At 44.2% G+C, this 119242-nt stretch overlaps 2 protein-coding genes across 8 annotated transcripts; both read right to left on the reverse strand.

Moving 5' to 3' along the window:
• Positions 1 to 7976: 7976 nt before the first annotated feature.
• On the reverse strand, positions 7977 to 54172 carry MPP4 (MAGUK p55 scaffold protein 4). Of its 4 annotated transcripts, none has more exons than XM_081171359.1 (22): positions 53583 to 54172; positions 42147 to 42258; positions 39422 to 39543; positions 36690 to 36767; positions 36224 to 36304; positions 34749 to 34880; positions 33556 to 33637; positions 33234 to 33319; positions 31326 to 31397; positions 29818 to 30014; positions 29057 to 29121; positions 28054 to 28071; positions 26657 to 26695; positions 24824 to 24844; positions 22733 to 22747; positions 20521 to 20562; positions 17026 to 17196; positions 14503 to 14583; positions 13575 to 13668; positions 11997 to 12105; positions 10875 to 11009; positions 7977 to 8434 (listed from the first exon to the last, which is right to left on the reverse strand). In XM_081171359.1, the coding sequence occupies exons 2-22, from the start codon at positions 42229 to 42231 to the stop codon at positions 8243 to 8245; spliced, it is 1917 nt and encodes a 638-aa protein (XP_081027485.1). In that variant the 5' UTR covers positions 42232 to 42258; positions 53583 to 54172; the 3' UTR covers positions 7977 to 8242. The 4 variants fall into 4 exon arrangements, with proteins under 4 accessions (XP_081027485.1, XP_081027484.1, XP_081027486.1 ...); XM_081171358.1 differs by lacking the exon at positions 53583 to 54172 and adding an exon at positions 46008 to 46306; XM_081171360.1 differs by lacking the exons at positions 22733 to 22747; positions 53583 to 54172 and adding an exon at positions 46008 to 46306.
• A 1266-nt stretch (positions 54173 to 55438) lies between these two features.
• Positions 55439 to 116598, reverse strand: ALS2 (alsin Rho guanine nucleotide exchange factor ALS2). Of its 4 annotated transcripts, none has more exons than XM_081192979.1 (34): positions 116498 to 116598; positions 112322 to 112391; positions 110916 to 111070; positions 109500 to 110410; positions 104131 to 104488; positions 101418 to 101586; positions 100965 to 101061; positions 96730 to 96807; positions 94977 to 95159; positions 91923 to 92094; positions 89980 to 90160; positions 89039 to 89104; positions 85449 to 85611; positions 84964 to 85095; positions 84551 to 84679; positions 83492 to 83562; positions 81591 to 81657; positions 78001 to 78203; positions 77416 to 77481; positions 75849 to 75947; positions 75195 to 75359; positions 74438 to 74549; positions 70650 to 70727; positions 70404 to 70537; positions 67577 to 67744; positions 66582 to 66699; positions 65004 to 65161; positions 64602 to 64724; positions 62435 to 62611; positions 61197 to 61242; positions 58419 to 58480; positions 57633 to 57782; positions 56858 to 56954; positions 55439 to 56474 (listed from the first exon to the last, which is right to left on the reverse strand). In XM_081192979.1, exons 2-34 carry the CDS (start codon positions 112339 to 112341, stop codon positions 56436 to 56438), a joined length of 4947 nt encoding a protein of 1648 aa, XP_081049105.1. In that variant the 5' UTR covers positions 112342 to 112391; positions 116498 to 116598; the 3' UTR covers positions 55439 to 56435. The 4 variants fall into 4 exon arrangements, with proteins under 4 accessions (XP_081049105.1, XP_081049106.1, XP_081049107.1 ...); XM_081192980.1 differs by lacking the exon at positions 116498 to 116598 and adding an exon at positions 116300 to 116388; XM_081192981.1 differs by lacking the exon at positions 116498 to 116598 and adding an exon at positions 114208 to 114422.
• Positions 116599 to 119242: the final 2644 nt, after the last annotated feature.

Consider the following 119242-nt stretch of genomic DNA (forward strand, 5'->3'; position numbering starts at 1 on the left):
AGGGCTGATTTCTTGTGACCCCAGGGCTTAGGATTTTTTTTTTCACAGGTTATGTCTTCAAGGGCTGATATCATGTCCTATGATAAAAAGCCTTCTGTTTCCACCGCCAAATCTTTCAGGGGAGAATTTGCCACAGTTTGGCACCATTTTTAAGTGAATTGGAGAATTTTGGATTTTTGCTGAAATTGTGACCCCGGGGCTTAGGAATTTTTTTCCCCCCACAGGTTTTGTCTTCGAGGGCTGATTTCATGTCCTATGATAAAAAGCCTTCTGTTTCCACCGCCAAACCTTTCAGGGGAGAATTTGCAACAGCTTGGCACCATTTTTGAGTGAATTGAAGAATTTCAGATTTTTGCTGAAATTGTGACGCCGGGGCTTAGAAATTTTTTTTTCTCAGGTGATGTCTTCAAGGGCTGATTTCTTGGCCTATGATAAAAAGCCTTCTGTTTCCAATGCCAAACCTTTCAGGGGAGAATTTGCCACAGTTTTGCACAATTTTTAAGTGAATTGGAGAATTTCGGATTTTTGCTGAAATTGTGACCGTGCGGCTTATGGATTTTTTCAAAAAAAGGTTTTCCCGCAAGTTCAGTCGTCAAGGGCTAATTCTTTTTCCGATGATAAATACCCTTCTGATTTCAACGAAAAACCTCTCAGGGGAGCATTTGCAACAGTTTGGCACTATTTTTAAGAGAATTGCAGAATGTCAGATTTTTGCTGAAATTGTGACCGCGCTGTGAGAGGTGTGTGCTGCTAAGCCGGCATAGATAAAAACTCCAGGCCGCTGCCAGTTATAATCTCTTTGATTTATTTGCAAAGTTCAAAAGAACATCTCCAGTGCTTCAAAGCATGTCCGACCTTGTCGGGAAAGATGCCGTGTCTGGTTTTTTAAAACTTTTTTTGGCCAACATGCAAGTCTGCGGAAACCCCGCCTCTGATTTCCTCTGTTTACAGAATGACTAGTTCAGCCTCCCCCCTGCCTCCCTCCTCTTCGCTGTCAGACGACAGACTGCTAGTTATCTCTTTCGGCTCTCTATAAGTGCTGGTCTCTCCCCTTAGCTCTTTCCCTGTTTGCCTCTCCCTGACATCCACCCCCTCCTCAAAGGCCCCCTCCCGCTCAGGAGACCCGACTGTACCCATCTCTCTTTCCTCTGGGGTGGTAGGGGAGAAGCCAGCAAAACTACCCTCTTCCTCATCCGTCTCTTCGAACACCCCCCTCCAACCCCCAATTCCTGGTGTTCCCCAGTCAATGCCTTCATCTTCTTCTTCCTCCTCGTCCGATGCTGGGAAACCTTCGAATTCCTCTTCATCGTCTGTTGTTTCGAAAAGCTGTTGAAAGAACCTACCCCTGGTTTTGGGTTTGTCAGGGAAGAAATTGTGGAACCCCTCCACCAGGCCCTTGTCAGTGATGCTGTCTTCCGGGACCCAGGTATTCTCTGATGTCGGGGCCCCTTCCCACACCACCAAATATTCCAAATTCCCCCCTCTCCAACGAGAGTCCAGTATTTCCGTTACCTCGTTGCACTGCTCCCTTTCCTCCATTTTGGGTGGTGGGCTTTCCCCCTCCCCACTACCCTGGCTCCTTCCCCCTCCCTGTAGGGGAACAGCAGTGACCTGTGGAACACCGGATGGATTCTCATGCTCTCTGGCAACCTAAGCTTAAACGCCACCGGATTTATTTGTTGGATAACCTCAAAAGGCCCCACCTTCCTGGGCTTGAGCTTTTTGCTGCCCCCTCTCTAAGGCAACCCTTGCGTGGACAACCACACCTTGTCCCCAACCCTGATGACCTCCCCCGGCTGCCGATGTTTGTCGGATTCCTTCTTGTATAACTCCTTAGCCCTTTCCAAATTCAACTGCAGCTGTCTGTGGATTGCCTCCATCTCCTCCACAAACTGTTCAGCTGCGGGACCACTCCACGACTCCTCTCCCCTTCCCGGGAAAGCCCTTGGATGATGCCCGTGATTGGCAAAGAACGGAGTCATCCCAGTGGATACATTCTCCATGTTATTGTAAGCAAACTCTGCCAGGGCTAGTTTGTCCACCCAATCATTCTGTTTTTGACTTACATAACACCACAAATACTGTTGTAAAACAGCATTCGCCCTCTCCGCTTGCCCATTGGCCTCAGGGTGCCTAGCCGTAGTGAAACTCACTTCCACCTGTAGCAACCCCATGAGCTTGCGCCAAAATTGTGAGGTGAATTGAGCCCCCTGGTCCAAAACCACCCGTGCAGGTACCCCATGCAACCTAAACACCTGCTCTACAAACAGCTGGGCTGTTTCTTCTGCTGTAATGGCATGCAAACAGGGCACGAAATGGCACATTTTGGTCAGGAGATCCACCACCACCATGATAGCGGTCTTACCCTTACATCTGGGCAGATCAGTGATAAAATCCACCCCTGCCACCTCCCATGGCTTTCCTGGTGTTGGCAGCGGTTCCAGCAACCCCGCTGGTGCCGCCCTTTCCCCTTTGGCCCTCTGGCATGTGTCACACCCTCGCACATATTCCTTTACGTCCTCTCTCACCCTTGGCCACCAAAATTCCCATGTGACCAGTAGCATGGTCTTATGCTGTCCAAAATGCCCTGCCGTGCAGCTGTCGTGGAGTTGCTTGAGAATTCTGCCCCGAAGGTTTTCACCTGGAACGTACAAGGCCCCCTATGGTACAGGAGCCCCCCTTTCACTTCAACCCCCCCTTTTCCTCTTAACTCCCCCATCTTTTGTCTGGCAAAGTCATCGTCTCTGAGCAGTTGCATTAGTTCGCCGTCCTTGACTAACGTTCCCCCACACATCCATTTGCTCTCGGGGAACATCAGTCTTGCCACCGGAGGCCCTTCTCCCGTCATATACTCGGGTTTCCGGGAGAGTGCATCCGCCCTCGCATTCTGCTCTCCCAGCACATATTGGATCTTAAAGTTGAAGTTGGCAAAGAACTCTGCCCAGCTTATCTGTCTCTGGCACAACACCCATGCCATACGCCAGTACTCCAATTTTTTGTGGTCAGTGCACACCAAAATTTGGTGCTTTGCCCCAATCAGGAAGTGCCTCCATTGTTTGAAAGCAGCGACGATCGAAAGCTATTCCTTATCATAGATGTAGTTCTGCTCCGATTTGTTCAGTTTCCGCGAAAAAAAGGCACATGGTCGCCACTCCCCCTTTTGATCTGGCTGCAGCAGCACCGCCCCAATCGTCCGATCCAACGTATCTGTCTCCACATGTAGTGGTTGAGCAGGGTCGATGTGGATCAGTTGCTCCTCCGAAGCGAAAGCCCTCTTAAGCTTCTCAAACCCCTCTTGGGCTGCCCCAGTGTGGTGTAGTGGTTAAGAGCGGTAGTCTTGTAATCTGGGGAACCGGGTTCGAGTCTCCGCTCCTCCACATGCAGCTGCTGGGTGACCTTGGGCCAGTCACACTTCTTTGAAGTCTCTCAGCCCCACTCACCTCACAGAGTGTTTGTTGTGGGGGAGGAAGGGAAAGGAGAATGTTAGCCGCTTTGAGACTCCTGAAGGGGGGTGAAAGGCGGGATATCAAATCCAAACTCTTCTTCTTCTTCTTCTTCTGAATCCACTGAAACCTTTTCTTGACACTGAGACAATCCGTTATGGGCGCCGTCAGTTTTGCGAAATCCTTGATGAATTTCCTGTAGAAATTGCTGAAACCCAGGAAACGCTGAACATCTTTCCTGGTCTTGGGACTCTCCCATTCCACCACCGTCTTCACTTTCTCCGGATCCATGGCCAAACCCTGGTCCGACAGCCGGTACCCCAGGAATTCGACTTCCTTTGCGTGGAACTGACATTTCTCCAGCTTGACTCACAAGCAATGCTCCTTAAATTTGCTCAGGACCTGACGTATGTCCTTTACATGCTGTTTCTCGTCTTCAGAGTACACTAGCAAGTCGTCCAAAAAGCACACACAGTTCTGGTACAGCAAAGGTCCTAGTACGTGGTGCATGAAGGCTTGGAAACAGTGACTTCCGCACTCCAAACCGAAGGGCATGATGAGATACTCAAATGCCCCCAGTGGTGTGAACATGGTGGTCTTCCACTCATCCCCCTCTCGCACACGGATGAGGTTGTATGCCCCCCGGAGGTCCAGCTTGGTGAAAATCTTCCCTTTGCGCACCCGGGCCAGAACATCGTCAATCCTCGGCATTGGGAAAGCCACCAGTTCCGTCAGGCTGTTCAGGGTTCTAAAGTCCACTACAAGCCTCCTTTCTTTAGTCGATTTCTTGTCCACGAAGAAAACGGGGCTCCCCCCTGCCGCCTTGGACTCCCTGATGAACCCCCTTCTTAGATTTTTCTCAATAAAATCCCTTAGGTCCTTGATCTCCCCCTCCGACATGGAATAGGTCTTTCCCACCGGGAACGTGGCCCCCGGGACCAGGTTGATCTGACAATCATATGGTCGATGCGGCGGCAACGCGTCAGCCGCTTTCTCGCTGAACACCTCCTGTAGATCCCTGTAACACGACGGGATCTCGGTCGTCCCCGCTCTGCATGCTGCTGCCCTCCTGCCCTCCTTTTGTTGAGGTTGCCCTTGAGCCAGGCAGTTCTTCATGCAGTGCGTCGAACCGAACGTCAGGGACCGTTGATGCCAGGAAACCACCGGGTCGTGCAAAGCCAACCAGCTCATGCCCAATATGATAGGCGGACCTGCCAGTGTGGCCACGTGAAAGGCAATGACCTCGGAGTGGGTAGATACCTGCATCCGCATCGGAGGTGTTCAATGCGTCACTTCACCTCCCAGCAGTTCTCTTCCATCAATTGTGGTCTCTTGCAGCAGAAAATCCAAAGGCCTCATGTTCAGTTGGTGCTGCACTGCAAATTCCTTGCTAAAAAAGGACGCTGAAGCACCAGAATCAACTAGCGCCAACTCCTCCACCGCCTGGCCATTTGGGAGTTCTAGGACCACCTTCAACACTATGCTTGCTTTGGGGTGCCCAAGCCAAGGACTTTCGGTGTTGCTCCCGCCTGGCTGTTGCCCCGGTCCACCACCAGCCAGGCTTTTTCGTTTCCCAAAGGCTGGGCTTCCTCTGCCTCTGCCTGTTGGGTGGCCCCCACCATTCCCTGCCAGTTACAACACTCTGGACACACTCTGGCAAAGTGCCCAGTCTTCTGACACACAAAACATCTTTTTGCCGCTTGCCAGTCTTTTTTCTCCTTCCCTGCCGACCGTTGGGCTTTCAAACTCTCCCACACCCGGGCTGTGCCTATCTCCATGGGCTCCTGCTCTTGTTGACGTTCTGAGGCAGCTGCAGGCATTTCAAGAATGCGGTCACCATGGAAACTCCGCTCTCTGCCTTGCTTCCTTTCCCGCCATCTGGCTTCCTGTCTCAAACCCACCGCAAGAGCAGCCTTCGTTAATTCATCCATATTTTTAGGACGGGTGCCCCTTGCAAGCTCGTCCTTAATTTCTGGGTTCAGTCCATTTTTAAACAAAGCTTGTACAGGGTCGGCCTCTAAATCCCAACCCAGTTTCTGCACGAGCATAGCGAATTCTGACCAGTAACTGCGTACCGTGGATTTGCCTTGATTCAAAGCCAAAAGCTCCTCCTGCGTCTTGTCAATTAAACTTTGATCTGCATAAAGTCCATAGCTTGCCAAAACTTGGCCACATTTCTGAGGGCTTCATTATTCGAGGCTATTAACGGCCGGATCCAACTTCTAGCCCCTCCCACCAGGTGTCTAATTAAGTGAGCAACTTTCTGGGCATCGTCCCCAAACTTAGCCGATTCAAGCTCTAAAAAATATCCCATCTCGGTTTTGAAATCCAAGTAACTTTCCGGGTCGCCATGGAACCTTTCCACCCACACTTGCTTGCCCCCATCTGCCGATAGCCCACCTGTGGGTCCTCTCTGAGCAGCTCTGGCTTCTTCCAAACGGGCCTGCAAGACGGACGATCTCTGTTCCAGAGCGACATTTCTCTTTCTCAGCTCCAAGACCTCCTTCTCCATTCTGAGGCTTATTCCTTATTCCACCAGCTTTTCAGCAGCAATTAGTGACACGGCATGCTGTGAGAGGTGTGTGCTGCCAAGCCGGCATAGATAAAAACTCCAGGCTCGCTGCCAGATACAATCTGTTTGATTTATTTACAAAGTTCAAAAGAACATCTCCAGTGCTTCAAAGCATGTCCGACCCTGTCGGGAAAGATGCCGTGTCTGGTTTCTTTTTACTTTTTTTGCCCAACATGCAAGTCTGCGAAAACCCCGCCTCTGATTTCCTTCATTTACAGAATGACTAGTTCCGGGCTCAGCCTCCCCCCTGCCTGCCTCCTCTTCGCTGTCAGACGACAGACTACTAATTATCTCTTTCGGCTCTCTAAAAGTGCTGGTCCTCCCCTTAGCTCTTTTCCCCGTTTGCCTCTCCCTGACACGCACGGCTTAGGGAATTTTTCAAAAAAAGGTTTTTCCGCAAGTTCAGTCATCGAGGGCTAATTCTTTTTCCGATGATGAATACCCTTCTGTTTCCACCGAATAACCTCTCAGGGGAGCATTTGCAACAGTTTGGCACTATTTTTAAGAGAATTGCAGAATGTCAGATTTTTGCTGAAATTGTGACCGCGTGGCTTAGGGGTTTTTTCAAAAAAAGGTTTTTCCGCAAGTTCAGTCGTCAAGGGCTAATTCTTTTTCCGGTTATAAAAAACCTTCTGTTTCCACACAAAAACCTCTCAGGGGAGCATTTGCAAGAGTTTGGCACCATATTTGAGTGAATTGCATAATGTCAGTTTTTTGCTGAAATTGTGACGGTGCGGCTTAGGGATTTTTTTAAAAAAAGGTTTTTCCGCAAGGTCAGTCGTCGAAGGCTAATTATTATTCCGATGATAAAAAGCCTTCTGTTTCCTCCGAAAAACCTCTCAGGAGAGCATTTGCAAGAGTTTGGCACCATTTTTGAGTAAATTGCAGAACGTCAGATTTTTGCTGAAATTGTTAGGGATTTTTGCAAAAAAGGTTTTTCCGAATGTTCAGATGTCAAGGGCTAATTATTATTCCGATGATAAAAAGCCTTCTGTTTCCACCCAAAAACCACTCGGGAGCATTCGGAAGAGTTTGGCTCCATTTTTGAGTAAATTGCAGAACGTCGGATTTCAGGGATAGCCGCCTGAAGCCTTTGGAGCGCAGCAGGAACTTGTGCTGCGCTCTGAAGGCTTCAGGTTCCTTTTCCTGAAGCCGGGAGAGCAAGACTCTCCTGGCTTCAGCAGAAAGGGAGAGGTGTGCAGCGCCCCTTCAGCCAAGCGGGAGGAGAAATGGAAGGGGCTCCATTTTTCCTGCCGCTTCGCTGAAGGGGCGCTGAGCAGAGAGGGGGATAATTTTTTTTTCTTATTCTCCCCCTCTAAAACAAGGTGCGTCCTATGGTCGGGTGTGTCCTGTAGAGTGAAATATACGGTAAGAAGAAGAAGAGTTTGAATTTGATATCCCGCTTTATCACTACCCGAAGGAGTCTCAAAGCGGCGAACATTCTCCTTTCCCTTCCTCCCCCACAACAAACAAATTTTGTGAGGTGAGTGGGGCTGAGAGACTTCAGAGAAGTGTGACTAGCCCAAGGTCACCCAGCAGCTGCATGTGGAGGAGCGAGGAAGCGAACCCGGTTCACCAGATTACAAATCTACCGCTCTTAACCACTACACCACAGTGGCTCTCACACTGGTAAGCTGCTCAAGTAAAATTCAAATGGTGTCACAAAAGCTCAGGCATGCCCGACTGAGGCCAGAACTCTGCTGATAGTTCTCCACTGTCACATTAGCAGAGACTGCAATTCTTGCCAGACAGCCCTGCCCTAAATCAATAACAAAGACTGCCCCCAACTAAAAATCACCGGAAAATTAATTGTTGGATGGATCCTTGAATTTTTTGACTATGCGAGAGAGAGAGAGAGAGAGAGAGAGAGAGAGAGAGAGAGAGAGAGAGAGGAAGCAATCAAAATGCCACAAATAAAAGACATTATGATTAAATTAATGCAGCTGGCTCACACAAATAAATGCAACAAAATATATTCTTTTATTATTCTTAACCATTATATTTTTACACTACAACAAAGCAATATAATTTTTTTGGTACAAAATTAATGTTACTGAACATACAATGCTTAAGAATGCCACACCAAACATTAATTTAGCTTTTTGCCTAATCCTCTCCAAAATTCCCTGCGAAGAATGAGATATTCTCTCTGGCAATCCCAGCATTATGGTTATGAATGCTGTGAGACATGAACTATCACTTTTGTGGAACTGTATAGCTCTTATAATTATGGCTGGTTTTCTGAGCATATCCACGTCGCCGGGACCCACTGGGGCTCATCTTGCGCTCGGCGCACAGCTGACAGTAGCTGCATGCAAGCCTCCTGCAAATTGTCGTTCACAATCACGTGATCGAAGAACTGACCAAACTGAGCTTCCATTTTCTTGGCCGACTCTTCCATCTCCTGCAGATCTTCTTCCTATAGAGAGCAAAGCAACAAGAACCTCAAGGCAGAACTTAGAGGCGTGGCGAATAATGGCTTATTTCAAGACCAACGGGGTGACTACACTTAACATTTCTCAAGGTAAGAAGTCAGTTAGAAAACTGCACGGCATTTTTTTTATAGGGCAGATCAGTGTACAGGTGGTACCTCGGGTTTACATATGCTTCAGGTTACATACACTTCAGGTTACAGACTCTGCTAACCCAGAAATAGTACCTTGGGTGTCAGGGAACTGCCATCAGTGCCAGAGGGAGAGAGCAAGCTCCAGAGGGATCCCAGAGAGCATCCCGGGATTGGGAGAGGCAGCCCATCTTCTGGGGAAGGGAATCAGCTTAGCTCCAGTGGAGAAGGGGGGCAGATGGGGGAATGAGAGAGGCGGTCACATGACTCCTTGCCGGGGACCAGCGGGGAGAGGGAGGCTTCCGCGCAGGGAAAGTAGGAGGAGACTGGGCATCAAAGAACTTCTTTGCTGGAAGAAGTTTAAGAAATGCTCACTGACGGATTCTGCCAGCGATTGAGACAGCCACGGGTGAGTGGCTGTCCGGACAGGAAAGGTTCACTCAGGCAACCCAGGGAAAGTAGGAGGAGACTGGGCATCAAAGAACTTCTTTGCTGGAAGAAGTTTAAGAAATGCTCACTGACGGATTCTGCCAGCGATTGAGACAGCCACGGGTGAGTGGCTGTCCGGACAGGAAAGGTTCACTCAGGCAACCCAGCCAGGTGTTGGCACCGGCTTACGCACGAGCAACCCCTAGAACCATTACATTGGGTTAAGAACTTTGCTTCAGCATGAGAACAGAAATTGTGCTCCAGTGGCGCGGCAGCAGCAGGAGGCCCCTTTAGCTAAAGTGGTGCTACAGGTTAAGAACAGTTTCAGGTTAAGAACGGACCTCCGGAATGAATTAAGTACTTAACCCGAGGTACCACTGTATACTATACCTGTGTAAAAATTGTAACTTGGTGTAAATAAAATCCATAAACCTTCAACATATATCCATAAATAGATAAGAGTCCAGTTGTACTTCAAAATCGTTCATGAACTACAACTTCCATTCTGCTTTTCAATATTGGCTGAATAGAGTGCTAATCTAATGCCCATTTGATAGTTGTGTTCTTCTTGAGTCTAGTAATACAGAACAAGCATTTGTGCCAATACGCAGTTTATAGCACTTCCACGTGGGGCTGTCTACTTGGCTGCCGTGATTAGTGTGGTTGTGGAAACCCAGTCTTAAGACCTGCTAATCACACATGCTAATACTTTTAGATCTCAAAGTAGCTGTTTTACTACAAAGGAATTTCAGAAATAGACTGGAAAGAGAAGCTGCTGAATTGCAACTCATTACCAAACTTAAAACCATGGAGAGACCTGGTTTGAATAAAGACATTGGATTCTTATCTCATTATACATGACTTAGCCATTTTTCACCCTCTCACCCCTTGCCTTTTCCTGTAAGACCTATTGAAGTTGTTAAGAGTCGTCAACAGGCTCATCTCAGCTATCTGCCAATCTCCCATTCCCACCACCCTTCTGAGTAATACCCCTCCCCACCTTCTCTCTATATAGAAGGATCTGGCAACTTCTGTTTCAGTGTATCTGAAGAAGTGTGCATGCACACGAAAGCTCATACCAAGAACTAACTTAGTTGGTCTTTAAGGTGCTACTGGAAGGAATTTTTTTATTTTGACTATGGCAGACCAACACGGCTACCTATCTGTAACTCTCCCTGCTGTTGTATTTGATCTGGACTCAAGGGGGGGGGGGAGGAAGAGCTGACTATTGAAGAAGGGAGACACAGAAATCAAGGTTCTCATGCTGGGTAGACTATAAAGAGGGAGGCATAACCATATTTAAAGAGGCCAAATAAAACTATTTATTTTATTATTATTGTTATTATTATTATTATTATTATTATTATTATTATTATTATTATTATTATTATCATCATCATCATCATTATCATCATCATCATCATCATCATCATCCACCCATCTGACTGGGTTTCCTCAGCCACTCTGGGTGGCTCCCAACTAAATATTTAAAACACAATAAAACACAAACCTCTAAATGTCAGAATTCTTTTACTCCCACAATGATGACCCAAAGAGGTTTTTTAAAAACGTGTGATGCGATAAATATGAGGCTTTAAAAAAGTTAAAGAGTACTAGTGCGTGTAACAGTGGACTTGGATTAATTGACTTCAGATCTTACTTCAAGCTTAATTGTCAGGGTAATTTTAGGAATTTACTATTTCAGAGTCCTGTCCCCCCCAAATATCATCTATAAAACTGAAATGATTGTCTTCCTCGCAGCATGGATTTGAAGATATTTTGCATACAAGGGCATATCAAGGAGGTGGTTGGGTTTCACATCATATCACATCAATCCATCCCCACCTCTCTCCTCCCCTCCTCTCACCTTAAATTTCATATTCACATAGTAGTCCGTGATCATCCGAGCATTTTTCCGGGACTGCTTCATACAGCTCAAGCTTGATGGCTTAATAAATATAATGTAGGGCTTCAGTTCATGAGTACGAGCCAGTGGAATACTCTGCAAGAGAAAAATACAATACAAAAAACCCCACGGCCATTTCAACTTGATGTGTTGCATTCAGACAAGATAAATACATTTGTCTTTTTCAAGTTTTATTCTGATTAAAAATAACTGTATATTTAAAAGACAGAGGCTACAATTCAAATATGCATATGCACTGACTCCAACAGGACTGGATCTATCCTCTCTGCAGTTTAAAGTCATTAAAGAATGCTTGCGACAAAAAAAATAGTATTACTGACCATTCATAGTCCAGGCATCCTTCGGTAACAATGCCATATTGATTTTCAAACAGAATTAAATCATGATTTAAAAAAAGGTAAAGGTAAAGGGACCCCTGACCGTTAGGTCCAGGTTGCGGCACTCATCTCGCTTTACTGGCCGAGGGAGCAGACTTTTGTCTGCAGACAGTTTTTCCGGGTACCGATTTATATTATATAAGGTAAAGGGACCCCTGACCATTAGGTCCAGTCGTGGCCGACTCTGGGGTTGCGGCGCTCATCTCGCTTTATAGGCCAAGGGAGCTGGCATACAGCTTCCGGGTCATGTGGCCAGCATGACTAAGCCGCTTCTGGCGAACCAGAGCAGCGCACGGAAACGCCGTTTACCTTCCCGCCAGAGCGGTACCTATTTATCTACTTGCACTTTGATGTGCTTTCGAACTGATAGGTTGGCAGGAACAGGGACCGAGCAATGGGAGCTCACCCCGTCGCGGGGATTCGAACAGCCGACCTTCTGATCTGCAAGTCCTAGGCTCTGTGGTTTAACCCACAGCGCCACCCATGGCCCTAACATTATATATATTATATATATTACATACATGGATATTATTCCTCCCTAGCCTTGTCATATTTGTATTTTATTTGTGCTCCAGACTCCCTTTGTTTCAAATTTCATTTCAGATTCTCCCTGGCCTCCAAATACGGAACCAAGGAGCTTTGCACATGACCTGTAGACAGTAACATTATTTTCTTCGTGACTCACCTGAGGCTCTAAGTCCACTATACAGATCTTCCCTTCATCAAGCACTGCGCGTACGGCATCAATGCTCGTGCCGTAGAGATTCCCCTTGTACTCTCCATACTCCATCATTCTGCAAAGGCGATCAACAAGGGAGGAGGAGACGGGCAAGGTGAGAGGGGCCTGCTTCAAGCAAAAGGTATTTAAAACCTTCACACCCTGTGCTTCAGGTGAACAAAATGTGTTGGGGAGCGTAGCAAAAACATTTCCTTCCGGGGTCCCACCAGAACTTGTGATTTGCTTTTTGTGGCTGTATTCTGAAACATGTCACCGATGGTGCAATAGTGCAGTGGCCGCAGCACATTCTCACGTCATTCTGTCCCAGAAACTCCAGCGAGTGCAGAATGCTGCAGCGAGGCTCCTCACTGGGTCTCTGCCATGGGAGCATATTCACCCAGTGCTTTTCCAGCTGCACTGGCTCCCGGTGGAGTACAGGGTCAGATTTAAGGTGCTGGTTTTAACCTTTAAAGCCCTTCACCGCCTAGGACCCTCGTACCTACGGGACCGCCTCTCCCGGTATGCCCCACGGAGAGCCTCAAGGTCCATAAATAGCAACACCCTAGTGGTCCCGGGCCCTAAGGAAGTTAGATTAGCTTCAACCAGAGCCAGGGCCTTTTCAACACTGGCTCCAGCCTGGTGGAACGCTCTGCCTCATGAGACCAGGGCCCTGCGGGATCTGATTTCTTTCCGCAGGGCCTGTAAGACAGAGTTGTTCCACCTGGCCTTTGGCTTGGAGCCAATTTGATTCCCTCCCCCTCTTTCTTTTTCCTTTCTTCTCCTGTGATGAGGCTGCATTTTAATATTTTAATGTTTCAATATTTTAATGTTGTATTTTAATCTTGTTTTTAAGTGGTATTCATTCAACTTGTTGGGATACTGCCAGGGAGATAAAGTCCATCATGGCCCAAGCCATCTGCCGGACGATCCATCGATCTCCCGTAGGCACGCAGTATCATCGATTAGCGGCATGAGTTTCCTGAAATATCTTGCCACATTCCAGAGCTCATGCACACTCTTATCAGCAGATAATGCACAGCAAAAGTCGCACTCAGGAGAGCACTATTTACAAGCTTTATTCTGCGTTGATCAGAACAAAGAAAGACATGACTGTCTGCGTCAGTGTCTCCGACAGAGAGAGAAAAACGAAAGCAATAGCAAACATAAACATCCTGTGAACAGGACATGCGCAGACTCTGACTCACAAAGCCTGCTCCCTTTTAAGGTGGAACGGAAATATCCTAACAGTTTTTATTATTGCTCGTTAACCGCCCTGAGCCCGGCCTTGGCTGGGGAGGGCGGGGTATAAATTATTATTATTATTATTATTATTATTATTATTATTATTATTATTATTATTATTATTATTTAGTTGTTCTGCATCACTTCTCTAGTATTGCTGCACTGCGGAGGGGAACTATTGCACTGTAGCGCCACCATAGCTGGACAACCTCCCCCCATCCCTCTGGAGGAAGCTATTGGAAATGCACAGACTGGAAATGAAGCTATGCGTCCGCCCCAAAGAAATGTAAATCTAAGGATTACCTGTGACCGTACACCATATTTTCAAAGGTTTCCTTCAACACATAGTGGTACTCTCGGCCATTCTCTTCATAGCTCTTTTGAGCACGAGTTGTGTCTGTTTAAAAAGAAAAAAAAATGGCAGCGCTGTTATAAACCTGTTAATTCCCCGGTAAATAATTACAGTGGTACCTCGGTTTTTGAACAGCTTAGTTCACGAACAAGTTGAAACCCAAACGCTGCAAAACCGGAAGTAGGTGTTCCGGTTTTTGAACTTTATTTTCGGAAGCTGAACGTGCTGTTTTGAGTCCCCGTTTTTCCTGTTGCACTGCTAATTTGCGCCCCCTCCCCATTGTAATTCAAGCCTTCTTTTTCCGATTGCAGTGTTCTGAGGTGATATTTGGAGCTTATATTTGGTACTTTTGTTTTTTGCTATTTATTTTGCGTTTTTTGTTTTGAGGCTTTTCCGGTTCATTTGTTTTTGTGACTGTGTGGATCCCAGTTCAGCTACTGATTGACTGATTGATGGATTGTGTGACTGCGGAAATGGATAAAAGTCCCCCATCCAAACAATGACTATCATCGGTGCAGGTAAGAAATTTATTAAATTTTTATTTTTATCATCTACAATACTGCTTTATTTATTTTATAGTGCAGTAAATTGAGAATTGCTTTCATTTTATGGATCAATGGTCTTATTATATAGTAAATTTCATGTCAAATTGCTGTTTTAGGGGTTGTTTTTAAAAGTCTGAAACGGATTAATCCATTTTGCATGACTTTCTATGGGAAAGCACGCCCTGGTTTTGGAACGCTTTGGTTTTGGAACAGGCTTCTGGAACGGATTAAGTTTGAGAACCAAGGTACCACTGTACTTGGATGAAACCTTTTGGCAAAGCTTCCCCTCTCCTCCTACTGCTAGAATTAAGGATATATGAAAAATGTCACGTACGTGGCACGGCACTTTGAAAGTGATGAGGGTTTATACCAATAAGCCGCCGCCGTAGCTCATTCACTCCCACACCTGAAGGACCTGTTTCAAGAAAGGAAACAGGTAAGAGCCAAATGAATGCATCACGTCCCCAGTACTATGCGCCCTATTTGTAACAGAAGAAGAGTAGTTTCACGTGACCAGTAATGCTCATCACAATTCCTCAAAGTTATATAAAGAGTAGAAAAACAATTTATTTGCAGAGGTGGTAGTGAGCACCTGCCTTTCTGAAGAGATGCCAATCCAAGAATTACAGGTGTACCGCTGGGACCACATAACACCAGTCCTGAGAGATCTGCATTGGCTCCCAGTACATTTCTGAGCACAATTCAAAGTGTTGGTGCTGACCTTTAAAGCCCTAAATGGCCTCGGCCCAGTAGACCTGAAGGAGCGTCTCCACCCCCATCGTTCAGCCCGAACACTGAGATCCAGCACCAAGGGCCTTCTGGTGGTTCCCTCATTGCAAGAAGTGAGGTTACAGGGAACCAGACAGAGGGCCTTCTCAGTAGTGGCACCCTCCCTTCAGATGTGAAGGAAATAAGCAGCTATCATATCTTTAAAAGACATCTGAAGGCAGCCCTGTTGAGGGAAGTTTTTAATATTTAATGCTGTATTGTTTTTAACACTCGATTGGAAGCCGCCCAGAGTGGCTGGGGAAACTCAGCCAGATGGGCGGGCTATAAATAATAATAATAATAATAAATAATAATAATAATAATAATAATAATAATAATAATAATAATAATAATAATAATAATTATTATTATTATTATTATTATTATTATTATTATTACCTCATTTTATTGCACTTTGCACGATTGCGCTTCATATATCCATTGCTCCTTACAAGGACATGGGTTCAGCCTGGCTGCTCCCAGGAGAAGGAAGCTCCAATGCTCCTCTTCTGGCCACAGGGCTAGGGCTAGAGCTGGATCCCAACCCACCCCCCACAGCCAGGGGGGCCTGGCTTAGTAAGACTACAGTATAAAGGTAAAGGGACCCCTGACGATTAGGTCCAGTTGTGGCCAACTCTGGGGCTGTGGCGCTCATCTCGCTTTATTGGCCGAGGGAGCCGGCGTACAGCTTCTGGGTCATGTGGCCAGCATGACTAAGCCGTTTCTGGCGAACCAGAGCAGCGCACGGAAACGCCGTTTACCTTCCCGCCGGAGCTGTACCTATTTCTCTACTTGCACTTTGACGTGCTTTCGAACTGCTAAGTTGGCAGGAGCAGGGACCAAGCAACGGGAGCTCACCTCGTCGCGGGGATTTGAACCGTCCACCTTCTGATTGGCAAGTCCTAGGCTCTGTGGTTTAACCCACAGCGCCACCCGCGTCCCTTAAGACTACAGTATAGTGTAAACATAAATTTTACATGCAGTGGGAAACAAAAAAAGGTGACTTGCTTTATTGCAATATTTGTTTTATTGCAGTGGTCTGGAACTGAACTCGCGATATCTCCAAGGTATGCCTGTACTTTCTCTGTACAAATTCAAGGGAAGTTATGAGGTGAGGTGAGTCCCACTGATACAGTGAAGGGCATGCGCCTGATGTGCAGATCTGAGGCAGCTACCACCAGGTATGCGCAGGAGTTTGCTAACACAGCTGCTGCACATTTAGCTGTGGCTAGGGGCTCAACACAGATCTTGGAACCTTAAGTCTTGAAAGGGGTACAGGGTTTGTCCTCAAAGGACAGGAAACTATGCCCAAAGGCTGTAAGGGTAGACACTGTTTCCTTGGAGAAGGAAGCTGAACCACGTCCAAAGGCTGTGTGTGTGTCAACACCGATTCCTCAGAGAAGAACGAAGCTAGGGTTCGAGTACCAACAAAGCCAGGTGTGAAACTTCTTGATAGTCAGGAGAGCTATGACGCCAAGACTAGTCAGAAGTGCAAGATGGTAAAGACCCAAGGCCAGTCCAGTTGCAGGTAGTTCCAAGAGTGGAACGGGTGATACAGGGGTATACTGTGTGTATGACATCTGTATGGTTGTTGGAGTTACACTGATGACTACAAGTTCATGAATCGGGGGAGGACGTTGGAGATTCATTCCCTGTGTCTGCAGTCATGAGACTGTTGTCTATCACATGACGTTGTATGTTTTCATTTCACAGTGTGGGAAGTGACAGAGACAGGATGTTTGGTATTACTGTGTTCCATGAAGTGGGACTATTGTTCTTTGTTTCTTTCTGTCTTTGCTGTCTGATGAGAAAGAGGAAGGAGCTAAGTCAGAATGCTCCGAGTGTATTATATGTAAATAAATGTCGATTAGCCAAAATGCTGTGCTACTGAGTTCTGTTATGCAAACCGTGAATACTCTGTGGATCCCTAAGCATGCTAATGCTTTTTGGTATCAGTCGCTGTGATGTTCAGGCAGAAGAAAGATTTTGAAGCTCCTGAACAACTAACCAGGTGGGAGAGGGTCCTACACGAGAGTAGGACGATCCTAACAGTAACTAGATAAGTTGTAGGCAACTTGTTGCAACTCACCTACTAGCACAATTAATCTGTTTCGGTCGCCAGGGTGCCTCTGGTACCTCACCACTTCTTCATAAGGTGCTGCTGCGGCACTGTAGCAGCCGCTGGGGCACCGGGTGTAGCACGGCAGGTGGCTGTTACGGCATTTCCTGCGGCACAGGCGCATACTTCTCCGGAAACCGGCTGAGAATGGAGAATGGAGCACTGGTCACGGAAGGAATGTGATGGGCACACTTGATCGGTTGGCAGCGCCAGCCTGCAATATTTTTGGCACCTCAGATGGCCCCCCACCCCATCACATCATAACCTGAAACTCCCCTTCCTAGCAGACTGATAGACCATTATTGTGTTTGGCCTCTCAAGTCCAAGACAGAGCTGCTTTCCCCCCACATTTCTACAACTCATAGAATTGTAGAGTTGGAAGAGACACCTCCCCCCGCAAGAGTTGTCTCGTCCCCCCCCCCCTGCAATGTGGGGATCTCGGCTAAAGCATCCTCTGGTTCGAGTCCTACCCTCCAGAGCAGAAGAAAGCTAGCTTGCTCCATCTTCAATGTTTAGATATTTGAAGATCGCTTGTGACAAGCTGCCTATTTAAATACAGTGGTACCTCTGGATGCAAACGGGATCCGTTGTGGAGCCCCGTTCACATCCTGAAGCGAACACAACCTGCATGCGCGGGTCGCGATTCGCCGCTGCCGCACATGCGCGTGACATCATTTTGAGCGTCTGCACATGCGCGAGTGGCGAAACACGGAAGTAACACACTCCGTTACTTCCAGGTCGCCGCAGAGCGCAACCCAAAAATACTCATTCTGAAGCTACTTCAACCTGAGGTGTGACTGTACTTAAATACAGTCATACCTCGTGTTGCATGAGGTTCATGTTGCGTCTTTTCGGCTTGCCAACACGGCAAACCCCGAAGTGTATACTTCTGGGTTTCACCACGTGCGCATGCGCAGAAGCGTTCTGCACGCTTCGCACATGCGCAGAAGTGCTCTATCATGCCGTGCGCAGAAGCGGCGCTCTAGTTACAGACTTTTCGGGGTGCGAACGGCACCCTGTAACGAATCGAGTCCGTAACTAGAGATACCACTGTATAGAAATACTTTAAAATTTAAATATTTGAATTTAAATTCCCTGCATGCCATTTGGCGAGCCTTGGAAGCTGATGGCAGTTTCTGTGAAAACAACATTTGCTGGAATAGACTGTGGTCCATCTCAATGGCTACTCCATTCCAACAGCAGCTAGCCAAAGGCCTCTGAACAGTTGACGAGCTGACCATGGAAGTGATGCTTAGTCCCTATTTTGTCTACAGAAGGGGTGAGGAGCCAGTGGGTTTCCAGATGTTTTTGGGCTCTCATCATTCCTGACCATTTGGCCATGCAGGCTGGGGTGGGGAAGAGAAGGAGCCCCAACCACATCGGGAGGGCTACAAATTTTTCATCTCTGACCTGCAACATCTGATATTCAGAACTATGCTCTCCCTGAAGGTGTTGGGAAAGAATCATTCTGCACAGAAACATGTTTGTACCTTTAAGAACAGTTTCTGTAAGCTGATTGGGTGCAGCTGGCCATGGCTACAAAAGGAGAAAAGCTGCAGTTTGAACTCTGCCTGTAGAGAAAAACACCCAGAAGCTTTGCTGTTTGTTGTTTTGTAATAAAGTCCTTATTTACCGTATTTTTTGCTCTATAAGACTCACTTTTTCCCTCCTAAAAAGTAAGGGGAAATGTGTGTGAGAGCCAGTGTGGTGTAGTGGTTAAGAGCGGTAGTCACGTAATCTGGGAAACCGGGTTCGTGTCTCCGCTCCTCCACCTGCAGCTGCTGGGTGACCTTGGGCCAGTCACACTTCTGTGAAGTCTCTCAGCCCCACTCACCTCACAGAGTGTTTGTTGTGGGGGAGGAAGGGAAAGGAGAATGTTAGCCGCTTTGAGACTCCTGAAGGGGAGTGAAAGGCGGGATATCAAATCCAAACTCTTCTTCTTCTTCTTCTTATGGAGCGAATGCAGGCTGCGCATCTATCCCAGAAGCCAGAACAGCAAGAGGGATTGCTGCTTTCACTGCGCAGCGATCCCTCTTGCTGTTCTGGCTTCTGAGATTCAGAATATTATTTTTTCTTGTTTTCCTCCTCCAAAAACTAGGTGCGTCTTGTGGTCTGGTGCATCTTATAGAGCGAAAAATACGGTGATTTGGTTTTACACCGGTCTCATGGTGTCACAGTCTCTGTCATCTGCCACCAGTGAAAATCCCCCTCTAACAGAAGGCACGGGTTCTTCTTAGATCTGATGGTCAATATCCGTGGGTCTCGTTCTCACTGAGGTTGTAAAACCTGTGCACCACTTCCAACTGCAGCTGTGTCAACATTTAATGCAATTCTCAGGATGCTTTACATTAGAATGAATTCGCAGTAATTAGTGGGTCTTTCTGATTAGCCCATAATAAAAGCTAAGCAATTTTGAGTCAAAAGCCTGTGAAATTGGTGGAAATTCATCTGTTTTTATCAGGCTGAGGGAACCACGAGAACTATAAACTTATTGGAGAGGTGGCTTAGCAGGGAAGAATACCTTCAGTATACCTGAAGGAGCGTCTCCACCTCCATTGTTCTGCCCGGACACTGAGGTCCAGTGCCAAGGGCCTTCTGGCGGTTCCCTCGCTGCGAGAAGCGAGGTTACAGGGAAACAGGCAGAGGGCCTTCTCAGTAGTGGCACCCACCCTGTGGAACGCTCTGCCATCAGATGTCAAGGAAATAAACAACTATCTGACATTTAGAAGACATCTGAAGGCAGCCCTGTTTAGGGAAGTTTTTAATGACTGATGTTTTAATGTATTTTTAATCTTTTGTTGGAAGCTGCCCAGAGTGGCTGGGGAAACCCGGCCAGATGGATGGGGTAGAAATAATAAAATTATTATTATTATTATTATTATTATTATTATTATTATTATTATTACTACGACTACTACTAGAACTACAAAACAGAACTGTACAGAAGAGTGGCTGGTTAGAGGCTTAAAATGAAGCAGTGGACTTGGATTAACTGACTTCAGATCTTACTTCAAGCTTAATGGTCAGGGTAATATTAGAAGAGTTTGGACTTGATATCCCGCCTTTCACTCCCCTTAAGGTGTCTCAAAGCGGCTAACATTTTCCTTTCCCTTCCTCCCCCACAACAAACACTCTGTGAGGTGAGTGAGGCTGAGAGACTTCACAGAAGTGTGACTGGCCCAAGGTCACCCAGCAGCTGCATGTGGAGGAGCGGGGAAGCGAACCCAGTTCACCAGATTACGAGTCCACTGCTCTTCACCACTACACCACGCTGGCTCTCTAGGGATATTAGGAATTTCACTAAAATTGAAATGATCATCTCCCTCGCAGCAAAGAGGGAGCAAGTAAAGGAACATTCAGGAAGAAAGCACAGGTGAATACACCTCAAACACAACAGCAAGGAACTACTTTCACAGGCAGAAACAGCAAACAGCAATTCTCCAGTCTCTCAATACAACTACGTACTAATGAAGACTCGCTTGCCAGTTCCACTGAATTCTTCCTCTTCTGCAATGTGAAAAAAGCAACATTTTTTTTTAAAGTCAGACAAATAATGAAAAGCCAGACTGATGATCAAACTTCAGGATTTTACCTGTTTTCATACAAAAGATGCAGCTAGTATCGTTTTAATGCCTAAGGGTGCCACCAAAAAGATGTAAGAGACCAGATTTACTACACCCAAAATACCGTAGAAAAGCTATACTTTAAAAACGACAACGCAACGGCAGCAGCCCTTCACAACAGAACGTTTTAAGCTCTTGTTTCTTATATGCCTAAGTTGCTGTCTCACGTCAGTTTTAAGAAATAGCCCTCTCTCGATTTGTGCTTCGCTTGCTAAAGGTAAAGGGACCCCTGACCATTAGGTTCAGTCATGACCGACTCTGGGGTTGCGGCGCTCATCTCGCTTTATTGGCCGAGGGAGCCGGCATACAGCTTCCGGGTCATGTGGCCAGCATGACTAAGCCGCTTCTGGCAAACCAGAGCAGCTCACGGAAACGCCGTTTACCTTGCCACTGGAGTGGTACCTATTTATCTACTTGCACTTTGACGTGCTTTCGAACTGCTAGCTTGGCAGGAGCAGGGACCGAGCAACGGGAGCTCACCACGTCGCGGGGATTTGAACCGCCGACCTTCTGATCGGCAAGTCCTAGGCTCTGTGGTTTAACCCACAGCGCCACCCGCGTCCTTAGATGTTCAGAGGTACTACATCTCTAAATAGGTAAAGGTAACTGAACGGTTAAGTCCTGTCATGGCCAACTCTGGAGTTGCGGCGCTCATCTCACTTTATTGGCCGAGGGAGCCGGCATACAGCTTCCGGGTCATGTGGCCAGCATGACTAAGCCGCTTCTGGTGAACCAGAGCAGCACACGGAAACACTGTTTACCTTCTCGCCGGAGTGGTACCTATTTATCTACTTGCACTTTGACGTGCTTTCGAACTGCTAGGTTGGCAGGAGCAGGGACTGAGCAATGGGAGCTCACCCCGTTGCGGGGCTTCGAACTGCCGACCTTCTTCGCTTGCTAGCTGATGGTAAATCAAAAAAAGTGCTTTCCAAATTGTCAGTTAGGTTGGCCTAAGTAAAAGAAAGCACACAAGGGTGGAGAATTGCTATGAAATTGGCTTGCCCACCCTAGGTGTGGGCCCAGTGGCCAAATAATGGCAGCTGAATGTGGCTACAGAAGCCATGTGGCTTCTGATTCTGTTTTGAGACTGCCTACTCTTGATCGATATTGCTCAGTTTTATGATCAATTTTTATTGTTTTGGTTTTTTGCCCACTGCCTAGAAATCACAATACTAAAGCAGTATCTAACTAGCTGAAATAAATATATTTTTAAACAAACTTCTTTCTTTTTTTTTAACAGAAGGCACCAGTCATCTTCAATATGACACCTGAGAGGTGTGTGTTTTCAATACCCACCTTATTCCCCTGACCACAGTTTGTGCTGTTTTTCGTTCTGAACTTTAATTATATATTTTATTGCATAAAATTAAAACCCCTCAAAACAGTTTTATAAAAAGAACAAAGCAATAAAATTATTAGTAAAAGCAGTTAATTAAAACTACTATTTAATATTGTAAGTGGTTGTCAGTGCCCTGGGACCTGCTGGTGAATATTGCCCTGCTGAGCAATAATAAAACTATCTATTAATAATGACATCTTCTCTTTCTAAGGACTCAGGCTGCGTAAGTTGCCCTGAAATATCCTTCCAAGTAAGTAAGAAAGAAATATGGAAACATTTTTTACGTGTTAAAAACTGGCTGAACACTGTATTTATTTTCTGACCACACATCAAATATGCCACGGAAGCACTCAGGTGCAAAAATAAGCAGCTAATATATTTGTCCACCATCCTAACATGCTAACCAAATAGTCAAAGCACACACAGACATACGCAGCACAAAAACTTTCCTCATATTTCCAAAGAGGTTCTGTAGAACCTTAACTTACATAAGGATTGGTTAGCGCTTAGTTCATACAAATGTGTTATTATTTGGTAAACAAACATTTGCTAAGTGTGCATCCATGTCCCTGCTCGGCTCCATCCGCATATATACCTGACATGACTAGAAGGAGGCAATTCAATATATAAGTCTCTGACATCTCTAAGCCATAAAGAAATGACCAACAACCTACTTTGGGGGATCCGGAGGGAAAAGGGGGGAATTCAAAGTTACCTTCTTTAAGCTCCTCTGGCATTGTTGCATAAAAAAAATAAAAACAGGAGGGCATATTAAAAATTAGGTCTGTGAAATTCACATCCAAAGCAGTATAGCGGAACATATAGATAATTCAAGTATGACTAGAGCTACTTTGTACGAAAGCAAGCATTTCTTACTAGTACAGTGGTACCTCAGGTTAAGTACTTAATTCGTTCCGGAGGTCCGTTCCTAACCTGAAACTGTTCTTAATCTGAAGCACCACTTTAGCTAATGGGGCCTCCTACTGCGCCGTCGGAGCATGATTTCTGTTCTCATCCTGAAGCAAAGTTCTTAACCTGAAGCACTATTTCTGGGTTAACGGAGTCTGTAACCTGAAGCGTATGTAACCCGAGGTACCACTGTACATTCAAAATATCTAGCAACCATACACATCCACTATCTTTCTCCAGGGACTGCAGACTTTGCAAGCTGCTTCAGATCCCCCTCAGTGTGAACACTTCACATCCCAGCTCTTCGTATGCCACTTATCAATGCTTCTTAATAGATGTCTTCTCTCTCAAATCACATCTCACCATTTTGAAAAATCCCTATGACTTCTAAAATTTGGGTGCTATTTTGAGGTGGGATTCCATCCCATACCAGTTCAGGTTGTGCAATTGCAGTTGGCCGCGAGGTCTTGCAAAATAAACTCACTTCCTTACTTTTTGCAGTAAGGAAAGTGATGGAGAATGGTGAGAAAGAAGCTTGATGTAGCATCATCTAACCTCCCCACAAATAAATCAGGATGAATGCTCAGTGAAGAGGATTGTCTGGAAGCGTCCTTCACCTCTTAGGCTATGGACATGCCAAAGCTTTAAAACATATTTGAAACACGATTCCCCCCTCAAAGAATTCTGGGTAATGTAGTTTAAAGGTAAAGGGTAAAGGGACCCCTGACCATTAGGTCCAGTCGTGACCGACTCTGGGGTTGCAGCGCTCATCTCGCTTTATTGGCCGAGGGAGCCGGCGTACAGCTTCCGGGTCATGTGGCCAGCATGACTAAGCCGCTTCTGGCGAATCAGAGCAGCACACGGAAACGCCGTTTACCTTCCCACCGGAGCGGTACCTATTTATCTACTTGCACTTTGACGTGCTTTCGAACTGCTAGGTTGGCAGGAGCAGGGACCGAACAACAGGAGCTCACCCCGTCACAGGGATTCAAACTGCCGACCTTCTGATTGGCAAGTCCTAGGCTCTGTGGTTTAACCCACAGCACCACCCGCGTCCCGTACTGTAGTTTACCCCTCACAAAATTGCAATTCCCAGTAAGCCTTAACGAACTACAGTGCCCAGAATTGAGGGAAAGAATGTGCAGGTATTGTCTGTGCAGAGTTCTTTCTGCAAGCTGCCTTAAAACTTATGAAAATCTGTCTCCCAGCGTTATCAGTTATGGTCTCCACACAGCTTTGTGGATTGCAGTGTATTGAAGTCACTGCAGATGCGCTGGAAAACTACAAGCATACCTACTGATTTGTTCTAATAATCTGAACCATGTAAAATAAACAAAACAGGACCACCGCTCAAGATTTGCTTGTTAAGGAAGCATGATCTCACTGCTGGGTGTTCTCAGTTGCTTTAAGCCTGATCTGCTCAGTTTACAGACAGATAAGCTTCACATAAACCTGCCCTACTTTTGTATATAATGTGCAAATTCATCCTAGCATCCAAGTGTCAAAAGGGATCCTCCTCCATCATCAGGAGTAATAAGGAGGCCATGAAGTAGATTAGCTCTTCAATCACACTTATATAATGTAATCTCATTATCTTCCAGCTGTCCTCTTGTAACACGTCCGTGGTTTGGCAATTTTCACCGTATGTATGGGAGTCATTCAAAACTGAATGAACGCGGAGGGGATAACCCAGTGGGTCTCAAATGTGTTTTCATTTTGGTGATTAATATCTCCAGATCTGGCTCAGAAAACCCTGAGACAGCAAACGGCTTTCCAAACGCACACATGGATCCCACAGTACACTTTTAAAATGAAACCGATCACCTCCATCACATGCTTATTATCATTAGGAAAAGTATAGTCAGTAACACAAAATTGCCAAAAGAAGTATACTTACCAGACTCAAAAGTCTCCTCGTCTTTTAAGTCACCCAGGGAGCAAAAATAGCAAATACATTTCAGTATTATCCTCATCTAAGATAATTAAAACTCACCCCATCAGAAAGGTTTTCCCAACCCCACAGCAACAAGACACACTTAGTTTCTCATTTCCGCCTCTGATCCGTGCTTAGGGGCCAAAGTGCACATTGTAGGGCAGAGCCATAATTGGATCTTATTTTTAGTTAAAAGCAACTGCGCTGTGGGGATGGGCGCCAAATTGGATTGCAGCAGCGGCACCGAGGGGACAGGGCACTTAAACCTTTTGCCCCACACTTATTTCAATCCAAACTGCATCCCCAGCACAGCTGTTACAGCCCGAGTAAAGGAGGGAAAAAAGAAGAGGTCCAGAATATTTTGATTCAGTGTTGGGTAACGTCATTCAATGCAACATACAAAGCCCTCCAAGGTTTTATATCTAGAGAGACAATGAATACGAAATGGCTTTGTAAAATTGGTGGTGGCTTTGATATTAAGAGGAATGTTATGTACTGAAGTTCTCACCCTGGGCCAGCAGGGGGATACTGTAGATAGTTATGCAAATAAGGGATCGAAAGTGACGTTCAGTGATTGGATAGTTTTAGAAAATTGTTACAGTTACGTTGTACTGGAGCTCTATATAGCAGGCTGACTGAACCCTTCAGTTCAGTTCTGTCCTGGCCTGTGAATAAGCAAGAGCTGTAAGAAGAATCGCTGTGTCGTCTGATATGTTCACCCACTACTTAACAAGGAATGCTCTGATTTCACACTCATTCAACAATCTGAACTAGAAGCATTCCCCACTGAATTAGGAATAACAGACTCAGCATATTAGATCAGAGGTACAGTCCCCACTGCTCATGCAAGTTTGGCCAGTTTCAGAGAGTCTGCTTGAACTCATCCTTAGCTCAAAGGATTGTTCCCAGAGTTCCCTTTCACAGACAGAAGGGACAGGAGTCCATGAGAAAGGCAGGCAGGTGACTTTCATCAAATCCTCCTTTCCACTGCAGTCATTTATGCTGTCTCCCTTACTCTTCCAACCCTGCAGAGAAGCTTCTCAAGGTGCACGAGGAATCGGTTGAAATTTTCTTCTAGAAAGCGCATCTCAGGAGCAGAACTCCTCTTGTTGAACCTCAACATCCAGCCCATATTATCCCTTCTCCATTTATGAGCAAGCAGGTCAGAAGATGCAATTTAGCATGACGTCCCCCCGCTCAAAAGACTATTTCGTTTTTGCATTTTTCCATATTTAGTAATGTTAAGTCACACCAACCCACATTCTGCTTATCCAGGTACTGTACTCTTAGAATTGCCACCCTCTATACGTTTTAGGCACAGCAAGAGAAGGCGTCCTTTAGATAGAGCGTCTGCAAGGTATGTGCCTCCTATATAACAAAAATGGTGGCTATGACTATTCTTGTGCCTCCTTAGATCTGCAGAGGAACAGGGAAACGCTAATCCTTCAGCCCATTTGAATTCCTTGGTGTACAAATAATATCCATAAGCTCAAAAACCAGCTTGGTAGGGAGGAAAGCTTTTTAGCTTGTGAGACTTAACTTGTGAAACAGTCACAAGAGAGGCTTAAACTGCGTAATCAAGCGTTCCCTACAAAACTTATACCTCTCCTGCTGGTTATCTTTATTATGAGCATCAGTTGCTAAAACCAGAATGATAACACGTTAAAAAAAATTTAAACGCACACTTTGTTTTGCATATTCCATCGGAGATAATTTAATAGAACATTTCACTTATACCCAGGTTTGTGGTCCCTTTTGCACAACAACAACCACCCACCCAACCCCAAAGTCAATTACCTGTTTCTACACACTTCTCATCAATCTGCATATCTTCTTCTGTTCGTTGTATGAAAAAAAATGGCAAGCAGAAACAAAAACAGGCCATGAGTTTGTTTGCTTTTAACCTCACACAATGACAGAAACAATCACTAATCCAACCAGAGATCCAATTTCTATCGATTTTCTCTGGCGTTTCAGTATTGTACCATGGTGCAATGCAGGGGGGGGGGACATTAACAGGTATGTCTAAATTCAGGTAGGTAGCCATGTTGGTCTAATGCAGTCAAAATAAATTTAAAAAATTAAAAAAATTGTCCAGTAGCACCTTAGAGACCAACTAAGTTTGTTCTGGATATAAGCTTTCGTGTGTATGCACACTTCTTCAGATACTAGGTACGTCTAATTTTCTTTTAGACTGAGGCTACATTTCAGGGATGGAAAAACCAGTCCGTTTCAGTTTTCTCAGTTGCTCCCCCTTAAATTGTAATTTAAATTGAGTCTTAAATTCAGTTCCCTGTTTTTCTGCAGAAGTTTGCCCTTTTTTTAAATCCGCATGAAAACCTTCCAGCATTTCACTGCAAATTTCTCCGAACAAACACGTTTTTGTACGCCGCTTTTACTAAATGTGCTCATTTTTGCCAGCAATTTCTCCTAACAGAATGCATTCTAGTGTGTCATTTTTCACTAATATATTCATTTTTTAATGTACACATTCCCCTAATGTATGCAGCTTTGTAAGCATTGTTTGGTTGGACAACTACTCTGCAAAATTCAGATAAGCGCAAATACTGAAGGGTGGCTGTGATTCAGTTCTCAGGTTGCTTCCAAAAGTGCAGATTTAATCTGGCTTTAAATGTGAGGAGGAGGAGAAGGAGGGCCACAAAATAAGACAAGGCTGGCTTGACACATTTCAAATTAAATGTGTACCATAATTCCAACCTTTCTCCGGTAAAAATAGGGACATCCAATTCGATAATAATAATTATTTTATTATTTGTACCCCGCCCATCTGACTGGATTGCCCCAGCCACTCTGGGCAGCTTCCAACACACACACACATATAAATAATCAAACATTAAACATTTAAAAACAGGGCTGCCTTCAGATGTCTTCTAAAGGTTGTATAGTTACATCTCCTTGGCTCCAGGGTCGCATAACTCAACATTTCTCTGATGAAAATAGGGACGTCCTAAGGAAAAGTGGGACCTTCTGGGATCAAATCAGAAACCGGGACGGCTTCTGTAAATCCGGGGCTGTCCCTGGAAAATAGGGACACTTGGAGGGTCTGTGTACATTACCATCTAAACGATCTCTCCTCCGTGAGACCATTCGGTCTAGAGATGAAAATTGCCTGACTGCTCTACTGCCTGGCATATCTAAAAGGAAATATATGAAATTCAGACGCCTGTGCTTACCTTCTTCCACAGTACTTACTACTCACAGAAAATCCATGGAGGAAATTAAAAAGAAAGTAAACAGTAGAGTTAAGGAGACTGCCAGAACTTTTGCTCTACACACATACACACACACACACACACACACACACACACACGGCTTCCAACAGATGAAAATATACTAGGAAGAACCATAACTCAGCAACTGCTTTGCAAGCAGAAGTTTGCTGGTTCAGTCTTCCACAGCTAGGATTTCCCTGTCTGAAACTCCAGAAAGCTGCACCCAGCTTGACTTCCAAAACGTTCGGAGACCAAGGCGCAACATCCGACTGGAGCTTCCTGCAGCCTATCAGAAGCCCTGTCAGACGTTTGGGTTCCATTCGCAAACTGGAACGGTCACTTCCGGGTTTGCGGCGCTCGGGAGCCAAACCGTTCGAGTCGCAAGGCATTCGTCAACCAAGGTATGACTGTATTGAGCTAGATGCACCCTATGGGTTTTGTCACTGCCCCTCAATGTATGGCAGGGTCTGATTTGTACTCTAGTCAATGGTGGGAGAAAACTCAGCAGTGGCCAGAGGACTGGAGAAGATCAGTCTACATCCCAGTCCCAAAGAAGGGCAGTGCCAAAGAATGCTCCAACTGCCGCACAATTCCACTCATTTCACACGCTAGCAAGGTTATGTTTAAAATTCTACAAGGAAGGCTCAAGCAGTATGTGGACCGAGAACTCCCAGAAGTGCAAGCTGGATTTAGAAGAGGCAGAGGAACCAAACTGCAAACATGCGCTGGATTATGGAGAAAGCTAGAGAGTTCCAGAAAGACATCTACTTCTGACCAAACTGCGGGAGGCAGTGGAAGACAGAAGTGCCTGGCGTGCTCTGGTCCAGGGGGTCACGAAGAGTCGGACACGACTAAACAACTAAACAACAACAACAACAATGGTAGGAGGCCATACAGCAAATGAAGTAAGTATCAGGGAAGCTTCCCCACCCGCTATTCACAGCCAGAGGATCTTTCTACTCACGTATGGTTGATTTGAGGCAGGTGTGGGGTTGCAAGGGCTGAGACCACCAGAACTCTCGCTGCTTCCTTAAAAAGAGAATAAATGCAGTTTTCATGGATCCCACATCAGACAGGGCATTTTTATTCCCTGTGCTCCTGAATGATAATAAGATGGAAAACTAGCCTCTTCCACCCTATGTTTCAAAGAAGCCCAAAGCAACAGGAAAGGAAACCAAATGAAGAACCTACGCGCTTTTTGCCTACACATCCTCATATGCTGGAATACAACCGCATTTCTTGTTTATACTGTTCCAGTGTTATAGGATCTAACACTAAATAGCAAAAAAAAGGGACGTGGGTGGCACTGTGGATTAAACCACAAAGCCTAGGGCTTGCTGATCAAAAGGTCGGCGGTTCGAATCCCTGTGACGGGGTGAGCTCCCGTTGCTCGGTCCCTGCTCCTGCCAACCTAGCAGTTTGAAAGCACGTCAAAGTGCAAGTAGATAAATAGGTACCACTCTGGCGGGAAGGTAAACGGCGTTTCAGTGCGCTGCTCTGGTTCGCCAGAAGCGGCTTGGTCATGCTGGCCACATGACCCGGAAGCTGTACGCCGGCTCCCTCGACCAATAAAGTGAGATGAGTGCCACAACCCCAGAGTCGGTCACGACTGGACCTAATGGTCAGGAGTCCCTTTACCTTTACCTAGGGCTAGGTAGACTCTGGTTCAAATCCCCACTCAGCCACAAAGCCACCTTCTTTTCAGCTGACATTGGTTTTTCCTACCTCTTCAGAAGGTGGTTCGAGGGGATGAGTCCAGCGCAGGCACTGAGGTCAGAGACTTTCCTTGCCTGCCACCACAGGGCATCGTTCTGGTCCACAATCTGAAGAATGTCTCCCTTTTTAAATGGCAGTCCTGCGTCAGCACACGGAATGGCGGGGTCCTGAAGGGGCCAGTAATCTGCCATCGCTCGCACATAGAGCTGATACAATAAAGAGAAGGCTTATTGTAAATATTTACATCCCATCTTTCTGTGAGCTAGGTTTAAGCCTGCTGTGTGTAAGGGAAGAACCCAACAGGCATGGCTAAAACATGATATGATAAAACATTAACAATGTAAACAGGATCAGGGTGGAATCTGGTCTTTCAAATTTCAGCAGCGCCCTGTGCAAGGTCATAATTCAGTACCCAGTGCGGCAGAACCGGCTATGCTGCCCTAAATCCACCTTTGACAGTAGGGAGAGCATGAAATAAATAATCTTACAGGCCAAAGACCTGTCTGAAAGGAAGACCTGAAAATCGGCAATGGACAAGCCTCTCTAGGGACAGAATTCTGCAGTATGCGGCAGCCACAGAAAAGGCATTTTTTTCTCAGAAACTGGCAGGACACACGAGAGCTTTGCTCCCGAATATCATATAGAAGCCAGTGGGCCTTCAAGATTTTATATACCTCTGGATGCACTGTAACATGTCTCTATAAACAGCACAGATTTGACAGCCCTTAGATCATGCGTAGGCAAACTAAGGCCCGTGGGCTGGATCCAGCCCAATTGCCTTCTAAATCCGGCCCATGGATGGTCCGGGAATCAGCGTGTTTTTACATGAGTAGAATGTGTCCTTTTATTTAAAATGCATCTCTGGGTTATTTGTGGGACATAGGAATTCATTCATTTTTGTATTTCAAAATATAGTCCGGCCCCCACAAGGTCTGAGGGACAGTGGACCAGCCCCCTGCTGAAAAAGTTTGCTGACCCCTGCCTTAGATGGAGTAAATTATGACATCGTCCTTTTGAATGCTAGCTGCTGGGAACAGAAGAAGAAGAAGAAGAAGAAGAAGAAGAAGAAGAAGAAGAAGAAGAAGAAGAAGAAGAAGAGGAGGAGGAGGAGTTTGGATTTGATATCCCGCCTTTCACTCCCTTTAAGGAGTCTCAAAGCGGCTAACATTCTCCTTTCCCTTCCTCCCCCACAACAAACACTCTGTGAGGTGAGTGGGGCTGAGAGACTTCAGAGAAGTGTGACTACCCCAAGGTCACCCAGCAGCTGCATGTGGAGGAGCGGAGACGCGAACCTGGTTCACCAGATTACGAGACTACCACTCTTAACCACTACACCACACTGGCTCACTGGCTCACAGGATAGTATGATTGCCCCCAGGCCTTGTTTGTGGGCTTTTCAGGAATGGGAGTTGAATTGGCAGTACCAATTCTCCTTTTGGGATTAACTGGATTAGCCACACTTACTTTGATTAACTCTCTGGCAGCCACAGAGACCTGAAGAAATAAACACATCTTACCGTCGTTTGATTGCTGACTGGCCGATCAGAAACTGGAATCAGCTTGAACATAATAGTTCCCTGCGACAGTGCCTGCAAGAACGCCAAATGCATAGTATTTCAGCACCCAAACCAACAGATTAGCAGTTCTAGATTTTTAAAAAGACACTCCTGTGAAGGCAGGATTAATAAAGTTCACAGCGACGCCATTTTAAGTGTGTAATTGTTGGTTATCGGGGCTAATAAGGCTTTGAGCAGCAGAGATTCCCCCGGGAAGAACTGAGGCAGCTGCCACCTGACTCCTGATGATCGTCTTCCAAAGCAACTACTCTATTCCGAACTTAAAAATGGAAATCGTAATGCTGGTGGTCAACAAATGAGGTTTAAAGACTGTCTCAAGGCAAATCTTTAAAAATGTAGTATAAACACTGACAACTGGGAAACACTGGCCTGCGAGCGCTCCAGTTGGAGAACAGCCTTTACCAAAAGTGTCATGGGCTTTGAAGGCACTCAAACTCAGAACGCAAGGGAGAAACGGGCTAAGAGGAAGGCACGCTTGGCAAACCCTCACCGTGATCAACTCCTGCCGGGAAACCAATGTCCCCACTGTGGAAGGATGTGTGGATCCAGAATTGGCCTCCACAGTCACTTACGGACTCATTGTTAAAACCGTGTTTATGGAAGATAATCTTACTCATCTATGAGTGATCGCCAAAGAAGAAGAGAAGAAAGAAGTAGATGATACCTGAATTTGCTTATGCTGGCCTGCTTTCTGTTTTGTAGCATGTCCACTGAATTGCAAGCCAGTATTCTAAACTGCAAACCATTTTGCAGTTTAAAGTATCCCCAAGGCATCTGACATTTATGCAATTTGTTTGCTAGGTGACATTTCTGGAGATTTTATTAACACGTCACCAAAGAACCCAGGAAGAATGCTATTGATTATGCATGGTGGTGGTGGAGAACAGTTCAGTTTTTAATAGATTCATCTGAATTAACTTGTGTGGGCTTGCCAATGGGGACCAATAAACATTTTGTTTGCGTAGAAAGCTGTCCTTGTGGTTTTTGGGTGTTCGGTTTAATTATTACATTTTAATTATTACAATTTAATGCAATAGCACCATTGCAAATCAACCAGATGTCCAGGTATTCGGGTGAAGTGCTGTCCTTGAAAACAACTGTGTTGGTAACAACAGACACCCTGGCACCGGAAATCCAATTTAACACACACAGCAGAGTGAAAATCAGTTGTGTCTGGATTGTGTCAGTGGATTTTTAATCACACTGCATGTGCTGATTGGCTTACCAATGCCAGCATTTATGTGGTATCAACACAGCTGGATTTTTTTTGTGAATGATCACTGCTAAAACCGCAATCATTGACTGGACATTTCTGCATTTCCTTTATGTCTTCCTGCTGACAATTCCCTCCTCCCCCCGCATCATGTGTGTGTGCTCGTGTGTATGTAATACAGTTTATCCTGAAATTCTGCATAACTTGCAGGAAACTTTAAGGTGTCACATGACCAGGTCTGGTGTTCGGACTGGCCTGATATGATGTTCCCAGACCTGCTTGCAGATCAAAATGCAAGTATTGGCCGGATGATGCACCTTTCTAGATTTTTTGATGCAGTTCCATCCCCCAAAATATTAACAGCAAAAGTATGTTATGTTTAAAGAAATGCACTCAAATGCATATTTCATATCAATGAAATTTGCATGTTTTTATGGGAAGATGGTATAAAAATTGCAAACCGTTTCCCTGCAAATCTTCCATGCTCCCTTTTTGCAAAGTTAAAAAAAGAAAAGGAGGGAAGGAATGGGTCTACAGGTGAGTGCCAAAGATGCAGGGATGGATGGACCAACTTAAGACCTTTTGATGTTCTCATTGGGAGGTATTAAAAACGTAAAGGGCTGACCATATCATACCAGAATGTGAATTACTTGCTCTGGCTCCAAGCCTTCCACTGGAACTCCATTCACCTCAACCAGTTTGTCTCCAGCGTATAACAGCCCTATGACAGAAGAGAGGGCATTGAGAGTTCTGCCAGAAAATAGGAGGGACAAAAATATTCTGCCCTTCTGAGGGATGCCTGCATCCTTTGCCAGAATTCTAAACAAGGGGAATCAATGATCATATGCAAATCAATATTGGCAGAGAAGTCAATTTACAGAACCTAACACATGCACACAAAAAATCACCCCCAAACTACCATTCCTTCCTTGCGGTATATTTTAGAATTCATCTTACCACTTCTATCTGCCAATCCACCATGGATTACTCTTGCTACAGTAATATCTCCTGTTAGCTCATGGCGTTTAATAGTTGCACCCTAGGGTGGAAGAGAGAGAAAGAGAAAGAGAAAGAGAGAGAGAGAGAGAGAGAGAGAGAGAGAGAGAGAGAGAGAGAATATCACTGAACCAGTGAATGAAATAGAAACAAAGAATTCAGCAAGTATTTAACTATTATTGCAAATGGTGAGAAATTGTTAGAAACATTAAGGCTGGAGTCCTCATTCCATGTGCACACACTCCTTCTATAAATATCAGATGTTGCTAACAGCTGGCATTCTTTTTACCTATATATCATGAAACAATTTTAATTACCTTACATTACATAAGCAAAATAATACGCTTAACTGCACTAGAGGGTTTTTTGTAAGGGAAAAATATGCAATAGTCACAGTTGGATTTCCTCAATGTCTCCGCCTCTTACATATAACCTTCTGTAACATTTCTAACCATTTACAGATAGGTAGCCGTGTTGGTCTGCCATAGTCAAAATAAAAAAATCCCTTCCAGTAGCACCTTAAAGACCAACTAAGTTAGTTCTTGGTATGAGCTTTCGTGTGCATGCACACTTCTTCAGATACACCTGAAAAGTTGCTTAAGCTGATGGCACAAGTTTAGAATCAAATGTCCAGCTTACAAGGGGCTGCTTGTTTTTCACCAGGCAGACTGTGTATCTGAAGAAGTGTGCATGCACGCGAAAGCTCATACCAAGAACTAACTTAGTTGGTCTTTAAGGTGCTACTGGAAGGGATTTTTTTATTTCTAACCATATCATTTTTCTTCTCTAGCTTGCTTTACCCCCGACTTCTACGTGGAATTCCTTGCCCACCTATGACTACCAGGCTAGTGCTTCACAACAAGGCTGCCCTCAAAGCTCAGCAGATGTAACAACTACCTAACAGTAGGGGGAAATACGCACCTCTCTGTATCTGAAAGCAAAGCAAATAATTCACATTACTCTGATCACTGCGGCGCTGCCTATGCTCTCTCAAGCGCTACGGTGGGGAAGGAAGACTCTTACACGATGAATACTCCTTTCTCATATTTTTAAAGCTCGTGTTAAAACTCTTCATTTGTGAAGCCATCCTTTTAATCTGAAAAAAAAGTTGCTTAAGCTAATGGCACAAGTTTAGAATCAAATGTCCAGCTTACAAGGGGCTGCTTGTTTTTCACCAGGCAGACTATTCTCATCGCCTCCTCATTTTCAGGGATGTTATCTGGCAGAGGTGGGAGGATTGGTTCATAGTCCTTTTGGGCCACCGTATCATGAGCAGATAGAAAGGCCTGTGAGGAGGAGGAGGAGGAGGAGGAGAAAGGGTTAAGCAATGTTTAGCATCATCTTTGCATCCAGATACTGTCATTTGTTTCTTTCTAATCCAGAATGCGGCAGCTAAACTGGTGACTGGGGGCGGCCGCCAAGACCATATAACACCGGTCTTGAAAGGCCTACACTGGCTCCCAGTATGTTTCCGAGCACAATTCAAAGTGTTGGTGTTGACCTTTAAAGCCCTAAACGGCCTCGGTCCAGTATACCTGAAGGAACGTCTCCACCTCCATCGTTCTGCCCGGACACTGAGGTCCAGCGCCGAGGGCCTTCTGGCAGTTCCCTCATTGCAAGAAGCCAAGTTACAGGGAACCAGGCAGAGGGCCTTCTCGGTAGTGGCACCCACCCTGTAGAACGCCCTCCCATCAGATGTCAAAGAGAAAAATACCTACCAAACTTTTAGAAGACATCTGAAGACAGCCCTGTTTAGGGAAGCTCTTAATGTTTAATAGGTTATTGTATTTTAATGTTTTGTTGGAAGCCGCCCAGAGTGGCTGGGGAAACCCAGCCAGATGGGCGGGGTATAAATAATAAATTTATTATTATTATTATTATTATTATTATTATTATTATTATTATTATTATTATTATTATTATTATTTCCATTCTGCCCAAAAGCTGATGCGCCAGAGGTGATCCCCACCTGGTATCTGAATCTTGTCTTCATACAACATTCCTCCAAGTTGTCATTCTTTTACAAAAGGAGAACTAACAGATAATGAATCAATGGACTATTTGTGAGGGATCTGAAGTGAGGCCTCCCAGTTTTAGCATGCTATCTGCTTGCCAAATATCAGATATGGTCTTTTTTGGGTTGTTGGGAGAAGAGTGATGGAGTTTCCATACTCGCTGAGTATGCTGCATATTAACAACCCAACCACGTTCTACTCCTAAAGGTAAAAGTAAAGGGACCCCTGACTGTTAGGTCCAGTCGTGACCGGCTCTGGGGTTGCGGCGCTCATCTCACTTTATTGGTCGAGGGAGCCGGTGTACAGCTTCTGGGTCATGTGGCCAGCATGACGAAGCCGCTTCTGCCGAACCAGAGCAGCGCACGGAAACGCCGTTTACCTTGCCGCCGGAGTGGTACCTATTTATCTACTTGCACTTTGACATGCTTTCGAACTGCTAGGTTGGCAGGAGCAGGGACTGAGCAACAAGAGCTCACCCCGTCGCAGGGATTCGAACCGCCAACCTTCTGATCGGCAAGTCCTAGGCTTTGTGGTTTAACCCAAAGCGCCACCCACGTCCCTCTACTCCTAAACATTCTCCTTTAATGCTGAGTAATTTCATGGCCGGTACTCGCCTTGAAGTGTGGTCCTCGGAGAAGTCGCCGTAGCTCTTTAACCTCCGGAGACTGTTGGACTCCCCGCAACAGCTCCACCACCTGAAGGTGACACAAAGAAGACTAATTTCATCTTGAAATTCTATAGAGCACCATCTTTTTGTTAGCAGCTGAATGATGAGGTACATATTTGATCACCGATACGGAGAAAAACCAAATCACACGCTATCATGCTACTCCTCTGGAGATCATTATTCACAGGCCAGAACAGAACTGAACTGAAGGGTTCAGCCAGCCTGCTTATATAGAGCTCCACTACAACGCAACTGTAACACTTTCTGTAACTATCCAATCACTGAACGTCACTTTCAATCCCTTATTTGCATATGTGGACCTGAGTGAAAAGTATCTACAGTACCCCCCTGCTGGCCCAGGGTGAGAACTTCAGTACATAACATTGAGTCTGAATCTGATCTCGCAATCTCACCTCGTGGGTCAGCGGTCGTGCCTGTGGTGTGAGTGGAACTGGTCTTCTCTTGATATACAGATGAAGACATTCATAAACCTAGGAGTAGAAGTGCTCAAGGTGAAAGATACCACTGCCACAACATAGTAATATGGAACACATCTCCTAACATTGCTCACATGCCCCTGATTTTCCTCTGTCACCAAAGGGTGCATCTTGGTTAGGTCTGGGTTGTAGCCAAATTGTCCATAGATTTTACCATAGGCTTGTGTCCTCTTTTAGAACTCTGTCTCCAACACTTACCTGTATACTCATATACTGCTTACAGTGCCAATATTATTATGAAATTTCCTGAAACTATCAAATAGGATGTGGGTTAGAGTGGCTGGGATAAGCCAGCCAGGTGGGCGGGGTATAAGTAATAAATTAATTCTTTATTTATTTAATTATAATTATAATTATATCTTAATGCTCTCACGTTTAAATGGGAAACATCCGGGTTTGGGAAATGCTTGCAGACAGGAAGCTGGAAGGTTGATTGCCTGAACTGGTTCGATCATTTTGATAAGGCTTAAGGATTCTTCATGTTTAAGGTGCCCCCTATTTTTAGGGACTCCAATTTAATAAAATAGGGGGGAGAGTGCCCTGTGTATAAGGCGACCCACAGTTTTTCACATACAGTGGTACCTTGGGTTACATACGCTTCAGGTTACAGACGCTTCAGGTTACAGACTCTGCTAACCCAGAAATATTACCTCGGGTTAAGAACTTTGCTTCAGGACCAGAACAAAAATTGTGCTCCGGCGGCGCGGCAGCAGCAGCAGGAGGCCCCATTAGCGAAAGTGGTGCTTCAGGTTAAGAACAGTTTCAGGTTAAGTACGGACCTCCAGAACGAATTAAGTACTTAACCCGAGGTACCACTGTAATTTTAAAGTAAAAAACCCCTACTCTAATACACAGAAAAGTACGGTAATTTATACTTGCATCTATAGAATGGATCTGAAATGATTATTGATCATTGGCGGGGGGGGCTGCATTATCTCTCCATCCGTTGATTTACTGTATTTTTTGCTCTAGAAGACTCACTTTTTCCCTCCTAAAAAGTAAGGGGAAAATGTGTGTGCGTCTTATGGAGCGAATGCAGGCTGCGCAGCTATCCCAGAAGCCAGAACAGCAAGAGGGACTCCTGCTTTCACTGCGCAGTGATCCCTCTTGCTGTTCTGGCTTCTGAGATTCAGAATATTTTTTTTCTTGTTTTCCTCCTCAAAAAACCTAGGTGCGTCTTGTAGTCTGGTGCATCTTATAGAGCGAAAAATACGGTAATCACCCCAGCCCCCACACTGGAAAGAAATGGGTAGCTCTGAAGATATACAGTGGTACCCCGCAAGACGAACGCCTTGCAAGACGGAAAACCCGCTAGACGAAAGGGTTTTCCGTTTTGGAGGCGCTTCGCTAACCGAATTTCCCTATGGGCTTGCTTCGCAAGACGAAAGCCCATAGGGAAATCTCCGGGGACCTCTTTTAAATGCTAGCGGTGGGGAGCAAAGCCTTCCCCCCCCTCCGGCCTTCAGAAGAGGTCCAGGAAGGCTGGCGGGGGCCGAAAGGCTTTGCTCCCCAGCGCCAGCATTTTAAAAGCAGTCCGGGATAGCAGGGAAGCGCTTCCCGCTATCCCGGACGGCTTTTGAAGGCAGGAGAGATCTGCGAAGCCTGGGCGCACTGATGTCAGCGCGCGCAGGCTTCGGCATGCCGGCCACTCCCCGCCAGCAGCGGCAGCGCTGCCGCTGCTGGCGGAGAGGTCCGCGAAGCCTGGGCGCGCTGATGTCAGCGCGCGCAGGCTTCGGCATGCCGGCCACTCCCCGCCAGCAGCGGCAGCGCTGCCGCTGCTGGCAGAGAGGTCCGCGAAGCCTGGGCGCGCTGATGTCAGCGCGCGCAGGCTTCGGCATGCCGGCCACTCCCCGCCAGCAGCGGCAGCGCTGCCGCTGCTGGCAGAGAGGTCCGCGAAGCCTGGGCGCGCTGATGTCAGCGCGCGCAGGCTTCGGCATGCCGGCCACTCTCCGCCAGCAGCGGCAGCGCTGCCGCTGCTGGCGGAGAGGTCCGCGAAGCCTGGGCGCGCTGATGTCAGCGCGCGCAGGCTTCGGCATGCCGGCAACTCTCCGCCAGCAGCGGCAGCGCTGCCGCTGCTTGCGGAGAGGTCCGCGAAGCCTTGGCCGGACAGCTTTTGAAGGCAGGCGGGGGGGAGCAAAGACTTTCGCCCCCGCCAGCCTTCAGAAGAGGTCCAGGACCTCTTCTGAAGGCTGGCGGGGGGCAAAAGTCTTTGTCCCCCCTGCCTGCCTTCCCAGGGGCTTTTAAATCGCCCCGGACAGCGGAGAAGTCCTCCGCTGTCCCGGGGCGATTTTAAAATGCCGCCCGCCAGCATTTTAAGATCGCCCCGGACAGCGGAGAAGCCCTCCGCTGTCCCGGGGCTTTTTAAAATGCTGGGGGTGGGAAGAAAAGCCCTTGTCCCCCCCCCCAGCCTTCAGAAGAGGTCGGGGGACAGACTGTCCCCGGACCTGGTCTGAAGTCGGTTTCCCTAGGAACGCATTAATTGATTTTCAATGCATTCCTATGGGAAACCGTGCATCGCAAGACGAAAAACTCGCAAGAAGAAAAAACTTGCGGAACGAATTAATTTCGTCTTGCGAGGCACCACTGTAGTCAATTTCTATATACTAACAGCTGCCAAATGACTTTGCTCGCACTGGAAGAGATCTTACCTTCAGGAGAGCTTGCAGCCACGGAGATCTCAGCAGGTCATACAAGACACCAACACCATTGACATCTCTCTTATAGAACAGACTCAGTTCATGCAGGACCAGAGAGAGAACATGCGATAAACCTAGCCCACAGACAACATGCACTATTATTGATGGCATCATTTCCACACCCAAGATACAGCTGCAATCGAACTCCTGTTGCAAATCAGGTCTATTATCAAAATTTACAGACTTTCGGCTGCTTGCAATGATCAAATCAAACAAAGCGTGTTCTCCTTGAAATGAGAGCACGGGTTGCGGTGTGGGGCGCCAGGCGAGCCCTCTGTTGCCAGGCAGGTTAATGGTTAGGGCCTGGGGCAACGATTGGATGGCTGGGTTGCTGGGGCAAATTGCATGTTGCAATGTGGTGGATGGGACCAAAGGCTTTAAATATTGGGGGACTCAGCTTTTGCTTTCTCTTTCGCTGAGTGTATTGGATCACCTGCCCGCCCGCCCTGAGTTCCGGTTGACCTTGCTACCCCTGTCATGGGGTCGTCTGCCGTTGGGGCAGGGGCCTAGTAGGAATTTTGTCCATTTGGCTGATTGGCTGGTGTCATTTGGTTTTTGCCTACTACTTAGCAATTCGTCACAACTTGTAAGGTTGCGGTTAGGCATTGGTTATAAAAATTGGTGGAGGATTGGTAAGGATAGGCTGGGCCTGCCCCTCCAATGGTGGTGTGGAAGGGAATTCCATTAAAGGAATCCAGGGGCTTGCCACAATTTCGTCCAATCCCTGAAATGGGACCAGGGCCGGCAAGCCCTGGGGAGCAGGTTGGGTGAGCGGTGAGAGCCTGGGACCCAGCTTCATTGCTCCCCAATATTGTTTTCCCTTCACTGGCTTCCGAGGGAGTTCGGAAGTCAGTTCTGTCCCAGGTGGGGGGACAGATAGTCTTAACCAATGACTAAGCAACCACTCACAGATTATGTATTTTAATAAAGTTGTGGCCAAAATTATGCCAAAAACCTTAAACAAAAATTATGTGTGAATTGTGAATTATTTCGAGGGGTGGCTTGGGGACCTCGACACGCAAAAGCAATTGAAATAGCTCAACACAGTGGATGCTTCAAGTGGTTTCTCCAAATTGAGCCGAAAATACAACTTATTGGTTGCGTATTTCTTGTCTTCCAAGGTAATACAAGCTTAGAGCTTTGCCTAAAGGCAAAAGCCAAAAGATTCTCGTTCTGTAGCTTTTCACCAGAAGGGCAGAGCCAGTGACCAACAAGGGGAGAAGAATGTCATCATTAGACCGCTTTGCTAATGCTGTCTGTCTTGAAACCCGAGACTGTGTAATATAAAAGGGTGTTCTTCGGACTTGGCAGGGGCACCCTAAATCCAGGTTTTCATGATTTGTTAATAAGTTAGCATTTCAATTTTATAAACATTTTAGTAGTGGATTTGTCACATTGCCTTTAATTTCTGAAGGCATCTTTATTAGGTGTTAACTTTTAAAAAAAGGGTAAGATGATGGAACACCTAAGTAGTTAGGGACTTTGTCTCTCTATGCCTAAATCTAAACAAAGCAGAATTTATTCTCTTCTCATTTCTCAGCTGTTATCATCAAAATAATTTCTCTTTAAATATTTAGATATTTTATACCTCGCAGGACAGCTTCATACAGTAAAACAATCCTCTAAAATAAGCAACAGCCATAAAACCACTACATCAGATTAAAATGCAATGGAGCAGCAGTATAAATACCTAAAGTACGTTGGCTGAAATACCAATGTAAAAGAAACTGCATTATTCCCATTGGAATGTCAGTCTCATTTATAAAGAAACCAGAGGCCTTTCTTCTTGGAATAACAAGTTTGGAATTGCCCAAGAAAGATGTTAAATTATTTTTGTATGCCACAACTGCTGCTCGTATTTTGTTAGCTAAAAAGTGGAAAACCCAAGAATTACCAACAATAGAAGAATGGCAGATGAAGATGATGGATTTTTCGGAGCTAGCCGACCTAACCAGAAGAGTCCGTGACCAGAAGGAGGAGGTGTATCAGGAAGAGTGGAATAAATTTAATGATTATTTAGTTAAATTTGTTAAGTTAAATTAATTGATAATAGCTTGCAGATACTTAATTGGCTTAGGATTTTATTTATGTTAAGTGATGAATTAATATGTTTAATTCCATAAGGTGAAGATTTAAGGATGTTAATGTTTAAGTTAAATTTCATAAGAATTGGGATTTGGAAAACCGTTAAAAGGATATGCAATGAAATTCAACCAAGGGGAAGCGAGGAAGTCACTTAACAAAGTGTAATTTTCAATAAGGCTATGATTTATGTTTGTTTGTCTTGTTTGTTTGTTTGTTTGTTTGTTTATAATATTGTGAAAACCAATAACATTTTTTTTTGGGGGGGGGAGGAATGTCAGTCTCATAGAATGGTCCAAAGGCATATGATGAATTTATCTTGTTGACGCTAAGCCGATTTGATCAGACCAGTGGCTGAATGGGAGACTGCCTAGGAACTCTCCTTTAGGCCTTTTGAAACAGATGTAAACATTTCAATTAAAATAGGTATATATTTTCAAACAGACAACAGGCTTTCTAGTTTGTACAACTGGACAACTCTGGTATGGTGGTCTGCAGTTGCGGAGATTTAAGTGGAAAGAAGAGGAATACGTATCTACTATTACATTCATCTATTTTTTTTATTTAAAAAAGAGAATAAACCAATGGTTCGCACCATTTTCATGGCTACGCAACAGGGCAGCTTTCTCCATCTTCTCCCTCATTCTTGGAGTTTCTGCACGTTTCTCTGAGTGGATCATCTGAGCTGTATAAAATCAGAAGCCAAACTGGAAAACAAAGCAAAAAAAATTGGTTATATAGTTAAATTTGAGTTTTTAATAACACTTGAGAATGAAGACGGCGGGGGAATTGAGGTGGATGCAGAATACCTTCTTTGAAGTTTAACTGTTAGGTGTGTAAAATTTTGGAACCCTCTGTCTGGAATAACAACACGAAGAAAATACCATAGGTCTCAGTACAGACTGGGGTGCATTTACGACAAAAGTATTTTCAAACGTCATTAATGAAGCAAATAATAAAAGTTTGCTGTTGTACCCAGTGCTTTTTTCCTATAGAAATGTTTAGGGGTACTCTCATTTTGACTCAAGAAAATCACCATTTTATAGTTCAAATCAGGGAAAATAAATACAGTAAATGGACAAAAGTACAAAGATTCACAAAATGTTCAGGGGCATGCATACCCCTGCGTCCCCCCAGAAAAAAGCACTGGTTGTACCTTTATACTGGCTATGTTACATTTAAGGAATATCAGATTGTTTTCATCTTGACATGAGGCTCATACCAATTAAAAACCCAATATTTATTTAGTGCTATACAGTACTTGCGACTAGTTTCACGAGATTTACATACTTCTGAGATTTTTAAAAAGTTTGCCTTGTTTGTAAAGAGGTAAAGGACCCCTGACAGTTAAGTCCAGTCATGAATGACTCTGGGGTTGCGGCACTCATCTTGCTTTACTGGCTGAGGGAGACGACGTTTGTCCGCAGACAGTTTTTCCAGGTCATGTGGCCAGCATGATTAAGCCGCTTCTGGTGAAACCAGAGCAGCGCACAGAAACCCTGTTTACCTTCCCACCGGAGTGGTACCTATTTATTTACAGTGGTACCTCAGGTTACAGACACTTCAGGTTACAGACTCTGCTAACCCAGAAATAGTACCTCGGGTTAAGAACTTTGCTTCAGGATGAGAACAGAAATCGCGCAGCAGCGGCACGGCGGCAGCAGGAGGCCCCATTAGCTGAAGTGGTCTTCAGGTTAAGAACAGTTTCAGGTTAAGAACGGACCTCCAGAACAAATTAAGTTCTTAACATGAGGTACCACTGTACTTGCACTGCTAGGTTGGCAGGAACTGGGACTGAGGAACGGGAGCTCACTCCGTCACGGGGATTCGAACCGCCGACCTTCCAATTGGCAAGCCCTAGGCTCTGTGGTTTAGACCACAGCGCCACCCGCGTCCTGCCTTGTTTGTACTAAGACAGAAAAAGCCCCAGATGCAGAGAAGGGCAAGCAGTGTCCATTTTCACTCTTCAAAAGGTACCAGGTCAAACAGAAATTGCAATGCATGTACCTAGTTGGAATACAAGCAACTACACTGTGCAGCAAACAAATATTGATGTTTCAAGATTCCGAAGAAGCACAATATCCCACAATAACGTGTTCAGAGGAGGGCAACCAAAATGGTCAAAGGCCTGGAAACGATGACTTATGAGGAACGGCTAAGGGAGCTGGGCATGTTTAGCCTGGAGAAGAGGAGGTTAAGGGGTGATATGATAGCCATGTTCAAATATATAAAAGGATGTCACATAGAGGAGGGAGAAAGGTTGTTTTCTGCTGCTCCAGAGAAGCGGACACGGAGCAATGGATCCAAACTACAAGAAAGAAGATTCCACCTAAACATTAGGAAGAACTTCCTGACAGTAAGAGCTGTTCGACAGTGGAATTTGCTGCCAAGGAGTGTGGTGGAGTCTCCTTCTTTGGAGGTCTTTAAGCAGAGGCTTGACAACCATATGTCAGGAGTGCTCTGATGGTGTTTCCTGCTTGGCAGGGGGTTGGACTCGATGTCCCTTGTGGTCTCTTCCAACTCTATAATTCTATGATTCTATGATCCCAGAAACACAGCCTTACATTGTGTGTTTTCTAGAACCCCCACAATGTGACTAATGTGCCTTTGCCATGTTAAAAGCAACAGCAACTAAAGGAAAGCTCACCATGACCATGTTAGAGAATGCGTGGCTAACATTAACTCAAAAACCTATGAAAAGCTTACGTTTCAGAACAGAACATATGTGTCAGAGCTGCTTCCAGATCCTAGCTCACAGAGGATCACGCTAGCCAGCGTTCACTTTATAAAAGTCTTTATTGAGTTACAGTTTCCATTCTCAAGCTGCCGCGTGCAGCTCTACGTCTTATGGGTTAGACCGGCGAAGCTCCGTCTGAGTCTCCGCCCCCTGTACACCAGCTTAATACCCTAGCCTTACTCCACCTTTTCCGCCTGACCGTTCTTCTCTGGGTCCCTCTGCCCCCCGCGGTCTCTTCATTCCTGGACTCTTCTGACGCTGACCCCCCGGATCCTTCTGTCTCCTTGCGTCGGGCTTTAGGACCTGGCTCCCTTTCCGGGCTGCTTACTGCGCCACCTTCCTGTGTATTTGAACTTGGCGCGCGCGCCCAACCTTCCACTTTCCGCTTAACCGTTTCTTCGCTCCCCGATGGAGGTGTGGCCACTCCTGACTCATGCCCTCCTCCCTGCTGCGAGCTGCCAGAGCTCGATACCTGGCGCCCTTCCTCTCCACTGCGCTCTGTTGATGACGCTGGCCCCGATCTCCAACTGCTGCCCTCTGAGCCCCCTCTGGACCCTTCTTCCTGGGGTGTCCCCCTAGGCTCCCCCCTAGCTCTGGCCACTGGCGCTCCTTTCTGTGAATCTTCCGATTCACTGGAAAGACTCGGAGATCTCGGGTCGTCGTCATCACTCATCTTTTCTTCGGCCTCCTCCCCCTCGCTCTCTGTTTCCTCCCTTGCCCTCGCCTCTGCTCCTGAACCCCTGACAATATGTGAAAACAGCAGCTACAGAAAAGAGGAGGCTACATTGCTCCCTATTTCAAAAAGGCAAGTGTCAAGAGAGCTATGCATGCAAACTCATTCTATTTCAAGGAATGGGTAAAAGAAGGAGAGAATATATTTCTCTAATATAGAGAAATCAGTCCCCAATTTGCTGTGAAAATGCTGCTAGAGGGTCACTGGTGTCAGAAGTGGTTTCTTGAAGGGGTAAACAAACAGATAAAATAAGTAGCCATTTAAGGGGGGGGGGATAAACTGAGGTTGGCGTCCTCTCAACCTTTCCCAGCACAGATGACTTTGGACAGCTTGTGGTTCTGAAAGTACCGTATAAAGTCTTCAAAAAAAATAGTAATTATCCAGGTCATAGCTGTCAACTTACAGATTTGAAAATAAGGGACCAGCAGCCTCGAAAATAAGGGATCAGCAGCCAAAATAAGGGATCAACAATTACTTTGATAAAATACATATTTTGTTGCATGCAAATGGTTTTAGATACCTATTAGGTCCATAAATTACCATATAGCATATATTCAATGCAAAAAAACAGCAACAATTTGTTGATGACAAAGCACAGCTGGACATAGAAAGGGCCCCATTACCTTCAGTAGCTTATTTAAGGGACATCATCAATAAGGGACAACAGCGGGACACGGCGCTGGGATAAGGGACTGTCCCGCCAAATAAGGGACGCTTGACAGCTTTGATCCAGGTGGAGGCAAGTGCAGCAAGACTCCTTGTCCTTTAGTGAAACTTCTCACTATCTGAGCTTGCAAGGAATTGCTCAGCTCCTAGTTAAAAGCTGTCATTGACCAGCTGAATTGCTTGAGGTAGAATTCTTCCCACTCACTCAGACAACACCATCACTGTAGAAATATATATATACAGCCAGTTGTGTCACAACAATCACTCTCCTAGCTCCCCTAAAAAGGGGGGGGGTGCAAGCAATGTAACGTTATACCAACCTGGAAGAGAATATGCTGTATAATTTCTTATCTTCGGGTTTATCCACACAAGACAGCAGCCATTTTCCGTGGCTTTGTTCTGCAGCTGTATTACCCCAATCTTCTTATCGAAGGCAAAGGAATTACTGTCACTTTTACTGCCCTTCTTTGGACCTATATTTAGAACTCGCTTCCTTTCTTCTGCCGTTCTGGGTACTCCACCGTCATTAAAAGATAGCTAAGGAGAATAGAGAGAGATGGGAGGAAGATGCGAGAGGCAGGCGCAGTTGGGAGCGCGTGGAAAGCTGTATTTATCCCTGTGTCTGAAAAGTTAATACCATAAGATGGCAAATCGCTGCAGATAGGAGATAAGGATAGAAAGGGGAGGGAGTGTGAGAGGGGAGAGAGGGAGGGGAAAGAGGAATGGCTCGATAATGCAAACATGTGCCAAAGGGAGAAGAGGTGGGGGAGACAACAAGCAGGGTGGAATTTTGTACTTTGTGGATGGTTCTTGAGTCCCTGGGGTGAGGCAGAAGTGATGGAATCAAACTGTTGCTTTGGTTCCATATTATCTTTTAAAAGCAGCAGCAGCAACAACGACTGCTTTTTTTTAAAAAAAAGAAATGTTTAGGGGTACAGTGGTACCTGGGTTACATACGCTTCAGGTTACATACGCTTCAGGTTACAGACTCCGCTAACCTAGAAACAGCGCTTCAGGTTAAGAACTTTGCTTCAGGATGAGAACAGAAATCGTGCGGCGGCAGTGGGAGGCCCCATTAGCTAAAGTGGTGCTTCAGGTTAAGAACAGTTTCAGCTTAAGTACGGACCTCCGGAACGAATTAAGTACCTAACCCGAGGTACCACTGTACTCTCATTTTGACTCAAGAAAACCACCATTTTATAGTTCAAATCGGGAAAATTGAATACAGTAAACGGACAAAAGTACAAAGATTCACAAAATGTTTAGGGGTATGCGCCCCCCTGGGGGGAAAAAGCACGGCTAATAATAACTACAACAATGATAATAATCCCACACACCTAAATAGCAAATGTTGGTTGTGAAATTTCTCTCCAACATGGCGAGAGTGTGAGTTTTAGTAGGTTCCTGGCTGTTTTTTTTTATAAAAAACCCCAAAACTGCAAGATTTTTTTAAAAGTAAAGGCTGCAGACACTCCAGAGCTATCCCCTCCAACATTTCTCAAATGAAAATAGGGACGTCCCGTACCATAATGATAATTTTACTATCTATACCCCACACACATCTTACTGGGTTGCAGCAGCTACTCTGGGCAGCTTCCAACAGATATAAAAACATAACAAACATTAAACATTAAAAAAAAACACCTTTCCCTAAACAAGATTGCCTTCAGACTGCTTGGGAGTCGAATAACTCCATACCCTCCAACATTTCTCCAATGAAAATAGGGGAAAGTGGGACATTCTGGGATCAAATCAGAAACCGGGACGGCTTCTCTAAATCAGGGATGTCTCTGGAAAATAGGGACACTTGGAGGGTCTGAAATTCCCAGCACCCTTAACAAATCAGTTTCCAGAATTATTGGGGAAGGTATCACATGCATTGAATGTATGGTGTCTATGCCGCTGTAGTCCAGCAGCGTAGCGTGGGTTGTCAGCAACCGGGGCAAGGCAAGTAATTTGCGCCCCCTAACCCGGGGCAAGGCAAGTAATTTGCGCCCCCTAACCTGCCACCGCTGCCAGCTTCTTCTTGCTGCTGCCTGGTCTGGTGTGGTTCTCTCCGCGCTCAGCGCTGCGCTGGGCGGCCGCTGCACTGTCCCTCCCCCAGATAGTCCCTCGCTCTCTCTCCTGGCACCCACCCCCTCCACAGTGGGCGGCGACCCAGCGGCTTGGATTGGATTCGCACAGCCAGCACTGCAGTGAGAGAGAGTGAGTGAGCCAGGTAGGGACAGAGAGCTGTGAGTGCGAGCGCGCCCCCCCCAGATGTTGCACCCGGTGCGGCCGGCACCCCCTGCACCCCCCCACGCTACGCCACTGCTGTAGTCATTGCCTTTAACAGCTATATATTATTTGCACTTTTGTAAACGAATACAGTTATGCCTGCCTCTGATTAGTATTTCCTTCCAGGTTTTCTTCCCACAAACCTGCACTAAAACACCTTCAACAGTAGCTGTTATGTACTGAGTTGAATAGGATCCAAACTGCAGCAATCTGATTGGTCCTAGAACAATAGGATCCAAAATGCAGCAGTCTGATTGGTCCTAGAACAATAGGATTCAGAATGCAGCAGTCTGATTGGTCCTAGAACAATGCAGCAGTATGATTGGTTGGCAGGAACCACCCAATCCTGCTCCAGATAGAAGTGAATCCACAACCTGATTGGCTTACAGTAGAATTCCGGAATTAGACAATCATGTGCAGCCCATTGTGTAAATAATGTATATAAAGCAGATACTGTGAGGGGACTTTCATTCCTCCTCACCACTATGAGCTGAGTAAAGAGGATGAAATCACTTTGCGACTCTGAGTATATTTCAGTAGCTATTCATTTAGGTCTCCCATCTATTTCCTGATTTCCTCATACAGTAGCTTCAGTTGCTGGTATGTCAATACGGGGTAAATCCACATACACTCCTTTGACAACTCTATTTGCTAAGCAGAAGTAATCTGCCTATTTATCGCCAGCATTTAAACAAAGGAGTTATATAAATCAGATCAAAACCATCCATTTCCTAAAAATAACAAAGCATATGGGACATCCAGAGTCAAGAAAGCTGGATAAAAATGGCAATGAATAAATCATTCGGAATAGGAGGAAAGCCCTTGTTGTTTCTAATAAATACAGCCTTTCTCAACCTTAGGTTGTCTAATTTTTAGATTACGGACACTCCAGAGCTATACCTAATTTCTGAATTTCTATCCTGCCTGACAAAACTAACTGGTCTGTGCTAGGTTATCATTTGATTAGGCAGGGATATAAACAAACGAATACTATACTTTCCATAGCTGTACAGGTAACAGAGGTGACAACTTGAATAAACTATGGGAGGGGGCAGATAAGCCCTGCTCCACATAATCAATCACAAGACCTGGCACACACACACAATTTGAATGGTAATGCCCATAAATATGGGGGGGGCAGTCCCTTAAAATATTTTATTGGGGGGACAGAGGGACCTCAGTCCCTAGGAGTTGGCTCCTATGACAGGTAGAAATGGAAACATGCAGAAAATAACTAGCTTTAGATCATTCAGTATTTGACAAACCAAACAGGGGGGTTCTTGTTTTGTTTTCAATGGTAAAATAATGTTCAATGAATTTCAAACACCTAGCAATCTGTATATAATATATTCTGCTTACACATTTTTAATGCTGCTCATCCAATATAGTGATTCCAGAGAACATCCCTTGAAAATTCATAGCCTTTGGTAAGAGTTCTTTATGGCTTGGGGAGAAATCAGCAATCAACTAAACAATGAAACATACTAATTACATAAAGAGGAATGCAGTTTTAGGACTCAGAACTCAAATTTCCTTGGCATGCAGAACTTCAGAGGACTAGGCATAGCAGTTCCAAAGTTGAGCCCTAAAACCAGCATGCATAAAACTCATCCAAGCTTATCCTCTCGCACTCCTGTATCACGGAGAAGTGGAACGCATGTGCGCCCTTCTGCGTAAGAGAGCTTGTGGTTCATGCATGTGCGCTGCCGCCACCCAGCTTAAATGACTCCTCTGTGCTTTTCTCACCTTTCTAATCTGACTCCTCACCTCCTCCCAGGAAAGATGCTGCAGCAGAGCTTAGATCCTCAGCTCCACTCCACGTCACAGTTGTGTGTCTAAGTAATCCAACTGACACAACCCAGTCTGGGGAAGAAGGCACTCTGCCAGCACCTAGATCTGTCTCGCATGCTCAAGGTCACCCAGCATCCTATTTGGGGGATTCCAGAAAGATGAAAAGTCTGCTTTCCAAACCCAGATCATATATGTGCATTCCAGTATGGGACTGCTAATCTTATATATATGCAGATCCTCCAAGTGTCCCTATTTTCCAGGGACAGTGGCAGATTTACAGAAGCCATCCTGGTTCCTGATTTGATCCCAGAATATCCCGCTTTTCCTTAGGACGGGCATGTCCAAAGTCCGTTTCAGGGGTCTAATCCGGTCCGCCCCCGTGACGGGGGAGCCCCCAACATTTACCGTATTTTTCACTCTAGAAGATGCACTTTTCCCCTCCTAAAAAGGGGAAATGTGTGTGTGTGTTATGGAGCGAATGCAGGCTGCGCAGCTATCGCTGAAGCCAGGAGAGCAAGAGGGATCAGTGTACCATTCCCTCTTGCTCTCCTGGCTTCAGGGATAGCCACGCAAAGCCTCTTCAGGGCAATGGGAGGAACGTTTCCCCTCCCCTGACGAGGCTTGGCATGGCTATCCCAGAAGCCAGAACAGCTGCGCAGCGATCCCTCTTGCTGTTCTGACTTTGGCTGGAGAGGCACTGCACAGCTTTCCCCCTCTGCAACCCTTCAGCAAAGTGGGAGGAGAAATGGAGCCCCTTCTGTTTCTCCTCCTGCTTTGCTGGAGAGGCACTGCGCAGAGAGGGAGAGAATATTTTTTTCCTTGTTCTCCTCCTCTAAAACTAGGTGCGTCTTATGGTCCGGTGCATCTTATAGCGCGAAAAATACGGCAATTCGGCCCCTGTGGCAGTATACGTCCAGGGGTAAAATCCTAAAAAAAAGCTCAGCAACTTCAATCCAATAAAAGTTCAACAACCTCGGTCGGCCCTCATGCATGTTCACTTCATCAAATCTGGCCCTCTTTGGAAAAAAATTGGGCACCCCTGCCTTAGGACATCCCTATTTTCATCAGAGAAATGTTGGAGGGTATGGAGTTATGCGACCACTGAGCCAAGGAGAAAAGTAACTAGCCTTTAGAAGACATCTGAAGGCAGCCTTGTATGGGGAAGGTTTTTTTAAAAAATGCTTGATGCTTTATTATGTTTTTATATATGTTGAAAGCCCCCAGTCAGATGGGTGGGGGATAAATAGTAAATAAAATAATGACAATGACAATCTGACATCCCTGTTGTCATCAGCGAAATGTTGGAGGGTGTGATTTATGTGGTTGCTAACAGGGAGCAGAGTCTTCTATCTTGTTGAGTTCACTTTCCCACAGGGTGGGAACTAATACAACTTCAGGGGGAAAGTACTGTTGCCAAACAAATATACTTTCATACATAGAAAGAAGAAAGGTTGCCTAAAAAGGGCCTGACAGTCCTAAAAAGGTTCCAAAGTTCTTCAGGTGCTGTTTATCAGGCCTACCACGTCCTTGAGATTTTGACTGTACAAAACTGAATCTTAAAAGTGCAGGTAGCCCAATTATATATTAAAAAAGGACACCCATATGAAACTTCAATGCATGTGTGCACACAGTCTAGTTCAGTTAAGTAGGCCTCAGGTTTGCATCCTTTCCTGTCCTTTCCATGGTGTGAGGAGATTAGAAGCATCTGCTTTCTATTTTTACATAAGTATAGTCTATTGTTATATTTGAAAAGGACATCATCAAACCATGACCCTGGCTTATTTCAACAAATCATAGCTATGTAGAATGGAGTCTGAAGCTGGCTGTGATTTGTACATATATGCCATAAAACATATTTTGTTGCATTGTGCAAAATACAGTGGTGCCTCGCAAGACGAAATTAATTGGTTCCGCAAGTTTTTTCTTCTTGCGAGTTTTTCGTCTTGCGAAGCACGGTTTCCCATAGGAATGCATTGAAAATCAATTAATGCGTTCCTAGGGAAATCGCTTGCCAGGCTGGCGGTGCGGAGAAGGGCTTTTCTCCGCACCGCAAGCCTTCAGGACAGGTACGGGAACAGAGGGGAAGGCGCGCAGCGCTTTCCCTCTGTTCCCGGGGCTTGCGTGGGAGGAGGGGTTTTCCTCCCCGCCGCCAACATTCAGAACAGCATTCTGAATGTTGGCGGTGGGAAGGAAAACCCTCCTCCCACCCCAAGTCTTCAGGAAAGCCATCCGATGCCGCGCGGCGGGAGGAGGCGTTCCCCCCCCGCCCGGCATCGGAGCTTCGTTCCGATGCCGCGCGGGAGGGAGGAGGCGTTCCCCCCCGCCCGGCATCGGAGCTTCGTTCCGATGCCGCGCGGGGGGGGAGGAGGCGTTCCCCCCCACCCGGCATCGGAGCTTCGTTCCGATGCCGCGCAGGGGGGGAGGAGGCGTCCCCCCCCCGCCCGGCATCGGAGCTTCGTTCCGATGCCGCGCGGCGGGAGGAGGTCCGAGGACAGTGGGGAAGACGCGCTGCACTTCCCCGCTGTCCCGGAGATTTCGCTATGGGCTGTCGTCTTGCGAGGCAAGCCCATAGGGAAATTCGTTTTGCGAAGCGCCTCCAAAACGGAAAACCCTTTCGTCTAGCGGGTTTTCCGTCTTGCGAGGCGTTCGTCTTGCGGGGTACCACTGTATGAGCAAGCCAGGGCTGAACTGATACTACCCTTGCTGATACCTTTTCCCAGGAAAATCAGAGGCTCACTATGTCAGGTTCCTATTGGAAGACCGGACAAATGCTAGAACATTAGCAGTGGCAAAGTTTTTATTGGTGGTTGCAAGAACAAATGATCCCTATATTCTGAACAAAATGCTTGTTTGACCTGGAGGTGGGCTGTATGGATTGTGTATTGCTTTATAATGATTTGTTGGGTCTCTGGACCATAATAAAGATTGATTGATTGATTGATTGACATATATGCCCAAATAAATAGAAATGAAACAAAAATGCCTGGTAGTTTGCAGTGCCAAGTAAATAGGAAAAAACATGCTCAGGTATCAACAACTCAATACAGTCCCTGAAGCTATCAGCACATCATGCTACAGACAAATAGTTTTCCTTATGCGCACATTTCTAAGAAGAACATTTGACGGTGTCATGAAACAAGGAAGAGGGACAAAGTAAGCCTCTAACCCCAACACACAAAAGAAAATTCTATTTTGCAAAGGAAACCAAGCCTTATTAAATGTAGATCATTTGTGAATCTGCTTCCCATCATTATAAATGGGAGGAGAGACATGTGAACATTTCACAAATGACACAGAAGTGGAAAAATATTGCACACTTCACAATCTGCATGAACCTTAATGAAAATTTGTATAAATTAATATTCAGGTAGGACTTTAAACCACGGAGATTAAGCTGAACGTTTGCCACTAAAACAGACAAATGCCGGAGACATGATTCCACCTGCGCCGATTTGTTTCATCTGGGCTTGTCCCATAACCAGAAACACCTGGATTTCAATAGTATACAAAACCAAATTGATTCCTGGTTATGAGTTATCGATGGAACCCTTATTATTTGAAGACATTTGAAGGACATGGTAACGCCCAATGACAGGGAAATGACTGTACGTTTATTGACAGTCACCCAGTTACAAATGGAAAAGGATTAACTCCCCTTTTCTACCTAAAGGAGTTCAACTCCTTTGAAAATTATGATCGTCCTTTATTTTTACAATTTTTAAGGCTTCTAGACACCCCCCCTTTTTTAATCTAGCAGGAGGATTAGTTGAACTATGGACCTGATTCGTTTATCATCAAGTCTCAGAAGGGAAAAAAACCCCACTTACCAGGTATTAAACTGCAGTTCAATTTCGCAGTTGCTGCTCAGAAATTCTTCTACAGGATGTCTTGCCGATTCTGAAAGGGACCAGAAGTTCCCATCAGAATTTACAACAGTACAGTCTCCTAGAATTGCCTAGAAGGAATTGCCTAGAAGGAAAACATTGGCTGGATATTAGTAACTTAAGTCACCTCACTGCTCTAGCTAATCTAGGGACATCCTTTCCTTTTTAATCCGCAGAAACGTAACCAGGACGACTCTTTTTATCAAGGAGACAACAAAGCTTCTTAACTGTTTTCTCACTTAAAACTTGGCTTGAAACACTATTATTTTTGTCTAATTATATTGTATTTCTTCATTTGCAAACCCATTCTTGCATATGGATAGATCTGATCTCCTATGTTTGTTTGTTTTTCCAAATCAGTAGCATGAGGCAATGAATAAAGATATTTATATTTAGGTAGCTCTCCTTTGGCAATACACCCATATAGGCGAATAGAAGCTATTCATGTTCAGAGTCCAAAGAAAGTAAGGCAATCCATTTCTTTGTTAACCAGCAACAACATTAAAGCCGCTACAGAGCTTTCAAACGCAGCTCTGGTTACTGGAACAAATCTATGCCCGTTTAATTATGGGATTCTCTTTAGCTAATTATTACCTCATAATGAAATGGCCTAGGAATAATCCAACTCAAGACACGCAAGGGGCTTCTAGCAATTGCTGATCGAAAGACAATTAAAGCATAGCATTCCACAAAGGAGTTATGAGAAAAGCAGGGTAAAAATATTTTAGGGTTTGGACATTTTAAGATGCAACAGCTATACAAGATTGTAAGCTGCACTGCTTCAAAATGTGCTAAGATACTGGTAAGTGGGAATCTGGGCTTCTGACCCAAAGGCCTATCCTGATGACATGACTGGGGATCAGTGTTCATACTGAAGGTAAAACAATCCCATATTCAACACCAGGAAAGTCAGAGAATTCTGATGGAAACAGAAATAGTAGTGGAAGCGACCAATTGCTGCTTATTCGTCCCATGTGTGGAATGGCTAGCAATCCAGCAAATATGATCTATATTTATGTTGTATTTTCTTCTCAAAGCAACTTACAATTATAAACGCATACATAATATACTTTTTAAAAAAATATTTTGTCTACAATGAGATTCCTCACCCTTTTAATTCCCTCCCTCCTTTTATACTTAGGACAGTGCTAAATGCCCATTTCCAGATTGTAAAACATCTCTGTGTATGGCATGTCTGGTGTAGGGGCCATGTATCATTTGAAATAGAAGCTTCAACCAATGTGTCCAATTTTGTGCGTTTCCAAGACTTTTTAAGTAGCTGGTTAGGATCTCGCTCAGGTTTGAGACAGAGAAATAATCTTGAAAAAACAATTTGAGAAAAATGACAACAAAATGTCAAAATTATGCTTAATCTCTCTCATGAGAGATTTCTTGGTATAATTTTGACATTTTGAGTTTTTCCTCAAATTAATTATTCAAGATTGTTTCTCTGTCTCAAGCCTTCTGGGTGAGCTTTCCAGCTGTTTAAAAAGTCTTGGAAATGCACAAGCAAGAACCCACTCCTCTCTCATTCGAGCCAGAGATTTAACCTGGTTGTTAGAAATCCAGTCCGTAAATATCAATGCCATCTGGAGAATCAACTCACAGTACCATTTTTATTAAATTGTGGGTGGAATAAAATGGAGGTAATAGGGGAAGTTGATGGGAACCAATAACTTTTAAGTATGTATGGTAACTTCCACAGAGCTGTAACTCACAATTTTTTAACAGAAAAACCACCTTGGAGTGATTAGTGAATAGCACCCAAATGAAGCTTGTATTAATTGCCACAAAAGAAATCACAGAATTATTCTTTATTATGAAAATTGCTCCATTTACAGCCACTGATCCCACCATATATTTTTTTTAAATAAAGGAGCTACACAAAAGCCATGATTCAGATTTCCAGAAGTTATCGGCATTGTCTGTATTAACTTGTTAATTCAACTAGAATATTTTTCGTATCTCCCACATCTGTGACAGACATAGTGAAGGACAGCACCTGTTTAATCCAAGATGTCAGCTAACATTATCCACATACACCAAAGGAAAAGTCACAAGAACAATGGCATGACTGTTTTGTGGCTCTCTTCTTTAAACAATACTTCAACAAAAAATAAAGTTTGAACAAAAAAAAGTGTTTCCTTCCACCAAGCAGGCAAAACAGAAGACTCAAGATCCCTGCATGCTAAGCCAGCATCTCAGGCATGACCAAGCAAATACTTATTCCGACAGACCACATTGCTAGCCTTCTGTAATCTGTGTAACAAAACTGCTTCAGTCTTATGAATTGTATATTCAATACATCTTAAGTCTTGGATTGCCATGGATCAGAAGAAGTAGGAAAGCCATGAGTTCTGTAGACAGATCTTAGTGGATACCCAAGACCCAGGCAGTTTAACTTAGAAAGACACTGTGTGGTTCCATAGTGCACTTCAATCCTTGGGAAGCTCAGACAGTCTCTTCAGAATAACAAGCAACATATTTCAGGACTATGCTTTTATATGAATTCCATGTAGATGCCACACTACACATTGCTTTTGTGAAGAGATGGGAAAAAACACTTCGCCACTTTGAAGGGCAAATATTTTTTCTCTGAAAGCTGCCTTGAAAACCTTATTTTTGCTTCTTATAGATTTTCTTTTCCCCCACTGATATTGGCCTCTTCTTTTTCTCTTTTTTAAAGGCCTCAGAACTGCATTCACCGCATAAAGATTCTCAGTCCACCGTAAGTGCATTTCTGTGAAGAAGACTAAAGCTGTGTTCATCGGTGTCTTCTATATTTAGGTGAATTGTTTAGGTGAGCTTCTCGTGTTGAATCTGGTAATAACATGCCTGCAAATAAGGGGTTTTTAAAAATGACAATTAGCATTCTTTTATGTGGGTTGGATCCAGATTAAGCTACTTTATTATTTTTATTTACAGGATATATATACATCTTAATAATCAAAACCTTCTACGGTGTTTACATAAAATACAATATTACCAATAATATCAGTTATCAGCAAGTTAGAACAGCTTTGCGGTTTTCAGATTTCCTAGTTCCAGCTATTGCTGATTACAAAGATTAAGGACTAAAGGTAAGGACATTGTATTTGCGATCAAAGCAGGTGAGAGATCTGACTGATAGTTCAAACAAGCCTAAATATAAATGTGTATACAGAAAAAAATAGATAAACAATTAATGTCTTCAATAAGGATATTATTTATAGGCTTGCCTTCAGAGTAGTGAACATAATGCCTTGCTCCCCATGTTGGAGATATGGATCCATGAGGTCCTCAATCAAATGCACTTCAGAACCCAAATTCCTGATCCTGTCACAAAAAGGGAACAGCTGTTTAAGTCAACCAGCCACTATTTCACAAGACTTCACCAAGAGTACAGAGTGCACACCTATCAACACTGAAATACAAAAGGCAGGGTAACAAGATAGCTATTCCCCAGAGCAAAGGTATACCGTCCCCCTCATGTAACAGATGAAGAAGTATTGTGCTACTGCCAATGGATCAGAGCCAACAGTAGTGTTATCTCAGCCCCATGTAATCAATAAAATGTGAGTAGGACACACTGATTTAGTCCACTCAGACCCAGAACTTTGTTTAATTAAGCATTTCACCTATCTTGGCTCAGTTGCCAGAGCATGAGATTCTTAATTTAATTCTTTAATTTTAATGTTTCAATATTTTAATGTTGTATTTTAATCTTGTTTTTAAGTTGTATTCATTCAACTTGTTTATATTATTGCTTGTTAGCCACCCTGAGCCTGGCCTTGGCTGGGGAGGGCGGGGTATAAATAAAAAATTATTATTATTATTATTATTAATCTCAGGATCATGGGTTAGAGCCAGAGTTTGGGCAAAAGATTCCTGCAGTATAGGGGTTTGGATTAGATGTCCCTTGTGGTTCCTTCCAACTCTACAATTCTACCAGTATTCATTGCAATTGCAAATGACAAGATTCACTGCATTTGCAAAAATTAAAGAGTTGCCCACCTGGCTCGAAGCACCACATACAGAAAAACAGGAAACAAATCATCCATCGACCAAAGGAAATCCTCATGAAGACTCTCAAGGACGCTCTGTGAGATCTCCTCAAAAGTCTGCTGGATCACCTTCAGTTTGTCAGCAGGTGTAAAAGTTGTACTATTAGGAAGACATTTTTTTAAAAAGCAAAATTAAAGCATTTGTGATGCTGGCAAGGCAAATTCTTGAAAGATTTCAATAAGGCAGTAAAGTAGTTGTGAGCGAATTCTGTTTTACCCCATTCTCTAACGAGAAAATCAAACACACAACCCAAGTTTCCACTTTGAAGAAAACAGTAGTTTCTGATACCTTGATGCACACAAAGGATTTACCTATACAGAGATGAAGCTGTCAAAAAGCCAATACAAGAGAACTGCACCTTTTAATTTGGCACATAAATGAAAGCAAGAAATAGGCTGAAGAACAAAAACTCTGGTGCTTTTCATATGCTTTGGACTACAACTCCCATCATCCATAGTGGCCAATGATCAGGGATGTTGGAAGTGGCAGTCCAAAATATCTAGAGGGCTCCAGTTGGAGAAGGATGCCCTGACCAGTGACACGTTAAATTGTGATACATTATATGCTTCCAGCTCACTCGGCAGTAAGTCTATCTGTGTACAATGGGGCTTGCTTCCTAGCAAATGCGTTACCACCGAAGCCTAAGACCAGAATCCTCAGATCACCAAGTTGGAAGTAGCCTTACTGACTAGGACCAGAAAGACAGGACAATAAGGAGTCAATGCTCAAGATTACCTGATCTGTTGTAAGCACTCCACTGCTGAAGCAAAACAGGCATCTTTTGTATTTGGCAATACCTAAGCATAAGAATGAAAACCTATGATTATGATTTCTAACTGTGTATTGGATAGAATAATTCAGCACACCAATTTCAGAAGTAATCAGAGATGCTGGATTAAGACTGCAATAAATCTTAACTTCTAGAGCACCACAATAGTTCAGTTTCTGCATGAATTCCAGTTTCGAGAAGGCTATTTCAAATGGGGGTGGGGAGATGATATATTCAACAGTGCACATCAGGGCTGTAAGCTTTACGCTTTAGTTTGTCTTACATTTAGGGAAGCTTGAGGAATTTGATTTCTGTGAACTGCAGTGCAAACAGACCCGATCCTCACCTCCCAGATTAATGTTCCGATTAGAATGTTATTATATGTGACATAAGTAAAGTTTCAATTCTGAACACCTCTGAATTTAGCTACTCAATTCTTGGTTTCGGGGAGGGGAGTGATTTCACATGCATAAAAAGGGTAAAGGGACCCCTGACCATTAGGTCCAGTCGTGACCAACTCTGGGATTGCAGCGCTCATCTCGCTTTATTGGCCGAGGGAGCCGCCGTTCAGCTTCCGGGTCATGTGGCCAGCATGACTAAGCCGCTTCTGGCGAACCAGAGCAGCACACGGAAACACTGTTTACCTTCCCGCCAGAGCGGTACCTATTTATCTACTTGCACTTTGACGTGCTTTCGAACTGCTAGGTGGGCAGGAGCAGGGACCGAGCAACGGGAGCTCACCCCATCACGGGGATTCGAACCACCTACCTTCTGATTGGCAAGTCCTAGGCTCTGTGGTTACACCCACAGCACCACCCGCATCCCAGTTTCACATGCATAGGTTAGGATAAAATATATTTTAGCCATGGGTACATTGTGAGAATTTTTAAAATTTTATTTTATGATAAAATATGTACTGTATTCAAACGGATTGTTTGTAGGGTTTTTTAAAAATGTGCGTAACGTGAAAACAAGACAGAACAGACTTATGAATGAACACATGCAAAATTGACAGGGAGTTTGATTGCTCTGCCCATCCCTGCTTCTATATCGTCACTATATTAAAAATAGGATTAAAGCTGTGATTCTGGCCAAGTGTAAATTTGATCAATTAAAATGAAAGACGAGGATCAACTTGAACAATTATCTAGTGAGTGATAGACATCTGCACTTGAGAAATGAAACTCTTAAAATCCTTCAGTCACTATTATCCTCTTACAAAATACTTTGGGTCCCCACTTTATGAGAACCAAGCCAAGACATAACTGTGGCTGGAAATATCAATTTGGTGACATGCTGCTGCACTGTTCTTTCTGAGCCATGTCCAAAAATCTCAGCTTCTTCATGGTTGCACACTTGTGCTCTATAGATGCTAGCAGTCAGGATGGGCACAAAATGATATCATCAGGCTGTGCTGGCCCACAGGTGCCTAGTCTGCAAAACACAAAGTTGTGGTTCGAGGACCCGATCCCCGTGTAGTGAAATGAAGACACAAGGACAAGTAATATAAGGTTAATGGGCAAGAAAAGGCCACAACTTTATTGATTACAGCAAGTGAAAAGGTATTGGCTTAGGCATTGGATCACGTGACTTGACTCCACCCACTCGGAGAGGGGCGAGTCTGAAAAAGGGGGTTTATTCACCAGTAGGTGGAGCCTGTTGATGCTAATCCAACTATAAGCTCTCCCCTGATGTCACCGAGGGTCGTGCCATGGCCCCCCGCCACACAGGCATCGGACAGGATCCATGACCGCCGGATTCCTTTAACGGAATTCCCCAAAAATTGAAGGCGTAGGCGATGGCCACACCTAGCCCTTCCACACACCGCAACATATTCCAATGCCTAAACTACCCACCAATACCACAAAAGTTGTGACGATTGCTACGAGGTAGGCGAGAAAACCACAAAGCCTAATGCCAAATGGAAAAATTCCTACCAGGCCCCCCGCCAACCAGGGCGACCAACCTAAGGTCCATAGCAAGGCCAAAAGAGAATTGGAACCCTGAGCTCTAAGGGAGTGGAGGGTGGGTGACTCGTGACGGGACAACGGAAAGTGAGGCCGCGTGGCTGGCGCAGCAACTAGTTAAGTTGCTATCCACGCCCCCTTCTAGCCGCCTGGTTGGTTGCCTGCCTGTGGGGCGTGGGGCGCCAGCCAGGTAAGTGTTGGCAGGGGGGTAACGCCCCCTGCTTGAGGCTTGGATCGGATCCCGCCCACAACCACTCCCCTCTCTTGAAGGAGAGTCTTTTTCTCACTTTGCCCTGTTTAGCAACAACACTGTGGCCTGCCTCTGGCGTGCAGAATGTACCAACTGGACACCTGCACTTTATAAATTCCATACGGAAGGATTATTGCTTTTGCTTAATAGAGAAAGTCCAACTTAACCACATACAGACTATGAACATCTAAAAGGAAACCACAGAAAGCCTCCACCCAAATCAATGAATAATTAGATTGTACTGCATCTTTTAATGAAGCAATGATTTGGGGATCATTTTAAAAAAATCACTTAACTGAAATAATGACAGGCAAGATAACGATAAATATTACATGTCCTTGGAGCCATGCATCTAGAAGAACTGTACACTGTAAACTGTAAAAATGATTGACATATAAATGCCAAGTGCTAACCAAAACAGCAATGTATTAAAACTGACACACACAGTGACTGCAGTCTAGCTTTATTCAATTCAAAGGCTATCAAAGATATGCAGTTAAGAGAACTCCAGATGAAATATAACATACCTTTTTATTTTCACCAAGAATACAGGTTTTCATTGGCCAAAATTTCCTGAAAGAAGTACCATGAGTATAGTTAATTATTTTCCAGTCATGGAAGAAAGGATGTTAAACAAAATAATTTGTTTTCTAACACACTTCCTTACAAATAAATAATTGAGGTTTCAGGTTCTTAGCATAGTGGAATTTCCTCATATATCTGGATCAGTCAAATGAGAGGATCAAAGCAAAAACTTTTTGGCTCATCTTAATGCAAGCTTCCTGGACCTGCTGCCCTCCAGATGCCATTGGACTGGAACTTCCACTGGTGCTACTGGGAGTTGCTGTCTGAAACATCTGGGAGGACACCAGGTTGGGGAAGGCTGGCTTAAGAGCAAAGATGAGATAAGTGAAGAATGCACATTTCTTTGTGGCATGGCCATAAGAAAACCAGCCTTCTGCCCAAAAGACTTTGGAAAGCTCTAAATCTCCTTTGTGAGAGGTGACAATTAATCCCCCGACAGTAACAAACAGGAAATAAGTACAGTGGTACAGTGGTACCTCGGGTTACATATGCTTCAGGTTACATACTCGAGAGCAACAGGCAATAAGCTTCAATAGTCTGTTTTAAAAGGTTTCTTATTGATGATGAAAACAGTTAGAATGCAGAGCGCCTCTATTCCATGTCTTGCTCATTCACTGGCAGAATCTGAGAGTGGGCGGTCCTTAAACCTTCCCCAGGAGAGTAGTTTTTTGACGCCCAGTCTGCGCCTCCCCTCTCTGCGCGGAAGCCTACTGAGCGAGGGCGTGGGTAACAGAGGACCTCTCTCCTCCCCGCTTTGCCCAGGCAAGGTGTCCTGGCACCGCCTAGCCTCCTCCGAGCCCTCCGAACCACTGGAGGTGTGGTTGCTCTCCTCCGCTGAGGAGATGCTGCTTCCCACAATCTTTGGGGGCTCTCTGTAATCCATCCAGCTTTTCTCCTCTCGCCCCTGAGCCGATGGCAGTTCCCTGACAATACGATTCAGGTTACAGACTCCGCTAATCCAGAAATAGTACCTCGGGTTAAGAACTTTGCTTCAGGATGAGAACAGAAATCGTGCTCCAGTGGCATGGCAGCAGTAGGAGGCCCCATTAGCTAAAGTGGTGCTTCAGGTTAAGAACATTTTCAGGTTAAGAACAGACCTCCGGAACTAATTAAGTACTTAACCCGAGGTACCACTGTACTGCATTCTCTAGCCAGGAGAAACACATTGAAGCATGCTTACATTTGCACCCCCAAAAAGCTCAACAGAGCCATGTCTGGTTGTTTGTTCAGACGCAGGACGCACTCCCAGTAAACATCTTCCTCTCGCTCATTGTCTAAGGCGTACAGCATGAACAAAGGAGGGTAGAGTCGCGGTAGCAACACAGGAAGCAGCAACCCAGAGCTTGTGACCACATAGCTGAAAAACACAAAATGAAGGAAGAGCTTTGGATGAACGAGGGTCAGCTCACAGAAATCTTTATTATACGGCTCGGGCTCTCCTCAACCTGTCCTATCTTTTTTTTCTTTTTAAAAAATACTTTTATTTTGCTTTAAGCAAATTGTTGGGGTTCCAAAGCGTTGCTCGAGAGCAAGCAGGCAAATGCCTCCCTGCTCGGCTGTGAAGCCTTGCTTTTGATGCCAAAATAAACTTAATCTGTCCAGAGCACCACTCTCCCGTGGCTGGCTCATTCACTGGCAGAATCCGTGAGTGGGCGGTCCTTAAACCTTCCCCAGCAAAGTAGTTTCTTGATGCCTAGTCTGCGCCTCCCCTCTCGGTGCGAAAGCTTATTGCACAAGGAGGGTGTGGGTAACGGAGCACCTCTCTCCTCCCCGCTTTGCCCAGGCAAGGTGTCCTGGCACCGCCTTGCCTCCTCCGAGCCCTGAAGCTCCTCTCCACTGGAGGCGAGGTCAGTCTCCTCCACTGAGGAGGAGCTGCTTCCCACGATCTTTGGGGGCTCTCTGTAATCCATCCGGCTTTTCTCCTCTCCCCCCTGAGCCGATGGCAGTTCCCTGACACAAATACATATAAATATAGACAACCAAAATTACAAAAGAAAATTCCTTAGAAATAATAATAATAATGAAAAAAGCTAAAAATCTACAAAAAATGTACAAAAAGTACATGGCGTAAAACATAAGCCATTATGGGAAAGAAAAAAGAAAAAGGAAAGAAGAAGAAGAATGAGGAAAGGAAAGAAAAAAAGGAAAAAAGGAAAAAAGAAGAAAAAAGAGAGAGAGGAAGATGAGCCAAAACAAGAAGGCTCATCTATTCTACGATTCTGTTAAGGTCACGACAGATAATTTATTCTTATCAATTCCCTCTATCTGCATTCCAACAAATCCCTCATCTTGGTATCAGGGAACATTTGTCTATGCGGTATCACTCTAAACATAACCAGGTCTTTCTTGTTGAACCCTTGTCCCGTAGATACCGTATTTTTCGCTCTATAACACGCACCCGACCATAACACGCACGTAGTTTTTAGAGGAGGAAAATCCGTAGGCATGCCACCCGTAGGCATTTCCTCCATAACACGCACAGACATTTCCCCTTACTTTCTAGGAGGAAAAAAGTGAGTGTTATGGTGCAAAAAATACGGTAATTATCAACCTGTCCTATCAACAACACATGTTGAGGAAGAAAGACAACCAGTCCAAGGAAAGGTGGGTGGGTGTGATAGGAAATTCACTCCCCAAAGTTTCTGCTCCTCTTTCCACAAAGAGCAATCAATCCCCTGTTCAGTTCTTAAGCTCCTGAGCAGCTTAAATGTTTTGTCCATGTTGGATGACATCACAGCCCCTAAAGCTGGAACAATTGTGTTCCATATTTGTGTGTGAGGAACAACTGGCACTATGAGGTGTGCACATGTACACAATGAGCTCAGGAATATCACCACAGCAAGGGGAGGACTAGTCTGTCAAGTTTTTAATTGAAAGAATCAATTACGCCTAGGATTAAATTGGGGTTAAATTTATAAATAAGAAAATGCACGATAAGGAAAGTGATGTAATATGATTATGACTGTGATTTGGTTTTTTGAAATATTGATATTGGAAACTGCTACAGATAATTACTAAGAAATTCAGACGGAAGAGACTCGAGGAAGTCAAATACTATGTTTATGAAGATGGATGGTACTTGATTGTAATTAATTAAGTGGCATTATGCTGTATTGTATGTTCTTATTTTTTTCCTTTTTTTCTATCTTTTTCTGCTCTATTTTCTGTTTGTTTTTGATACTGTTAATTCTTTTGTATTATGCTTATTTACTGAAAATAATAAATATTATTTGGAAAGAAAGAGAAAAAAGGGGGAGGCCCTAGCCATTGATGAGAGAAGGAGCAGCTTCCTCCCTGATCCTAGCATCCCATGTCAAACATTTCTAAACAGATTTTTATCTACATACCCTGGTTCTGGAGATTCTGGCCTGGAGTCATTTTTTCCACTACAGAATGATCTCCTTCCTTTAGTCTCAGTCACCAAAAGTGGGATTGAACTGCCCTCTTCAGGAAGATCAGGGAACAGGAATCTTAAAATCAAAACGTGTGTAAAATTAACCACAACTCACCAAACTGTGTCAAAAATTATTAACAAGGGTTGCAACCATTTTTTTCAAATATAATTCTCTTCGAATAATTCTCTTTGATTTTCTTTTTTGCAGGGGAAGCTAGCAACAAGTCAACAGCTGCTGGATGATCAGCTTTTCTGCACAAATACATTTCTTTATGCATGTTTGTTAAAAGAGAAAGGTGGAAGTATAAAGGTTTTACACTAAATGAGAGACAAAGTTCATTGGTTTTTTCCTTACCTGACTAGCTGGAAGATGCGTTTGAGGTAGGATTTAATTTCCCTGACTGCTTCCTGCAACAGCCGCCGATTAGCTCCCACGCCTACATACGTCATTCGGTATACAGCAACTAGGGTCTCCACAAGTTTCCCCAAAGGATGCAGGGGAGTATCACATGCCTAAAAAGAAAAGGGTCAGAGAATTAGGCGGCTACATAAAGAAGCAGAGTCTTGATTGCAACACTCCTATTTATTTAAGGCTCTTTGTTTAAAGCAATGGAAGTTCAAACAATATACATAACCTACCCATCTTATGGGACGTGGGTGGCGCTGTGGGTTAAACCACAGAGCCTAGGACTTGCCGATCAGAAGGTCGGCGGTTCGAATCCCCGTGCCGGGGTGAGCTCCCGTTGCTCGGTCTCTGCTCCTGCCAACCTAGCAGTTCGAAAGCACGTCAAAGTGCAAGTAGATAAGTAGGTACCACTCCGGTGGGAAGGTAAACAGCGTTTCTGTGCGCTGATCTGCTTCACCAGAAGCGGCTTAGTCATGCTGCCACATGACCCGAAAGCTGTACGCCGGCTCCCTCGGCCAATAAAGTGAGATGAGTGCCGCAACCCCAGAGTCGGTCACGACTGGACCTAACGATCAGGGGTCCCTTTACCTTTCACTTACCCATCTTATAGAAAAGAAGAACATTTACTCTACAATATTAGAGTACAGTTAGATTAGCCTCAGCTAGAGCCAGGGCCTTCTCAACACTGGCTCCGGTCTGGTAGAACGCTCTGTCTCATGAGACCAGGACCCTGCAGGATCTGATTTCTTTCCGCAGGGCCTGTAAGAAAGAGTTGTTCCGCCTGGCCTTTGGCTTGGAGTCAATTTGATTCCCTCGCCCTCTTTCTTTTTTCCTTTCTCCTCCTGTGATGAGGCTGCATTTTAATGTTTCAATGTTGTATTTTAATCTTGTTTTTAAGTTGTAATCATTCAACTTGTTTTTATTATTGCTTGTTAGCCGCCCTGAGCCTGGCCTTAGCTGGGGAGGGCAGAGTATAAATTTTTTATTTTATTATTATTATTACAATATCAATGCTCTAGTCTAGTACATGGGTAGGCAAACTAAGGCCCGGGGGCCGGATCCGGCCCAATTCTACATGAGTAGAATGTGTCCTTTTATTTAAAATGCATCTCTGTATTATTTGTGGGGCCTGCCTGGTGTTTTTACATGAGTAGAATGTGTGCTTTTATTTAAAATGCATCTCTGGGTTATTTGTGGGGAATAGGAATTTGTTCATTATTTTTCTTCAAAATATAGTCCAGCCCCCCCACAAGGTCTGAGGGACAGTGGACCGGCCCCCTGCTGAAAAAGTTTGCTGACCTCTGCTCTAGTATCATCTGAAAATTATACCAAGGACTGAAATCTGTATGAGTTTACAGTAGAGCTGGGGGAAGAACTGGAAATAGTGCTCTTACAAATTTATTATTTGTGGAAAAAATCCTCACTTTATAGTAGGAATGCATGCAGGTCCCGTTTACTAAACACAGTGTGTTCCCTGCTTGCATCCCAGCTTATAGATAAGAACTTATTTAACATCAGTGACAATACCTTTATGAGATATTTCTTAATGTTGTCGTATTTTTCCAGTGTGAAGGCACCAACGTGTTTTGGAATGAACTCCAAGCTCTCCAAAGTTTGCGCATGAGATCTACTTAACAGTTCTGGGCTGCAACAATGGAAGTGATATAGTTATAAGCTATATAGGAAACACACATGGGTCAAGTAGCTACAAACCAACCAACTGTAAAGAGCTAAATAATAAGTAAGCCTAAAAACACACATGAGAAAAGAAAAATAATTACAAATCCTGAAAACCAGAGATACTGAAAAATGCAATAAATTATACTAGCAAAATGTTCTTAGCTCTTTCTGTCATCTTAATATTACAGGACCCATTACATTTGCCACACTCATTCCTTCCTCTCTCTCCAATAACTACACTATTGTTTCCCAATATCCCACAGGTACAGATTTTCTTAAGTGTACAAAAATAATACTTTTCTGCTTCTGTCAAAGGGCTGCTCATGTGGATATCTCCCTTCCCTATTTAAAGTATGCCACTGTATAATGTACTTGCCCTTAATTCTTGCCAATTGGAATGGCTCTTTCTAGCCATTTGTTCTAACCTGCTGATAACCTTCATATCTGCTCTGAAACATTTCCTCCTTTTTTACATCCGTCTTCTCTCTTAAGAATTTTTTCCTATAATTTACTAATTTAAAAATAATCCTGGGCAGTATGTGATCAACTATGCTAACTAGAGGCTCTTGCCACCACACTAACATTCTGTCAGTACTTAATAGATTCATAAAACACTAGAATTGCTGAAGTTTCCACACACAAAATGGCAGATTTTTTACATGTACACTTTTTAAAAAATGTACACAAATGCTGTGAAACTACATATATTACAATATATATCCATAGCAAACTTCCAGTAAGCTGTTTTTAAAAATCTTAATGTAAATTTAAAATGATGGCCGAACTTCACTTGATATTTTTTTCTGCTGTTTCTTGAAGAACAAGTGTCCCTCACCACTAACCTGTCTTTGTGTTGGCGCCGATTGGTTGTCAGGGCAACAGCAATGTTATCCCAAGCTTTCCACCTGTCCCCTTGGCCTGGTTGCTCACAGCCTAGCTGATGCCAGCATTCCTCAAACACCGCCTTCCATTTTTCATCAGCAGGAACAGCAAGGTTTCCAAGCTTCCGCCTGGGGACATTTTAACCACAAGAATCGCAATTCTCAATGAAACGCCTTAAGAGAGGTGTGGATCAGCAATTTCTCCTAAGAGCATGCAGATCTAGAGCATTATGGGGTGGTGCAGGGCAGAAACATTCCCCCCACTCTTCAACATCTCAAGCTTGCGGTTAATTAATAAGACACATTAGCTAATGTTGGGCTGTCTGACAATTGCTGAAATGGTTTTTATTGTCAATCACTTGGGGGCGTTTCATGGGAGATGATTCATAAATGAATTGTTATTTATTATATCAATAACCAGGACAGTTAATAGTGCCCAAGCTGAAAAGATGAGGTGGTAAGGATCAAAGGATTGTGGGATTGAGACCAGAAGCATTATTTTAATGATAACTTACGGTAACTTCAAGGCCTTTGCTTAAAAGCAGAGAATCTGATTCTCTCTGTGCTGCATTAGACAAGTGAGCAGCATTAACTATTTCTTAGGAAAAAAATCAAGCAATAAATTCTGAACTTACGACAGCCAACAATCCTCACTTCAGAGGCACCTGCATACATTTATTCATAGACCCCCTAGTGAGGTAAAAAGCAGCTCCCTAAGAAGTTTGTTAAGTTTGGCAGGGAAGCCTGATTCACAGTCAGATTTGGGCATCAGTGATGTCAAAAGTAATTAACAGCATCATAAATAAAAGCCAAAGCGGGTGGGGCGGGGAGAAATTGAGTCTTATGCTGTCCATAAATATAAACTAGACATTCATTTTGTTTAACAATTTAAAAACAACCACAGCTTTGTATAATGGGTACTGTATGACTTTAAACTGACAGCCACACCAGTGCTCTTCAGAGATGACAGTCCTGCACTGTTGCACAAGTCTGACAGGCACCTGGATCTCTCTGATGACTTATAAAAATGCCTGAAAACATCCATTATGAATCAAAATGGGCTGTGCAGTCCAACCACTGCACAGATGCATTTCCAGTTGTGTTTATGTAAAGGTAAACATAAAGGGACCCCTGACGATTAGGTCCAGTCATGACCGACTCTGGGGTTGCAGTGCTCATCTCGCTTTATTGGCTGAGGGAGCCGGCGTACAGCTTCCGGGTCATGTGGCCAGCATGACTAAGCTGCTTCTGGCGAACCAGAGCAGCGCACGGAAACGAGGTTACCTTCCCGCCAGAGCGGTACCTATTTATCTACTTGCACTTTGACGTGCTTTCGAACTGCTAGGTTGGCAGGAGCAGGGACTGAACAACGGGAGCTCACCCCGTCTTGGGGATTCGAACCGCCGACCTTCTGATCGGCAAGTACTAGGCTCTGTGGTTTAACCCACAGCGCCACCCGTGTCCCTTTCTGTTTATGTGTGTGTGTGTATGTGTATATATATATATATGTGTGTAAAGTTAAGTTCAGTCGTGGACGACTCTGGAGTTGCCGCGCTCATCTCGCTTTACAGGCCGAGGGAGCTGGAGTTTGTCTGCAGACAGTTTTCCCAGGTCATGTGGCCAGTATGACTAAGCCACTTTTGGCACAACGGAACACTGAAACCAGAGCAGGGCACGGAAATGCTGTTTAGCTTCCTGCCGGAGCGGTACCTATTTGCCTACAGTGGTACCTCGGGTTACATACGCTTCAGGTTACAGACTCCGCTAACTCAGAAATAGTACCTTGGGTTAAGAACTTTGCTTCAGGATGAGATCAGAAATCGCGCGGCGGCGGGAGGCCCCATTAGCTAAAGTGGTGCTTCAGGTGAAGAATAGTTTCAAGTTAAGAATGGACCTCCAGAACAAATTAAGTACGTAACCAGAGGTACCACTGTACATCTCTTTGCCTGCCGGCGTCCTCCGGATAGCCTGCTGCACCCTTTGTGGCAGGCATGGCCAAACTTGGCCCTCCAGCTATTTTGGGACTACAATTCCCATAATCCCTGACCACTTGTCCTGTTAGCTAGGGATAATGGGAGTTGTGGTCCCAAAACATCTGGTGGGCCGAGTTTGCCTATGCAAAGTACGTAACCAGAGGTACCACTGTACTTGCACTTTTTGGTGTGCTTTTGAACTGCTAGGTGGGCAGGAGCTGGGACCAAGAAATGGGAGCTCACCCTGTCGCGGGGATTTGAACCACCGACCTTCCGATCAGCAAGCCCAAGAGGCTCAGTGGTTTAGACCACAGCGCCACCCGTGTCCCACATTCTGTTTATAGGAACCTCTATTTCTACTGCCTGTGTAATGGTAGAGGCCCTCACTCTTTAAGTGCCAGTGACCAATTCGGCTCTGAAAATACAGCTGCTACATTTTCACTTTCATCACATTGGTCACCAGCTGCTCAGATATCATATGACTTACAGAATTTTCACCACTTTTAGCCTTTTCTAAAGAACAAGCATTGTATCTCTTGACCCCATGGTCTTCCAAGAACCACAGACAAAACCTGTAGTGTTCCGCTCAAATCTGAAATCCGCATGAGGACTTGGCAATGACGCTGTACTATTCCCCATTGCCTAACCAAGCAGAGGAGCTGGAAATAAACAACTAGAGCTGGGCAAACAAGCAATACAGGCTGTGATCTGCAACCTACTTTGCATTCAAATCAGTGCTAGGGCTCAGGTACCATGGCTAGCTACAGACAAAGACACGATACAGTCTAAACAGAAGCCATCTCCCATTCACTCACAGGGTTTTGGGTCGGTCCTTCTCATGATCATACAAACTGGGTTTGAAGTAGGTTCCAGCAATCTTTATCCCAGATCCCCACTCGCCACTGAAAATACCTTCAATAGTGTCTCCATTTGGCAAAGTCAGTCTTCCCTTTGAAGAAGGGATGGAGGGGAGGGAAGAGAGTAAAAAAAGAATGAAATCACTCATTTTGAAAAACCGCTCTATTCAAAAAAAGCAATCCCCCAAAATATGATTTACCAACCTTTCCATTAAGAGTCCAATTATCTGAAAACTCTCCTTCATACACTGTGTCATCTTCAGAAAGCAAGACACCAGTCCCCTGCATAAAACAATATCACAATCAGATAGAATTTTCTTTATGTACGCTACTACAGCAGCAAGAATACTCATCGCAAAGTATTGGAAGACTCAAGATCTACCCACTCTGGAAGAATGGCAGATGAAAGTGATAGACTATATGGGACTGGCCGAAATGACTGGCAGAATCCGTGATCAGGGGAAAGAGACGGCGGAGGAAGATTGGAAGAAATTTAAAGTTTAGAAGAGTTTGGAAGAAGAGTTTGGATTTGATATCCCGCCTTTCACTCCCCTTCAGGAGTCTCAAAGCGGCTAACAATCTCCTTTCCCTTCCTCCCCCACAACAAACACTCTGTGAGGTGAGTGGGGCTGAGAGACTTCAAAGAAGTGTGACTGGCCCAAGGTCACCCAGCAGCTGCATGTGGAGGAGCGGAGACGCGAACCCGGTTACCCAGATTACGTGACTACCGCTCTTAACCACTACACCACACTGGCTCTCCAGTGTTTATCTTAAGAAATATTGTAAAGTTAATGAGTGCTAAAATGTCGAGATTTGAGGAAAAAAAGGGGTTTACAGCTGAAAAAGATTAAGTAAAAGAAAAGATTAATCCAGCTACCCAGATTTCCGCTGATGAATGGATTGCCTATTATTCAACCAGTTTCGCTTCTCCAAATCTTCTTACAGATCTCCCTCAGTCCCCGTCGGACCTCTGTTCCTGCTCTCTTAGTCCCACTTCCTCAATAAACTTTACCTCAACCCGCATTTTCAACATCATAATGTCAATGCGAAGGAATAAGGCCCCCGGCCCAGACATGGTCCCGTTAGACCTTTTCCTGACTGATCCTCTTTGGTGGAGCGAACACCTGACTCCTGTATTCACCGCTATCTCCTCCGCCCTAGACATCCCCGACTCCTGGAGAGAAGCTATAATAGTTCCGATCTTCAAAGGCAGCCAGCCAAACATCCCTAGGAACTATCGCCCCATCAGTTTATTATCCATCCCGGGGACAATATTTGCCGCTGTTTTATTGGAGGAACTTCTCTCATGGGTCCAGGAGAGGAACATTTTACCGCTGGAACAGATTGGTTTCCGAAAGTCAGCGTCAACCATGGACCACTGTCTAACTCTCTATCACCTTGCCAGTAAATACACTGCTCCAAGGCAAGGCCACCTATTTGCCGCTTTCATGGACCTGGAGGCCGCCTTTGATTCCATTCCTAGGCAGAGATTATGGTCCAAACTTGCCCATCTGGGAATTGATTCGCACCTCCTCTCCCTAATTATTTCCCTTTATTCAAACACCACAGCTCGCGTCCGAAGTGGTCCAAACGGCTCCCTCACTACTCCATTTCCAACGGCCAAGGGCGTCCGACAAGGTTGTCTCTTGGCCCCTTTATTGTTTAATCTCTATCTTCACGATGCAATTTCCACTTTGAAGCTAGCATCGAAGTACCCTCCTCACTTAGCTGGCCACCCCGTTGTTTCCCTTTTCTATGCTGATGATGCTGTCATCTTATCCAGAACAGCTGCGGATCTAGCAAACGCAGTTAACGCATTTATCGCCTATTGTAAGGCGGAAGCTCTTAATATTAATTATAAAAAATCGAAAGTCCTCCACTTCACTCGTTCCCGCAAACTCAAATTGGAGCCGCTTAAGATCAGAGGTGGCTACTTAGAAAAGGTAAAAGCCTTTAAATATCTAGGCGTAATATTCACTTATAATCTCTCCTGGACCACCCATCTACAATCTGCTTTTCTTGCTGCAACCACGACCTCTAACGCCATTGTCCGATTTTACCACCAGAAGGGCGGCAAACACCTTCCAGCAGCAATTCAAATATTTAATGCCAAAGTTGTCCCAAAATTATTATATGGATGCGAAGTATGGACTACAGCAATATCAGGTTACTTGGATCGCCCACTTCATATGTTTCTGAGATCTCTTTCCGGCGTCCCGAGATGTGTCTCAGGTGCAGCCCTACGACTCGAGTTCGCCCAGTCCTCAATTGTTAAACGAGCATGGAGCCGAGCCATTTCCTACAGCTTCCACCTACTAACATCGGATGCTCGAATTAGAGGTGGTTTTTCCAATCTGATCCTAAGAGATATTCATAATTCTCCCTGGAAAACTACAATTAACCTCAAATTCCGCTCTCTTCTCAATTTGAACTGTAAAACTGTCCTTAACTTAGAGTGTATCAGCCCGGCGGCCCTACCTCTAATTAAAAAGAAACTACAGCAACTTGATTTTTCTAACACAGCTTCCTATGCAAGAGGACCGTGTTCAGGCCTAGCCCTAGCTATTCCACCCCCTGAAGGGATCCCTCTATACTGCTTCACAATTTCTTCGGAGGCTAAGCGTAGGGCCTTTACCTGTGCCCGTCTCAACTGTTTTCCTACAGCAGTTCTGTCGGGTCGTTATTCCAGAGTTCCCATTGCAAATAGAACATGCTCTTGTAATGACACGGCCCTGGAGACTATGGACCATGTAATGCTCTTCTGTTCCAACTGGACAGATGAAAGATCTCGGTTTTTAACCCCCCTAGTGAATAAGCTTCATCTCCCAATCCAGCCTTGGATAGTGTCCCTCTTTCTGCAGGATTCTGATTGTTGGATTACCGAGATGACAGCAAACTTCCTGCTTAGTGTGATGAAGAGGAAAGCGGCACCAACGTCTTCTTTAACACCACAGCTGCAGTCGATACGCCGCACAACCGAACGAAGTCCCAAGTAGCCTTATTGTACAAGGACAATCGAACTAGGACATATCTGAGGAGCTGAAGGACCCTTTAACGGTCCTCCTCCAGCCTCAACAGTTGTTTTTTTTGTTTGTTTGTTTGTTAAAGTAATCGCCCAGGACGATATCTACCTTTACCTCCCCACCCCTATTTTATGTTGTTATCTCAATGTATATTATGCTATGGCCACACGGCTAATGCAATAAATAAAAAGAAAAGAAAAGAAAAGATTAAGGGAAAAATTCGATAAGATTAAGTGTTAGGAATTGCTGAAATAATTTTGGAAATTGGGATGTAGAAAGGGGAGGTATGGGGAAGTCGACGAAGTAAGGTTTAAGAAAAAAAGGATATGAAATTATACATGTTTGTAAGTGTTTTTGTTTGTCTGTTTGTGTTTATAAAAATCTTGTAAAACCAATAAAAATTTTATTAAAAAAAAAGAAATGGGAAAAAATAAAATAAAACAATATCACAATCATTACAAGCTCTGTTCTGAATAGTTCACATAAACACAGAGTAGTATTACGGGGGGGAAATGCAGGAAGATGTATATTTTTACAGTAGCCATAACACCAAGATACAGAACAGTCAATGTGCTGGATCCAAACTTGTCCTTAGTGGGAAGGGCAGAGATCCAGTGGAGACTCACGATGGAAAAAGGCGGAGGAAGGAAGAAGGCAATTTTCACCTATTCCTTTTTCCTTCTGCACTGTCCTCCTCAGTCCCCCAACCCTCCAGAGCAGATTTTCATTGGGGTATAGGGGATTGCAGGAAGAGGAGGGGTATCTAGCAAAAATTGCCTCCTCTGCTCTTCTACCATTGGGAGCACCCCAAGAGAGGAACTGCTCACAGGTAGTCTGGATCTAATCTGGCATAAACGCTACTTTGAAAAAGGGAGTGAATTTTTATTTTTATACGTTGAGCACCAAAAAACAGAGTAAGGTTAGGGGCTGCTCCTTCAACCATAAGACACTGGTTTGTACAGTACTCACCATCATTTTATTGCTGCTAAAGGCTCCTTCATAATACAGTCCAAACTGTGTAACCACAACACCATTGCCCTGGCCAAGGTCATCTTGCCACATTCCCATATATTTTTCTCCCCTGAAGAGACAAGAAGGGATTAAGGGCCAAAGCAACCTAAATTTTAAGAAATAAGGCTCACCATACCATCTCCTGTTCTGTGACACTCTGACAACTAAACAACAGACATACTGCCCTACCGGTTGAGAAGCCTTTTCGGCAATTAATAGGGTCATATCAGAGCTCTATAATGGGGTTGGGGGGAGGGCACAAAATAGTGTACATCTTAACTGCAGTTTATGTATCATTTTCATAAGTTTGCCATTATTATTTTTAATTGTATGTTATCGCACTTTTCAGTATTTCCAAAGAGGACTTATATTAAGGTTTATGAAACATGAATGCTGAGCTAAAATATAAATTAGTAAGTTCAAAGGCAGGTGAGAGATAATTGAGATAATTTATTACGGTCAAAGACCAGCTCACATAACATAACACAATAAAAACAGCACTCATAAAGATAAAATATACAATCGGAGCAGATTGCAGCAATAGCTCATGAGTTAAAGCAATAGCTCATGAGTTAAACAAAGGCAGGTGATTGATTGCTGACATACAAGTTTTAGATTGCATTCCATGTCATCTTGTTAGTGATTTTATTCAAGTATACTAGAGGGATAAGCAACTACTTAGCATAAGTTTTTAGAATGCTCAGAATCTATTTACCTTGTGATATCGTCAAATACTCCATATCCAGTCTTCTTATCCATCACCCACTGGCCAATGAACATACTGGGAGAGGTAGATGTCAGTTTCCCACTGCGCAGGAGACCATGCCCATGACGCATGTTATCCTGAAAGCTCCCTTCATACACTTCTCCAGTGGCATAGCTGAAATAAAAGTGTGTTATCTCTCTCCCCCTCTGCACACAGAAAACAACATTTTTAGCAGGAATGTAAAAACAGGACAATTATTTCCAGTGATGTGTTTCAGGAGAGGGGGGGAATGGAGATGTGTCGTATTGTGGATTATGTAGTTCTGTGCAAAAAGAGCATGAACAGATATGGTATCACATCTATGCACAGATTGTCGTGTGAAGCAACATGGGCACATGTATATTTCACTGCAGGGACACAAGGCAAAATGCAACTTCCCAGAAGGTGTTCACACAATGAAATGTGTTCGTGAGTGAAAACTGTCACACATGGTGATCTTCATGGGGGTTTCATGCTGTTCCTACCTGGAAAAGTTTTGCATAGAAAGAAATGGTTTGTGTGTGTGTTAAGTGGCCCTTTGAAGTGCATTGTGGGTTAAATGCTGCTCTTTTGGACCACACACGATGACCTTTAAAACAATACTCATGTTGTTTTGTATACTACCTGTAGATGCCTTGTCCACACATTTTGCCCTCCTTCCAATATCCAACATAGCGGTCACTCTTGTTCAGTATTTTGCTTGGTATTTTGTATTCACCGTACCTGCCAATTTGAAAACAATAACAGTCCTGAGCAACTAGAAAACAAGAATATAACATGAAGAGCAGCAATCCCATACACATCTACTTGGCAGTAGGACCCATTGAACACTGTAAGATTTACTTCTGAGTAAACATGTACAGTCATACCTTGGGTTACAGACGCTTCAGGTTGCGTGTTTTTGGGTTGTGCACCACGCCGAACCCAGAAGTACCGGAACGGGTTACTTCTGGGTTTCGGAGCTCGCGCATGCGCATAAGTGTTAAATTGCACTTTGTGCATGCACAGAAGCGCCAAATCGCAAACCCGCGTGTACGCAGACACGGCACTGTGGGTTGCAAACGTGCCTCCCACACGGATCACGTTCGCAACCCGAGCGTCCACTGTATTGAATAATACTAAAAATGTACTATGTATCTGTGAATTATGTGTAAAGGAGTAACGGTTAATGAATTATATGATATGCAATTATAAAACACCTATATATCACTTTTCTATACGTGTATATCTGAAGTGGTAGCTATATAAACACCTATATATCACTTTTCTATACGTGTATATCTGAAGTGGTAGCTATATAAATTTAAGCATGCATAACAGATTCAGCCAACAATTCCAAGCATGCAGTTCAAACTGTGACTGCTTTATTTTTGACACTGCATTGACTTCATGAGAGAACAAGTTTAGCTCTCCAGAATTTCATACAAATTTTGAATTGAAGGTAAAGTGAGGAAAATCACTTGAGAAACAGCACTGGTATTTTCACCTGTCAAATAGAAGGCTAAATAGAAGTTTTAGGAAAGTGTCTTACAGACAAATCCCTAATACACTGTTTAAAAAAGTACACTACTACATAATAGAATTCTTTAGTTTAACACCATGGATGTCTCAAACCCAACCCCAGCCCAGGAGTGCACAGCTACAATCTTTCATGTTCAGGAGATTCAGCTGCAAAGGATTACTATACTGCAACAGTTGCACAAGCACTGTATGGATGTACTTTTATTTTAGCACCATCCAGATTTCTAACATGCACAGAAATCTGGCAAGGTGTTTGAACAGAAAAAAGCACATGGGGGGTGAAGGAGGGGGTTTAATTTTACATTGCAAGCTGCTTGTTACAGTGATTAAAATGAAACCCTGAGTACCTGAGACTTACTCCCAGGTAAGCATGGGTTGAACCCAAGTTGCACTTTGAGCAGATCCATTGAAATTAATGGATATAAGTTATTCATGCCCACTACATTTCAATGGTTCTACTATGAGTAAGATCAACACTGGATATAACCCAATATATGATGTGACAACTTAAGTTAGTTTCACAAAACTCCTAAAAACTATTTTGACAGCTAAATAAATCCATCAGCCAAAGGGAGGTTATCTAACATCTTGCTGGTGGTAAGACAATTTTAAGTAATAATTAGACTTCTCTTTCTCCAACCCCAAATTTGGTTTAACTCTTTGTACCTACCCATCTTCCAGGCCACTTCTGAACATGCCGGAATACATTCTTCCATCTGCCCATTTCAAAACTCCCCTGAAATATACAGAGTGCCATAATTAAGACCAGTTCCTCATTTGAATTAGCATAACACGTTTTATGCAAGACTATTACATCGTTCAAAGGACTACTGCATTTTTTCTGGCTAGGTTTTAGAGCTCAGGGTTAAGTGGTCATAGAGTAGGCGGCTTTTCATTTATTGTACTCTGCTTTATTCAGATTTAAATACTTTTAACGTGCCTCTTTTCACTTGTTACCTAGCTTTAAGCAAAAAGAAAGAGAAGAAAATGTAAAAGAAGAGAACGGGGGAAAACTTCAGGTGCTTGAAATGATTTATTGCAAGTCCAACACATTAAAGAAAAAATCCTTCCTCGTGAGGCGTGTTTTTAGCAGCAATTTTCACCAAATGCAAGCGTTGCTGTAACAACATGCAATTAGTGAAAAACTCTCTCTTTTTTGGCCTATTATTATTGGTGCTTTTCTGCTTGGTTTTAAGTAAACAGGACAGCCTCTTAACTAGCAAACATGTACATAAGAACATTTGCACAGTTTCACCTGCCGTGTGGTTTCCCAGAAAGCCATCGACCATTGTAAGTGGCGTCCTTAAGCCGAGGATCTTTGTAAAAGGTGTATTTGGCACTCCGTGAGATAGGGGGCTCTTGCCTCTGAATGTTCCCGCTAACTCCATAAGGAGGCAAGTCAGTCGTCCCTTTTAAGGCCTGATCCACCGCTTGGCTTATCGCTCTCAGCCATTTAGTCTGAAACAATTACAGTAAAAGTATTCAAGGTTTTGCCTACCCTTTGTGTTCCTCCTCTCTATTCGTAACTACTTTTATGGGAATACAGTGGCACCTCAGGTTAGATACGCTTCAGGTTACATACGCTTCAGGTTACAGACTCCGCTAACCCAGAAATAGTGCTTCAGGTTAAGAACTTTGCTTCAGGATGAGAACATACCGTATTTTTCGCTCTATAACACGCAGATTTTTTCTCCTAAAAAGGAAGGGGAAATGTCTGTGCGTGTTATGGAGCGAATGTGTGGAAAAATAAGGCAAAAATCAAACCGCGCTTCAGGGAGAAGGGAGCTCCGTGATACAGGAAGTGGCAGCTTTCCTGCATTCTGCCTCAGGGTCTTACTGCCCGCCCTCTCTGTTTCCTTGCTGTGTTTGCTCAAACGGAACAAAGAGCAGGGAAAGCCCCTCCCCTCCAGGCAAGTAGAGAGGGAAAGCAGAGCGTCCGAACAAAGAGCAGGGAAAGCCCCTCCCCTCCAGGCAAGTAGAGAGGGAAAGCAGAGCGTCCGAACAAAGAGCAGGGAAAGCCCCTCCCCTCCAGGCAAGTAGAGAGGGAAAGCAGAGCGTCCGAACAAAGAGCAGGGAAAGCCCCTCCCCTCCAGGCAAGTAGAGAGGGAAAGCAGAGCGTCCGAACAAAGAGCAGGGAAAGCCCCTCCCCTCCAGGCAAGTAGAGAGGGAAAGCAGAGCGTCCGTCCTTCTATCCTGTCCCTGCTCCGGAGGAACAATGTTTGTGCAGGGAAGAGAGACTACAGGTTCGGCTTAAAATTCTGATTTGACTTCCTGCTTTTTGTTTTTGGAGACACACAGCATTCAAATATGCTTTCTTCCATTTAAAGAGGGAGAGAGAGAGAGAGCGCACGCTGGCTGGCTTGTGTGGGTGGGTGGGGGGAAACTTTTGCCTTCCTTTCCTCACGTTATAGCCCTCTCCTGCATTCTTAGCCTTCTGTGTTTTTCCTTCCCTCCCCACTTAAAATGTGGTTACAAAGCATGGATCCACATGGATCCTCAGGATCTTTGCATTGGGTCACCCCAAATTCACCATCAGAGCACACAGCATGTCCATGGCTACAGCCTGCCCCCCCCAAAAAAAAAATCACGCACCCACTGTTGCCTGGGGCTGCAATGGTGCAAAAACGTGGTTACAAAGCATGGATCCACAGGGATCCTCAGGATCTTTGCATTGGGTCAGCCAAAATTCCCCATCAGAGCACATAGCATGTCCATGACTACAGCCTGTCCCCCCCAAAAAAAATCACGCACCCACTGTTGCCTGGGGCTGCAATGGTGCAAAAACGTGGTTACAAAGCATGGATCCACAGGGATTCTCAGGATTTTTGCATTGGGTCACCCCAAATTCACCATCAGATCACATGTCTGTGGCCACAGCATGAAGCACAAAAATGATACGTCCACTGTTTCATTCAGAATATTTTTTCCCTTGTTTTCCTCCTCTAAAAACGATGTGCGTGTTATGGTCAGGTGCGTGTTATAGAGCGAAAAATACGGTAAATTGTGCTCTGGCGGCGCGGTGGCAGCAGGAGGCCCCATTAACTAAAGTGGTGTTTCAGGTTAAGAACAGTTTCAGGTTAAGTACAGACCTCCGGAACGAATTAAGTACTTAACCTGAGGTACTACTGTACTGAAGGAATCTCTTGGAGTTAGTCTGATAAGACTTATTGGTGCCACAGAATCAATAAACGACTAATATCATGGAACTACAAAAGTTCATCTGCTCCAGCAATCTTAACCTTTTCAGACTTGGGGCCCCATTTACCTTCTGCTTGGAACAAAGGGTGAGTTTTTAATACACCACCATTTTATGGTCATCATTCTCTACGTCACTTAACAACAAACTAAACTTAAATTTAAAAATAATAATTGGCAATGAATGCACTGGCATGAACCATCTTTGGACCAACTCTGGATCACAAGTCACTATTTGAAGACCAGTGATCTCGTCCAAGTCTCCTTCTAAACTAAGATGCTACATACTCAGCTACAGCAATGTGGACCATACTTGCATGTCTTCTATACCATGGGCTACCGTCTACGAGCAAACAATGTTAGTTTTGCTCCTCCCATTTGCACAGACAGGAAACAGACCACAATTCCTGTCTTAGCGTTACATTTGATCCATGGATGATTTCACTCCCAACAAACTATGATCAGCCAAGAACAAACCTCGGCTTACAGACTGTGTTGCAAAATGAACCACCATCTCTGATTTGGATGCAACACTAAATTGTGGCTTGTTTCATCCACATGCAACCAGCAAGGAGGAGAACAACCCAGATAGGCATGTTTGCGGTATACCATTAACTATGGTTTGCCATGCTGTGCAAGCAGGGTCATCGCACGTTGATTTCCCTTAGCTTACAGAGTGAAATAAGCATAGAAAATAAGCTTACAAAGTACCATATTTTTTGCTCTATAGAACGCACTGGACCATAGGAGGGGGAGAACAGGAAAAACTTTTTTTTTCTTGTTCTCCCCCTCTAAAAGAAGGTGCACTCACCCGAGCTTGTGGGGCTGGTGGCGGGGGGAAGCGCTGCTTTCCCCCACCGCCAGCCTCAAAGATCCCTGAAGTCTTTGGAATGCAGCGCCCCGCTGCCCTGCAGAGGCTTTGCACACAGCTGTCCCCAAGCTAGAAGAGCGAGACGGAGCCCTCCGTCTCGCTGTTCTGGCTTGGGAACAGCCTTGCTAGCCTCTGCAGGACAGCGGGGTGAAGGCACCCCGCTGCCCTGCAGAGGCTTTGCACACAGCCATCCCCAAGCTTGAAGAGCAAGACAGAGCCCTCCGTCTCACTGTTCTGGCTTGGGAACAGCCTTCCTTTGCGCGCAGCCATCCCCAAGCTAGAACAGCGAGACGGAGTGCTCCGCAGCGCTCCGTCTCCCTGTTCTGGCTTTGGGCTTAGCCATGCAGCCTGCATTCGCTCTATAGGACGCATACACATTTCCCCTTAATCTTTGGAGGGGGAAAAGTGCGTCCTATAGAGCGAAAAATACGGTAGGTGCGTCCTATAGAGCGAAAAATACGGTACTCTATGTTCAAAGTAGCTAAGGCACTTAAGATGGCTCTCACAAGTAAGCCAAGCCCACATTCCTTGTGGGGAAGTAATGGAGGAAGACCACAATTAATGCACTATGTATAATCTCTGGCATCTCCAAACAGGACTGGGGATGTATGCTGACTGGAGCCCTAAGAAATGCTGCTGGTCAGTGTACACAATAGAGTTAAACGGACCAATGGTTTGACTCGGTATAAGACAGCTTCCTATGTTCCTGCTGTTAACCAACTGACAAGTGGTGCAAACAGGGGAGGAGAGGAGAGAATGCAGTCTCTGTGCCTGCCTACCTTTTCCTGTGGTGTTGATGAAACAAGGATGAAGTGTTCTTCTGGTGTAGTGACTCTCAAACCATTCCTAGTACGAAGACCAAAAAAACGAAAAGGTTCATGTAAAAAGAACATAAGAAAAGAAAATTTAATTGAACAGACAACTGTAGCTAGCACAGGCAAAAATTAATACCAAAGCAAAGGGGCAGAGTCGAATTCTATTTTCTGTCCTTTTCCTTCTAGCCTCTGGCTTAAAGCAATGTTCCCCCTTTCCCTAAATTCATGAGAAATGGAGAATCTCCATTTGCAACAGTAAAGTGCCACGTAATATAACACCTTCCATCCTATTTCAGTCTCTTATCACTAGCGATTATAAGGAAGACTGTACTCTGTACCAAAATAAAATAAAGAAGTTCCAAGTTATGCAAGTAAAGTATTTATGCTTATCTGGCATCTTTTACTTTACCTATGCCAGATCCTCAAACCACTAGATTTATTCAGCCATCCTTTTGTTTCATAAGAAATTACCAAGCTGCCAAGCCTACACAGTAATACCTCTGCGAACGTCTGCCTTGTCTAGCGTCCATTCTGGTGAATGTCCACGGCAAACCTGGAAGTAGCGGAACGGGTTATTTCCAGGTTTGCCGCTTGCGCATGCACAGAAGCACAAACCGCTCTACATGTGTGCGCAGACATGGCGCTTTGCCCTGCGTCTTTTTCGGCTAGAGGCCGTGGCTCCGGAACGGATCCCGGCTGCAAAACAAGGTACGACTGTACTCACATCCATATGGACTAGAAAGCCTGCTTCAAGCTAAGAAAAAAGGTTGTAGGAAGCTGAATTCTGCACCAATATCACATTGCATAAATATTCTTACCTGTCTAAACACAAGAAATACCACGGCATTCTTCCTTACAAAAGTGACACTGGAATATTTCTTAGGGGTTTAGTCTAGTTTAAAATGTATTGACTGTTTAATGTTTTTGTTTTTAATTATCTTATATGTAAAATGACTTGAGATGGTAATCTAGAAGGCAATTAATAAAATAATAATAATAATAATAATAATAATAATAATAATAATAATAATAATAATAATAATAATAATAATAATAATACAGATCAGACTGCACTGGTTTGGATGATTTCATCATATCTGCATTTACAAGACTTAATGTCCAGCCAATACAGAATAAGTTAATTTTTCATGTTTATACTTCTGCTCTCTAGGTCTTTGGGGGAGTGTCATGTGACAAAGACACATGAGAGCAGAAGCAGCAAAGCAGGCTGGGAAGTGCTGGGACTGCACAATCATTTGGGCCTACTAAAGTTATTCTGGCCTAACTGCTAAACGTTGAGTCACTCTGGTATGTGACTTCGTAGCCAGTTTCTCTTTTGTGCTCTCTGTAAGATGTCAGTGAGTGTCTGTCTGCTTCAGTTGGGAGCAGTATGTAATCCCAGTCAAACTGTTTGGAACCATGTTGTTTATGAAGAAGTTTATTTTAACTCAGTAAAGCTTTTATTCTTTGAAACTCTGCATTATTAATTTACGCTGCGCGTCAAATACATGCTTAAAATGAGCAACATGTACACCTGTGATAACTTTATCTGACTAACCACAAGCATGATAATCGCATTATTGTGGGAGTGGAGAACCTGTGGTCCTTCCAGCTGCTCCTGGATTATGATGAACATCATCCCTGGCCATTGGCTGGCTGAGACTGATGGGAGTTGGAGTCAAAAAGCAGCTGGACAGGCCACAAGGTTCCCCACCACTGCCTTTAAGGGATGCAAGTCGAGTATCACTTCAGAGACAAAGAGCACAAAAGGCCTGGAGTACCCAAGACGTTTCAAAAGAAAAACTCATTCATCGACAACAGCAACAAAATAATTTCTATTTGAGGGATGGCCTTGACATACTTACATATTACCAGACTCTTCTGAAACAGGTTCTACCCACAATGTGGACAAGGAAAAAATATGATGAGTTGAAAACTGCAAAGAAAAGCAAAAGAGGAAAAGCATCAACCTTCCTATTAGGATTAGATTCACTCTTTGTGGGTGTTCCTTCTTCAGTGTTTCTTCCCCTTTGGAAACGGAATGACGTTAAGCCACACTGCTGAAATGCAACTGCTATATCTCTTAACGAGTTCTGAACAACCCCCAATTTGATAAGTTCAAATTGCACAGCTTGCAAAGCTGCAACCATATTTATGCCAAACAGCGGGCTCTATGAACCAGAGCTCAGTGCATAGGATACCCTGTTCCTACAGTTTGTTTAAGGGGCAGCAAATGATAGTGCTGCTGTATGCTAGCGATGGAAGCTATTTTCCAGTCTCTCCAGAAGACCGGGAGAAACTGTACACAACTATTTTTCGTCTTTCAACATTTTTTTGCAAGTGAGAGGCAATGCTGTTCAAAGACCCAAAACATAATGTTCCAAAACCTAATGCCGGCAATATCAATGGCACTAATGAGGTGGTGGCTGGGCAGGTGGAATAGACCCAATTCTGAATTGTGTTTCGGAACCCCAATAGAGAGAGGTGGGGAGTGATCTACGTTGCATGGAAGACAGAACAGGCTTGGTATCCAAGGCTCTTGTCATCCATACGAGACCCAGTCGCGGAGGAAGGGGCTTCGGTACCCGGGACGGCGGTGGCGTGGCACGTCGCCTGTGGGGGTGTGGCACCCAGGGGCGTGGTACGTCGCCCGTGCGAGTGTCCCAAGGGGGAGGTGCCTGCCCGCGGCAATGTCACCCCCCCCCAGGCTGGCACCCAGGGTAACCTGCCCCCTTCCTCCGCCACTGACTAGACCTAGCGACAACCCATATGGACCTCAGGTCGTCTTTGTGTGTGTTCTTCTGAAGAGCATGGGGAGAGATGTGACTGCTACAGAACTCTGAAAATATCCTTTTACTGTGAGGTGCCCCATCCATTCAGGTATAACGGGAACAATTCAGCTCTAATCCCCAGTATGCGCTTACCTGAGCATGGACCAAGGCATCGTTAAAGAGGATGAACCAGTTTACTGAGAATCTCCCAGCATGCTGCAGTGACAGTCCCCGATTGCTGCTCTCACAGATTAGTCGCCGTTCGGGTTTCCTCAAGGAATCCTATAATTGAGGAGTGAGGCAGGCACACAAATTAGGTCTACTATGCCTATTATCACCCCTGTGTCATTAACAGTAGTGCGCACTCATCACAGATGGAATTTACATGCATCTCAGCCATAACGGGAAATTAGGATTATTTGCTAAATACAGTACTTTCTGAAATTGGAAGCACCACAGCCATGAAGAGAGGGGAAGGGAAGGGAAGGAAACTACGGTGACATCAAAAATGGAATCCTACAGTGGAAAGAGTTGTGCTAGCAGAGCCTACAGCAATGCCCACGTACTGTCATTTTGCCAGGAAAGGTCTTCCAGAAGCCCAGCGTGTATTCAGCTTCTTTCCTTTTCCTGCTAAGATGGACAGCAAGGGTTTCATAACAAGAACTGGCATCCTGGAGGCTCTGGTATTCTGGAGATGCCTACAGAGAAGGAACAAACAAAACAAGGTTAGCAATTGACACTTGCTTCCAGAGACCTATTGCAATATTTCGTTACAGTAATTGCAGTTTCTGAAAATGTTATATTTAAATCAACTGAAACAACTTCTCCTGTGATTGAACATTATGAATAATATTTAAGTAACTAAAAAGAACACTAATACAATGAAGAATAAACCGCTTAGTTATTATAACAAATGCAACTGCATTTGCTCTTTTTTTTTGAACAGATTAAAAATATTACACCACCTGGAATGATTATGTTAGCAATGAGATCCAAAAAACAAACACAAAATGTCTCCTGTTTAGTGAAACTTTCTCATCCAACTACTTACCACTTCAAAACACGTAGCAAGCTTTAGTAAAGTTCTAGCGTAATTATGAAGTCGTCGGATTGGCAAGAAAAACAGAGTATTTAACACTTCTACCAATGGGAAAGCCTCCTCATTTGTCTCTGACAGATCCTGAAGCAATGCCTGGTTTTTAGTTAAGAAATCCCTACAGTATAAAGACAGATGTGTGTTAATGTTTTGACAACGCTTTCAGTGCAACACTTACTATACTTATGTCTGACTCTTCTTCTGTGGAACTCAGAACATATTTATATATGGTTTCCAGGTGTCCTTCCACCCAGGCAGCTTGCAAACTGGTTTGGATCTGCTTAGCTTCAGCTGCGGAACACCACCATGTGACTTTGGGCCCAGATATACATGGTTACATGCCCTTTCACTGATACAGGCAGTATGAATTAGACTAGGCTTCCTCAACCTCGGCCCTCCAGATGTTTTGAGACTACAATTCTCATCATCCCTGACCACTGGTCCTGCTAGCTAGGGATCATGGGAGTTGTAGGCCAAAAACATCTGAAGGGCCGAGGTTGAGGAAGCCTGAGTTAGACCTACCCCAGGACTACTGCACTTAAAAAATACTCAAGGCTAATGTTTTGCATTAATTTCTAGGAGTCCTTAGAGCATCAAGCTTCACTTGTATAAAATCCTACAGTTGCATTCATGCATAAAAGGTAAGCCAAGAAGCTTGGCTTAATAAACTATACTGTGCAAAAGCTGCATTATTTGTGCAAGCACCTGAACATCCCTACTCTGCATAAACAAACTAGCAAGAGGATGACTTAAGTGCTAGGTTCCAACCCAAAACTGTGGTTTGTTTCTCTCTAAAACAGGCCATGATCTGTATGTAAACAGCAAACCATGACTTGCGGCTGGGCTACGGATCATAGCCTGTTTAGGGAGCAGCAAACCACATACCTGAGTTCAAATGTAACCCTAAGCTATCACTTTCCTGGCTTGTTTCCTGCTTGCACACAGTTCAGGCACAGTGTGGTTTATTACACCAAGCTTCTTGGTTTACAGCTGCTTGAGAACGCAGCCTGTGTATTTTGCTATCTCTTGTTAGAAGTGATACGGATTTACTGGGAATCAAATACGTAAATTACTACTTATTAACAAGACTAGTTTCTTTATTTCAACTAGAGGTATCTAACCTGTGGACCATATACCTCCCCCGCAATATGTTCTGGGCGTCCCCTGCCCCACCCTGTGGCATGTCTTTGAAATTTATTTTTTATTTAGATTTAAGCCATTTATATCCCTGCCTTCATTCAAAGATCACAGAGGGGTAACAGCAAAAGTCAATAAAATTTTATATCCATACATAAATATCATAGTGTCATCATAAGCAAAGCCTCTACTATGGAAATATGAATAAGTATCAGTAACAATACCCAAAAGCCTACGTCAAAAGCCATGATTGAGTTGGCATCTGAATACCATCAGAGACCATGCTCAACAAAATTCATTGGGCAGAGAGTTCCAGAGTTGACTGCTGCTGACCACTAGCCAAGTATATTTCCTGCATCACCGAAGGAAGTTGATATGCTCTTTGCCTATCAGCTGTATAAGGTAAAGGGACCCCGACCATTAGGTCCAGTCGTGACCGACACTGGGGTTGCGGTGCTCATCTCGCTTTATTGGCTGAGGGAGCCGGCGTACAGCTTCCGGGTCATGGGGCCAGCATGACTAAGCTGCTTCTGGCGAACCAGAGCAGTGCACGGAAACGCTGTTTACCTTCCTGCCTGAGCGGTACATATTTATCTACTTGCACTTTGACGTGCTTTCGAACTACTAGGTTGGCAGGAGCAGGGACTGAGCAATGGGAGCTCACCCCGTCGTGGGGATTCGAACCACCGACCTTCTGATCGGCAAGTCCTAGGCTCTGTGGTTTAACCCACAGCGCCACCCGCGTCCCTTATCAGCTGAATAGTGCCTCCAAAAATAGAGCCTTTCAAATTTTCCAATGCAAATTTTAAGTGCTAAATTAAAGGTGGTGGAAAATCTAGTCAAATATTACACAAGACTGCATTGGTGAACGCAACCATTTACTGCTTTTGACTTCTTCTGTGTTGCTGTCTGCAATGAAACATCGAACTTGCAATGAATTTGTACAGCTACGAAATAAGTTAAGGTGGAAATTTGGAAAGGAAGGCTTGCAAGTCAGAGAAGAGCGACACATCAAAGCTTTGGGAACAAAGGAGTAGCTTAGTGAACTAAACAGCAGGGCCACTCTACATGATTAACGAGGTGCTGCCACAGAAGCATCAAACGCATCTACCTTGCCTAGTTCCACGACTTCTCATTTTCGAACGAGCTTCAAGGGGGGGAAAGTGCTCTCTCTCTCTTTTTTAATCAGGAAGCTCTTTTTCTCAGCCACCAGACTAACCATCTGGATGGTTTGCATTTTTAAAGTGCTTTGAGAGCAACACTTGGAAGTCACAATACACAAGCATCAAGGAGTATCAGAACTATCGTAAGACCAAGTCTCGGCTAATGTCTCAAAGGAAACGCTGCTAAGTTGCCTGACAATGAGGAGTCCTGGTGAGCTGCTGCTTCCCTTTTATGATGAATTACTTAAAAGGCTGTACAAAGGAATAGTCACAGAAGACCATCTCATATCATTAGCCACTGACATTGGTATCTTGCTGCAAAGATCTCATTTCCTGAATCAGTCATTCTAAGCATATAACCGTTATCTGGAGAGACACAGTCCTACATCCTTTGATACCCATAATGGAAGAAATGACTAATGCTTCAATGGTTTTCAACACAGATAATAAGAATAGAGCTACCTAATAGATTCTGACCACCATATAAGGCCCTTATTACTCCACACAATACCTGACATTAGGATCCAAATGTTATATATGCTTATTACAGGCTGGCTGTTTGGGCCAGAATTTGGGATGAAACTTGGATTTCTACTAAATTTGTCTCATTTCACCTGTTAAGGGGCAGGATCCTTTCCTGTGAGCAAAGCACTGATAGCTCACAATGACATCCTAAAAGCGTTTTCATTATTCTAAAGGGTAAGAAACTTTATTTCTGGGATTATTTCTGACAAAAGGAAGGGACAAACTAGGAAGCTGGGAAGGTGGGATGAGTATTATTATTACAATTTGTTTCCCGTCCTTCACCCTATGATTCCAGGGTGTGTTATAACAATTAAAACATAACATTAACATTAAAACGCAATATTACACAATACTAAAAACAGTCTAAAACAACTTAAAATGGCAAAACTAAGGTGGGTCTTTAAAAATATACACCTCAAGAGCCAAACGTCAGTCTGAACAGGTGCATTTTCAGGTACTGCAAGAGACACCAACCTCAGACACTAACAGACCACCCCTACCTACCTACCTCTCTTCCTTTTTTTCTCTCTCTCTTTCTGTAGAACCCCTGCTAAGGATTGTAAAAGATTCTATGCAGCTGCACTACTAACCATTATCTTAGCACTCACAGTAAGCAGAGCTACCAGATTCACACATGGGTACATTGGCAACACACCAGGATTTGCAGACATTACTGTAACATCAAATCACCAGACTCAACATCCAGAAGGACTAACTTACATTGCTGGTTTGGAGAGAAGCGTAAATCCTCCCATCACCAGAAAGTTTGTCAAGGAAGTGCAGTACCTAAATCAGAGACATTGATGAAGAAAAGTGAGAAAGCCTAGGCATTTCAAATGGAAATCAGCCTGATGAATTTGCTGGATAAAGGACCTAAGGAGCGAGTGTGAACAACCTCTTTTTGATTAATGGAAAACTTACGTCACCACCCTAGAGTCTCACATTGTGTTTGCAGCATGATCTTTCTCTGCAGAATAGTTGCTTCAATAACCATTAACATCTTGCCCACACTGCATCTTCCTCCCACACTAGTATTGCCACATACACCACAAAAATGGGTGAAAATCTATTATAGGAAGACTCACAATGTGGGACTACAGGGGTAACACAAGAACACACAATGTGCCCCCTTTGAAATAATGGTGTTAGCTTACAGGATGCAGCCTTCCAAGAATGTTTTGCACAATGCCCATTTCAACAGGGCTTGCACAGTGAGCATCTGCCACAATGCATCAAAATGAACAGCAATTTCACACCACGAGTTCTGGTGGATTGCACCTTAAAGATTAAATGACTGGCAGCTTTAACGTTCCACTATATCCACAATAGTACATAAATGATGCCTGGACATTTAAAATGCCCAATCGTTCCATTTCAGTGTCAACTCAGCCACAAATGTGGCTGGCTGTGTGACTTTTCTCTTGAAATTTTACATGAGGGAGAATTCAAGGAGGCTTGCAATCTGAAGTGATACAGTCCAGAACAAACACTTGCCAACTTTACTGAATGTGTAAAGTTCAGCCCTACAGTACAAGTCAATAATTCAGGTGATAGCAAGTGTGCTGTTTCAAGTCTTTCTTTGTTTGTTTCATCTTAGTTTTTCCTTGTAACGCGTTGTGCCTGAAACAATAAATCTCCAGAGAATAAAATGAGATACTTGCTCAGTGTAACTTTCCAAAAAGAGGCTTGAATGCTTCAGGACAGCCAAGTTCTTTGCCTCTTTTGACCCTTGAATAAAGCTTGTCAAAGAGGCTCCATGCTGACCGATTAGGTAACACAGCTTGCTGAACATACTAGCCATTTCCTGCAACAGCTGCACTGTCGATGAAGCACCTAAATTATCTGCAGAGGAGATGAGCAAACAATATGCAGTGAGCTATTTGAGGCCGGGGTGTGCACTAAGGAGTGAAAACTTTTTTTAGTTCAACATATCATGAACAAGAATTAATCCAGGCTATCAATACATGCAGTCATTTTAAAGGAGATGCCAACAAATGTCATTAACAATTTTCCCACTCTCCTTGCAAAACAAAACCACACAACTTTCAAGGCTGCGATTCCTAACCCCCTTTACCTCAAATTAAGCCTTACTAAATTCAATAGGACTTGCTTCTGAGCAGACATGGTTAGGACTGTGCTGTTGTCAATTAGGATTAGAATTACAGGCAGCGACAATTTTGTGCACAACCAGCTGACGCATGACCGTCGATGCATGGGTACTTTTGAACCTGGAAGAGGTCAGACAGGGCATCGTAGGCTTATGTATGTTCTGCCAATGCAAATGGAGGGTAGGAACAGAATCCCTGCACAAAATGGTCACCACCAGTATTAATAACCATTGCACTACTGACACAAGCTCAACATTAAGCAGCCACAACATTGTGTCCAATCTTCCCTCTAAGTTTGCCAAATGTTAGTCTGACATTCGGCAAGTTTTTTCCACTATGGAATCATGGATTTATGAATGTGTACTCTTAAAGAAGAGAGATCTATTACAGTTCTGAGTAATGCATCTAGTGTACTATGTCCACGTTGTTCCATTTCTTCTCTAATGTTATTACAGGATATTTCTGACATAGGATCCATTTTGCTGAAGATGCCAAAATGGACATTGTATTCTCCATATATTCAAAGTTATCTGACCATAAAAGGACTACTTACTTGTGGAAATTAACCCGCCCCCCATTATACGAGCATTTACGCAGCTTAATGTTCAAACTACACCCACCAAATATGTGACTTGATTTTTTTTTTAAGAAGCCAACAAACGATTGCCTTTGTAAATGTGGATCAGACCAGATCAAAGACATTGTGCATTGTATCATGTTTTAAATCTTGCGCAAGCTTGCTAGGGCAGGTGTGCTCAGCTGGTGGGTGAGTGAATGCCCATTATTCAACTTGCTTAGGAATAGATTCCTCTATTTTCTAGAAGGCCAATTGGATGGTGTCAAAATTAGATGCAGACAAGCCTGGCCTGAGGCAAGGGTGGGCGGGCGGCAACTGCAACATGATGGAAGGCAGTCAAAAGATAGGACTGCTGCTTTATAGATACAGTGGTACCTCTAGATGCGAACGGGATCCGTTTGCATCTAGAAGCAAACGTAACCCGTGTCCGCGGGTCACGTTTTGGCGCTTCTGCGCATGACGTCATTTTGAGTGTCTGCGCATGCACAAGTGACGAAACCCGGAAGTAACGCGCTCTGTTACTTCCGGGTTGCCGCGGAGCGCAACTCGAACACGCTCATCCCAAAGCACATTCAACCCGAGGTATGACTGTACAGTCAGGGCTGCCAGCTGAGGCTCACCTGGAAGGGTGCTTGTGGTGTATTAAGTATTAAAAGAGCAGTGCTGTGTCTTGAGAAACAGCAGGAGATTCATTTTAGCACAAAGACAGCTTGCAGTGCTTTCCTTATCTGAACCTCTCAGCAAACCATCATGCATATGGGCAGAGAGGGGAGAGATATCTGATTACAGTTTGGGTGCATAATGAAGCAGAAGACAAGATTACGGCAGGTACTGCCTTCCAGGAACATACAAACATCAAGAGGTTGTGTTTCTAAAGAAGTCACAATCAGAAAAGGGATGCTGTGCATAGACTGCTTACCTAATCCCAAGAGGGGTCTGAGAACTTGAGATTTTATAGCACTCAGTTTGGAATAGAACTGTCTCTCCATCGAAGCCAACTCATGCAGACTTGCAATGTAGCCCATAATGTTTTTGTCCACTAAAGCCAAACAGTTATTCCCACCAGCCATCACACTGCTAATGTACCCTAGCTGGAGGGAAGACAGACTGTATTAAAAATCCCCTAGATAAGGGGTTTACAAATAACCATGACTTAATATAGAAATCAAGCTCTTCTGTGTTACACACCTTACACAATGGAACACTCACAAAATGCAGATAGGTTTCATTAATATGTATACTTTCTGCCGTCTAATCAGAAACCTTATTATATAGCCAGAAATCAAGATATAAAAATAAATATAGCAGTCAAATGACTTATTAGATTGGCCCAATTCATATGCCACAATCTTGGACTGATAAAATATGCTTTATCAGTCCTAGAACAAGCTGATGTCTCTGCCTAAACACTTTCCCCCCCCATCTCTGCAACACATACTCAGTTTGGGCACCAATATCCTGACTCGTTATACCACAGTTTCCTGTGATATCCAGTGTGATCACATCAGCTCCTTCAAATTGCTGCCCTCCTTTTCTTATTGCCCTGCATGCTTGAAGCAGCCTCCTAGAACACCTTTATAAAGTCTCCTCTCTTACTGTACTATAACATAGCCTGTAACTAAGCCTAAAACTTGACTAGTGATGGACAACACCTGTTCCTCAGCATCATGTTATCCCAGCTAATTTCAAAGTTTGCCATGTCATGGTCTCACTGACAAGACCAGGAGTTCAGCAAAAGTCCATCACCTTTCTTTTTTTATTTTAAAACCCCCATACCTATTAAAAGGAACAGGAAGGCCACAGTAGCAGGCCCCAGGTGCAAGGACTATGGGAATAATAATAATAATAATAATTTATTATTTGTACCCCGCCCATCTGGCTGGGTTTCCCCAGCCACTCTGGGCGGCTTCCACAGAAACCAAAAAACACTAAAATATCATACATTAAAAGCTTCCCTGAATAGGGCCGCCTTAAGATGTCTTCTGAATGTCAGGTAGTTGTCCATCACCTTGACATCCGATGGGAGGGCATTCCACAGGGCGGGCGCCACCACCGAAAAGGCCCTCTGCCTGGTTCCCTGTAGCTTCGCTTCTCGCAATGAGGGAACCGCCAGAAGGCCCTCGGCGCTGGACCTCAGCGTCCGGGCAGAACGATGGGGGTGGAGACGCTCCTTCAGGTATACTGGGCCGAAGCCGTTTAGGGCTTTAAAGGTCAACACCAGCACTTTGAATTGTGCTCGGAAACGTACTGGGAGCCAATGTAGGTCTTTCAAGACCGGTGTTATGTGGTCTCGGCGGCCGCCCCCAGTCACCAGTCTAGCTGCCGCATTCTGGATTAGCTGTAGTTTCCGAGTCACCCTCAAAGGTAGCCCCACGTAGAGCGCATTGCAGTAGTCCAAGCGGGAGATAACTAGAGCATGCACCACTCTGGCCAGACAGTCTGCGGGCAGGTAGGGTCTCAGCCTGCGTACCAGGTGGAGTTGGTAGACAGCTGCCCTGGATACAGAATTGACCTGCGCCTCCATGGACAGCTGTGAGTCCAAAATGACTCCCAGGCTACGCACCTGGTCCTTCAGGGGCACAGTTACCCTATTCAGGACCAGGGAGTCCTCCACACCAGCCCGCCCCCTGTCCCCCAAAAACAGTACTTCTGTCTTGTCAGGATTCAACTTCAATCCATTAGCAGCCATCCATCCTCCAACCGCCTCCAGGCACTCACACAGGACCTTCACCGCCTTCACTGGTTCTGATTTGAAAGAAAGGTAGAGCTGGGTATCATCTGCATATTGATGGACACCCAGTCCAAACCCCCTGATGATCTCTCCCAGCGGCTTCATATAGATGTTAAAAAGCATGGGGGAGAGGACAGAACCCTGAGGCACCCCACAAGTGAGGGCCCAAGGGTCTGAACACTCATCTCCCACCACCACTTTCTGAACACGGCCCAGGAGGAAGGAGCGAAACCACTGTATAACAGTGCCCCCAGCTCCCAACCCCTCTAGACGGTCCAGAAGGATGTTATGGTCGATTGTATCAAAGGCCGCTGAGAGATCCAGCAGAACTAGGAAACAACTCTCACCTTTGTCCCTAGCTCGCCGGAGATCATCAACCAGTGCGACCAAGGCAGTTTCAGTCCCATGATGAGGCCTGAACCCTGATTGGAAGGGATCCAAATGGTCCGCATCCTCCAGGCGTGCCTGGAGTTGTTCAGCAACCACTCGCTCAATCACCTTGCCCAAGAATGGAAGATTTGAGACTGGGCGATAGTTGGCCATACTGGCCGGGTCTAAAGATGGTTTTTTAAGAAGCTGTTTAATGACCGCCTCTTTCAGCGGATCTGGGAATGTTCCCTCACAGAGGGAAGCATTCACCACCCCGCAGAGCCCATCGCCCAGCCCTTCCCGGCTAGCTTTTATAAGCCAGGATGGGCAAGGATCAAGGAGACAGGTGGTTGGTTTCACTCGTCCAAGCAGCCTGTCCACATCCTCGGGGGTAACGGATTGAAATTGATTCCATGCAACTTGACCAGACAGGGCTCTAGCACTCTCCCGCCCCAGCCCTGCTCCCACGGTGGTGTCTAGCTCCTTCCGAATATGAGTGATTTTATCTGCAAAAAACTTTGCAAAATCGTTGCAGGAGATCTTGGGGTCTTTACAAGGCCCCGGTGGTAAAGGTGGTTCCGTTAAATTGCGGACCTGGCATACTGCTGCAGCAGGGTTGAGGGGCTAACAAGAGCCCCTTCTCAAGGCCTTCCTGCTGCTGTAAGGTTGGTTTGAGCAGGAGAGAGAAGGGAGCAGCTGGAGCAGAGAGGACTTTTGCAGGAGAATTTGATTTTTTGGGGGGAAAGGGGCTTGGGCTCACTGGGGAGATGAGCTCCAGCGTACACTTTTCCAAACCCTACCATTCTGCATCTTGGCACTATCATGCCACTGCTAGGCCCTAAAGTTTTCCAGGACACAGAACTTAATTCATACCTTACTACAGTTTAGCAACAGTGTTGAATTTTTAAAGCAGCTATCTTCAGGTGAAACATCACTCTCTTTCTTTTCTTCTCGACCACTATAGTATAACGAAGGTTGAAACTCTTCGCCATCTACTAGGAATAATGAATAATCTGGACCAGCTGCTATGTTCCAGATGCCTTTGTCATCGCACACCTAGAAGCAAGTAAAAAAACCAAAACATAATAAAAAAGGGAAATCCTTGTTGACAATCGAAAATGGGCTTCTAAGGGGCTTTCATCAAAGGACTTTAGTGTTTTACATGTGGAAATTTGACACCTGCTTAAAGCAGCAGGGACAGGTTTCAATCAATTAAGACGCTCTTGGCTGTATCAGAATTTGGGAAGAATTTAAAATGCAACCCTGTACAGTTTCAATAGTTAAGTGCTATGCAATGGGATTTTAACAGCCTGTATGATTTAAGTTTTCAGGCTTATTTTGCCTATATCCAGCCTTCCAACATTTTCAATGGTCATGGTAAGTGCACCACCATAGTCTGATAAGCATGATGATGGAATTCCAGCCTTCTTCCCAACTTTGGGAGCTCCAAAGGTGTCTGGAGATCATCCCCTCAGTTGCCCAGACCTTTTGAGGCTCTCTGAAGTTCAGAGAAACTATAGAGATGATCCATAGTTTTGGGTAGGAGGAAATCTGGGGATTATTTGGCTGCTGTGGAGGTATAGGGTCAAAAACACAAAAGCTTCTCCTTTCTGGCTCTGGAATTAGAAAGAGTGCTAAAGACTTGTTTGGCTGCTGCGTTTCTCAGACACTCAAATACCTGGCAACTGCTGAACCCAAACAAACCCCAGCCTTTCTTTTTTCGAGCTCAAGAGGGCTGGGGCTTATTTTTAGTGCTGGGCTTCAAGTCCCAGCTTCTTTATGAAACCAAAGCTGCAGCGGGAGGGCAAAGATCATCCCCACATTTGCCTTGCACTTCCAAGGCCCTCTGAACTGCAATGCAACTGCAGGGTCATTTCAAACTCACTATAGCTGCAAGCTAGCAGAAGTGGTAGGGAAGCTTCTGCACCTTCTTTTGCTCAGCTTGATGCTTGAAGTTGGGGGTCGTTCCCGATTTGCACTGTTTGGGAGCAGGGAAAACCTCAATCCCTATCAAGAGAGACACAGGGTCCTAGAGCCTACAATTTTTTCTGTCCACAAAGATGAGCCAACACCCCTACCAATACAGTGGTGCCCCGCAAGACGAATGCCTCGCAAGACGGAAAACTCGCTAGACGAAAGAGTTTTCCGTTTTGGAGGTGCTTCGCAAAACGAATCTCCTATGGGCTTGCTTCGCAAGACAACAATGTCTTGCGAGTTCCTGCTGGTTTTTTTTTTTTCCTTCCCCCCCTTTTTCTAAGCCGCTAAGCCGCTTATCAGCTGATCCGATCAGCAGATAAGCCGCTAAAAGCTGTTAATAGCGCTAAGCCGCTTATCAGCTGATCCGATCAGGAGATAAGCCGCTAAAAGCCTCTAAAAGCCTCTAAAAGCTGCTAATAGCGCTAATCCGCTAATCCTTCAATGGGCTTGCTTCGCAAGACAAAAAAACCGCTAGACGAAGAGAATCACAGAACGGATTCTTTTCGTCTTGCGAGGCACCACTGTATAAACGATGCAAAGAGGAAAAACTGCTAGTTAAGATTGAAGTCCACATAAATAACCACCATTGCTCTAGGAGGAAGCTATGTCACAAATAGTACTGATTTTTTTTTTAAGACACATATAGTACCTTTGCAAGGCGAGGGACTGTGGTTGGAGAACTTAAGTGACTAAGCTGCCCAAAGGTATTGCTGCCCCATGAATATACCTGTGTAAAAAGATCAAGGGGAAGGGGTGGGTGGGAAAGGATAGTCATTTTCAAATAATGAAGATTACATTATGTTAGGAGACTACAGTATTATATGAATTAACAGAAGTCCATCCAGATATTATTTCCTACCTTTTACAGAAGCAAATCTCCTTTTAGGAGCAGGATGGTAAATGCATGAAGCTGTACAGTTCAGCACCCTATAGATCAGAGCCCAGTTCCTTTTAAGTACCTATTGCCCACAGGAGCCATGAGCAGAATGCCCTTCCCTCACCACCCAATACTGTAACCTCAACCAGTGCGTCGCAGTGGCAGGACTGAGTCCTGCAGCCCCATTTTTGGAAGAAGAAGAAGAAGAAGAAGAAGAAGAAGAAGAAGAAGAAGAAAAAAGAACACTAAAACTGTCTGGCTTGGTTCAGATGCAATAGGAAACCATGAGCTTCTCATTAATAAACATGCACAAATCTCAGCAAGCTGTGGGCTCATGTTTCCACTTTTGATTTTGGCCCAAAGCTTCCACTTTTGATTTTGATTTTAAAGCAAACCACGGTCACATCAGGGCTGAGGAACCTGAAACTCCCAGATGCTGTTGAACTCTCAACTTTCAGGCCAGCATGGGTAACGGATAGGGATTGGGGACGCTGCAGCCTCTGGTGGGTCACAAGTTTCCCATCCCTGGTTTAAACCTCTAGTTAGCAGACACAATTTGCAATGATAATAAACAAGGAGGTGGAGTGGAATATTAAAAAGTTAAGACAAAGGAACTTTGAGTTTGCTACTAAATCTGGCAAATGGCTTGCGTGGCAAATCAAGAAAAGAAAGGAACAAAACGCAATTAGTAAAATTATTATTGATGGAGAGGAGATAGAAAATCCAAAAGGTATCAGAAAAGGATTCTTGGATTTTTACAGTCATTTATATAGGAATAGAGAAAAGAACAATATGAAGAAAATAGAAAGATATCTAAAAAATAAAAAGGTGCAAAAGATCCCGACAGAAAAGAAAGATAGACTGAACGCCCTAATTGAGATTGAAGAAATAATAGAAGCTATAAAAGACTTTAAAAAAGGAAAGGCTCCAGGACCAGATGGATTTGCATCTAGTTATTACAAAGAATTGAGGCATATCCTGATGGTACCATTGAAAGAAGTTATGAACAATATTTTGAAGGAAAAGGATATTCCGGAAACTTGGAAAGAAGCCTTTATTACATTTATTCCCAAGCAAGATTCTGATTTAACACTAGTTAAGAATTATAGGCCGATTTCATTGTTGAATACTGATTATAAAATCTTTACGGGAATATTAGCAAAAAGATTGAAAAAGGTATTGCAAGAATTTATTCATGAAGATCAAGCAGGTTTTCTTCCTGGCAGACAGATGAAAGATAATGTGAGAAATATAATTAATACTTTGGAATATCTGACTGCTAGGAATGAGAAACAAGCTATATTGATGGTTGTAGATGCGGAAAAGGCCTTTGATAATATATCCTGGGAATTTATGTTAAAGAATTTAGAATATATGGAGGTAGGAAAAGATTTTTATAATGGAATAAGAGTGATTTATACAGAACAGAGAGCAAAACTGATTGTGAACAATGTAATTACAGAAGATATTGAAAGGTACAAGACAGGGATGCCCTCTTTCTCCACTACTATTTATAATGGTCCTGGAAGTCCTTTTGAGTTCAATAAGACAAAATGAACTAATAAAAGGGGTGACAGTATGTCAGAATGAATATAAAGTTAAAGCCTTTGCTGATGATCTGGTAATAACGATAGAAGATCCATTAAAAAGTTTAAATGAAGTGCTGGAGGAGATTGATCAATTTGGTAAGGTGGCTGGGTTTTTATTAAATAAGAAAAAAACTAAAGCCATTGTAAAAAATGTGGACCATAATGTAATAGAAATAATGCAACAAGAAACAGGAATTGAAGTGGCAAAGAAGGTAAAATACTTGGGAATATGGTAGACTTCAAAAAATATTGATTTATTCCAAAATAATTATATACCGGTGTGGAATGAAATTAAAAAAGATCTGGAGGTATGGGGAAGGATGAAACTCTATTTTTGGGGTAGAATTTCAACGATCAAGATGAGTGTACTTCCAAAGATGTTATTCTTATTTCAAATGATTCCTATAATCAAAGGGACTATGATCTTTAAAGAGTGGCAGAAAGTAATTTCAAGATACATCTGGCAGGGTAAAAAGCCAAGAATAGAATTTAAGTTATTAACAGATGCGAAGGAAAGAGGAGGCTTTGCCCTGCCAGACTTGAAATTATATTATGAAGCATCTTGTCTCTGTTGGTTGAAGGCATGGATAAAATTAAAAAATAACAAATTGTTAGATCTAGAAGGATTTGATAACAGATTTGGATGGCACTCGTATTTATGCTTGGAGAAGAAGAAAAGTCATAAGGGTTTTGAGAATCATATCTTCCGGAGATCTTTAATTGAAATATGGGATAGGTATAAAAATGTATTAGAACCCAAAGTCCCACACTGGTTGTCTCCATTAGAGGTTATGAGTGTAAAGAAAATTAATATGAGAGAGAATTGGATTACATATGGAGAATTAATAATTAAAGAAGGAGGAAAATGCAAAATGAAGCCATATGAACAAGTAAAGGAATATGTGTTTGACTGGTTGCACTATTTTCAGGTAAATGAAATGTTTAAAAAAGATTTTAAAGAGAGTGGATATGAGAAAAGGAATCGAAATTTCAAATAGAGATAATAAACAATGATTATAAAATATTGTCGAAAATGTATAAAATGTTGTTGGAATGGCATACGATGGATGAGGAAGTAAAGTCGGTTATGATACATTGGGCCAGAGATTTTGGATATAATATACAAATGGATGATTGGCAGAAACTATGGAATGAAAATATAAAATTTACAGCATGTACTGTGTAAAAGGAGAATATGATGAAAATGCTATACTGATGGTATATTACACCGGTTAAGTTAGCAAAAATGTTTAAAACATGTAATAAGTGTTGGAAATGTAAAGAAAAAGAAGGATCATTTTACCATATGTGGTGGGAGTGTAAGAAAGTGAAGGGTTTCTGGGAAATGATATATAATGAGTTGAAGAAGATGTTGAAATATACATTTGTAAAGAAACCAGAAGCCTTTCTGTTAGGAATAACAGGAAGAGGGATAAATAGAAGTGATCACAAACTTTTCCAATACGCAGTAACAGCAGCAAGAATCTTAATGGCCCAAAAATGAAAACAGGAGGAACTACCGACTCTTGAAGAATGGAGGATGAAACTCATAGACCATGCAGAACTGGATAGGCTAACTGCGAAGATAAGATATCAACGGGACCACAAGTTCATCGAGGACTGGGGAAAATTTGCAGAATATCTGAAAAGTATATGTGATGAACAAATAACGCTAGTGGGATTTAAAGAGGCTTTGTGAAGGTGAGAGGAGTACAGTGGTGCCCCGCAAGACGAATGCCTCGTAAGACGGAAAACCCGCTAGACGAAAGGGTTTTCCGTTTTTGAGCTGCTTCGCAAGACGATTTTCCCTATGGGCTTGCTTTGCAAGACGAAAACGTCTTGCAAGTGTTCCGATTTTTTGTCGCCCCCCCCCTTTTTCTAAGCCGCTAATAGCCTTTTAGCCGCTAATCCTTTAATAGCCGCTAAGCCTTTAATAGCCGCTAAACCGCTAATAGCGCTAATCCGCTAATAGGGTTGCTTCACAAGACGAAAAAAACGCTAGCCGAAGAGACTCGAGGAACGGATTAATTTCGTCTTGCGAGGCACCACTGTATTGTTAAACAGAAATAGGACAGTAAGGGTTAAAAATGCAATATTAAATTTAGAAAATGTGTAAAAATGGGAAAATATGGATGATTGGCAGAGAAGCTGATGGAAGTCCAAAAAGTTGAAATTTGTGAAAACTGTTTGATATGGCAAATTTGTATAATGGAAAATTTAATAAAAAAATATTTAAAAAAAGAAAAAAGAAAAACAAAACAAAATATATACACTTATGTAAAAAGGCCCCGAAGTCCATTATGCGTGCTGCTCAAGTTTCCTTTTCTGAAAAGTGAAATGAGAGTTTGACCCAGGAAAAACAAGCAGATCCCACTATAACCCCTTGGAAAAGAAGCAAACAGTATTTCACCCTCATACCTGCGATTTGGCAGTGAGTGCCAAGGAATGGTGGCCACCAGCAGACAAATGAATTACTTCCTTCCCATCAAGACTTTTTACACAAAGTGGTTGGAGCCTATGAACCCACAAAACAGAATCAGGACCCACAAGGTAAGCACACAGGAAATCTACACACAGCAAATTATATATTCCATAGGAATAAGGAGAAAGATTTCAATGCATCTAAGGTATCGGTAGCAATATAGATGAAAATATCAAGCAAATCTTGATCCCAAGTTGTTGTGTTGTTAGATGTTCGTCATCTAATGACTGCAGAGGGTTGGACTAGATGGCCCCATGGGGTCCCTTCCAGCTCTATGATTCTATGATATAATGAAGCATTCAACAGAACACAGACAAACAGCTATAGAAGATCAACCCCAAATATCACTGCCTATTGGCATGGAACAGATTTCCTCAGTGAAACCTTACCTTGGCAGAGTATCACCATGTCCTAGCTGCCCTTCTTTTCCTTTACCCCAGCTCCACACCTCTGTTCGTAGAGATGGGAGAAGGGCGTCAGCTTCACCACTGTAGGTTGGTGTGAGGGCCACGGTCCTCATCTTGGCTCGTCCAACTTTCCTCAAGAGCCTTGGAGAAACTTTTAACACGGGAAACAAAAATAAATCCTTAAGTGTACAGACACTAAAATAAAATATTTCAGTCAAACAAAGAGGGCTGATTCACAAAGTCATTTGGGAACATCAGGATGTTATGAAGATGTTGACTAAGCAATATGCAACAAGTATGGCTTGGCCAAACAGTGCCGTTTCATTTTAAACTGAAAAGGCAATATGTCACCTTGCAGCACCTTCACGTTGTCACCCTGTCAATCCAGGTCAGCAAACCCAAAATAAACTCCAAGATTAACACAGACACAGACACTTAAGGGCAACTCACACCTGTAGTTCAGAGCGCACTGGGTAGTTAATTTGAATGAGATCTGTCATTTTGTTCTCAGAGAATGGAATGTGATTGTGAGGACAGAAGATGCACCACGCTTCCTAAGTGCCACATGAAGAGGAAGAAACTGCAGCTTAACAACAATCTAGTCTTCTACAAATTTCAGGGAAGATGACGGCTGGTCAGTTTTCCATGGTAGTTAGCTCTGTGTCTGAAAAAATTCTAACCTTAAGGCAGGGTTTCTCAAACTTGGGTCTCCAGCTGTTTTTGGACTACAATTCCCATCATCCCTGACCAGGGATGATGGGAGTTCTAGTCCAACAGCAGCTGGAGCCAAGTATGGGAAACCTTGCCTTAAGGTTATCCTAGGTTTGAAATGCCACTCCTCGTTTGCGGAAACAAGATTCAGAGACAAGAGTGAGGGCAGTAGTGTATTATCAGACCTCTTGTTTGCCTACTACAGTGGTACCTCGCAAGACGAACGCCTCGCAAGACGGAAAACCCGCTAGACGAAAGGGTTTTCCGTTTTGGAGGCGCTTCGCAAGACTAATTTCCCTATGGGCTTGCTTCGCAAGACGACAGCCCATACGGAAATATCCGGGACAGCGGGGAAGCGCAGCGCGTCTTCCCCACTGTCCTCGGACCTCCTCCGAAGCCGGGCGGCGGGGCGGGAACACCTGCCCCCGCCACCCGGCTTCGGAGCATCGTTCCGAAGCCGGGCGGCGGGGAGGGAACACCTTCTGAAGGCGGGCGGGGGGCGAAAGTCTTTGTTCCCCCCTGCCTGCCTTCCCGGGAGAGCGGAGAAACACAGCGCGTTTCTCCGCTGTCCCGGAGGGCTTTTGAAGGCAGGCGGGGGGGAGCAAAGACTTTCGCCCCCCGCCCGCCTTCAGAAGAGGTCCAGGACCTCTTCTGAAGGCTGGCGGGGGGCAAAAGTCTTTGTCCCCCCTGCCTGCCTTCCCAGGGGCTTTTAAATCGCCCCGGACAGAGGAGAAGTCCTCCGCTGTCCCGGGGCGATTTTAAAATGCCGCCCGCCAGCATTTTAAGATCGCCCGGACAGCGGAGAAGTCCTCCGCTGTCCCGGGGTTTTTTAAAATGCTGGGGGTGGGAAGAAAAGCCCTTGTCCCCCCCCCCAGCCTTCAGAAGAGGTCCGGGGACAGACTGTCCCCGGACCTGGTCTGAAGGCGGTTTCCCTAGGAACGCATTAATTGATTTTCAATGCATTCCTATGGGAAACCGTGCATCGCAAGATGAAAAACTCGCAAGACAAAGAGACTTGCGGAACGAATTAATTTCGTCTTGCGAGGCACCACTGTACATGCTTAACACTAAAGGGAAACATTAAGGAACGTTGCAAACACAGGAGACTGCATCAATACTTTTACAGCAACCTCTGCTTTACATAAAAACTTGCTTTAGGTAGGAAAGGGATAATGTTAAGTAGCTTTCTTCCTTCCTCTTTCATTTCCGGCACAAGATGGATTACCAAATTGATTGTCAACCTGCCTTATCAATTCATAACACAAGGCAATGCACTTGGGTAAGTATTTTAAAGCACTCTGTAAATTAAAAGTGCTGCATAAATGAATAATCGTGTGCAGAATACAGGAGGACAGTTCCTGGCCCCCTGCCCTTAGACTGCACTTGTCCCAAGTGTTCCTTAAGTTAGGGAAACTCCTCTTTAGGGGTGCAAGTGCAAAAAACTCTTACTGTTAAGACAACTGCTGATCTAAAAAATGCATGCACTGCTGTTATTAGTGCACCACATTTTTGAGATCAACAGTTCTCTTAACAGTGACAGTATTTGCACTTGCAGCCCCTAAAGAGGAGCTTTTGTTATTTTTCTACAGCTATATGAAAGATGTGCAGGTTGCAGCAGTTGGTGTTTTGTGTGTGTTTATGTATCTTTGGGAGCTCAATGTGGTGATTAGACCTATTTCAGGGGGTGGATGAGTTGTTTATATGATTTTATTACCTTGCATTGTGCTTTGCTTTTAATTATTTTGGCTTTTACATACTGCACTGTGTATTTTACTATATTTGTGAACAGCTTTGAGGTGCTTGTGTAAAAATGAGTAACAAGCTTAATAAACAAGAACAAAGTAACACTATGCATTTAAAAAAAATGATGGACAATCAATGTAAGGAAAAATATGTGTGCCCTGTCACACACAGAAATTACACATCAAGAAAGAACCCAAATCCCCAAGATGTATAACGCTGGAACCACCTGTTAGAATCTCACCTTGGGAGAGCAAACCAGGTAAGGAAAGCCTTCGACAGACTTCAGATTCCTCTTCTCGAATATCCACCAAGCTGGAACTCTTCTTTCCCTGCATTGACTCCAGCCTGACCTGCTCCTCTCGGCTGTCCTTCACCCCATCCAGGCTTGGAGAGCCAGCGCTAGGTGGGGATACTGTGTCACCTGGAACTGTGCCATAGAAGTTCATTACCTTCTTCAGTGACAAGGCCCCAGCTTCACACGTAGCAGCAACTCTTACGCCAACTGCTGATGCACAAGAAACTACTAGGCTGTTAAGGGCAGATGTGCCTGGACCTGGTGGACTGGGTAGGCAAGCGGTGAGGTCCTCTTCTTGAGATTCCTGGAAATACAGTAACAGAAACCCCACAAAATCTAATTAGAACAAGCAAACCCAGAGTAAGGAATCTTTAAAATAAGATTATAACCTCTACTCTTCTGCTTGATTACCATCCAAACCTGGTTTGCAATGACAAGGTAAACCAAACTATGGCTTACAGGGACTGTGCAAACATTAGGGCTCTTGGGAAGTAGTTTGTTTCGCTTCTCCCTGGTTCTTTTTGGTCCCACACCAAAAGGAGCTAAGACAAGGTTTTGGCCAAAAGGTTACACCTCATAGTGAGGAGGGACTTGGGTTCAGCGTGGGAGCAAGTAGAACCAGGAAGAGCAAAATGAAAGCAAGCTCCTTTCTAAGAGCTTGCATGTTCGCGCAGTTCAAGTAAGCCATTGTTTGGCTGACTGTGCAATGCAAACCAGGCCAAAATCATATTGAGCATGTGTACTTTTCATAATTTTATTCAAGCCTGAATTGAGGATTGGTTATTCGACTTACATTGTTTATAACATTACATATTTGGTTAGAGTAAAGGTCTGTTCGCTGGAGATATGGTCGCCCCCCACATTAACTTTTTTGACCTCAGTTTAAGACAGCTTTTCCTTCAGGCCTATGGAAGCGGTCAGTTGAAAGAATCTGTTTCTCTGCTGCTGAATTACTGCTTTAGGGTGTCTAATGGTTTTATTTTATATTTTTAATGAAATGTGCACCACACTGAAAGCCTTGTGGCTGAAGGGCAGGTTATAAATATAATAAATGCAATTATATTAGAAAGCCAGCTATTGCAGTCACTAGCTTATTTAAGACATTAATAACAACAATAATGAAGTGAGTTAGCCAAGGATCAATACTTCAAGGGCTGTACAAGATTCAGACCCAGGTTAGAAGAAAATATGGCACAAGTTTAATTAGGAAAAAACAACAACTGTGAAATTATGTCTCTGAATTAGTTTCAGAGCAATTGTGCAATTGTGAAGCATTCTTCCACACTCTCCAAAGAGTAGCATTACTTTTGTATGCAGTTCTTGACTCACTGCAGGGCTCCTATTTCTTAGTACTCACATTCTATGCTTGTTTACCTCATTTGTTTTGGACAGAGTGGGTGTTAATATGATGTGTTTGGAGTCTAAGGATGCTGTATCTTATGTCTCAAGGGAGACTAGGTTAGAAAACAACTAGGTTTCTTAACAACTGGGTTAGGAAATATATCTTCCAAGGATATTCTAGGTAAAGTGGGTTATTTCCTCATAACTAATCTGAGACAGGGGGAAAGGCTATCTAATGCTCATTTTCATGAGATTGCACTCCCTGATAGCTCCCCATTTAAAAGAGTCTTGGGCTGCTTTTAGGAATGCAGTTTTAGAGCTTTCTCTAGAACGGGGCTGCCCAAAGATCTTTTGCTGCCTGAGGCAGAGCAGTAAACATCCCCTCTCCCTAAGTCAAGGTGTGCAGCATCCAAGATCAAGTAAGCTATTCTGGCACCCAAGGCAAAAAGTCTCAGAAGCACTCCTCCACTGCTTTGGCATTAAAAATACAATGATGCATTAACTAAGATTTGGCTGTCCCTTCCATTGCTCTATCAATCAGCTGCCTGAGGCAGCCACTTCACTATGCCTAATGGTAGGGTCAGCCCAGTTCCAGGAATATATATTACACATAGAAGGTAACCATGGCTGGACTATGACTGGGCTTAGCTAGGGATTTTGAGAGGTTTTTCAACGCTTGGCACTCAGGCCAAGCCTGACATGGACACATGTACATCCTATCCTGAAAGATTTTTCTTTTTTCTAATAGAGAAAATGTTTTAGATGTGTTTTCAAGGTTTTTAGATACAGCTGGTGTGTGGAACCTTTGGCCCTCCAGATGTTGCTGAACTCCAACTCCCATCAGCCCCAGAAAACCTGAACCATGGCCAGGGAATGATGGGAGTTGTAGTCCAGCAACATCAGGAGGGCCAAAGGCTCCGTACATCTAGGTTACAGGATAAAAATCACAAACAATTTCTGGTGGTTGATTCAAGTGATTATAAAAGTACAAAACAACAACCTCTCAACAATTTCTGAAGTACACGTGTGCAATTCCAACCCCCCACCCCACCCAGAATAAAGTGCTAAGGAACACTGAGCTCTAAATTCTCAGCTGGATGCCAAAGCTGAAAAACAAGAACTGCTGGGGACTGAACTTCAGTGCCCTTTATGTGTAGTCAACTGCACATGTGCAGCCCTGACCTGAAAAAGCTCTCAACTGCACACAGAACAGCAGTTCAAGACTCTGTAGTATGAACTGAAAAAGGGGTAAATGCCTTGTTCACAAAGCAGGGCTGTTCTGACCATAGTCACAGGAAAAGTCAGCATAATTTTATTTGTTACAGCCGAACGGGAAATATTTAGACACAGACTGCTTGGACAGTGATCTTTTCATTATAGAAAAATCAAGATTGGCATGCCACCTAACACTGCAGCACAAAAGTATCCAGAATACAAAAAAAAACCTAGTTTTGAGCATTACTACTGAACTCCTGGGTTTTTGTTCATTATCAAGAAAGGAAACAATCAGAGATCATCTTAACCTCCCATGATACTGAGTAGCAACCAAATGACACAGGCCAATTTAGATGAGGAATCGATTCTGCTTCTCCCACTTTTGGCACTAAATAAACTCCTGGTGATTCCACCACCCTTACGAGAGTGGAAGAGGACTTTCTGTGGAAGCTGCTAAATGGGGGAATTGCCTCCCCACAGAGGTGCAGCTTCATTGTACTGCTTACGCAATAGACTGAAGATGCTCCTCTTTAGTGTGAGACTAACCATCTTTGTTAAATTTATGCAATTATTTCCATTTGGAATGGCTTTACTTGTTTTATCATAGTAAAGGTTGCATCTGTTTTTATAATTGTATATGAAATTGTTGTAACCTGAACTGGGACCTTATAGTAAAAAAGTAAGAACTTTTGTAAACAAATATGCCTTAATGCTTACAGAACAGGCAATTACCGTATTTTTCGTCGCATAGGACGCACCTAGTTTTTTGGGGGGGAAATAAAGGGGGGGAAATTTCCTTTATTTCCCCCCCCCCCAAACCAGGTCGGGGAACAGCGGGATGGCGGCGCTGCGCCTCCCCGCTGTCCCCCAAGCTTGTGGGGCTGCCCGATGTCTGCCCGAAGCGCGCTCTGCTTCAGCGCTCCCCGCGCTCAGTGCAGCAGGCTGCTATCCGCAGCCTAGGGAGCCCTGCAGGAACTGCCTAGCCTGCGGATGTCTTCCCGAAGTGCCGGGAGCTCTGCTTTCAGTGCGCCCCGCACTCCGGGAAGCAGGCTGCTAGCCGCAGCCTACAGAGCCCTGCGGGAACTCCCGCAGGGCTCCCTAGGCTGCGGATGTCTTCCCGAAGCGCCAGGCGCTCTGCTTTCAGCGCTCCCTGCGCTCCGGGAAGCAGGCTGCTATCCGCAGCCTAGGGAGCCCTGCGGTAACTCCCGCGGGCTCCCCAGGCTTGCTGATAGCTTCCTGAAGCCTGGAGAGCAAGAGGGGTCGGTGCGCACCGACCCCTCTCGCTCTCCAAGCTTCAGCGAAAGCCTGCATTCGCCCCATAGGATGCACCCAGATTTCCCCTTCATTTTTGGAGGGGAAAATGTGTGTCCTATAGGGCGAAAAATACGGTACTTCTCATTAGTAGGAATCCTGTAAAGATTATAAAATGTCCTGTAAAGATTATACAGTGGTACCTCCGGTTATGAACTTAATTCGTTCCGGAGGTCCGTTCTTAACATGAAACCATTCTTCACCTAAGGTGCGCTTTTGCTAATGGGGCCTTCTGCTGTGCGCGACTTCCGCTCGCATCCCAGGGCAAAGTTTGCTTCCAGGAGCACACCTACTTCTGGGTTAGCGGAGCTCGTTACCTGAAGCGTTCGCAAGGAGGACGGTACGTAACCAGAGGTATTACTGAAAAATGCTGAAGAAATGTGCAGCATATATAGATCTTCTTTGATACTGTGCAGTTTCTTTAATAAAAAGACATGAGGGAAGTGTCTACAACAAATGCTTCTTTGGTATAAACTATCCACAGAACAGAAGTTGCCCGACACTGAGAACAATGCTAATATACAAAGAATGAATTAAATCTTTGCTTCATACCCACAGAACAATCTGTCTCTCTTGGTAGACACAAAGCATGTGTTAAGCATATGCAAGATTCACTGCTTAGTCTTGCATAGTGTTCAGCAGCATTCAAAATACAAAGCAAGAGAAAAGAAACTACAGTAATTTCACGATCTATGTTTAATTTATAACATGAAGCCATTTCCCCTTAGAGGTGAGGGAAAGGCACTCCCTATTTTCCCAGAATTCAGTCACAGTACTGAGAACAGGTTCTGCCATTAAACCTCTGTAAAGCCCAAGTTAAGTTGTGGGGAACTTTAACCTTTATTTTCCTGCTTTACACTAAACAACCAGAGTTAAAAATTCCGCACAAATCTATAGAACACATCCATAACGCTAACTGCTGTCAATCAGATCATAATAAAAGAACCAATACCAAACGCTAAATGAATCCACCTGTCTACTAAGATTTTTCTGGGAGACCCCTCTCCAAGTCTGCCTCTGCAAGTGAGTTTGTTGAAAACAAATAACAGGGTCTTCTCAGTTATGGCACCTTGACTCTGGAATGCACTTCCAGAAGGCTCATTTGACACCAAGTTTACATTTTGAGTGCCAGGTGAAGGACCTTTTGATTTAATAAGCAAAACAATAATCCCCAAACCCCACACAGTTTAAAAGGCCATATATTGTTTAATTTGTCAAAAGCCTGGGAGAAGAAGAATTTATTTTTCTGCTACTCTTGTTTTTCTTTTGTATTTTTTCTACTGTTTAAATTGTGCGGGCTTTTGACAGCAGCTTAAGGGGAAGACGGAAGCTATGCCTCCTTCAGAACCATAGCTCTCATTTAAAGTCACATTCTCAAGAACCATCAGAACTTTGCAGGACAGCGTGATCATACAGCAATGAAAGCACAGCCTAGTGACTGTGGGTACCTGCTCAGGTTGCTGATCCATAGGCTTCTCATTTAATGGATGATCCGGAAGACTTGCCAAGTGCTGCTTTGTTGTCACCTTGTCCATTATCAGGAGATTTCCTGGACTAGAAATGCCACTGTCTTCCTGGGCATCGCTGTTTGAAAACACACTTGCTGCATCATACTCTGCGGCAGCAAGTGCCTGGTCTTCTGTAAGGGTTTTCTGACAATCGTCACCTTGACTGCTTGTTATACTCTTCCTCTCTAGAGTTTCTAGTGAGGAGCAAGAGATGTGGCATCCCGAATGGGAGTCAGCTAGAACCACCCCTAAGGGACAGCAATGGCTATCAGAGATAATGACATGGTCTTCTTTGTCGGTCATGGTGATCAGGAGTTGGCTGCAGTGATTGCATCTCTCTGGAATAGGCTTTATGTCTTGAGTAGGGAGGCACTGCACAAGAGCCAGGCTGTGAGAGGCTCCGCAAGCAATCTGGAGCACAAGACGGCCTGCCAGGTACTCGACCTTTTGTGGTTTGGTAACTGGAAAAGTGTTGGTTATGAGCCCCAGCTGGCAGCCACTTCCCCATGCCCATATCTCCCTGCTTAGGGAGAGTGCCAGGGTGTGCTCCTCTCCACATGCCAGCTGCAAAATCCGTATTGGCAAGGGATGGCTAGCTTCAGAGTCAGAAATACTGATGGGTTTGGGTTCCGGCACAAAGGCCTGGTTGGCCACTGCACACTGGCCGGCAGAATTTCCACCCCACATGTACACGTCGCCACCTTCAGTCACTGCTCCACAATGGAAGCTGCCAGCTGCCACTGTAACAACATGTTGTCCATTCAAAGCCTTTTCCAAGATGGGACAGCTGATATAAGCATCTTCCAATTCAACCCTCCAGGGAAGCTTTCCAAAACTGTAAACCTCACCATCTGAAACAAATAGACACACACACTGGAAATACAGTACAATTACTAGAGAATCAAATCTATTAATAGGCTAGTTTTCATTGGTTCTGAAGGCAAATTTACAGAAGAAGAAGAAAAGATGGATTTGATATCCCGCTTTATCACTACACCACACTGGCTCAGAGACATCTGCCCACAAAGCAAGGTCCTACATATGAAAGAATTGATCTAGGACAAAAATCTTAAATAAAATTTTAAAGAGTTTGACATCATCTTTCTTCACGAGAACATGCATGGCTCAGTTCTTGCCTTTCTCTGGCTATACCAAATTCATTAAAAAGAGGTACAAAGGTATAATCCAAATGTGCAATTATAAATACATTTTTTTAAATACTGAAAACCACTGTTTCCATCCTCATAAAATGCAATTGTGAAAAATCAATAACTTTGAAATTTCATTTTACAAATGCTATCATCATCATCATCATCTTAAATATTAAATAATGCTCTTAGGACCAACATTCCATACCTTCTGAGAGAAGCACACCATGGTTTATGCCAACTGCTGCCTGCAACACTATCTTTCCACTCCAACCTGGAAGTCTTTCAGGATCTGGACAACAGCAACCAGCCTGCCACGTATAGACCAGGCCTCTCTCTCGCGCTCCCTCTTGGTCTGCTGAGCTATGTAGCAAAATAATTAAAATGCTGATAATGTAAGGTGAATTTAAAGTCTACACAAGTTTAATTCAGAGGAAATTGTTTTGCACATATGCATGATAATTCAGCTGCACTTCATTCTCAGAATGCAGGTTTTATCCATATGTAATATCCAGGAGGGCAACTCATTGTTAAATACCAAACACCAGTAGAAGGAAAACTTAAGAGCATGTTTGCACACCCTCAACATCGGTCTGCGTAAGTTTAAAGCATGCCTATTCCCAGTATCCCTTGTACAGATAAGACAGGGAAGCAGTGCAGCACAAATTATATGATAGTGACTGGACAATAACCAGGGAGACATAGGTTCAAACTCCCACTCAAACATTAAGCTCAATGGATGACTTTGGGCCAGTATCTCTGTCTGTCTGTTCACTACTAGGAACAATTAGAAGCAAACCTTTATACTATAAAATGCTGTGAAGAAGAAGAAGAAGAGTTTGGATTTGATATCCCGCCTTTCACTCCCTTTAAGGAGTCTCAAAGCGGCTAACATTCTCCTTTCCCTTCCTCCCCCACAACAAACACTCTGTGAGGTAAGTGAGGCTGAGAGACTTCAAAGAAGTGTGACTGGCCCAAGGTCACCCAGCAGCTGCATGTGGAGGAGCGGAGACGCGAACCCGGTTCCCCAGATTGTGAGACTACCGCTCTTAACCACTACACTACACTGGCTCTACACTGAACCAAAAATGGCTATTTGTTTTCCTTTTCCCCTATCCTCTGGTTCCAAAGAAGAGTCAGAGTTTAAATAGGTGTGCTGGAATACCATCAATTATTATTTCCTTGGCTTAATATGTTATACAGTTTTAAAAGCATATTAAATCAGATTTGTGAATAAGTTCAGAAACCTTACTAGCCTACAAAAGGCTTTTACTCTGCCTACCTATATACAGGTAGCCATTTTTGCCACCTCAACAGTCTGAAATATTCACTTGTTTCCGATTTGTAAGATGCCCCATACCTACTGGATCAAAGGTGATTCTTCCTTGTCACAGGCAAGTGGATCCAAAATTCTATTTACAGATAGGTAGCTGTGTTGGTCTGCCATAGTCAAAATAAAAAAATTCCTTCCAGTAGCACCTTAAAGACCAACTAAGTTAGTTCTTGGTATGAGCTTTCGTGTGCATGCACACTTCCTCAGATACCAAAATTCTATGAGTTTGAATTTTTTTGCACCACCTGTTTAGATGTAGCATCAAATACAAGTAGGCTTACCTTTCTTCTTTAGGGTCCATCAGTCAGCAAGAACAGGCCATTACCAAATCATTCCTCTTTGAGATAGGAACTGTTAAGACGAAAGTGAAACACAAGTTTAGCAGCTGAAGTACATGTGGAAAAGCATCTGGCCCGCCGGTTGGTTTAATCTGGACTCTGTGGCAGTTTATTTCCTGGGGTAAAAATCCTAAAAAACGCCTAACTTAACCCCCCAAAAAAAAGCTCAACAACTTTGGGGTAAAATAATAAAAAAGCTCAACAACTTCAATCCTAAATAAAAGTTTAATAACCTTGGTTGGCCCTTTGGTCGGCCCTCACGGCCCTTCACTTCATCAGATCTGGCCCTCTTTGAAAAAAGTTTGGACACCACTGTCCTACAGGGTGCAAGAAAGTGCAAAAAAAAAAGGCATCTCAGCTTTGAACATCTACAGAAGACTGGAATGCGTAAAAGTTTCTATGCTATGCCATAAAAAAAAATTAGAAACAAAAGCTCAACAGAATTACTCTGCCCACAGATTTCATGAAAGGCCTTTTCACTGCAAGTTTTTTAAAAGAACGCTCCTTCAAAACAGACCTTTTCAGCTAGCACCACTCTTATGACCAGCTGTTAAAGTGTCCAATTAGGACAGTCAAAGCCCTCAGGAGAAAGTTGTGATTATTCAACACTTTCTTTCCTTATTGAAAGCAAGTTTTTAACATACGTTTTCAGTTTCAAGAGATCTCTTATATACACAGTTGCAGAACAACAACCATGGCTGCTTCTCACACTTCCATATACAAGACTATACTTACAAAGCTGGAACTGTGTGTGTATTGTACGAACCCCCACCCCAGCTCCTTGCCATGATACAAGTAAGAAAACCATACAAGTGTTACCTCTTCCCTCATGATACACATATCCTGCTGCTGGGCAGCCATAAATACATGCCATGGCAAGAAGCAACAGAATTTCCCTATAATTCAGCATCTCCGTTTCCTTACTTGTGAAAACACTAACATTTAGAAAAATCTGATATGAGAAACAATTCTACTGGATGATTAAAAACAAAAAAATCTATTTACTAATGATATCACATTGCCTTGCATATATAATTTAGCTGCTTAAGTATATATTACCCAAAACGAAGACTCTTGTAGCACCATAAAGACTAACAAATTTAGTATGGCATAAAGCAGGCATGGCCAAACTCGGCCTTCCAGCTGTTTGGGGACTACAACTCCCATCATCCCTAGCTAACAGGACCAGTGGTCAGGGATGATGGGAATTGTAGTCCCAAAACAGCTGGCGGGCCAAGTTTGGCCATGCCTGGCATAAAGCTTTTGTAGATTACAGTCTACTTTATCAGATGCTTGGATTTAAATCCTAAATATTGCTGCTCTGTGTCACTGTGGTGTTTGCACAGTGAGGTCAGCCCAGCCTCTTCCCAGTACTTCTATATTCTGCTGCCTCTGGCAAGATGCACACTAGTGACCATCATTACATCTGTGAAGCTGTATTTTAAACCCGATTTTAGTTTTGTTTTGTAAGAGAATGTCTGGTTATTTTCTTTCATGCTGGCTTACTGCTTTGATGATAAACGAAGTAATGCACACAGAACCATCACCTGAACATTGAAATTGTGTCAGATTCCCCTAAGGCCTTTTAAAAACTTCCAGTACCACATTATAAAAAGAATAAAGACAATAAGCAGGAACCAAGTGGTATACCTAATAAGTGCACAGTGCACCAGTTCAATTACTTGTGACTCTCAGGAAAAACCAAAGGGTTCTCATAGCAGCTTTACTCCACTCCTCATAGCTCTCATACGTTCTTAATCTAGTTCAAGTGCCTGCACTTGCTTCACTTCCTCCCAAGTAGCTAGCTCTGGGCTTCCAATTTCACACACCACTCTTGGGGAAGTTGTGGGAGAATCCAGAAGGAGGCTGCAGAATCATCCAATATTTCCACTTCCTCAAACGGGGTGCCACTCAAGGCTGCTAGCACAAGTTTTGTTGGCTCCAGGGGTTCCCACTTGTGTTCATGGCCACCACAAGATCTTGTTCCTCTCCCACAGAAGAGATTTCCTTGGGATGAATGCCCAGTTGGACCCCTGAAGTACACATTTTAGAAGTTTAGCCCCACTGAACCCATGGATGTATGGAACATACTTCTGAGTAAATTTGATTGATGTTGCATTGACATTGGAGAATGCAAAACCCATGGCAAATGAGAGTAGGAAGACTGAAAACTTAACAGCATTCAGGATTAAAGGAACAATTAATGCAGATTTTAAAAAAAGTTATAGGAAGAAAATGTAACCAAACATTACACCAATTAGAGCAAGACATGTAAACTACTGGAAGATCTTCAAATGTTGCAGTTGTGTAACACTATTCCAGAATTAAAGATGCAAGACTTCACCATTTCCTCGCCACTTCCCTATACAATTTTTTAAAATGCTGTGCAAGGAAATTGCCTCCCATCCCTGTCTTCAGACCGAAATAAACACTAAGCAAAAACTGCTGACTGGTCATTTAACCATGTCTTTATTCCCATGAACATCTCATTCAGCAATATAAAAGAAAACAGGATACAACATGAAGGTGCCACTAGCCTCCCTTAAATAAAAAAGGTGTCACATCTTTCATTATGGGAGCCAATCTTGAAAATCAGAACTCTTATTCTTAAGGCAATTTGATGGCAATTGCAGACAATTTAAGAAGCTTGTAAACACTTCCAATCCCAGTTTTCATTCCCTTGAAGGTAAGATTGGATATACTTAATGTTTAGTTTTAATGGCTCCCAGGTCTGTATGGCATTCATTCCCAAAACAATATGGCTGCCCTTGAAGAGAATGGCATCAGTCAAGACATCAGACCAGCATATGCTTCCATGGGGAGTGGGAAGGAATCACAGTTTCTCCAGTAGCTGCAGTTGCAGAAAAATGCTTCTTTCCCAGCAGACAGGACTATTACACCCACGGTGCTGCAGGAATGCCTGTGGAACAGTGTATTGTTCTTACTGTATGTGAGGCAGGACTGAAGCAACTTTCGAACGTAATACTGTGAGATCTGCATCAAAATGTTGCAGCATAGTAGGCTCCTGTTCAGGGTTCCATGCATTCTTCAGGGATGCTCCATTCCATTTTAAAATAATTGCAAATCTTTGTCCCTGTCCTTCAAAATACAATTGTCCCTTGGGGGCCTCTTCAGTCATCTGCTCGGTGCTGGCTTCCACATCTTTGCAAAAATATATTTGAAGGAGGGGGGAGACTATCCCTCAGCAGCAAAGCTGGCCTTGTTCCATTTAATAAAGCAGGAACAGAGATATCACTAGCCACGACTACGCAGAGCAAAGCAGTAGCAGCGGCAACTGCAAACAATCTCCCCCTGGAAAAGCAAGCTCTGTTTGGAAAGGCCCTAAGCCACAGCTGGTAAGAGGGACCAATGCCATCACACATTGATACCTTGCCAGATAGTTGTTTTTCCATACAAACACACACACAAAAAGACCTGCGCAAGGCACAGAATGAAACATTATCCAGCCCTTCTAAGAGGCAGGCAAAAGCTGTATTCGGAGTGGCGGAGGGGAAAAGGACCGAACTCCAAAACTCAACAGGTTCACACTTGATGCTAGTTTTAAGTCTCTTCACGTTTATGGAGGAAGGAAGGGAGTGGAAACAACATCCCCTTCCCTTCACGACAGGAAAGGCCACAGTGCTTACGAGGTGAGGGACTACATATATAAGCATATATATATATATATTTGTGTTAACGAAAACAGATAGATGGAGGTGCCTTGCCCCCCCTACAGAAAAAAGAAAATAAATTTCGTGCTGGTTTATTAAATGACAGGCAGCCCACAGCAACGATGCCAATGAGAGCAATGACGACAGGCAGGTGAGGCTGGTTCCAAACGTGAGGCGGGCGACGTCCGTTTTCTCTCATACCTCTCCCCCCCCGCGCGCGCGCTAAGCACGTGACTTAAGTTTCACTCACCCCTCGCGCGCTGAGGGGTGGGGTAGAGGAGGAGGGGGGAAAGGGGGCTAAAGCGGCGGTTGGGAGTTGGCGCGCGCGAGCCGCTCGGAACCCGGCGTCGTCGTCGTCGTCATCCTCCTCCCTTACTAACCACCCCTCTCCCTCTCCCCCCCTCCCGTGCGTGCGTGTGTGGCGTTCCCCCCCCCCCCCGCTTCTCACCTGCAACCGCGCGCCTTACGCTGTAAGCCGCCGAGCTCCCCGCCGGCTTCTAGGGACGCTCAAACCAGCTGATTCACGTAAAGAGCGGGCGGGTGTGAGGGGCGGGCCCTGGCGGGCCCTGGGGGCGGGGCCAGCCTTTCGGCCTCTGCTGAGGGAAGATTAGGGAAAGAGGCTGGGAAAGCGAAGGCGGGGGCGGTAGGCCGGGCGGAGAGCGCTCGTGAGGACGGGGCCCCGAGTGGGACAAACTAGTGCGAGGGGCGCTAAGAAAGTCAACTTCGGCCAACCTGGGTTTTTCCTCACGCGCGGCGAGGCACCGTCCTTTCACACACACACACCCCCACACCCCACACACAGAGAGATATTTTATGCGCACATGTGAGGTGAATGCTTTAGCTGAGATTCCTGCACTGCAGGGGGTTGAGATAGATGACCCTTGGGCGTAGCTGTCAACTTTTCCCTTTTCTTGCGAGGAATCCTATTCGGAATAAGGGAATTTCCCTTAAAAAAAAGGAAAACGTTGACAGCTATGCCCTTGGAGTCCCTCCCAACTCGACCATTCTATTATCCAGTGCCAGATTTATGTAAAAGCTTAACAAGGTATAGTTTAGGGGCCCCCAAAAAATTAAAGGGGGAAAAACAACTGGATGTACATTTCCAAAATATAAGATATAAAACAAATAAAATAAAACATATACAGCAACAGTGTTTTGTGTTGTGTAGGCTCCAATCATGGAATGCCTGCTAGCTTGCTCCCTAAAATACCCCTCATTTCTATATATATATAGGGTGCCTACACTGCATGGACTGGTTGCATGGCAACATGTGCAAATGGCTTTAGATACCTATTAGGTCCATAAATTACCATATAGCATATATTCAACACAAAAAACCAGTGGCAATTTGTTGTTGACAAAGGACAGCTGGACATATAAAAGGCCCAATTACCTTCAGTAGCTTAGGGCCTCATCAAACCTAAATCCGGCCCTGCTATTATAATCTCTGTGGTACGGAGGAGAGCGTTGACTGCAGCGCCCTAAGCGTCCCCTCAGATACCTGTCAAGGTGTATCGTTCTGCCTTTTTTCTTTTTTTTAATAAGATATTTATTAAAATTTCCAATTTTTTACAAACAAAAAGAACAAACAAACATAAAAATATTAAAAACACATAAGTTTCACAACTTATTTTCTTGTGACTTATTTCCCCAACCTCCTCATACCTCCCCTTCTTGTATACCCAGTTTAAATTGTTTATACAGCAAATCCTTATCTCAACATCTTAAATTATTGTAGCTTTAAATTCTTGCTTACAAAAAGAAAGTCATTTTATCATAGTTACAGCTTGAAACCACTTAATTTCAATCCAGCATCATTCAACATTCCGTAATTTTACAATATTTTTGTAGATAGTCCTTAATTTTTTTCCAATCTTCTACCGACTCTTCTCCCTGGTCACGGATTCTGCCAGTCATTTCTGCCAGTCCCATACAGTCAATCAGCTTCATCTGCCATTCTTCTAAAGTGGGTAGGTCTTGTGTCTTCCAGTACTTTGCGATAACCGTTCTGCCTTTTTTCTCTGCCGTGGGAAGATTAGCGCGTAAAGCAGCATGACAATAAATTTAATAGTCTCCTCTGTGGGCTCTCAGCGTAGAATTGTAGGATGTCAATGCAATGCAGGGGTCTCAGCTAAAGCAACCAGGGCAAATGGCCACACAACCTCTGCTTTAAAACCTCCAAGGAAGGAAGAGTCCACCACCCCGTGGAGTCTAACTGCTCTTAGTGTCAGAAAGTCCTTCCTGATGTTTAGTCGGAATCTCCTTTCTCGTAACTTGAAGGCATTGGGTTCGAATCCTGCCCTCCGGATGTCGGGAGCGGGTGGCGCTGTGGTCTAAACCACTGAGCCTCTTGGGCTTGCCAATCGGAAGGTCGGCGGTTCAAATCCCAGCAATGGAGTGAGCTCCCGTTGCTCTGTTCCAGCTCCTGCCAACCTAGAAGTTTGAAAGCACACCAGTGCAAGTAGATAAATAGGTACCGCCGCAGTGGGAAGGTAAACAGTGTTTCCGTGTGCTCTGGTTTCCGTTACAGTGTTCCGTTGCACTAGAAGTGGTTTATTTTATTTTTTAAAATAATTTTTATTAACAAACGGATCAAATCACATTAGTTCCAAATTTCAAAACCGGATTTTAAATTTTTGTTGGGGGTACCCATGCTTCGAGCTCAGAAAGGGTCCAATCATCTCTTATTTCTGCTGCTTTGATGTTCACAGTTCTGTCCATTCATCTCTTTGTTGTTTTCCTTTACAAATCATCTTTCAATTTTCTTGTTGTTATCGTATTTCCCCCCCTTTCTTTATAACCTCTGAAAGTCTCCACAAGCAAGTTGAAACGAACTTTGTTATAATCCTGTGTGGATTTTCGCATTAATCTAAGAGTCGTATTCAGACGGCAGACACCATTTCAACATTTCCATAAAATACAGTCTCAGCGTCCGCTCATTAGCTTTCTCAGACCTGCTTCTTCGACATCAATCTTTTCAGGGGGTTCTGCCAGATCAAACGCAGAGTCACATATGATAACAAAGCCACGGCTTCCTCCCCCTCTTCTTCGTCATTCCTGCAACAGAGCCTGTCTTGGCACCAGAAGCGGTTTAGACAGGAAAGCTATCTGTGGGCAAACGTCGGCTCCCTCGACCTGAAAGCGAGATGAGCGCCGCAACCCCATAGTTGCCTTTGACTGGACTTAACCGTCC

The sequence above is a fragment of the Podarcis bocagei genome, assembly GCF_964188305.1.
Source record: "Podarcis bocagei genome assembly, chromosome: 1".
Classification (NCBI taxonomy): domain Eukaryota; kingdom Metazoa; phylum Chordata; class Lepidosauria; order Squamata; family Lacertidae; genus Podarcis; species Podarcis bocagei.

Bases quoted from the DNA above. Each gene is read 5' to 3' on its own strand.
- MPP4 (XM_081171359.1), bottom strand. From the start codon at position 42,231: ATGATCCACTCAGAGAAACGTGCAGAAACTCCAAGAATGAGGGAGAAG. The intron at 17,197-20,520 runs GTACGTAGTTGT...CTCCATTCTCAG, and splicing joins TGGCAAGCGAGTCTTCATTA to CCGGTTTCCGGAGAAGTATG. The intron at 8,435-10,874 runs GTGAGAGGAGGG...TGCTCTCTATAG, and splicing joins ATGTGAATATGAAATTTAAG to GAAGAAGATCTGCAGGAGAT.
- ALS2 (XM_081192979.1), bottom strand. From the start codon at position 112,341: ATGGACCCTAAAGAAGAAAG. The intron at 95,160-96,729 runs GTACTATATGTG...ACTTGCTTCTAG, and splicing joins CAGTCCCTCGCCTTGCAAAG to GTGTGCGATGACAAAGGCAT. The intron at 83,563-84,550 runs GTAAGCGCATAC...TTTTCTTTGCAG, and splicing joins ATGCCTTGGTCCATGCTCAG to TTTTCAACTCATCATATTTT.